At 39.9% G+C, this 131,970-nt stretch overlaps 4 protein-coding genes across 4 annotated transcripts; 2 read left to right on the forward strand and 2 right to left on the reverse strand.

Moving 5' to 3' along the window:
- Positions 1–2,287: 2,287 nt before the first annotated feature.
- LOC129721120 (uncharacterized) lies at positions 2,288–117,526 on the reverse strand. Its single transcript, XM_055673299.1, has 5 exons — positions 117,225–117,526; positions 90,593–90,805; positions 44,475–44,662; positions 43,876–44,386; positions 2,288–2,727 (listed from the first exon to the last, which is right to left on the reverse strand). Exons 2-5 carry the CDS (start codon positions 90,617–90,619, stop codon positions 2,656–2,658), a joined length of 798 nt encoding a protein of 265 aa, XP_055529274.1. The 5' UTR covers positions 90,620–90,805; positions 117,225–117,526; the 3' UTR covers positions 2,288–2,655.
- On the reverse strand, positions 21,855–22,496 carry LOC129721125 (cuticle protein 19-like). Its single transcript, XM_055673303.1, has 2 exons — positions 22,394–22,496; positions 21,855–22,330 (listed from the first exon to the last, which is right to left on the reverse strand). The coding sequence occupies exons 1-2, from the start codon at positions 22,400–22,402 to the stop codon at positions 21,998–22,000; spliced, it is 342 nt and encodes a 113-aa protein (XP_055529278.1). The 5' UTR covers positions 22,403–22,496; the 3' UTR covers positions 21,855–21,997.
- Positions 42,288–43,229, forward strand: LOC129721126 (cuticle protein 19-like). The gene is made up of 2 exons (XM_055673304.1): positions 42,288–42,308; positions 42,381–43,229. Exons 1-2 carry the CDS (start codon positions 42,300–42,302, stop codon positions 42,702–42,704), a joined length of 333 nt encoding a protein of 110 aa, XP_055529279.1. The 5' UTR covers positions 42,288–42,299; the 3' UTR covers positions 42,705–43,229.
- On the forward strand, positions 53,346–54,236 carry LOC129721122 (adult-specific cuticular protein ACP-20-like). The gene is made up of 2 exons (XM_055673301.1): positions 53,346–53,426; positions 53,624–54,236. Exons 1-2 carry the CDS (start codon positions 53,418–53,420, stop codon positions 54,086–54,088), a joined length of 474 nt encoding a protein of 157 aa, XP_055529276.1. The 5' UTR covers positions 53,346–53,417; the 3' UTR covers positions 54,089–54,236.
- Positions 117,527–131,970: the final 14,444 nt, after the last annotated feature.

Genomic DNA, 131,970 nt, shown 5'->3' on the forward strand with positions numbered 1-131,970 from the left:
CTTTGAAAAAAAAAAAAATACTACGAGGAGTTGCTGGTCAAACGCAATGGATGTACTTTGATGGATGATTAAGGTTATGTGAGAATGGATTATGGGAAAATGTTACCTTGTCAAATGTAACGAATTTAGTATCAAGTGCAAAAAATTTATGTTGCTCTACTAAAGGATAAATAAGTAAATATATAAAAAATTGGTCAAAACACGACTCACATGATAAACAAATGGTCCACATGCCAGCAGCAATTGAAGATTCAAAACTTACCTTCTTCAATAAACATACTCATTTTACTAAGCAGGCATTACCTTTTGAAATGACATTTATTTAATTTACGTCGAAATTGAAATTTTCTAAATTTCAGTTTTTATCAATGATTTAATCACCGCACAATTTTTTTTAGAGATATGATGCTTCATACTTCGAGAGGAATTGAATAGTTAACTAATCAGTCAAAAACACTCCCCTGTAAGAAAATATCTAGATTCGATGTTCGAATTTTAGCACTAGATCTACATCGTTGAAATTATGAAAAAGGATAGAACACCATTCCCACAGTTATGATAAATAAATTATTTTTTAAGCGATGTTAAAACATACGGTTCCATAGAGGGAAAATGCAATCAGTCTTACGCGGGTTTCTTCATAATTAGCTAATTACCGCTGTTGCCTTTCTATGAAATCCAATTGCAAGAACCTCGCATACCACCAGCAAGGGTTCGGCCCCCAATGTGGTAACTGATCGCTATCCGCAGCTCTGCAGTGAAGCTTCAAAATGTCAACTTATCATAATTGAGCCCGGCTTTTATGAGTGGTTTTTGCCATGTGCCAAACGAAGCCGACTGAGTGGCATTTACTCGCTTGCTCATCTGATGAAATTGCGAAAAAAAAGGAAAACCTTGAAGACTGGTGGAATTCTAGACATTAAACACTGTCAGATCATGAGGAGATGAACTTTAAGTTGCATCCGCGCTCGGCCTCTGTGCGTAGCTAAATGGATCACACGAAACATCGGGATGCAGGTATGTCTTTTAGTTTCTTTCACTGATTCTGTGAATTAACCGGAGACGCTGCCACATGGCGATATCGAAATGGGGCATGCCCGCAGGCTGCATCTTGGCTAGGTGAGATAACGTAATGATAGTATACGGTCAGTAGTCGACCCATTTCGAGCATTTTAAATGTCATCTTCAAGGTGCACAACCTCCCAACCGACATTTATAGTAAACGTGTTTCGATGAAAAGATAACTGATAGTGGCTATTATGTATTTGCGCTCATCCCAAGGAATAATGAAATGATGATACCCCAAAACCTTGGAGGCGCCGCACGAATAACGGCCATGCCCATTCAAAATAATGCTATGGGGAAGCAAAAGATATGCAGTTTATACGAATGTGAAGAGCACATAGTTACAATAAAAGATTATATTATAAATAAAATTCGAAACGAAACCAGTTTTAACTTACGCTCGTGACAGTTTCTGCTGATAAACTGGTGCAGCGTTGATCTTGGCCTTTACCGAAGGCAGGTATTTCCGCTCTACCCACTAAACCAAAGACAATCCAATTATAAATGTGAAGTTGGGCAGTTCAGGCGAGTTTCGAATTGTAGTTCTCCTTATTGTTTGACAGTTGAGAGATAGTATGTATCGTTTTACATGCTTTCGAAGATGTGTACAACAATCTGTATCACCTTGAGGCTAGTTATTCCTTAGTAATAGAATACAGAAAATTTCATGTACGGCATCATATGTAAAGAGTGAAACATGAAACCTGTTACCCTAACTAGGAATGGAATGTTAATTATGCTCGTATTAATTTCCATGCCTTCTCAAACCATGATTATGAGCGATGATCAGCTGTTTCCAGTTATCAACGCAAGAAACTTCTGTTGCCAAGGCCATCAGTTTCGTGTGATGGTTTTAGAAGGGATCCTAATTAGTATTTGTATTATGCTGACATTCTATTGGTTTTGCGAAGAAGGTAAAGTTATTTGTTCCACCGTCAGTTTGACTGATTTGCATCCTTATCCTTCCTCTGCACATGACCCTTGGAGCGAATCGTGACTGTTGGTCTCGTACACTTTTGTTGGTGGGAATAACTACCAATTTGGTGTTGCAAATGAGTAACTGGTAATGGGTTGCGGGCTATTTGACTTTTTTTTAATGGTTCATCTTTTGTTAGTGGCTGACTGTCACTTGAGGTATGGAATAATCATTTTCGGAAGGGTGATATTTCCTCTTTTTCAAAACTTACTTCTACCTAGGAACTAACCAAAATTAAAAGTCCAGTTCATACCTATGATTAGTTTTATTTACATTTTTTCTGTATTTTTTTCACAATTTAAATTGTTCAGTAACTTTATGTTTCGCCATGCGATAAATTTTTAGAACTGAAAATAATTGAAAAAATCTAGTTCCCTTTTCTCACATCGAGAATAGAGAGCTAGCGTCAATAAATTCTTTTTTTCCAAAAAGGTGCATTTTAAGAATACTATGAAAATTAATGGCTCAGTAGTGTTGTCTGGATACTGGATTCACCCAGTTGAAATGCTGCTTTAAAGTTTTCTTCAGTCAGTTTTTTATGTAACAAACGGGCCTCAAACAATCTTTCCGGTGTTTGCTGAATGCTCCTTTGCTGTGCACGATTTGCTGCTCCTTTACAGCTGATTGTTACCTGTCTTCTGGCCGACGCTCGTCAATACGTACTGTTGTTTTTGTGCATCAAATAGCTGTGGACGAAAAAAAAACATAATTAAACAAATTAAATGTGTGAATTTGAAATGGTTCATATTGATGTTGGACTCGTTGCTCTAAATCATCATTCGGCTTTTTTTTGTTGGCCAACTAAACCAGAATAAATATGTCTGATTATGTCATGAGCAGTTCCCACGACAGCAGATAATTGCCATAAGTCGCGAAACAACTGTAAGTTAAGCGCCTTCAGTTTGTCAACGCTGTGCTGGCGCGCCACAACAAAGCAATTGTTGGGTCAAAGAATCATGTGATAACTTGCTAATTGAAATTACCTGCACGTGAAAGTTAACCATGAAACCGTATTTAGGTATTGCTGATGTTAATTTCATGCTTTTTTAGAAAGGTAATAAAGGTAGACAAAGTATTTGATGAGCCATTGCCTATTCATCGAGTGTTACGACAAACTGCATATTCAAAAACCTGCGATTTCAAAATTACAGCCAGTTCTAACGTTGCAGGTTTATATTTGTTTTTCCTCAGCTCGAATTAGTAATTAAATTTAGAAATAGTAAACTCTCGTCATGAAAATCGGCTGTTATAAGAGCGCTTGTTTATTTTTTTGTCAACTACGCTAATTTTAGATAGCAAAATCTTTAGTGACATTTATAGTTCTACAAAAAAAGCAACCATATTTTCTGGTTTAATGACGTTATAGAACAAAACCACACCAAATGACCTATCGTCAAATATCAACCACTTTTGATTTGAATGAAACTTTTTACACATGACTAAACAAACTAAGTATTTTTCGTGGGTGGAAAAATGTTTTGGTCTCAAGAATAATTTTCGAAAAGGGCGTAAGTATTCATGCATTGGCCTTAATAAAAGCATTGTAGCACAGTAATCTTTGGTTTTAGGTACAGACCTGGGAGGGAGAAACGGATACGAAGCTGTGTGAGTGTCAAAATGAACCAGAATGAGCTGTCACTGACTGTCAATTTGAACCAAGAGTAAAAAATCGTTGTTTTTGTAAAGAGTATTGTTATAACTGAACAGTATCGCGTTGCTTGAAAAAATATTCATCGCAAACAGTTTTTGTATTCATTGTCGTTTTACAAAATGTTTTGGTTTATTTTTACGTGAGGAAATAAATTTCATAAGCTTTATGTAATAATCATGTTAGCGAACCTCGAATCTTAAACTTGCGTTTTTTTTCTGGATTTAAGGCTTTGGTTAATATTTCGAACACAATTCATCACGGCCGAATGTTAATTCTCGTTTCACAAAATAGTGAGATGTAGGATTGTAAAATTTTTGAAACTGCATGAAACCCTGAAAACCCTGCCTCACAGGTTACGCACTCGTACACATTTTCAGAAAGTCTGCGCAAATATATATAAAAAACAAAACCCAGAACTCCAAAGAAACCTTCATACAACGGCAAATTGAAAAAAAAAAAAACGCAGACTCGAAAAATTTGTGTTTTACAGACAAATTTGCACATTCAGTATTTCTGATCTTACTAAAAACTTCGTTTGAGTCACCCAAGCAACAATTGAAACATAATAAAACAATAAATTGTGATCATTTGTTGCACTAATGAAATTCCAAGGTTTTAAGAAACATTTTTTGTTACTACGATGAAATTGTAAAGAAACAAGCAACAACTAAAGTTACATCGCTGCTTCAAAAATCTTCACACCAACAACGTAATTCGCGAGGTTGGATTTGTTGTTGAAACGTGTAAACGGCATTTGAAAACCTAACCTTCACTGAATAGATTTAGTGGGTGGAGCATATAGGTTGCCAACGTGATGCTTGCAAGATACAAAAAACAAACACACAAAAATACTTCTAAAAGTTGCTGTCATGTTCTGAAGCCATGTAACAGCAACTTTTGATCGATCGTTCGCCTTATATTTGTTTTTGAGATGAGGTTATTTACTGCGTTGTAACTTTTGGGTACTTGGACTAGAAGTCGTCCAAAAAGTGTGGGTATCTAAAACGAAATGTGATAAATTGCTTTGAATTTCACTATCACACTGAGGTACAGATGAATGGAAGAAGCAAAATTAAAACTGGCAATGACCATTAGCATGATAAGGGAAGCAATATTTAAAACTGAGCCATGAACTTGCAAGTGTTTCTACAGCAAATGACGTAAATAGTACAAACGAGAAAAGTGAATAGAAATTGATAACTGGAGTTGAATCCTCAAATTTCTGGAAATAATCAAAGATAAATCGCTATACAGTCAATCTCTTTCTATTCTGACCATTTGCCGTTTTACAATCTTACCACAACGCCACGAAGTTTCTATTGCGCCCTAGTTGCTGCTACGATGCATCTTCGTAGCTGTAATTTTACCATGCAGCATTTACCATGTTGTTATCAAATTCCCTGCATTAGTTCATACACATTGAGGTTTCATTCTTGAAACTTGTATTGAAACAACGAAAATGTTACAATTGGCTCCACCTCCTGCGCTTATTTTGTCATTGTATAAGAAACTGAGATGCAACTGCAACTTAATTTCGCATAAAAATTTGTTGCTGTGATGCACAAAGTTCATAATCGAAACAAATTTTGCTGCTTGGGCATGCATGCGTTATAGCAAGAAGATTGCTACACGCTATCAAAAAACGACGCATGTCTGTGTTCTCTGTTTTGAGTGTAGTATTCGTTTTTCCCTCCCAGGTACAGACCAACTCTTTGAGAATGAATTACAAAATAATGCCTTGTTAAAAAAAATAAAATGTGAATTTATTTTATGCAGTAGTGTTGATTCATATTTCCGAAGAAACTTGAAATTATAACAAAACCTTCAGGTAAAAAGTGTAATGAAGAAGTTATGGTTATGTTCATATCCACAAAAACTTATTTCAGTGAGTTGAATAATTGAATAATTCAAAACACTTCTAAATTAAACAACTAATCTCTGTGCTGTCAATGAATGTATTGTGTTGCATTAATTGTACATTGTACAAATCTGCTTTAGTTACAGGAAAATCACAAAAAACTCACAAAAAAGTGTGCTTTAAAAGAAACTGAAATTTTTCAAACTTTATTTTGAAATATTTCAAACACGAATGCATTTTGATAGTAAGTCACTAAGAGCTTCATGATTGGAAATTACTGTTGGAATCTTATTGCATCACTAGAATTTGATTCATCTGATTTATGTTAAAATCGAAAAAAAATCTAATCTTAACTTTTAAGTCAAAATTGTATCACATTTCTCCATCCTCGAATTTCAGGAAAGTTCTAGAACAATGTGATATTCGAACGAAAATAAATTTGAAGAATAAATTCAACCTGTTTTTGATTTGATGTATAGGTAGTTTAGTATTGGTTGCAATTGCAATTATACTTATGACAAAATAATAGTCAAATTATTTACCAAAAAAAAAAATACAATTATTTTTAAAAATATTTGTGAAGAAAAAATTATTTTTAAAAATACTAGAATTAACAAAATGCTTTGAAACTTAACCTTCAATATAAAATTTATGTTTTCATTTCATCATCCTGGAATTTTAACAATCGTTTTTTTATAATTTCAAGTTTCTGCTGAACTGTTGCACTCCACTGCATGTGGAGTCATTTTTTCAGCTACTTTCCAGAAACCGGAAGTCGCCATATTGGATTTAAAGATGACATGTGGAGTCAATTTATTGCCTCTGGCCATTATTCTGGTTCCGTGAGTGACCGATATTGAGTAGTATTCGGCCATTTTTGGCTGTTTTCCAGAAACCCTAATTCTACATCAAGGGTTTAAAAATGAATGTCAGAGTAGGGATGGATGTTGAACCATAATGAAAATATTTCTTGCTCCCTAAAACCTTCACATGCCAAATGATTATTCTGATAATGATGTTTTATTTCCTTGTGTATAAATATGTGGTTCATCCTTTTCCTTTCAAATCGCGGGGGTCCAAACTATCTGCATTCGCTTGATCAGTTCTGAGGTTGCACAGAAATTCGTGTTTCATTTGTACTTACTTACGTACTTCAGCAGCCTAGAGCCGTAGTGACTCGTGCTGTATCAAGAATTTTCCTCCATTCTACTCGATCGCCAATTTTGTCGCCAATTTTCAAGACGCCTCGATATTTGCAGATCCGCTTCAACCTGGTCAAGCCATCCAGCACGTTGGCCCCTCTATTCCTGGCGCTGGTGGGGTCCTTGAAGAGAACCGATTTTAACGCACTGTCGTTCGGCATCCTTGCGACATGCCCAGCCCATCGCAGCCTCCCGGCCTTCGTCAGGTGCACTGCAGCTCGTGGTTCATACGCCTACGCCACTCTCCGCTTTCGGTTTGTACTTTTGCATATCTGGACTCGGTGTGTAGCCTTTACGGGATTGGTTCAACTCCTCAAAACCTTTGCGCGTATCGTTAGCCCGAAACAGTTGCTCCAGCTCTTCACGATCGCTTGCTGGCATTTCCCGTCAAACAGTCATATTGTCGGCTCGACTTTACTGCACCTAGTGCCACGATTGCGGCCTCTCCAATGACCGTCCCCCAACCATCGTCGAGAGTTGAAGCACATAATTCTTCCGTGGAAGGTAGTGCCTCATCGAGTAGACGCGCGTAGTTTTCGGCAGTCTGTGGGCTGGTCAACTTTCGGATGTTTGGCCTAAAAGGACGTTTCTGACGTGTGTTAAATACCGTGGAAAGTTTTGGGCGCACATTTACTGCTTCTAGGTGGTGGTCTGAGTCGATATCCGCACCCCTAAGGGAGCGCATGTTTGTAATGTTTGAGAAAAATCGGCCATCAATGAGAACGTGGTCAATTTAAATTGTTGTTCGGTGGTCAGGTGATCTCCAGGTGGCTTTGTGGATATCTTTGCGTGGAAAGAAGGTGCTTCTAATCACTAAGCCTCGAGAAGCTGCGAAGTTGATGCACTGTTGGCCGTTGTCGTTCGTGTCGGTGTGTAGGCTGTAAGGGCCTATCACCGGTATATACATCGCTTCTCTACCAACCTGGGTGTCATATGACGATTTTGATGTCCCGTGAGGAGCAGCCGTCGTATGTTGCCTCCAACTGCGCCTTCTTCTTGTCGCCAGGTCTACCTTCGTGCGGACAGTGCACGTTGATGATGCTGTAGTTGAAGAAACTACCTTTAATCCTCAACAGACACATCCCCTTGTTGAATTCTTTCCAATTGATCACGCAATTCTGCATTCTGCCCATAACACAAAAACCCGTTCCCAGCTCGTTGGTTGCTCCACCGCTCTGGTAGAACTAGGCCTTGCCTACACGGACTTTCTACACTTTCTCACCTTTGCGACAGATCTCGGGGTTCTATCTGCTATAGCAGCACCCTGTCTCCGCTAACGAAATTTAGCGAATATTGAGAATAGGTTATGTACAACCATCATCAGTGCTTATGTGGACTGTCCACATAAGCACTGATGATGGATGTATGTAGCAACCGAAATGCGTATCTGCGGACGGTGTTCGATTAAAGGGTATACGATTTTTCGTAGTAGAATTAAATGGAAACATAACCTATTCTCAATATTCAATTCCATTCTACTAAGACGCTCAAAAAGAAATTTATTTAAAATATAGCGACTTGCAGTTCCATGTACCAAGCTTCCACTCGTAATCCGTTTTTCGATGTCTAGGTCCATACCGAATGTTCCGAGTTAAATTTTCTTGATTGTTCTTAGTGTAATTGTTTAGGTAGGTTACCTTACTAGGGCCACGCTACCGAGTTTTGTGATGGGGCTGCTATCTTGGGTATAGCGTTCGAGACAACACGTTTATTTATTCAGCCGCCCGCTTCGGATCAGACGCTGTTATGACCCGCCCCTAACCTGGTAAACAGACGTTCAGGAAGGCCGGGTTTTCCTCCGAGGAGGTCAACCCACCTCCCCCTTCCCTGTCAGCGTACGACCCAGGTCCCACTACGGGTTGGTTACCATGATCTTCGCTTGGTTACTCGTATCCCGGCTGGTCCCACGGGGAGGTAGGGATAGAAATTGCTGGGCAGGATGCTATGGACTACAATGTGGTCTATTTTATGCTAACTAGTACGGGTTGTACTGCAGGTACGCTCTGCCCAGCCATTTACTAACTAATTTCATTGTTTACTATCAACTATCAAGTACTATCAACGTGCACTGCCCACATGAAGGAAGACCCGACGACGAGAAGGAAGGTAGAAAGCAGTTGGATCAGGTCTACGATAGGTGCCCGCGACGGGACGAGAACGTCGTCATTGATGACATGAATGCTAAGGCAGGGCAGAAGGCAACGTACAGACCGGTAATCGAGCCAGATAGACTGCACGCCGTGTCTCATGATAACGGTCATCGGTGCGTGAACTTTACAAACTTCCCAATTCAACCACGTTCTAATCGACGGCAGGTTCTTCTCCGACATCATAAACGTTCGCACCTACCGCATTTGTTAAGATTTGGGAGGAAGAACGAGTACCGGAGGAGTGGAGTGGATGGAGGGTATTGTGTGTCCCATCTACAAAAAGAGCGACAAGCTTGAGTGCTGCAATACAGGACAATCGCTGCCGTCGACTATCACTGTTTGAAAAGCAGTTCGTGGGGCACTACGAGGCGGGATTCATGGGTGCCCGCACCACTACGGATCAGATATTCACGATTCGGCAGGTTATGCAGAAATGCCGCGAATACAACGTGCCCACACATTATCTATTCATCGATTTCAAATCGGCATTCGACACAACCGATCGAGACCGGCTGTGGCAAATTGTGCACGAATACGGATTTCCGGACAAACTAACGTGGCTGGTTAAAGCGGCGATGGATTGAGTAACGTGTATGCTTCGAGTACTGAGGGATTCTCCAGTCCCTTCGAAAATCGAAAAGGTTTGGGGCAAAGTAATGGCCCCTCTTGCCTACAGTTTAGTGTTGCCCTGGGAGGTGTCGTAAGTGAAGCGAGGATAAAAACGAGTGGCACGATATTCCAGAAGTCGGTCCAACTCGATATCGACATTGTGGTTCGGAGCTTTGTGAAGATGGCGGATACGTGCATCGGACTAAAGGCCGAAGCCGAAAGAATTGGGCTGGTCATTAATGCATCGAAGACGAAGCACATGAAAAAAGGGGTTCACGAGAAGATAGTGCTAACCACTCAACCGAGTTCAAGTTCCCAAGTAACACGGTTAGTCTTTAATAAGTTTAGGTAATTGATATATAACAAATCTCGTCACTATAACAATAACGTATAAACTTATATACAACTTGTTAACAACTCAAAAAGCGCAAGGGGCGGAGCCAATATAAAACATATATTCAACTTCAAATGAATCGTTCACACGACTTATATAAAACAACTTTGTAACGACTATAACCACCACTCTCACATTTCCAGTACCAACAAATGGTGGCCTGTTATTAATAGGTCATTAACAAATTGCACAAATGAGTTGAAACTTCACTCGCTGATGATTGTTTCTAATACATACAAAACAGATGACTCACGAAAATAATCATGGCTATTCATTTTAGAAATTATCAAGACAATTCATTGATAGAATAGGGTGTTGGTATAGTGATTAAATACAATAAATCTACGTGCGATTTCAGATTTGTCGTGAATATTTGCCTTGTACTTCGTTAAAATTTACGCGCTTCGAAAATACCACAATATGATAGAAATCAATATCATATTTTTTTTTAAATTTAAATTAAAAGAAAAAAGTAACAGATGAACTCTAGAGTAATGAGCCTCAGGTATATATTTTCGATAGGATTATATTATGAAACGTGCCTTTAGCACAGAAAAATAGTGTTGAATATTATTTCAGCACGCCGCTTGCGCTAACGAGGCAGCCATGTTGATTATTAGCATTCGTTTAATGGGTACACCGATTGCCCAAAGATTTTGTCCGTTATATGACCACTATCTATAAAGTTTATTTCGGTAAAAATATCGCAAAATAATTGGAAAAAATGTACATTGAAACATCAAGGTGAACTAAGATTTCATGCACTTTGTTCTAATTATTTGAACTTTCTTACTCTGTTAGCAAATCAAGCGAGGAGTAATTTCTGCCACAATTTGGAGATGGAATCGTGAAACCAATTAAGCAAGGCTATATAAAGCTACTACAATCTATAAAAAAATCGCCGTCACCATCTTGATTATTGTAGTAGGGAAAATAATAGAAAAATTCTCCTAACTAAACCACGCATTAAGTAATATATTTTAAAATTTAAGTAAAACAGAAATATTCAAACATTGATCTGAGGTTATTAACGATGATCAAAATAATAATAATGAAACCGAAGATCGTTGAGCACGACAAAAAAAAGAATTGAAACCAACCATGACCGATCAAATCAAACGATTTTCTTGTTTTAAGTAAATTTATTGATTGTAATTTACTGACAAATTTATCATTTTTGTTTAATCAAACATAAATTCCCTGGGTGTTTAAATATTTTATATAGTTTTGAATATTATAACAGTATTTTTGATCTGCACTGTATTTGATGAAAAAGAAATAGTTCACACCATAAAATCACATTTACAACTGATTTAAAACTGAACTACAACTTTTGCGGCCATTTTTCAATTTTGTCTCCACTATACGTTTTGCTGTCAAACATATATTCACCACTGTTGTCTCTCTTGCATTCTCAAGAAAAAAACTAGTTATAAACATGTTATAAATCAGTTTTTACAGCAATTCGTAACGTATTTACAACTTCAACTTGTTATTTCGATTTAAAACATCATTCCGATTTAAAACATCAATGCGAGTGAATTAAAACCCAATGTTTTCCCTGTAACTTATTTATGACTTATTAATAACTTTTTCCTTTCATTTTTTTCGTAAAAGATGTTGCATGTGTTACTTGGGTTGTTGGTGATGATATCGAGATGGTCAACGAGTTCGTGTTTCTGGGCTCACTGCTAACTGCCGACAACGATACCAGCAGAAAAATTGATCGGCGCATTACGGCAGGAAATCGCGTATACTTTGGTCTCTGGAAGACGCTCCGATCGAGTAGAATTCAACGCCGTACCAAGTTGACCACCTTCAGGACACTGATCAGACCGGTAGTCCTCTTCGGCCATGAGGCATGTGGCATGGACACCTCCGCGGTCTTCGAGCGAATGATGTGGCGTACCATTATCGGTGGAATGCAGATGAAGAACGGAGCGTGGAGAAGTCGAATGAACCACGAACTGCAGAAGCTGCTTGGAGAGCCATCCATCGTCCACACCGCTAAGATTGATAGATTGCTGAGCATGTCGGACGACAGGCTGGTAAAGATGGTCCTTGGATCGATCAGGTGGAAGACGACCAGAATACCCTAATTTATTGGTGAAACAAGCAACTTAGCAACCGAATCGTGATGTCGAAGGTCAATGGTCCAATGACAGTAATGAAAAAAAAAAAAATTCTACAAAAGTTGAAAACTATCGTTGAGGGACATTTCCTGACACATAATCCGACACACATTGGCTGACTACTCCGTATGGCGACTAAGTAGGAAATGTTGCCAATGGTTCGCTAGTCTTCAATGAACAGCTCCTGAGTGTAGTGAACAAGCTGAAGACAAAAACGAAGACTGACATATGGAATTCGGATTTAGTTTAGTTTGGGCTATCCGTACAGTGCTTGAGATAGCCGAGGAGGCGACCAAACAGAAGCGAAGAGGTAATCGTTGTTTGTGCCATAGGTACAACCAACGTCAAGAACGCCTTTAACATTGCCAGCTAGGAGACCATCGCCGAGTCGCTACACAGAATACGATTACCAGGCTATCTGTGTGAGATTCTCGGTAGCTACTTTACTGGTTTACGATACTGCCGACGGACAGAAGATCCGTACATCACAGCTGGAGTCGCAAGGTTCAATTTTCAGTCTAACATTTAGAAATGGAATGTATAATGGAGTGCTGTCACTGAAGTTGCTCGAAACATCCATTTTCTGCAATTCATAACTTTCAAGTCTAAAAAATTAGCAGTTAACAGTAAATGCGTCAAAAAGCCACAGAGTAATTGCAAGCTGGGTTCGTTCTTCTACGTTTGCTTACGGGAAAACATCACTAAGGCTTCGAAAACTTGACACGCTTCCGACTTACACCATACTGAAGACATCGGAGTTTGCGTGTTCGAGTCCCGTTTGGATGAGGAAAATTTTTTAAGTCTAAGACACACCTTTTGTTTTCATACAAGCCAAGCCTTCGACCTTCTGTTTTACTATACACAGACTTCGCAGCCGACTGTTAAGTGTACAGGACAATCGCCGGGCTAGCGCTACGATCCTACTGACACTAACAGTCTCTCCCGAGCCGGGACTCGAACATACGATGACTGACTTGTTAGGCCAGCATCGTACCTCGAGACCAGCTGGGAGATTTTGTTCTCATACATTGTTCGCTTTACAAATCCTAAAATGTAGTCATAAGGCGATATCCATGCATTACGTAACGCTAAAAATCGTAGTGTTTACCCACACCCCTCATATGTAACAGAACGTAGCGCCACCATCTACCCCCTCATAAGGATGACGTCAGCATTAATTTTTCCCACTGACAAAGAAAAGTAAGTATTAACGAGAACGCAAATAGAGTGTTTTTTTTCATTAACTACGAGTTTGAAAACTAACTCGTTCGTCTGACATTATTTTGGTTCAAATTGGTCACGAAATCTTTTAATATGAGCGCCAAGTTTTGTGTATTCGTATGTTCTATCATTACTCTTTAGTATCAGATATCCACTTAACTTGGAACTTAACTTGTCTTTGTGGATAGTGGGAGTCATCAGACTCCCACCAAAGTTAAGTACCCTTCATTTTATTCTTCTGACGATTGCCAATGCTCCGCTATATGTTCTAGATCTCAAGACGCACATTCTCTCTCACCAACCTGCCGGATGCCAGCAGTTCCGATATCGACCTCTGCCAGTGGAAAAGAATTATTCTTGCACCTCTACTACCAAAACGTTTGCGGTATGAACTCCACTATTAACGACTATCTGCTCGCTTTCTCTGGTGGATGCTACGACATCATCGAGCTAACTGAAACCTGGTTGGATGATCGTACTCAGTCTTCTTATTTGCTTGTAAATGAGTACAATGGCTTTCGTTGCGATCGCGGCCCTGATAATAGCCGAAAACTAACCGGTGGAGGTGTGCTCATCGCAGTTCGCCGGAATCTCAAAGCTCATCGAATTGACGATACCACTTGGAATACCCTTGAACAAGTGTGGGTGTCGATAGATTTGACTGTTAGGAAAGTTTTCCTCTGCGTCATTCATCTTCACCAGACAGAACCCGTGACAAAGCAATAATTGAAAATGACCGCTGTCTCGACCTCTGTTTCGCTAGTTACCGCGACGTTGCACCTTCATTAAGCTTGGCCTCAACACCTCTGGTTAAAGCTGTACCACACCACCCGGCCCTCACTCTCGCCCTCAAAAACAACAACTGCAACGAATACCAACAAGTTTCTTGTCTGAGCGAACTACAGCGAGATGATTCAAGCTTTTAAGAATTTTGACTGGAGCATTCATTGAAACTGATGTCGACATTGCTGTATCGACGTTTTCCTTTATAATTTCGAGGTTTATGGATACTTTCATACCGAAGGCAATCCGCAACAAGACGAATAAATCACCTTGGCGAACCCCGGAGTTGCGTCGACTAAAAAGGACTAAAAACGCTGCATTCAAGAAATTGTCAAAGTTTGGTTCGTTACCCCTACGTAACCACTTTCGCCGGCTCAACATTTCTTATAAAAGGCTCAGCTGACATTGTTATTCTGCACACTCACGGCGCATGGAAGCCAAATTGAAATCCGATCTAAAAAAATTCTGGAACTTCGTCAGCGAACAACGAAGGGAATCCAGTTTGCCGTCAACTATGGTGCTAGATAATATGATTGCCGACAACGCGGCCGCTATTTGTAATTTGTTTGCGAGCAAATTCTCTACTGTTTTATCCATCCGGAAACAATGTACCTATTTTAAACGGTTGCATCTCATCTATCAACCTCGACGACAACGCAATTCTCGCCGCCGCTCGTAAGCTTAAGCACTCGAACTCTCCTGGGCCCGACGGAATTCCTGCTACATTATTAAAAAAATTGTTCTACCTCTTCTTGTGCCTTTGTCGCACTTGTTTCGCCTATCGCTGGCGACGAGCAAATTTCCTGTTGACTGGAAGAAGGCATATATGTTTCCTGTTCACACAAAAGGTGACAGGTCGAACGTTAACTACAGGGGAATTTCAGCTCTTTGCGCAGTGTCAAAGTTGTTTGAACTGGTTATCATACTACCTATTTTCTCGCATTGTCAGCATGCCATATCAGACGACCAGCACGGTTTTTTACCTAAACGCTCCCCCGCTACAAATTTGCTCTGTTTCACCAGCTATGTGTTCGAACGCTTCGCCCAACGGTCACAGACAGACGCAATCTATACTGATCTCTCAGCTGCTTTCGACAAAGTTAACCACCGCATTACTGTTGCAAAGCTGGAACGCTATGGCTTTAGCGGCGCTCTTTTACACTGGATGGAATCTTATCTAACAGGGCGAACAATCAGCGTCAAGATTGGAGACGAGCTTTCAATTTTTTTCCTGCAACATCTGGTGTCGCGCAAGGCAGTCACCTGGGACCGTTGGTGTTTTTACTATATTTTAACGACGCAAATTATTTGTTACGAGGCCCACACCTGTCATTCGCAGATGACCTGAAACTATTTTCAAAAATTTTAAATACCTCAGATGCATCCGTTCTCCAGCAACAATTAAACTCATTCAGTAATTGGTGTACGATTAACCGTATGACGCTAAATCTCTTCAAATGCTCGGTAATAACATATACTAGAAAAATGCATCCGATACTCTTCAACTACAGCCTCAACAATCAAACCATTCAGCGTGTCGATGTCGTTAAAGATCTTCGTGTACTTCTCGACGTCAAACTCACCTTCAAGCAGCATATTTCTTTGTTAATCACCAAAGCATCTAGGCAGCTTGGACTAATCTTCAGAATGACGCGTGACTTTAGGGACATAAGTTGTCTGACTGCATTATATTGCTCACTTGTTTGGTCGCAGCTTGAATACTGCTCCACGGTTTGGACTCCGCATTACCACAACGCCATTCAACGTATCGAGAGCATCCAGCGCCGATTTCTCCGCTATGCCCTCCGCCTCTTGCCATGGAGACAGCCTATGTCGGACACTCGTTATGAGGATCGTTGTCAACTTCTCCACCTTAGCACCCTTCATGTCCTACGTGAGACTGCTCGTGCTATGACTGTGTCCAATATGCTGGCAGCACGGGTTGATTGTCCGGACATTCTTCGCCAGATCAATTTAAACGCCCCATCAAGAACTCTACGGAGAGTACCCTCAATGCATCTACCTTTTCGCCGTACTAACTACAGCTCCAATAGTGCAATCATTGGTCTTCAACGAGCGTTCAACCGAGTGTCGTCCGTGTTTGATTTTCATTTATCTGTTGAAGTGCTTCGTTCTAAATTTATTGCCATGTTTAGACAACTGTTGTACTAATGTTTAGTGTAGTAGTCTAGCCACCATTTGGACAATACATGTCTGTTGGTATGAAGTGAATAAATAAATAAGTAAAATAAAGGCGGTAGTCAAAAAAAAAAAATTTGGAAAGTGAGAGTTTGATGCCATTTTAAAATCCAAGATAGTGACATTCGGTTACAGGGAGCTGTATGAAATTGTGCAAAACGATCACAAAACCACAAAATAATTTGAAATCAGAGAGTCCAATGTAGCGTGCTGGAAAAAAAAAAAATTGGGTAAACTTTGCTGAAGCTGAACTAGAAAATTTGTTCAAGAATATCGGTCGAACAAGATAAGAGCTTCTAAAATATATGCACATAAAAGTGGAAGTGTATTTGAATGTAAACCGAAAAAGAACAGCAAAAAGGTGGAAAGAAAAGAAACGAAAACGAAGAAAGAAGAAATCAGAAAGCAAGACATCTTGAGGAGATGAAAGAGGAATAAAGAGAGAGAGAGAGAGAGAGAAAGTGAGAGAGAGAGAAAGAAAAAGAGAGAGGAAAAGAGAGAGAGAGAGAGAAAAAGAGGGAGAGAGAGAGTAAGAGAGAGTAAAAGCAAGAGAGAGAGAAAGAGAGATAGAGAAGGAGAGCAAGAGAAAAGAGAGGAAGAGAAAGAGAGAGAGACAAAGATAGAGAAAAGGAAAGAGAGATAAAGAGAAAGAGAGAGAACGCGAGAAAAAGAGAAAGAGAGAGAAAGCGAGAAAAAGAGAAAGCGTTTTGTATATTGGAACATAATGGTTGAACTAAAAGTCCGATTTTAATAAAATTCGATTGCAACCTATGAGGCAATCAGGCCTTTTATTTGCAACTAGTGCTGAAAAATTCGACCCTGCCGTCATATAGTACAGTAAGTTATGGGCTGTTATTATAGTATTTTGTTTTTCGATACCTTTTTTCATTAGTTTTTCTCGCTATTGACGTTGACTAACGTCTATATCGAAGTTAGGCCCCTGAATTTTAAAATCTAGTAATTCAACCAGGGAAAACCAGAGAAAAGTGGTCAGGTTTGAGCGCTTATTTTGCAGTCATCTATAATCAGGTTTTCGTGGTTTTGGCATCAATCGATCAGAAATTCTTTTACGGTTAAATTTATGTAACAAAAACAAACTTTTGTTTGAGATACACTATTGAAAAATTGGTAATTAATATCGATTGTCTAAATCATACCGCGCAGCCAATCACTACCTCTCTTCCCAAGCACAGTTGACACTAACGGATACAATCGATCTGACTTTGTTGTTATTGTTGTTGTCACTTTCTGTTTCCGATGTTTATGCTGCTGCTAGCGGAAAAAACCTTGCAAATATGCATTTTTTTGTTGGTGTTATTATTACGACAGCGGCCGGCGTCCCATAATTCTGATTCCAAAACCGCACCAGTGACATGCGGACGCTAGGTGATAGCAGCTGAAAGGAGGAAATACAAAATAGTACCGGTCATCTCGTGCCGGTTTCACCCGTTATGCTGGTGGCTTTAGTAGTAAATGGCTACTGCAAAACACTTAAATGGCTGGAATTCTGGACGGACTAACCAGGAAACTATAATCGGCAACTGGCACCTTTTATTGCCTCGAAATTTTGGTACAGAAGCGGCTAATTGAATTTTCTGTTTTACCAAATGCTGCTGCTAGCGGAAAAAACCTTGCAAAAATGCATGTTTGTGTTGGTGTTAATATTACGACAGCGGCCGGCGCAGCTTTCAAGAAACATTTGTCTCTACCATTCCATCATCTATGTAGCCCCGCCTTCTTTCTAATTATCTGACGAAGACTTGGTATAAAACGTATCGTTCGAACATTTCACCCCATCAGTTTCACTACTAAACCGTACCGGATACATACGGACGCTCGGTGTTAGCAGCTAAAAGGAGGAAAAACAAAATAGTAACGGTCATCTCGTGCCGGTTTGGCCCGTGATGTTGGTGGCTACTGCAAAATACTAAAATGGCTGGAATTCTGGACGGAAACCAGTAAACAAGAAATCGGCAACTGGCACCTTTTGGTGCCTCGCAGTTTTATAATAGAAGCGGTTAGTTGAATTTTATGTTTTACAATTGCTGCTGTTAGCGGAAAAAAACCTTCCAAAAATGCATGTTTATGTTGATGTTAATTTCACGACAGCGCTAGGTGTTAGCAGCTGAAAGGAGGAAAGACAAAATAGTACCGGTCATCTCGTGCCGGTTTCACCCGTTATGCTGGTGGCTTTAGTAGTAAATGGCTACTGCAAAACACTTAAATGGCTGGAATTCTGGACGGACTAACCAGGAAAATATAATCGGCAACTTGCACCTTTTGGTGCCTTGAAATTTTGTTACAGAAGCGGCTAATTGAATTTTCTGTTTTACCAAATGCTGCTGCAAGCGGAAAAAACCTTGCAAAGATGCATGTTTGTGTTGGTGTTAATATTACGACAGCGGCCGGCGCAGCTTTCAAGAAAACTTTTTCCTTACCATTCCATCACCTATGTAGCCCCACCTTCTTTTTATTTATCTGACGAAGCCTTGGTATAAAACGTACCGTTCTAACATTTCACCCCATCAGTTTCATAACTAAACCGTACCGGCTACATACGGACGCTATCTTGAAAGAATTCTGGACGGACTGACCAAAAACATGGATATATTCGGCACCTGGCCCCTTTTGGTGCCTCGAAATTTTGTTACAGAAGCGGCTAATTCAATTTTCTGTTTTAGTACAAAATGCTGCTACTAGCGGATAAAACCTTGCAAATATGCATCTTTTTGTTGGTGTTAATTTTACGACAGCGGCCGGCGCCCCATCATTTTGATTCCAAAACTGCACCAGCGACATGCGGACGCTAGGTGATAGCAGCTGAAAGGAGGAAAGACAAGAGTACCGGTCATCTCGTGCCGATTTTACTCGTTATGCTGATGGCTGTTAGTAATAAATGGCACTGCAAAATACTAAAATGGCTGGAATTCTGGACGGACTAACCAAAAACAAAAATATATTCGGCACCTGGCCCCTTTTGGTGCCTCGAAATTTTGTTACAGAAGTTTTGTAAAAGAAGCGTTGCAATTCCCTCTACTATTTGCTTCAATGGAATATTTTTTTTTTTTTTATAAGAATACGGTAGTCAACGTCATGCGGTCGTGTCTTGAATACCACCCTCCTACTTTTTTGCTTTTTTTCTCACTTGGTCGGCGTGCAACCAGACCGAGCCAAGCGCCAAACACATTGTTTTGAGTGATTGGCATTTAAAGTTTGACCACCCATAAATTATTCGTGTTTGAACTAATCATTAATTCAATGCTAACACATAATTAATAGGGCTTAATGAACGTCCTGTTATCATAAATACACGAAAAATAGCAATAATTGTTAAAATATGTGGTTTTTATTTTTGACAACTATGCACTCAGTTCACTCTGGTCGAACACAAATTTTAAAAAATGGTCTTCAGTTCGGTCTGGTCAAACGTATTTACTACAACATATCAACTTGACTATTAAACAAGCTAATTTTTCTCACTAGTCAAACGTAATACATAGATAACAACGCTGCTTTATCTCTCAATCCAATATGTATCAAAAATTATACAGCTGATAGACAAGCAAAGCTTTATTTCTGTTGCTCTATTTCCTGGTGCCAAAGCGCACCAAGTGCTTAGTGTTAAGATAATATCAATACGAAATGCTCCGGTATTTTGAAGCGGGTATTGCCTAATTTTATTGATTTAACGTATATTAACCCAGTACAGACGTTTGTTACAAGAAAAAAATTAATTTTATTTGAAAAATATCCAATGTAAATCAAATGCACTTGGTTCGGTCTTGCTAAGCAAGATCTTGAAAAAAAAAAATGATGTGCCCATTAAAACGAAATTCGGCTCTACGAAAACTACCTGGCTGTTTATTTATCTAATTCTGATGACAGTCGTGTTAACGAGCTGTCCAAAGCGGAGAAATCAGTTACTGGTTAAAATAAATCGCAAAGTTTGCTTTTAAATCACAAACAATCACTTTCTTTGGATGCCATGTCTGTGTTTACGGTTCACTCTGGTCGAACGCAATTTCGTTCTTTTCACAAAGTGCTACAGAGATTTTTTATTATAGCACGCCTATGAACTATTCAAATGATTTCATTCTTTAATAGAACATAGATTATCAGTTTGCACATCTACTGGTGCTCATAACTCAATTTTAAAGAAAATGGCGCTTGGCTCGGTCTGGTCGCACGCCGACCACTTTTCGTTGAACAAAATTACATGCGCCAAGCATCACAAAGCAATAATTGAGTATACTAATTTAGGAGGTTTGAAATCTTCGAATTCCTTACGATAATTTGTAAATATTTAGCGAATTTGCGATATGCGTTTAAAAGGTTCAAGTGATGCTTAAATTTTCGTTAACTGATTTAAAATTAGGTGGAATCGCTAATTTGCCAAATAAATTAAGCTCTCTTAAATAACGAATCGGCGATTTCGTGAAAAGGCGCCCGCCACTGCTGGGACATAAGAGGAAACTGAACCAAAATATCACAAACTCAGGGTCAGCACCATGTTTGGTTACGGCTCTAAAATCTGGTCTGCACTTCTTCGACATTTATGAGATCAATTCAGTTCTATCGTAACGGATGCGTGGGATTGAATCGTTTATGAGAAATGAAAAACATGTTTTGGTCTTTTTATGCAAAGGCGTTGATGATTTGAAACTTGAACAGATAATTGCTAAGGTAGGTGGTAAGCGTAAAATATGTTAAGGGGAGTGTGCCACAATACTCATTTTTAAACAGATCAATGTTATTCAAAAATTAGACCTTTTTGTTTTGTTTTTTTTTTTTGTTTCGTTTTTCGAACTTGAGTCAGGTGCAGGTTATTTAATTAGTTATGTTTTTAGATGGTTAAGCCTCATAAATTAAAGAGTAATAAATAAATCAACCTGTTTTGGGCAAGACCATAAACCGTTGTTTGATTTTCGATTGAATAAGAATATATTTTCGATGCACCGTTCCACGCTATTTCAAAAATTATCGTGGAAAAGTCATGTTTGACTTAGATGAAACTTGGCGTAGATGTTCGGTATTGATTTTTGATATGATTTAATGAGATCAGCTCATCATTCAACATCACAATTGCGACTAAAATGACTAAAAATACAAGGTTCTTCCATAAAAAATTGAAATGAATCGAAACAATTGTTAAGGCCCGAATACACACACGGCGTAATGATGCCTTCTCCATACAAATTAGAAGGCATAATCGCGCCTTACGTTGAAACGCCTTTCAACCAAAACCTTCTAGCTGTGCCTTCTAGTGAAGAAGGTAGTCGATCACCGCCTTCGGCTGCGTACTTGACTGCCTTTCGTGTAGACACATCGTGCCTTCCACACGGTCTTTTGTCGCCTTCTTTTGGCGAAGGCGCTGGCAACGCCGCATGACGACAAGAAGGTTAGCACTCCGCGGGGTTTGAGACGGCGTGATTGCGCCTTTCGTGTAGACGAGCAGAAGGTGGCAGATGCTAGAAGGAACATTAGAAGGTTTTAAGAAGGTAGTGACAATTTTCGTCAGGAAGGCGTTGTCACGCCGTGTGTGTATTTGGGCCTTTAGATTATCCTTTTCTGTTACATAAATCTTACTAGTTTCAAGAAAATAAAACGCAATGTGTGATAAAGATCTCAGATAGTTTTATTGATTGCAGTTACGTCTAATAAGAAAACGAGAATGGCTTCGAGTGCAACAATTTTCGGCATAGCAGTAGGAACAACAGAAGCATCTTTGGTACAACCGAACTTGTCCGAATTATTTGCTCAGTAGTGTTGTTCGATGTTGGCATAGCTTTCTCCGTGTGGATGGTGGGCGTGACCTTTACGCTGAACATGTGGCTGAAACCCGGTTTTGTGGTCGGAGGTGTAGTCCACAATGCGGTGCGTTCCATCGGCCTCATCTAGAGTGTATTGTCCCTTGACGTGGTCACCGTCCCGACTTTCCCACTGGCTCTTGTGGTCCTTGCTGTGGTAATCTTTGACACCGTATTCATACTTGTACTTCGGATAAGTATGGTAGTCTTCATGGTGGCCTTGATCTCCTCCGAAAAATTGGGCAGAAGCAACGACGGCCAAACAGGCAACCAAAACGATGATCTAGCGGATATGGAAGATGAACTTAATTAAATGATTTTTCGACTTTCTACTAGAACCACTAACCTTGAACATCTTGGATCTCCTGTTAACGATTAACTTCACTGTTGGAACACTGTGCAGAAACTGATGCTTAATTAAAAGAGCTGCATAACTTTTATACGAAATGTCTTATGGTTTGGGTGTACCGGTGTTCGTTCAGGCGTTCACCGTCCATTTAGTTTGATAGAAGGTTATTTTTCTTTTCCGTTTTACATCAAACTAACTTTCTTTGGCTGATTCGCTAGTTTTGAATAATTAATTCAATTAATAATTGCAGCACAATCACTGGCTGCAAGGTGAACGGTTTCAATAGAACTTATATACTAGTGCAATTGGGACACTCGCGTGCCATAAAGTTTTCCGTGCAACTTCGCAAGGTGGGTTTAAAGACAAAGATTAAGCTGTTTACTCGGTTTTGTTAATCATGCGGCAAGCATTCGTAGATTTCATGCATTTCTATGAAAAATATTTCGGGAAACAAATGAGTTGCAAAAAGTTTAATGTAGAGTGGAAACTGAATATTGCATCCATGGTACTTGTTTTACCGATTGTCACCATAAATGGATTCAAGTAATAAATAGATGAACCTCCCAATCGAAATATGTTAAAGAAATCGTAACACGTGTTTATTCTATGTATAAAAGCATAAACCCTCTATTTTTAATGGGGCTTATTGGTAGTCTAAGTATTAATTATAATCAATAGTAAATAATAAGTGAGTGTGACCAATCACAAATGATGACTTTTCAACACTGTTAGAAACTTAGCTATTTAATTATTAGGATTTGTTTGCTTTAGGAACTTATCATTTGAGGGGATATAAACCCACTGAAAAGAAATACTTTATAATAAAACTCAACGAATATTCATTACTTATATTGCAAATATTCTTATTTCAGAATATTGATGATCTTGTTCCTCTTTTTGGTCGTATTTATTTACAAATTGTAGGATTTTTTTTAAGTTGTTGATAGCGGATAGTCTTTAGATAAGGGGGTTAGGTGTGAACATTATAAACAAAATTTCTCGGACAAGCAGCTTATAAGCAGGAAGGCCAGTAAACTGGGTAGTGGGCTCTACAAAGTTTCCTTATTGCACCTTGTAAAGCGAGTCAATGTCACTGTGAGCATTCAGCCCGCCAACCCTCGGGCATCTATACTCCAGGATGAGCGGTCCAAACAGCGTCTACACTCCAGAGCCTAAAATGTGAAATGCGGTGTCTTGTCAGCTACAGCCAGGATGGCAGCCTCGTTGCGAGAATAGGCATCCACAGCCCCACTCAGGCTGAATACCGGAAAAAATAAATACTACGAACAATCAAGAAGTAAACATGAACTGGAACAATCGGAAACTCCCTTGGCGACAAAATAGGGACCACGATTGGAAATTGAAGTAATCACTAAAGCATAGAGTTAAATCATTTAATTCTAATCATACAATCGTTGAATGCAGACGCATTTATAAAAAGTTCTTCAGTCCAGTCCGATCATTCCACTTTGTCAGCCGATAGCGACCGCTACTAGATCAACTGGAACCTCGCCACTTTCACATTGTTATGTTCCAGGAACATTGGCAGAAAGGAGAGGAGCGTTGATGCATAGAGATAAAGATTGGGAACGCGCTAAAATAAGAAGGAACAAGATGTACAAACGGATGACGGCCAGTGATGAGTTAGCCGGTAGTACGGATACTTTATTGCCCCTCAAGGACATCCACCAATTCACTTGAAGACCTGCAGGTGCATAAGAAGAGTAATTTTAGGTGCAGGTGAAAATAGATTTTGGCGCCCCCTACATTTTTGCGTTTATACCAATAGTAGTTTTCGACATCGGACATGGTAGATTCTGAGAAATTCGGTTCGAACTAGAACGGAGCTACTCCGGTAAAAAATCAAACTCAATGTTAAATCAATCACATGCAGCAGCTTTGCAGGTTTCTTCATTTGCATTTCTACAAAGTGTTTAATATGTTCGAATACAACTTTTTATCGTTGTGTAGATGTACACCATGTGCATTCTGTATATTGGTATTGATATTAGCTTTAGCCTCATATATCTTTCATCAGCCGCACAATGTCGAAAATGATCAGTGACGTAGACCAGCATCCCCCCTTCCCAGATAAACATCCCGCGGTTCCAGAGCGCCACGTCAGTTATGGTTTGGGGAGGCGTATCAGGGCGTGGGTAAGTAAGGTAAGTAATCCAGGCGTGGGAAGCTCCCCTTATCGAGAAAAACGTGAAAATCAACGCCACTTGCTATTAGGTTGATGTTCTGCAGAAGGTTATGACCCCAGCACTTCGGGACCTCTACGGGAATGATTACTACGTATTTCGACGCAACTGCCCACACGGCAAATATTGTTCAAGCGTGGTGTCGAGAGAATTTGACTGATTTTCACGATGAGACCTTGTGGACTCCCAGCTTTCCGGACGTTATTCCTCTGGAATTTTATGTATAGTCCATGTATGTACATGCGGGCCAAGCAGATCGCACATAAAGTGAGCAATATGGACTAATTTAAAAAACTTATTTTCAAGATCTGGGGCGAGATACCGATGAACCAGGTGTGTGCCGCGTTCGATTTTTTTGAAAAAACGTCTCAAGCTCGTCCCACTCCGCACAAATGGCATGTTGGTGACCTTTGAAAGAAAATTCATATTCGTACGAAGAATATTTTCTATAAATGGTCAGGAATGCTAAAAAAGCGTCGAAGAGGCGGGGCTTAGAGCCTTATACAAACTTTTGGTAATTGTCACAAAGTGGTTTGTTAGAAATTTTTCGTATTGACTACTTGGTGATGTTTATAGGAGCAACCAGAAACGTTTTCTTTGTTTGAAATTGTCACCGCGAGTCGCATTTTCATCAACACATTCATGAATATTTTTCGTGACAAAGTTCTAGAATAAAAAATTTCTTTCATGACCCACTACCATAACTATTTTAGATTCTTTTCATTTCGAGGATGGAAATTAGAAATGACTGCATGTGTACATATAAAGTCAAGTTGGAACAAGAAGTTGGAATCGCGATAGATGCCAAATGTTTTTTCAAATACAGTTCCTCTTTTATGGTGAAAGTATATCGCCTACCTCTAAAAATTTTTATGCGCTTTAAGAACAATTAGGTTTTAAATAATATTCCGAAAATTTTAAATAATTCAGAAACAAAAAATATTACATTTATTCCTCTTTTCAATCATATGTGTGTTCTAATGCAACCCCTGTTATAATATTGTTACAAAATATATGAGAAATTATTATATATTTTTTACCGTGATTAGTATTTGTCACCTCCATCTTGATGAACCCAAAAACTATAGGAGTTCGTCACCAATTATTTTTGGTGACTTCTGTAAAAAAAGATTCATTCTTTTCGATAATGATTATAGATCATTTAATAACGATCAATTGATACGGAGACTCTTGTGAGACAATACTAATCGAATGTTGGATGACTGAAATATGTGATATTGAAGTAATGATTTCCTTGTTATTTGATCGAAAAGAGATAATTGGAAAAGGATCACATATTCTAGAACAACTTTTGACATATTTTTCCTGATTAAAGTCACGGTGATATTTGTCCGTCAAAGCTTGATGTTTACTTTTTTTTCAACTTAAACCAAAAGAGATGATTACCAAAATCACTGTGACAATGCTAATAACTTGTAAGTTTTTTGAAAGGGCACATATTCTTTTACACAAAACTGTTGGTGGATATTTCTTCTCAAAAGTCACAGTAACTAACCAGGAAAACTATTTCTATGGACCCACTACCGTTTGCTCTTCAAATTATCACCGCGACTACTTAATGTAAAAACACCTGTGCTTTCACAGTATTGTAATTTGGTCTGTGATTATTCAGAGAAAAACTAATAAATTTTAATTCAATTGCCACAGAGACAAAAATTAGAAACATTTGTTTTTCAAACTGAAACTTCAGTGACTTTTGTGAGAAAATGCACACAAGTTTTTCTATAAAAAGTAATAGCTACTCAATTACAATTACTCTAGTGTGGATTGGGGTCATACAGCACAAAGAGGCTCATATACCGTAAAGGTTCTCAATAAACACTTCTTTAATAAAAATATATTTGGGAAAGAATATCTTGTATTTTCATTTTTTGACAAATTTGTAAAGTGTATTCGAACTTATTGAATACCCTGTACAACTTCCTCGATGTGTACTGCCCTCACGAAGAAAGAACCGATGTAGAAAAAGAAACATTTCACGCGCAGCTAGAGGAACTCTACGCTGCAACTGCAACGTGAAAGCTTTATGGTAAGGTTAACCAGTTTCGCAGAGGGTATGTGCCGTAAACCGACATGTGCAACGAGGCGGATGGGAACCGTCTCACGGATGCCTGCTAGGTGGTCGAAAGGTTAAAGGAGTACTTTTATGGACGCTTAAATGGCGATACTGCAAGTAGAAGCGGAACAGGACCTGACCTAGGAGCACCAGCAGCAGATAGCCGCGAGCTAAGCATGGTGGAGAGGCGCTTACCAGTCCGCTGCACTGGGTATTTTCAGAATTTGGGAGGAGGAAAAGCTGCCAGCTGAGGGAATGGTGAGAATCGTCTGCCCCATTTACAAGAAGGGTGATATGCTGGATTACTCCAACCAGAAGGTTTGTGAGCCAGTACCAAGCGGTTTTTATGGTAGTCCACGCACCACGGACCAGATCTTTTCTACTCGACAGATCTTACATAAATTTCGCGAATACAACGTGACTCTACAATACAGTCGATTAAGAACAGCTATGGCAGATCATGCAAGACAGCTTTCCGGATAAACTAACACGATTGAATAAGGCCAATATGGCGCAACTGGCTGTTTCAAGTATATTTCCGAGTCCCTTTAAACGACACAAACGGATGAGACAGGGTGTTAGACTTTATTTTTTACTGTTCAACATCGCCCTTGAGGGTGTGATCCTGAGGGCGGGCATCGATCCGAGTTAGGGTTTGCAATCCCGAGAACGATTTCCCAGGAAATGTCTTTTCCCGGATTTTCTGAATCCCGGGAACAGAAATAATAGAAACATAGATTCTCGGGATCTCGGGATTCCCGAGTTCCTCGAAAAAATTTACAAGATTTACTATAAAATAGTGCAATAAAACTAAATACACTATCAAAACGACGTTTCGATTGATGTCGTGAAAATGTATAGCAACCTTAAAGTAAGCATTAAACGAAGCGAATATATGCTTGAAATTTTTTTTTTTTTTTTTTTTTCTTCACATAACATTTATTTGACACGGCACAAATACAATTTAATGTTTAACGGCGCCAATTATATCTGATGACTTAAAAACTAAAGCAAAGTTTTTATCCTCGCTGCCGACTACGAGCTGAAATTAAGTCTAACTTAAAACTAGCATGGGGTTTCCAATCAGTGTTTTGTTGTTCAATGGTCGTCTGATAATCGTCGAATGGCATGTATGGATTCGTTCTGCTGAGCCACGATGTCGTGAGTTGGGACAGAGGCTCGTAGTCCTTGGGTCCTGGTTCTGTTGTGCGGGGTCTGGTTGCTGGTTTTGTGCTTAAGGTTCAAACGTGTTCTTGTCGTTTTGTTGGGTGTAGACGGAGGGGAACGGGACTAGACTGGGGCGTGGATGGATTTCAGGAAAACGTATATAAGGGACATGTAGGATAGGTCACGGCTCGCCAAGACATCACGAACAGGAACAGCCGGCTGTCTACCCTCGGCCTGCAGGGAAGCTATTAATTTAGACCTGGCGTCACGGTGTACAGGGCATGACCAAACCACATGCTCTATGTCGTGATAACCTTCACCACAGGCACAGATACCACTTTCCCCGAGCCCAACACGACGGAGGAGCGCGTCAAATCTATAGTGATTGGACATAAGCCGGGACATCACGCAAATGAAATCCCGACCTACATCCAACCCCTTGAACCACGGGTTCGTCGATACTTTGGGGATTATGGAATGTAACCACCTTCCCAATTCCCCTCTGGTCCAAGCATTTTGCCAACTGATGATCGTATTCTGACGTACAAGTGCGAAAAATTCATTAAAGGCAATTGGTCTTTCATAAATATCACCGTTTGTTGCGCCCACCTTAGCCAAAGAGTCCGCTTTCTCATTACCCGGTATCGAGCAGTGAGAAGGGACCCACGCTAAGGTAATCTGAGTAGATTTTTCGGATAAAGCACTCAGATGTTCCCGTATTTTCCCCAGGAAATACGGAGAGTGCTTAACATCTTTCATCGATCGGAGAGCCTCAATGGAACTGAGACTGTCCGTAAAGATGAAATAATGGTCCGTGGGCATTTTTTCGATAATCCCTAGGGTGTACTGAATTGCAGCTAATTCTGCGACGTAAACAGAAGCAGGATTATCGAGCTTATGGGAGACGGTTAAATTGTTATTGAAGATACCGAAGCCAGTGGACCCATCAAGAAGTGATCCGTCAGTGTAGTACATATTGTCGCAGTTGATGTTTCGATATTTATTGGAAAAAATTTTAGGGATCTGCTGCACGCGTAAATGATCCGGGATTCCACGAGTTTCTTCTATCATGGATGTATCGAAAAACACAGTAAAATCAGAAGTATTTGATAAGTCGACACGATTTGGAATATTCGAAGAAGGGTTAATATTTTGGGACATGTGATTGAAATACAATGTCGTAAAACGGGTTTGAGAATTAAGTTCGATTAACCTTTCAAAATTTTCAATCACGGGACGGTTCAAGACCTCACATTTGATTAGAATACGAGAAGACAGGCTCCAGAAGCGGTTTTTCAATGGTAGTACTCCAGCTAAAACCTCCAAACTCATCGTATGGGTCGACTGCATGCAACCTAAGGCGATACGCAAACAACGATATTGTATTCGCTCCAGTTTGATCAAATGTGTGTTTGCTGCGGAGCGGAAGCAGAAACACCCGTATTCAATAACAGACAATATCGTTGTTTGGTAAAGCCTTATAAGGTCTCCTGGATGGGCTCCCCACCATTGTCCGGTTATTGTACGAAGAAAATTCACTCTTTGTTGACATTTTTTCATCAGATACCTCACGTGACAACCCCAGGTGCCTTTAGAGTCGAACCAGACACCAAGATATTTGTGTACCAAAACCTGAGAAATCGTTTTACCCATTAATTGTGTTTGGAGCTGAGCAGGTTCATGCTTCCTAGAAAAAACTACTATCTCAGTCTTCTCCGGAGAGAATTCGATACCTAGCTGTAAAGCCCAAGCAGACAAATTGTCCAAGGTATCTTGCAATGGTCCTTGCAAATCGGCAGCTTTGGCTCCTGTAACAGAGATTACACTGTCGTCTGCAAGTTGTCTTATCGTGCATGAATTTGCCAGACATTCGTCGATGTCATTTACATAAAAGTTGTAAAGAAGGGGGCTTAAACATGAGCCCTGGGGAAGACCCATGTAGCTAATGCGAAAAGTTGCCAAATCGCCATGCGTAAAATGCATGTGCTTTTCGGACAACAAATTGTGCAAAAAATTGTTCAAAATTGGAGAAAATCCTTGTCGGTGAAGTTTACCCGAAAGAATGTCAATAGAAACGGAATCAAAAGCCCCCTTAATGTCCAAGAACGCAGACGCCATTTGTTCTTTACGAGCATACGCCAGCTGAATATCTGTTGAAAGCAACGCAAGACAATCATTCGTCCCTTTGGCACGGCGGAAGCCAAATTGAGTTTCTGATAGTAGACCATTTGATTCGACCCAGTGGTCTAAACGACGGAGTATCATTTTTTCCATCAATTTCCGGATACAGGATAGCATTGCAATCGGCCTATAAGAGTTGTGATTAGAAGCTGGTTTCCCTGGTTTTTGGATGGCGATCACCTTCACTTGCCTCCAATCCTGCGGTACAATGTTTTGCTCCAGGAACTTATTGAACAAGTTCAACAAGCGCCTCTTGGCATTGCCGGGTAGATTCTTCAACAAGTTGAATTTGATTCTATCTAATCCAGGCGCGTTATTGTTACAGGACAGGAGGGCAACTGAAAGTTCTGCCATCGTAAAAGGTGATTCTATCGCGTCGTGGCCCGGAGACGCATCGCGAACAATATTTTGCTCAGGAACAGAGTCCGGACATACTTTCCTGGCAAAATTAAATATCCACCTACTTGAAGACTCCTCGCTTTCGTTGACCGTTACGCGATTCCGCATTCTTCGGGCTGTGTTCCAAAGAGTGCTCATCGATGTCTCCCTCGACGTCTCGTTCACGAACCGACGCCAATATCCACGTTTCTTTGCTTTAGCCAAGCTTTTAAGCTTGGTATCAAGCTCCGAATACCGTAAATAGTCGCCAGGTATACCTCCCGTCTGGTAGGCCTTAAACGCGTCGGATCTTTGCGTGTAGACATCGGAGCACTCTTGGTCCCACCACGGAGTGGGAGGCCGTTCTTTGATCGTTACGCCGGGATATTTCTTCGTTTGGGCTTGCAACGCGGCGTCGAGAATCAAGCCCGCGAGGAGGTTGTATTCTTCAAGTGGTGAATGATGTTGAATCGACTCGACCGCTTTTGAAATCATTTCCTCGTATAACTTCCAATCGACATTTCGTGTGAGGTCATACGGAATGTCAATTGGTCGCATGCGAGTTGACCCGTTAGTAATTGAAATAAGAATAGGCAGATGGTCGCTACCGTGAGGATCGAGGATTACCTTCCATGTGCAATCCAACCGTAGCGACTTCGAACATAAGGATAGATCCAAAGCGCTTGGGCGCGCTGGAGGTTTCGGGATACGTGTCATTTCACCGTTGTTTAAAATAGTCATGTCGAAGTCATCGCAAAGGTTATAGATTAAAGAGGAGCGGTTATCATTGTATGGGGAACCCCAAGCCACGCCATGAGAGTTGAAGTCTCCCAAAATCAAACGTGGCGAGGGAAGAAGTTCTATTAAATCAAAGAGCAGCCGTTGCCCAACCTGTGCTCTGGGAGGAATATATATTGAGGCAATACAAAGCTCTTTACCTTGTATTGTCATTTGACATGCGACAACTTCGATGCCTGGAATCGAGGGGAGGTTAATACGATAGAAAGAATAGCACTTTTTAATCCCTAAAAGTACTCCTCCATATGGGGTGTCTCGATCAAGGCGAATAATATTAAAATCATGGAAGTTGAGATCAATATTTGAAGTAAGCCAAGTTTCACAAAGGGAAAATGCATCGCATTTGTTTTTATTTATCAAAACTTTAAACGAATCAATTTTTGGTAAAATACTTCTACAATTCCACTGTAAGACAGAGATAGAATCCTTCATATACGCAGTTGAATTAGGCATCGAAGGATACAATCGCTGCAAGGAGAGGCCATTGGGCAGTCAACTGCTTCAAAAATGATCTAACTGTTGGGAGGAATGCTGTAAGAAAAATTTTAATTGGATCGGGTACATTGAAAGTTTCAAAAATCCAGTCCACAATGTCAGAAAATTTCACTAATCCAGAGTTTGTTTCATCAACTGGGAGTGTAAAAGGAGCAACTGGGGTTTTAGATGTTCCTGGCAGTGCTGGGAACTCCTTCTGGGACTTTAAATTTGCCAGCCCAGGAGGAGTTTGCTTCGGTTTTTCCGCAGCACTGTTTGGTTTGTTTGTATCTTTCATTTCACTTTGAGAAATCCTAGGACCTTTTCTGGGAAGTTTAGGAGAGGAAATATTTTTCCTCTTTCTAGACTCCCCAGGATTGGCGTAAGATGCTCCCGCTGGTGAATCGTCAGAATCGGTTTCTTCAGAGGGCAACAGATCGAAGGGGTTCGAAGTAACGGGAGAAGTGGTAACGGTCTTCTTCAGCATGTCAGCGTAGGAACGCTTTGAACGCTCTTTGAGAGACCGTTTTATTTTATCCCTGCGCTGCATGTACACCGCACATGTCGAGAGCTCATGCAGATTTTCTCCGCAGTGAATACACTTTTCAGCGTTAACACTGCAAGAATCTTCCGCATGAGACTCCCCACACTTGCCACAACGTGCCTTATTGCAGCAGTAGGCGGCTGTATGGCCTAACTGCTTGCAATTCAGGCAGTTCATGACGCGGGGCACGTAGAGCCTCACAGGGAGACGAACCCGGTGGATCGAGACGTGGCTTGGTAGTGCAGACCCGGCGAACGTAACTCGAAACGAGTCTGACGGAGTGTATACTGTTTTGCCACCGATGATCGATGCTGACCGCAATTGCTTGCAGTCGAGCACCTTTACTTCGGGACACGTTTTGTTCTTAAAGCACCCTTTGGCACTTTGCAGTATACACTCGACGGACAGACTCGAATCGGTTATGACACCGTCGATCTCCACGTCTCGTGCGGGTATGTAAACGCGATACTCGCGTGTGAAGAGCTCAGAGCAAGCTATATCGTTGGCCTCTTTCAGGTTACCGACCACGACACGGAGCTTGTTAGGCCGGACCTTGGAAATTTCGGTCACGCCCTTGTACTCCTTCGTCAGGTCTTTAGAAATCTGCAAGAGGTTCAACTGTTTCGATTTCGGTCCCGCCTTTGGCCGAAAATAGACAGTATAGCTGCCCTGGGCTCCGTCTGGGTAAAGCCTGGGGCGAGGGGGGACTGAAGAATGAACAGGGGAGGGGGTAACAGAAGGGTCAGGGTCAGAGGGGTTCGGGGATGGTGGCGCGGGAGGCGAGGGATCTACATCCATCGCGCTATGTTTAGCGCACTAGCGCTGACAAGAACACGTACCTTTTTATTTCTCCCTTCCAGTAAGGTTGGTTGTCCGATCGTTCGAAGTAGCAGCCGTTACAGCCAGCAGCACCAATACAGCAGCACCAAACAGCCACCAGCAGCGAGCCAGGTGTGAGATCACTCCACACAGCGATACGACTCGCTGACACTGATGGCTTCTTCTTTTTCCTCGTTTGTGTCTCGTCCACTGCTGTAGCACAATCCAGCCAGCAGCCAAATCGGCTTACGCACCAGCTGGCAGTCACGATGCGAAACAGTTGCACAAAGGAACGACCTTGAACCCGGATTTATTTCACTCGACCAGGCAAACAATGCCAACACTTGTTCACACGTCTTTTGTTTTATACTCTATCGGACCGATCACCAAACACGTCCAGTACTGATGCGTGTTCGGCACAGAATGCATATATGCTTGAAATGACGATTTATATTTGCTTGCCATGTAATATCAAATTATTTGCTTCAATTACTTGTTTGCTGTCTTATTCAGTAAACGAAAAATTAGGCAAATATTTGCTTCGATCAATGTTATTTTTACTAGTTGGTTCACAACTGAGCGAGTTGCTTCCCAAGCAGCAACATTTGTTTCGATTATAAATTTTGTACATCACAGCAACAAATTCTTATGCGAAATTAAGTTGCAGTTACATCTCAGTTTCTTATACAATGATAAAAAAGCGCAGGTGGAGCCAATTGCAACATTTCCGTTGTTTCAACACAAGTTTCAAGAATGAAACCGCAATGTGTATGGACTAATGCATGGAATTTGATAACAACATGGTAAATGCTGCATGGTAAAATTACAGCTACGAAGATGCATCGTAGCAGCAACTAGGGCGCAATAGAAACTTCATGGCGTTGTGGTAAGATTGTAAAATGGCAAATGATCAAAATGGAAAGAGATTGTCTGTATAGCGATTTATCTTTGATTATTTACAGAAATTTGAGGATTTAACTCCAGTTATCAATTTCTATTCACTTTTCTCGTTTGTACTATTTACGTCATTTGCTGTATAAACAGTTGCAAGTTATTGTACTTGAGAGTGGTGGCCGTAGATCGGATTTACTACTAAATGGAAATACGTCTTAACTTGACGATGGACAAACTTAGAATGAACGTTTATTAAAATTTATTCTATGACATTAAAATGATTATTCGTCGCTTGCTAGGTTTACACCTCCAACACTCCTCCTCGACGGGAGAATCCGGGCTCCATCACGAAACAGTGTTTGCTTGTTACTTTGTAGCGGCTTCGTCATCATGTCAGCTAGCATTTCATTCGTGGGAAGGTACTGTGGACGATTGACTCCTTGCTGCTTCAGTTGATGTGCATAGTGATATTTGGTATCAACATGCTTCGAGCGGCGTTCACTAGAGTTGCACTCAAGTTGCTTTATGGCACTCTGGTTATCTTCATTTACAATAACTGGTAATTGAGTGTGGATTCCCAAATCGTCGAATAGGCGTAATATCCAGCATAACTCTTTGCAGCTTTCCGTAATAGCGACATATTTAGCTTCGGAACTGCTCAGTGTTACGCAATCTTGCTTCCTGGAGCACCATCCAATCATTCCTCCTGCGTACCGGATCAAATAGCCCGTGGTTGATTTCCGGTCCTTGGTATCGCCGGCCCAGTCAGCATCAACGAAAACTTCCAAGTGCGTGGAATCTATTCCCAGGACTAACTCGTGGTTGATGGTACCTTTAAGATACCGCAAAATACGTTTCGCCTCCACCCAGTCAGCTTGCGATGGGCAGCTGGTTTTCCTGCCCAGGATAGATACAGCTGCGGCGATATCTGGCCGGGTACACATGGCCACGTACAGCAATCCACCAATCAAGCTTGAATATTGTTGATTATTCGGCAGCGGAATCTCCTCCTTGGGATGGAAGTGGCCAGGATGTAATGGGATTGTAGACGGCTTTGCTTCTTCGAGATCGAATCTTGTCAGAAGCTTCTGGATGTACGTTCTCTGATTGAGTGCAACATACTCATTATAACGGGTAACTTGGATTCCGAGGAATAATTTGATGTCCCCGAGAGACGTTATCTTGAAGTTTTGGTTCAGCTGTTCGATGATGCCCTCGTATTCCTGTTCTGACTCACATATTATGACAAAATCATCAACGTATACAGCAATATAAACGGTTTTTCCATCACTCCTCCTGACGTAGAGACAACAGTCGTTCTTCGACGGCTTGAAACCCATTTGCACGAGCGTCTTGTTCAGTTTGTGGTTCCAGATGCGAGCAGCTTGCTTCAACCTGTACAATCCTTTACGTAGACGACAAACCTTATTATCTCCATCCACCGTGATCCCAGGAGGTAACCGCATGAACACTGGATCTTCTAAGTCCCCATTCAAATATGCTGTTCTTACATCTGCATGCTTGATGAGAAGTTTCCTTTGGTTGGCAACGGAGATTAGTGTGCGGAACGTTATTTGCTTCACAACAGGGGCAAAACTTCATCATAATCTACTCCATATTTTTGTGTGAAACCTTGTGCAACTAACCGCGCTTTGTGTCGGATGACTTTTCCATTCTCGTCCGTTTTCTTCTTGAAAATCCAGCGGCATCCGATGGTTTTCTTGCCCGCCGGTAATGTGGTTAGCTCCCACACGTTGTTATCTTTCATCGACTGCAATTCTTCCAGCATGGCTTTCCTCCACGATGCCTTCTCTGCACTCTCTACTGCTTCTTTATAGGTACGAGGCTCATTATTCTCGTGACGTGCTAGTCTACCATCTGGACAGTAGTATTGAGGAGGGATTTCTTTCGTAATCCTGGTCGATTGCCGACGTACATCTACAGTTTGTTCTAGCTCCTTTTCAGCTTCTATATTTGATTCTTCTCCATTGACATCCTCGTACAGACTATCGTCCAAAATATCACGGATTTCTGCATCTTGGTTTACTTTACCATCGGAATTCACGACATCTGGTTCCACTTTCTCAACTGCTGGTTCATTCTGCCCCAGTTCTTCCACTACCTCCGCATCACAATCGGTTTGTTTGAACAGCGCAAAATAATAAAATGATAAAATGACATACTGTCATCTTCGCCAGAAGCTTCCACTTTGTCTCTCATGATAGGTATGAAACGAGCATCCCGACTTATCGTCACCTTGTTGGTCTTCGTTTCGATGAACCGCCATGCCTTATGCTGTATCGAATAACCGACAAAAGTCAATTTTTCGGCTTTGGATTCTAGCTTCGATCGTTTGATCTCAGGAACAAACACGTATGCTGATGATCCGAAAACTTGCAGGTTCGAGACATCTGGCTTGACTCCATTCCATATTTCGTACAGTGTTTGATCAATCGGTTTCGTTGGTAGCATATTTTGAAGATAATTCGCCGTGTTGACTGCTTCACCCCAGTAACGGTTATGCATACCTGCTTCTAAAAGTAGACATCTGCCCATCTCCACCAAGGAACGGTTCTTTCTTTCGGCCACACCGTTCTGCTGCGGTGTATATGCTGCTGTGAACTGTTGCTGAATGCCTTCACGTTTTAGGAACGCCATGAGTTTGAAACTACGATATTCTCCTCCTTGATCGGATCGTAGAACTTTCGGCGGCCTGCTGAACTGCGTTTTCATTAACAGCACAAATTCTTGGATTCGCTCGAATGTTTCTGACTTTCCTCGCAAAAGGTACAACATTGTATACCGGCTGTGGTCATCTATCAGCGTCAGAAAATACCGACGACCACCCGGAGTTACTGTCCTCATTGGTCCACACAGGTCGCTGTGTACCAGATCCATAACAGCCGTTGTTTTCTTTTGGGATTGCTTTGGAAATGGCAACCTTGCCATCTTTCCCTTTATACAAGTCTCGCAAGGTAACATCATACCACACTGCTTGATCTTGATGCCAGTTGCTAATTGTCGCTTTTCCAGTTCCTGAAGCGCCTTGATTTCACGATGACCTAGCTTCCGGTGCCAGTCATGTAAACAATTCTTCTCGTTGCAATGCTCGTTCACGGCGCCCACGCGTTCCACCATGTGTAAGTGATAGAGTCCGTTGCTACGCCTCGCCACAGCTGCAATTCGTGCCCCTTTGGCAATTGTACAGCCGTTCTCGTTGAACTCAACCTTTGCGCCTCTCTGAACTAATTTTCCCACAGATACCAGATTCATGTCCAGATCGGGAACGTACAGCACACCAGTTAGTCGAATCTGCTTCGCTTCACCATTCTGCCCATAACAGTGAACTTGGCAATCACCAACTCCTTTCACAATGGCCGTCTTCCCATCAGCAACCGTAACGAATCTTGGAATACATCTCGTGGGTCCTTGACAGACACGAAAAACTCCAGATTAGCGCACATGTGTGAACTGGCACCAGAATCCACAATCCACATGGTCACTGGTGCTTCACTCACAGTGAAAACGAAATCTTCATCATCAGATTCTGCTTTTCTCGCTTTCGCCGGTTGTTTAGCAACTTTATTAGTCTCCTTGAGAACGGATTTTTCGTTTCGAGAAAACTCACCCTGGTTTTGTTTTTGCCACAATTTGCAGTCTCGCTTCTTGTGACCGGCCTTCTGACAGTGGTGGCAAACGATGGCTCTCATCTTTCCATCCACTTTTAATACCGCCGAATCAGCCGAAACCATTCCGCTTCGTTTCTGAACCTCATTAATGATTTTATCCTTCACAAGGGCCAGCGTAAGTTCGTCTTCCGACCGGTTTTCCAGGGTAGTCGTCAGAGCATCAAAAGAACTCGGTAGACTTCGGAATACTAGAATTACCTGCAAATCGTCATCCAGTTTAGTACCGGCGTTAGCCAGTTTGTCGAACAGGCTTTCGAATACTTGCAGATGATTTTCGATGTCATCTCCGTCATGGAAATGCAGGTCACAAATTCGCTTCAGAAGATGAACTTTTGCCGTCAGCGACTTTTTCTCATGCTGCTTTTCGAGATTTTTCCATATTTCCTTTGCAGTTTGCGTCCCCCGGATATGACCGTGTTGATTCCTGCTCAGCAAAAGTCCGATAGTCGCACGCGCTTTTTGATCCCCATCGTCCCAGGCAACTAGCTCCGGGACATTCGCTCGATTTTCAGCTTCTTCCGGCTTGTTTCCAGGAACGATGTATTTCCAAAGACCTTCGCGTACCAACAGAAATTCTACTTCAAGTTTCCATGCTTCATAGTTTCCATTCGTCAGTTTCGAAATTCCGGATCTTTCCATCTTTAACTTTGAATGGCCCACAACCTATTGTAGGATTTACTACTAAATGGAAATACGTCTTAACTTGACGATGGACAAACTTAGAAAGAACGTTTATTAAAATTTATTCTATGACATTAAAATGATTATTCGTCGCTTGCTAGGTTTACATCTCCAACACAAGTTCATGACTCAGTTTTAAATATTGCTTCCCTCATCATGCTAATGGTCATTACCAGTTTTAATTTTGCTTCTTCAATTCATCAGTACCTCAGCGTGATAATGAAATTCAAAGCAATTTATCACATTTCGTTCTAGAGACCCACATTTTTTGGACGACTTCTAGTCCAAGTACTTAAAAGTTACAATGCAGTATCTCATCTCAAAAACAAATATAAGGCGAACGATCGAGCAAAAGTTACTGTTACATGGCAGAACATGACAGCAACTTTTAGAAGTATTTTCGTGTGTTTGTTTTGCGTATCTCGCAAGCATCACGTTGGCAACCTGTATGATCCACCCACTAGATCTATTCAGTGAAGGTTAGGTTTTCAAATGCCGTTTACACGTTTCAACAACAAATCCAACCTCGCGAATTACGTTGTTGGTGAGAAAATTTTTGAAGCAGCGATGCAACTTTAGTTGTTGCTTGTTTCTTTACAATTTCATCGTAGTAACAAAAAATGTTTCTTAAAACCTCGGAATTTCATTAGTGCAACAAATGATCACAATTTATTGTTTTTTTATGTTTCAATTGTTGCTTGGGTGATTATTTCCTTTTCTAATGAATAGTGTTTCCAACTCCAATAGAGTTTAATTTATTGTTCTGACATTGAAAACTAGATTTGCTATGCATTTTTATGATTCAGCGGACTTAAGTAAAGTTTTACAGAAGGAAATTACATTATTTTGTCTTAACGTTATATTGTCATTGGATCTGAAACGATTATTTGGCGAAATGAAAACTTCCTCTTCTGTAAATATTTTACAACAAAAATCAATCGCGAATTTATGATGTAAACCTGAATTTTCTTTTATTTTTTTCTTTTTTAATTAGTTTCTCATGCGAATTGATAATGACATTTTAAATAATTTTTGTTACGTTTTCGGCCCTCTTTTGCATAACATTGCTGCAGAAAAACTGCCGAAGAAAACCACCGACGAAGACGTTCGATACCCTACTTTATTTGAAATCTCAATTTTGCTAAGAAATTTGTTCCATTCTTGGATCCCGGGAATTCCCGGGAAATGTGATGTTCATTCCCGTTTCCCGGGTAATCGATTCCCGGGAATATTGCAAACCCGGGTTTTGCGGATGACCTCGACATCATAGGACTTTGCGACGGTGGAAGAAACCTACGCCTGACTGCCGAAGCCAGACCATTCGGGGTGTGGATGAATTCATACGAAACTAAATACGTGCAAGCGAAAGGCTCTAAAAAGAACTGCATCAACTTCCTAACTCAAGTCTCTGTAGACGGCGATTAGCTGGAAGTGGTCAACGAAGTCGAGTATTTGCGGTTACTGATGACCGCCGACAACAACTGAGATCCAGAGACGCATCACTATGGTAGACGATTCTTTCGAAACCCCTGATTAGACTAGTAGTCCTCTTTGGTATCGAGAAAACAACCCGGAGAACTGGATATGCCCTTGTAGCTTTCGAATGGAAGGTGCAGCGGTCTATCTACGGTTGAGTACAGACGGATAGTAGAGAGTAGCGAAGGCGCATGAGTCATGAGTAACATGCGCTACTTGGAACGCACAAGTCGTGAGGATGATGGACGATAACCCTGCGAAATCACCCCCCTTCAACTACCTCACCGGCACCAGGAATTGAAGGGGCGCAGTGCACACGGTGGCTCGATCATATCGAAGGAGACTTGCGGGTGAGGGAGCTGGCGCAATACAGGCACTTTTTGATAGAGCTATAAGTCACCTAACTGGTAGCAGCAAACAACTTGTATGTTGACCAAAATAAAATAGGTACATCAATTTTAGTTGACCCGTTGGAACGATGAAGTCCTGTCGATATTTTTATTGATAAAAAATATCCAGTGAGCGGTTTTTGTCAATTCTTGGTGCCCGTGAATGAAGTGCTCGTGAAATGGATCTTGAAACTTTTCATTAACTTTAAGTGAAGTAAAGTATTTCAGACTATTTTTATGGTACATTGATTTTCATGTCACATTTAAACCATTAATACAGCATGAACAAATTCTATCAATCATCTGTCTAGTTTACCAAAACTAAAAATTTATAGGTAGTCCGACGTGAGTTCATACTAATATATCATTTTAACTTATCATCGAATTTGTATCATAATCGGAACTGTTTGGTACGTGCGTGAAATCCATCATTTTATATCAAGCACAGGCAAAATGAAGCGGTAAAGTCTCAGAAGTAAGCTATTCCGATCATGATACCAAACAAGCCTTCGCATTCCACCAATAATTCCAACTTTGGAGCAAATATTTTGCACCAAAAGTGTTTCTTCATAAAATTTAAATATTTTAAAAGCATTTTACGGAGAAAAATATACTTACAACCTTTGAACATTTGGTTACATGAGCACTGCTTGAAAACAAGGTATGAGCGCAGTAGTAAGGAAAATAAGGTTCGAAAATAAATAATTATTTCAACCTTTTCTACTAATAGTAATACTTAACGGTCTTCAATAGAATCTCTAAAAAGCTTCAATCAATACTAAAAAATGTTTATAAAAATTCATAGTGATTTTTTCAAAGTCCGTCTGAAAATTACCTTGGGCACTAGATAGTTAAACAATCTTGATGAAACTTTCTGAACAGCATTAGGAGAAGTTGTTTGATGTTTTTGCTGAATGTTTGATATATTTTTCCATTGAATAGTGGAGAAAATTTCGCATATAACAATTGTCTCGATCATGGTACCTTTTGCGGACTGTTCCGATCATGATACATTACCTTAATACAGATAATTCTTCTACATTTTGCATATCCAATGATATAATTTTCAGTGTTGAAACCTGTAAGAAAACATTGCGTTCTCTTTGTTTATATGTTGATGGAAATTCTCTCTTTGAAACCTTCTAGATCCTGGTAGTAGAAAACCAAAAACAAGTGAAATGCGTATGCGAAGATACAGTAATTGAAAGAAAATGGAGTCTCGGGAAATCTCGAAAACGACTCCATTTAATAATGGATTCGCTTACGGAATTACTGGTTTAAATTACGTCATAAATCGTTATTTATAGTCAAGACGTGTAATCACAATAAAAATATGAATTTATAAAAGGTACAAAAAGTTGTTGTTACAGAAATAAAAAAAATGCTCCGACAAGTCCTCTAATCAAATACATATACAAAGTTTTATGTTGGTGTCGAATGTCTGCATTTTCAAGACAATTTGTTTGTAATTGGTGATACATTTGTTGAAAAATTTGACATCAACACTTTCAAAGATGCATAGCTTATAAACTTTGTAATAGATTTTGATATAAAATGCGTAATATGTACTTCAAATCGTGCATCCTGAAATCAATGATGGGAAATATATTGGGAATATATGATACTTTCTTCGAAATATTCTTTATCGTAATGATTTTCCTAAAATGGATTTTTTCAACTAGTAAATAATTCAGACTCACCACGACTTCTGCGGATAAGATAAATTTCAAAATGACACAAGAAAGAGTAATGCAAATTGTCTATTCTAATTGGTTGTGATCGCTAACCAGAACCATTGCAGTTGGTAAATAACGGTATTGTATGGTAAATTTATGCACACGGATTGCGTGGAAACTAATTGAGAGAAAATTGCTAATTTTTAAGGTCTCTTTCCAATAAAGATATAAGCAATTGATGCATATAGTTACTACCGCGGAAACTGGTAACACAGGCTTAGGCATACTGTCTGGCAGTTTCTACGGCACGCCATTGAAAGCGCACGATGGAAAATGAAAATAAACATGTGGCTTAATTTGCAGTATAAAAATTCTGTGTCCAACCGAATTCATCATCAGTTCGCCATAAGCATTCCATTCGAAACATAACAAGTTACTTTGTACAGGAGATCCAAGATGTTGAAGGTAGCTTACTCGAGAGCATAGCGCCGTTTCCGATGTTTGAAGTTACACATTATTTTTTCCTCGTCCTGTTAGGTCCTCATTCTGGTTGCCTGTCTGGCTGCGGTTGCCTCTGCTCAGTTCGGAGGAGAACAAGACGATCACTATCACACGCATCCGAAGTACAAGTACGAGTATGGCGTCAAGGATCACCATTCTAAGGATCACAAGAGTCAGTGGGAAAGTCGGGATGGCGACCACGTCAAGGGACAATACACGCTAGATGAAGCCGATGGAACGCACCGCATTGTGGATTATACTTCCGACCACAAGACTGGATTCCAGCCACATGTTCAGCGTAAGGGCCATGCCCACCACCCACACGGAGAGAGCTATGCCAACATCGAACAACACTACTAATGAATGACTTGGTTTTGTCATTAATTTCGAACGATGAACCGAAACAAACAGCAAATGTAATGATTGGTGTTTTAATTTTTTTGGAAGAAAAAATATCCCAAACCTTTCGAAGGTTGGAAACTGCATTTGAAAATACACTGAAATCTCTTGTATGACTTTGTAGTGTAGGTTACTTTGCAACGCATATTTTAATAGTGTAATTGAATAGCATGGATAGGATACACGACACAAGTTGAAATTATCCTTTCATCATGTATAATTATAAATCAATAACCCTCTAGTGCCCAAGTCAATATTTAGACGGACATCGAAAAAATCACTATGAGTTTTCATAAACATTTTTTAAGTATTGATTGAAGCTTTTTAGAGGTTTACCTGAAGATCGTCTAATGGCGGCACTGGGCACTAGAGGGTTGAGCTTGTTTAAAAAACCACAGCAGAGTTCGATTTACCTCTCACAAAGCCATGGTGCCAATGATCCTCCACCAATGAAAGGTGACCCCAATCAAAATATAAACAACATAATAAAACTTTTTTTCTAGCTTCATTATTTCAATAAACATTAAATTACTTTAATGGCTAATTAAACGATAACTCGTGACAATTTAAAACAATATCATTGGTTGCCAATGGAAGAGAAGGGTTCAGTAAAGGTCTCTTTTGCTGTTTATGTTCCAAGATTTCTAGAGTGCTTGAAGGTGTTCAGTGGTCAGATTTCCGAACCCTTGCCAGCAAATTTCCCCTATAAAAATTAGTCTTTAGAAACAAAGTGTTCTCTATTTCCACGTTGGGTTATCTCACTATGACGACCACTGGAGGAAGGAGAAAGTAAACGAAATGAATACGATCCCGATGATGTAACCCCCGCTCGCTTGCCTTGCTAGCATGTATTTTGCATAATATGTGATAGACCTTCTGCTCGATTTTTAGCTTTGTGCGCATAGCCAGACTCCCGCCCAGCCTACCGGAATGTAAGCGAGAATCGATGTTAATAGAAATTACGATAATCGGTGCGGTAAACACTGGGTTCGCCAGTATTGTGCATTTGCTCGAAAGGAGAAAGGAGAACTTGGCTGAGACTTAGGCGACGAACCCGCTTATCAGAGTACACCTAAATTTGCATATTCGACTAACGAATTGTCGGTTTGATTAGCAGACAGCAGACACTTACCACATAGTACGGTGCATATTTCACCTTCTCGAAAGCCTTGTGTTTCTTCAGCTTTGCATTGTACCTTCCGTTCGGTTTGTCAAACCGATCGTACTTGCCCAGCAGAGCATCGTTCGATTTAAGGTATGCACTCTTGCCGCTCGGTTCCTCGTTGTGACCTGGCACAACGGCGTAGTACTTAAAGCCCTGGTTGGGCACATACTGAACAGCTAAACTAGGAACTCGCAGCGGAAGCGTTGGTGCCGAGGTGGTGCCGGCAGGTCGAGCAGTTGTTGTTGATGTAGCCAAATAACTCCGGTTCTGCGGCTGGCTGCCGTTCGATACCGGTGCTTGCTGTACGGGTGGAGCATTTTGCTCTGGTTTGTCGATGATCTGGCCAATCGGTGAGAGAGTAGAGCTGGAGGCGGGTATGATTTTAACCGCTGAGGCACTGATGACATCTCGGTTTTGTTTTAGTTGCTCCTGAGTAATGTCATTGTACTTGGGCCGCGATGGTGGTGGAAGGATGTATCTGAGAATTGAGAAAAATAATAATTAATGTTTATTTTTCCTTCTAAATGTTTGCAGAGATTATGACTCAATATAAAAGAGGGTCTTACATGTAAGGATTCGGATTTGGTACATCAGCTGATTGGTCCTCCCACACTGGCGCAGGTGCTCTGAATGGTGGTTTAGGCACTGGTTCGGGTGTAGTGGTAGGCGGTTGTATGGGGCCTGTATTTGTGTTCCAGTACACTCGTATCCCTTCGATTCGTGTCACAGCTAGTGTCAGTATCCCTATAAGACCCTGGAATCATAAAAATGTGTACATAAAAATAAATGTTGACTCGCTCAAATGACTGCATATTGAATAAAATATATTAGGTTTAGAAAATTTAAAATTGAATTCCTTCATTCCACTGGGTCAGTGCAAATCTACTCAGGAATAAAGAAACGACATCGCGATTTACGACGCAAGTGAAAAAGAGATGCCAGATATTTGTTTACGAATTAAGCACGTGCGGTGGTGAGCCGAAACTGACAAATTTTAAGCTGCGCTATGGGCAGCACGCCAGGTCAATAATGGGTCACAATTAGGCGAATAAAAAGGGTTTTGACGGCCGTTAGGTTAGCTCCAGGTCAAAACCCAGTGAGCTGGTGGAATAAATAAATTCGCTAATACATAGTTTGCATCTTTATCGATTAAAAATGGGCAAGCGATACGTTGATATGTAATCAAAGTTAAGTTGGAACTATTATCTGATGAGTCAACAATTCGTTCGAACAGATCGTTTGTTATTAATGACTCAGCGTTTCTCGTTCATCATTTATCGTTTATCGTTCATCATTTGGCGTTAATTATTGATTGCCTAGTTTATTTATCTTTTTGTTGGGAATATAATCCGAAAATGTGTTTGTGTTTTTGAATCTTAGGGATGTTTTTATAACATGATTTACTTTCAAGAACAAATTGTCTTTCCGATTACTATCATGTCTAGTTTCCAATCAGTGAAATTCTGTCAAATGATTCTATAACATTCAAAATCTATGTAGAAACACTTCATGTGCGAAATAATTGCTTTTGCTGCTGGAATTATTGGTGGAATGCTATTTTGTGTCATGTTCGGACCAGCTTACTTCTGAGACTTTATCGCTTCACTTTCTCTGTGCGTAATATAAGGATGAATTTTACGTAGGTACAATTCATGAAAAAGTTTTCGTTAGAAAAACCCTTTTTTCTTAAGAGGCAGCTATTTCAGTCTATTTGAAAATAAATGATTAAAAAACGAAGGTCCGATTATAATACATATTTTGGTCCGATCATTATAGCAATTCTATGATCAGAAAAATCGATGAACATATTTGAATGAATTCACTGTCCGATTTGCACAGCGCTTTCTTAGTAACGCTTGTAATGGCGAAGTGATAACCGGTGCAGGGGTCTCCGTTACATAAAACCGTACAGGCCTTTCAGTACGTAACAAGGTCAATGAAAGGTGGGAACAAGACGGGAGTTGGATTAGATGCCCTTTTTTCGATGTTGCGATGGAGCCGGCCACAAAGCGCGCGACTGCGAGTGCCTCCCAAGTAATTGATGTGTACTGGAAAACGGGACGCTAAGCACGCCACGAAGGTAAGGGTGAACTAAACAAGCCTGAACCACTGCTACGCGGGACTGCAGCTGCTATGGAAAGCAACCTCTGATTCGTCGTCGGAAATTGCCTACGTATCGGCCCCTTACCGCATCCCTCTCGGAAACTGTAGCTGGGTAGCAGGTAAGTCCGAGATGGTCGCCATATGCACGACTGGAAGGTTTCTGGTTCTGTAAACTGTTTCGAGCTCGAATGAGGAATACGTGGTTGCCAAGGATGCTGGAGTATTGCACTGCAGTTGTTAAGCTCTACCGTATTGATCTACAGTAAGGTTCTCTTAGATGGTCAATTGAGTAACTGTGGATCTAACGGGTTTAGCGCCATTGGTGGTGGCGGGCTACTTCAATGATTGGGCTGTCGAGGGGACAAGCCACCGCACGAACCATAAGGGGTCAGATTATGTTTGCAACTATGGCAATTCTCAACTCAGACTTGGCTAACGCCAGCGGTAACAGCACATACAGCAGAAACGGCGAGGAGCCGACCATCGATGTAACGTTCGGCAGCCAGGGATTGAGTACGAACTAAAGGGTAGGCGATTGTCATCTTGGTAAGAGGAAAGTTCGACAACATAATTTCGGAAAGAATGCAGAAGGCTCCGAAGTATACCCAGTCTTGGTGTATAAAGGAGGGTCTCAGCATTAATCCGAAAAAAGCTTTAATCGTACCTTTCACTAGAAAGAGGAAATTCAATCTAAAAACTCTCAAGCTTGGAGGAGTAGAAATTCCATTTAGTGAACAGGTTAAATACTTAGGAGTTATCCTCGATGCCAAGCTAAACTGGAATGAACATCTTGACTATGCAATCAACAAGGCGGTCAGTGCATTATGGTTGTGCTCCAAAACAGTTGGAAGAAAGTGGGGCTTGCGACCGAAAATGGTGATGTGGATATTCACATCAATCATACGTCCAAAACTGACCTACGCTGTGTTAGTGTGGTGGCCAAAAACCAAAGAGTCTACCGCTAGAACAAAGCTTAATAAAGTTCAACTACTTGCGTGCATTGCTATAACAGGAGCAATGAAAGGGGTTCGCCATAGAAGGCAGAATCACGAAAGGCAGAATCATGAAAGGCAGAACTCTATGACCGTACACACAAGGCGGAATATTTCAAGAGGCAGAATTTCGAAGGGCACGAAAGGCAGAATCACTCGTTGCAAAATCTGACTCACGATAGCCAAGAGCGTGATGGCAAATTGGTGCGAATCCGGGTCACGGTCAAAGCTGCTACTCTATATTTATTATTTAATATTATTAATTGGTAACCAGACATAATAACTGGTCACAAGTAATGAGCAGTTTTGATGGGAGGTGCAAATCAAGCCTAATTTATTAGATTCAAAACGCGCAAACTGGTTTGGCTCAGGTCCTAAAGACTCTCACGGCATCGCGGAGAGTAATTTTTCGATGTTAGGTATAACTTACCCTAGTCTCAACGGCTTGTTGGTTATAATTAACATAAAACAATTCATGCGGCGAAGACGCGTAATCGAGGGCAAGGAACCGAGGCGGCACAAAGCCGCCGTGGTTCCGCGGTCCGAGGCGGCCGCCGACCCGCCGTCGGAAGCGGCGGCCTCTCGCATACAAACAACTGATCTACTGGTTCTCTAGGATTATTCAAACAGGTTTTCTTTCCCTTAGTTAAGTCCGAACGAGCGGTAGCGAGTAAGGACAGCATACACTTGGACAATAGAGTCGGCCAAAGGCCGCGAGTGTGTGTTGTTGAAAAAAGTAGACCATTTTTTTATTCTGCCATTCGTTATTCTGCCTTATGAAATATTCTGATTTTCGTGATTCTGCCTTTTGATTTTCTGCCTTTCGTAGGAGACCCAATGAAAAGCACCGTATCAAAAGCTCTTGATGCAATTCTTCACCTGCTGCCGTTGTACGAATACGTGCAACTAGAAGTAGAAAAGAGTGCCTTGAGGCTCAAAAGAACAAGACTATCTTGTCAGGTGATCTTGTGGGTCACCTGACTATACTGAACTTTTTTAAAAGAGGGCCAGTGATGAGTATGAATGGAGACTGATTGGCACCTCAGGACAATCATGATATTCCTCCAAGGTATGCGAAACGTCACGTACGACTGGGAAGTCGGAGTTCCTTATGTCCGTCCCGGTTCAACGATATTTTTCACAGATGGCTCAAAAATAGGTACAAGACTGGTGCAGGAATCTTCGGCCCTAGAATTGATGTTTCAGTGGCCATGGGACACTGGCCAATAATGTTTCAAGCAGAGATTTTTGCAATCCTTGAATGTGTGAATGTGTGTCTGACTAGAAAATACAAACATTTGTATTTTCTCTGACAGTCTAGCAGCACTGAAAGCACTTGATGCTTATAAATGTACATCCAAGATTGTCTGGGAATGTATTCTCACAATGCGACAGCTATGTCAAACATACTCAGTAAATTTGTGTTGGGTTCCAGGACATTGTGGCATTGGTGGGAATGAAAAGGCAGACGAACTTGCAACACAAGGATCTAGCTCACAGTTTATCGGACCAGAACCTTTCTGCGGAATATCAAACTGTGCAGTGAAAATGGAGCTTAGACGCTGGGAGAAACAAAAGGTGATAACCAATTGGTTGGATGTCAAAAATTGTTTCCAATCTAAAAGATTTTTAACTTCAAACGAGAATCTTCTAGAGCTCAACAAAAGAGCTCTTTGTACATACGTCGGCCTAGTAACGGGGCACTGTCCGAGTAGATATCATTTAAGGAACATTGGCCAGGTTCAGGATGATATCTGTCGCTTTTGTAATATGGAAAGCGAGACATTGAAACATCTACTGTGCAGTTGTGGTGCATTATTTAAACGCAGATCAAGGTTTCTTGGCAGTGGCTGTTTACAGCCCAAAGAGATTTGGTCTTTGAATCCTGGGAAGGTGATTGGCTTCATTAACCATATTTGATTACTCAACAATAGTGGTCATTGTAATTTGCAAGGGGACACGTATAGCATACAAAAGTTCACATCAATGGACAACGTAATTCTAATTCTCTAACAAAAAAAGTGTAGGCGATGGCCACTCTGATAACGACCACAAGTTGGTTAGCAATAACTTAGACACGAGGCGGCTAGCGACGAGTAGGGCCAATACTCCAACAATTCGCGACTGGTTGGAAGACATCGAAATTGGATGCCGATGTATTTTCGGACGCAATAAATTGGCATGACGAGGGGGCAAGGGTCTAAACATGCCTTAGTCTTGTTAGCCTACGATTGGAAGGTCACGGGCATACTGGGGGTCTGACGCGTTAGTCGGAGGATGCAACGCTCGTACCGATGTACAAAGATGTGAGAGCCGGGCAGCTTTTCAAACCGTTTAAAGGAACGCTTAAGAGCGCAATAAAGGCCAGTGAACAAGCCTGTACCGATAGAGATTTTGCCAGTGCCAGTGCCCATAGGGTGATGCCTACAAGATTGTAACGTCCAAGATCAGAGGTGCGTCCGCTCCGGCAGGGCAGTCACCAGCGATATTGGACCGGACGACGTTTACGACGAGTCAATCAATGGGGTCGGCCTTAAAGCACTATCCACTTGCGTAGTTGAAGATTGGATGCCCTCCTGGAAGAGCGCACCATAGTCTCGGAGGTCATGGTACTGAACAACTGTAAATCGGAACAGGAATCGTTGATAAGTGCTAGTGGATGCACTATTAACGTATGCGTCGAAAATAGACACAAATAGACATTATTAAGACAGATAATTGAGTTTGATAAATTTCCCATGGAAGGTAACCAAGTTAGCTTCCTCGCAAAAAAATACGTCATTGCGTGCTGCCTTCCGACAGTTAACCGGAACATTCGCCATGGCGGACGAAAACATGCGTGTAGGCATGTTTTTTAATTCTTTCATCGTCAGGTTTCGCGACAAAATTGTTGGAGTAGATCTTACGCTTCAGGCTTGGCCAGAAATCCTCGATGGGACGCAACTGGGGGACGTTGGGCGGGTCCGCCAACTTGGGTACCACATCGATATTCAGCGGCTCCATCTCCTTCAGCGATCGCTTCGAGTAGTTGTCCGACGCCAGATATGACCAAAACACCGCGCCTTTAGCCTTATGGTATTTCTTGATTAACGACGCAACTTCCGGCAGGCCCGTTGTTTTCTAAATTTCTTCTTCACGGTAAGTCCGCAGCGAAAGAAGAGTAACTTTGACATCCCTTTCTCGCTGATTGCCAGCCACAGCAGCACCTTTTTGGAGAACTTGGTATGTAAAATAAACTTCACCTCGGTGTTCACTATCTTACTGGGGGAGTTAAAATACGAAGTGCCCTGCCAGTCGTTGCCATCCAGGGTGAGACAAGTCTCGTCATCCATCACCACCGCCACGTCATGATTTGCTGGGAAAATCGACTTGACTATCTTGTTCAGGAGCTGTCGCTGCATTATTGCCTGCAGCTACGAAACTAGTGGACGAGACTGCTGCTTCCTGACATGTATGTCCATGTTCGTCAGGTACTTTTTCACTGTTTAGCAGGTTGCACCGACCTCCTGGCCGAGTGCACGCAGCGATGTAGCCACGTTTCCCTCAGTCATCCTCTTCAGCATTCTTTGAAGCTTCTTGTCGCTTTCGGTCGTCGGCCGTCCGGAACCGGGCTTTGATTCGCGCACACTTCTGAACGGAGTAGCTTCACTGTTTTCGCCATCACGGTTAGAGTTCGACTGCTAAAGGTGTCAGTTTTTTTCTGCTGCGTCATGGGTTAATATGATTGATACTGCATGCGTAGTTTCGTCAGTGTGTGTGAAGGTAAACCCGGTGGGGTCGAAGGCGTTGTCGCATGCGCGTACCGAACCGTGCCATATGAGGTAATATGAGTCCTGGTTGGCATTATTTCTATCAGCATTATCGTCAAAGCGGACGTAGAGTGATTAGTTCTGAGCCAGGTGACGAGTGATTTCTACGCGTGGACGATAAAGTGGGGGAAAAAAGCCGAAAGAGCCAAAGGTACAGGATCCTGCAGAAGGATTGAACAAGGTTTAAACATACACTTGGCTAACATCGACATTGTAGAGCATGCAAACGAGCAAATCAGGAAACAAGAAATAGAAGCGTCATATGGCATGCGGGTCAACAAAAGCGGCAATTAAGAGTGAAATAAAGGCTAGTGAACTCGTTTGCCTTGGAAGACTGTGTGCTAGTGTCAATATGATCTCGTTGAATGACAGGATAGGATAGTAATGACCAAGACCAATAACGTTATGGTACCCGCCGAGCAATCAACAGCGATTCTAGATCGAATCATAGAGAGATCCTTTCCAGTGTTGACCTCAGATTTTTAGTTCACGTTACAGGCTATGAGGAAGAAGAGGAGCCTTCAGATCATGCAGAAATTCTTGAATGACTGTAAATTTCCAGAGAAATGGAAGTGACATGCTGATTTTTTTCACCGAAGGCAGGGATACCACCTGGAAAACCGTCAGTATACAGAACGATCTGTCTGCTCGATACCGCGGCAAGAAGATGAAGACTCAACAGACTGGTAAAGTACACGAAGGATGTAAACGGTCTTAAGAGCAACCACTTCGGCTTCCGGGAAAGTAGACCCACAATGGATTTTATCCTATCTATCACTTAAACAGGAGAGGTAGTACTTCAGCTCAAGTGAAAGCGGTATCTGCTATTGCGCGGTCGTCAGGCTAGATGTTGAGAATGCGTTTAGTAGCATCAGTTGGGACTCCATAGCTCACGTGGTTTGGAGTCTCCTTGTACCGGCATCACAGGAAAACTTCTTCCAAAACCGATTGCTAGTTTTCAACACAGAGGAGGTGCGGCAGAAGTGCATCCCAGTAACCGCAGAAGTTCCGCAAGGATCCATTCTAGGCCCAATGTTTTCGTATGTCATGTATGCCGAAGTGTTGAAGGTAATGTTCCCCATAGGGGTTGTGATTGTAGATTTCGGGAATGATATAACCCTAGGTGTCTACGGCGAGTCAATCAAACAGGTTGAGTCAACCCGTAAAGACCCGGGACGAAACTTTTTTTTGAAAATGCTCGTTCTCAGCATTGGAACGGCCGATTTGGGAAAACTTTAAATTTTATTCAAGGGAAATAGTTCCTCTATGCTTTGGTAAAGGTCCCACACCTCTGAACCCCTTCCCGTTTTCGTGAGACGCAAATTTATATTTTTTTAATTTCCTCGTAAATCATAAGTACTATAACAAGTGGTACGGTACAATCATCGTTCTAAATGATATGTTTCGAGCTTTTATCAAACTTTACTCCAAATTTGCCGTAATTTACCCCAAACCGAAAGTAAATTCAATAAACTTTCAAATAAATTTTAAAACTCGTTCGATCTAATTTGATTGAATTTTGATGCAGTTAGAGAAATTTTATGAAAATATATAAAATTGCCCCGGGCATTCCAGAGTGAACTTTGACAGTTTCGTGAATCCGCGAAAGAGGGAACGTAAATTTTATCTAGCGTTGTAAGATCAGTATATTTTGATTCGTACTTTTTATTCAGAATTTTTAAGTGATCAATTCAAGTCCTTTTAACGGTACCGATTAGCTCATATACTTGAGGGTCGCAATATCGTAATGGATGATCATATGATATTTTTATGTAAATTTCAAATATATACTGAACAAATTCTTAGTTTCGATGTTGATGTCCAAAAAACAGCCAATTATAATTGTTGTGTAGAAATGTGATAATTTGTTAATAATTCTATGTTTGTATGCAGTTTTCTCATACAACTTATATCGCCAGCAAATGACAAACGAGACAACCTTATGTACTTCTTGTGTATATCTTGACTTATTAATGAAGCCATTAAATCATTGAATGCATTGAAACTTATAACCGTCGATCGATGAATAATTACCTAAGATCCAATAAATTTTGCTGCCTCGTTTAGCGGTACCCCTACAGTAGTCATTCATTAAAATTGACCAATGTAAAAGTGCTAATTGAATGATTCCAGTGCACTACTGACAATGGTTTAGAGCAAGAAAAAAAAACAATAAATCCATGTACCAATGATGGCTTCTCATGCCTTTCACAGCAAGGTTGGCCAACATTCCGTTCAAGTACTGGTGCAGGCACGCATGATCGGTGCAGCCACCTTTTTGAAGACGTCGGCCGTCGTTGGTGGTATCGTTTCTATGCGCAAGAATTCGCAACCGGCTTCTGCAAATTTTGTTCCATAATGTTTAATGTTACACACGCACAAGGCGTACCGTGGGGGAGTTTTGATTATTATGCTTATATTTTTTTATAAACTTCTTAGTGGGTATGCTTTTATGGTTTGGTAAATAGTGCAGCAGGTGGTTACTTTTCTTCGGCATGGAATTTAACTGTGCTCGTAAGCCGGTATAAAAACTGGGACCACCTGGTTTGGCCCTATCAGTTTGTGATTTCTATGTTTCTGGTGCAGTTGGTTTAGTTTCTACGATATGTTTAAAGTGAGTGCTTAAGAAAAATAATACTTTAATTTGAAGATTGAAATATGATACCAATTATAAATTTCAAATGAGACAAATGAAAATAATTTTCAAATAATCAGAATGGCTGTGTAGTGATGAATTCCTGTTTGATACTACTAATAAGATTGCAAACTGTGGTCAATTTATCATCAATTCTAAAGTGAACTTATTTACAGATATTTCTTATTGTCAGTGTGGCTCTGGCAGCCGTATCGGCGCAGTTCTTTGGGGGTGGTGAATCCGGCGGTTTGGGTGAGAGTGGCGGATTTGGCGGTTTCGGTGGTGGCGGTGATGGTGATGAACACAAAGATTACTATGCCTATCCCAAGTATAAATTCGAGTACGGTGTGAAGGATCACAAAACTGGTGATCACAAAAATCATTGGGAGATTCGCGACGGAGATGTAGTGAAGGGCGAATACTCGCTTCACGAACCCGACGGTACGCAACGTGTGGTCGAATATAAATCCGATAAGCATACGGGTTTCGAAGCTCACGTCAAGCGGATCGGCCATGGTGGACACCCACAACTGTACGGTGGCCATCAGGAGGAGAGCATCGGTGGAATCGGCGGCATCGAAGGAGGCTACGAACACGGTGATGCCTTCAGTTACAGCAATGTGCAGCATCATCATCTATGAGATCAACAGATGGATGATGGCTGGTTGAACTGAGAGCCATTACATACTGTAACTATCCGAGACTGAATTTCGCGCTTTTTGCGGACAATTAACTATCGGCTATCAACTGTTCTAGTTTCTAAAACCCCCTCAATAAATGTGATACGAAAAACCCAATTAGACGTAATCAATTTTATCTACATATAAGAAACGTAAGAAAGAATATTCGTATGGTTCGCAGTTTTTACTAAGCGAAAAATATAATAGACGATAATTTTGTATGCTTCGATTTGATACTAGCAGACTATATTTTACTCAAGATGTATTTCGTCACTGCCAATCAGCAGTTCAGACGAGAATCCACAAATTACAACCAAGTACGCTTTCCCTAATTAACTTTGTAGTCAGTGTACTCGTTGAAATGAATCACATTGCGCACTAAATTCTGCTTGTCATAGATTATTCCGCGCGCTAAGGTTAGCAGAGGTGTGTCAAATTACTTTATTCGAAGCCTACCTCACTACCTACCTGTTCTGGCGACCCTTGCCGCATAAGCCTAGTTCGAGTGCTAAATGGTTGCAACTTTTATGGCGTTCTGGTGCCGACTGGACATCCGCGGATGGGCTAACACGGTTGCCGATCAGAGCCGTTGAGCAGTGAAGGGAACTATCAATCAATCGACAGATGGATGATTAATTAAGGAGTGCAATAATTGAACAATTGGCACCACGTGCGAGAGAGGGTAAGGGAGAAAGAGAATGAGAGGAGTACTCAAGCTGGTTTACCTTTGTGGCAAAGCGATTTTTCGCGTGCAGATTGGTCCAATAGAATATTATTATTTGCCATCGCGGTCTGGCATGATATTCGAAAAATTTGACGGGTTGGGTAATCTAATTCATTAAGTTGTTATTATAAGTAATTTGTGTTCTTAAATTTGTTCCAAATTTCAAAAATTTCGGTTAAAAAGCTACAGCTAAGTTTGTGAAATCGTTGTTGAAAAATTACAATCAAGTTTCCAATTATAGTTAACTACAGCATCGTTTGTAGTTATTTATGAAAATTGGAGAATATATATATGGAATATATATGCAGAATGCAGAATGCACTTTGCCAACAACTCAACAATTTTTCTTCAATATTTAAAACAAAATTATATGTTACCCTGTAATAGTACTGTCCACTAATCAAGAGCTACTCAGTTGAAATTTAACTATTTTGTTGAAAATTTGACAAGTATTAGATTCCTGGCGACGAAACTTTGAGTTATAAACAACAAATGAACTGCAAATGTTCCCTCGTTGAGTGAACTGTTTATTCATTCAAAAGAGCTGATTGTACAGCTTTAAAATAAATCTATATATTGCATCTATATATTGCACGATATATGAGTTTCAAGTGATGCAAAAATATAATTTATGGGCAAACACCTGATATTTGGCTTTCGTTGCCGCTGGGTTACAAAACTTTTATTGATGTCAGAATCCATTTTGATTCACTTTTGTTGATAAGGGTTGAAATCAGTCCACTATTCGGGGTTAAACCCCCATACTATAGAGCATAATTCCACCTTAAATTCCAATTCGCTAATATTTTAATTGATTTATTGCCTGTAGATTGGTGTTTCCACCCCCAAAGGAAAAAAAACTTGATTAACCTAAAACTGTATTTAAGCCACAAATGGCCGACCTCGAGCCGCCACTTCGAATTTTCAAAAGCACAAGACTCGGAAATAGTTAATGCGTTCCCTGTGAAAACGTTATTTTATGTTCGCTTCACCACATCAACCATTTTCACTTTACGAAAGCGATACAGAGACTCATATTTATAACAATATTCATTCCGAAACACAAACAGGTTCTAACAAAAGAAACGAAAAGAGGGCAAAACCGTTGGTCATCTAAGTTTAATACTGGAGCTATCGGCAAAGTTGCCTTTGCCAATACAATGATAAATATTCTTTTTTTTATTACTTTATTAGAGTGGCTTTCAGCCACAGGCTGGTTCGCCACCAAGAGATAAATATTCAATTCAAGAAGTGTTTTTACTATTGCCAGAGATGACATTTAGAAAACCTCATGTAGTTTTCGATGAGTTTTCTACGTAGAATACCTCTGGTAGAATACCTAACCAAATACGAGTATTATACGAAAACCTGCAAAAAGATTTTTGTGGTGAATTACATGAAGAATAAACGAAATTTGAGTTTAAAAATATTATTTATTTTTAATTGTGATGATTATTTTGTGTAAATTGGGAACGAAATTGACATTTAAAATCGTTGCTTTTAATCTCCATCGATTGAGTTTGTTTTTGATGTCATAAGTTTTCGGAATAGAAATACCCCGTTTGCAAAATATTCTAGGGCTTTCTAGCCAGTACAAACAACAAACCCAGGTAAGTTTAATTTTATCTTCAAAACTTTATATAAATTTGTAAATTAAATTAAGTAGCAATTCAGAACCTAAAAATGAGTAATTACTTAACTCAAAACTGAGAAATACTGTATCCAAAAAGTAAGTAACAATCACTCTGTTTTTAAAACGCCTTGTTTCTTAATTATACGTGTTTACGGAGTTACTCAGTTTATGAGTTGTTCCACTTTTTACGAAAATGCGTCAAATCTTACTCATTTTAGAGTTATTTTTCCCGTGGGTGTAAATAATTCTTCCTGCAACCGTTTAAAGTTGCATGGAATTTTTGGTGAGCTTTCTTATATATGCCAACCATGAACCATTGAGATGTTGGGTACGCTTTAAATATATGGGATTTGACAGCGATAGCATAGTTCTGTATAAATCAGGCCTTAGATGCACCTTTGCTGTTGCACTGATTTTGTATGTGACGCATATTATGCGATTTTGCTTTCATTAGCATTTTCGGATGACAGCAAATATGTTGTTCATTCTGTGCCGAACACGCATCAGTATCGGATGTGTTTGGTGATCGCTCCGATAGAATATAAAACAAAAGACGCGCGAGCAAGTGTTGGCATTGTTTGCCTGGTCGAGTGAAGGTTCAAGGTCGCCCGCCTTTGTGCAACTGTTTCGCATCGTGGCTGTTTGCTGGTGCGTAAGCCGATTTGGCTGCTAAGTGATTTGTGCTACAGCAGTGGACGAGAATCTCAACACAAAGGAGGAAAAAGAAGAAGCCAACAGTTGACAGCGAGTTGTGTCGCTGTGCTGAGTGATCACACACCCGGCTCGCTGCTGGTGGCTGTTTGGAGCTGCTGTATTGGTGCTGCTGGCTGTAACGGCTGCAGCTTCGACCGTTCGGACAACCAACGCGATCTTACGCTGAGATGCTGAAGAAGACCGTGACCACTTCTACCATAACATCGAACCCCTTTGATCTGTTGTCCTCTGATGAAACCGATTCTGACGATTCACCAGCGGGAACAACTTATGCCAATCCTGGGGCGTCTAGAAAGAGGAAAAATATTTCCTCTCCTAAACTTCCCCGAAAAGGTCCTAAGATTTCCCAAAGTGAAATGAAAGTTACAAACAAACCAAACAGTGCTGCGGAAAAACCGAAGCAAACTCCTCCTGGGCTTGCAAATTTAAAGTCCCAGAAGGAGTTCCCAGCACTGCCAGGAACATCTAAAACCCCAGTTGTTCCTTTTGCACTCCCAGTTGATGAAACAAACTCTGGATTAGTGAAATTTTCTGACATTGTGGACTGGATTTTTGAAACTTTCAATGTACCCGATCCAATTAAAATATTTCTTACAGCATTCCTCCCAACAGTTAGATCATTTATGAAGCAGTTGACTGCCCAATGGCCCTTCCTTGCAGCGATTGTATCCTTCGATGCCTAATTCATCTGCGTATACGAAGGATTCTATCTCTGTCTTACAGTGGAATTGTAGAAGTATTTTACCAAAAATGGATTCATTTAAAGTTATAATAAATAGAAACAAATGCGATGCATTTTCCCTTTGTGAAACTTGGCTTACTTCAAATATTGATCTCAACTTCCATGATTTTAATATTATTCGCCTTGATCGAGACACCCCATATGGAGGAGTACTTTTAGGGATTAAAAAGTATTCTATTTATTCTATTTTCTATTCTTTATATCGTATTAACCTCCCCTCGATTCCAGGCATCAAAGTTGTCGCATGTCAAATGACAATACAAGGTAAAGAGCTTTGTATTGCCTAAATATATTCCTCCCAGAGCACAGGTTGGGCAACGGTTGCTCTTTGATTTAATAGAACTACTTCCCTCGCCACGTTTGATTTTGGGAGACTTCAACTCTCATGGTGTGGCTTGGGGTTCCCCCTACAATGATAACCGCTTCTCTTTAATCTATAACCTTTGCGATGACTTCGACATGACTATTTTGAACAACGGTGAAATGACACGTACCCCGAAACCTCCAGCGCGCCCAAGCGCTTTGGATCTATCCTTATGTTCGACGTCGCTACGGTTGGATTGCACATGGAAGGTAATCCTCGATCCTCACGGTAGCGACCATCTGCCTATTCTTATTTCAATTACTAACGGTTCAACTCGCATGCGACCAATTGACATTCCGTATGACCTCACACGGAATGTCGATTGGAAGTTATACGAGGAAAAGATTTCAAAAGCGGTCGAGTCGATTCAACATCACCCACCACTTGAAGAATACAACCTCCTCGCGGGCTTAATCCTCGACGCCGCGTTGCAAGCCCAAACGAAGAAATATCCCGGCGTAACGATCAAAGAGTGGCCTCCAACTCCGTGGTGGGACAAAGAGTGCTCCGATGTCTACACGCAAAGATCCGACGCGTTTTTGGCCTTCCAGAAGGGAGGTATACCCGACGACTATATACGGTATTCGGAGCTTAATACCAAGCTTAAAAGCCTGGCTAAAGCAAAGAAACCAGATATTGGCGTCGGTTCGTGAACGAGACGTCGAGGGAGACATCGATGAGCACTCTTTGGAACACAGCCCGAAGAATGCGGAATCGCGTAACGGTCAACGAAAGCGAGGAGTGTTCAAATCGGTGGATATTTAATTTTGCCAGGAAAGTATGTCCGGACTCTGTTCCTGCGCAAAACTTTGTTCACGATACGTCTCCGAGTCACGACGCGATAGAATCACCTTTTACGATGGCAGAATTTTCAGTTGCCCTCCGTTCCTGTAACAATAACGCACCTGGGTTAGATAGAATCAAATTCAACTTGTTGAAGAATCTACCCGGCAATGCCAAGAGGCGCTTGTTGAACTTGTTCAATAAGTTCCTGGAGCAAAACATTGTACCGCAGGATTGGAGGCAAGTGAAGGTGATCGCCATCCAAAAACCAGGGAAACCAGCTTGGATAATTACACTGTGCTACGATTTAGAACTTCTGAAGTGACTAAGTGTAGGTTGTAGGTCTTGTTGAGTGTAACATTCGCTCATACTAGAAAATGCGCAAGTAACATTTGACTAAAGCTACAACCCACACTAAGTCACATCAAAAGTACGTTTTTTCATCATTTGTAGCACCGTGAAATAAATGTGCGATAGAAGCCAAAAATTTTGGTTTTCTTTATAAAATATATAATTTAGCCAAATATCAACCGATTTCCACAAAACTGCTTTTATTTGATTCGAAATTGAATATCCTTTCGAAATTATAGTGTATTTGCGGTATTTTTCTCACAAAAATAGACGGCAAATTTGAAATTAAATTGAAAAATTGCGTGAAAAAGTTTATAAAATTAGATATAAACTCAAATAACATGTTTTATTGATATTAGAACAAACGTCTATATATTTTGAAAACTCTGTTTGCCCTCTTTCTAAAACTGCTTTAATATTTAAAATTGGTTGACAAATGACTGAGTTAAAAAATATTATATGCGCTGAGGTCCAAAAAGCCGTATTTTGACCATAAGTTCAGATTTTGGGGGTGTTTGGAAAATTTCTAGTATGACCGAATGTTACACTCAGTAAGACCTACAACCTACACTAGGTCACTTCAGAAGTTCTTGCATTTTTTTTCATTTGTAGCACATTATTATCGGAAGCTAGAGACGCTTGCGATCAACAATGTATCATCCATTCTTTTTAAATAGCTTATACTTATTGACAATGAAATAGATTTCTCGTTGTTTTACATAATGTAAAAAATAATGTTTATTCGTTGGTTTTATTCCCATAGAAAATTTTTTTACAGTTGTTTTTTGGCCGATGTAATGGCATCTATTTGGTTGACAAGCGATAGCGTTTTTTATCAGAGAATCACTAGCATGTAGAAGAATATCTCTTACTGCGAAAAATGCTCTCACTCATTTGCATCTCGAAACCGAAAAAAAAATCCAGTCATCCGTCGCGCATGTTCGCTTTCTGAATGCTGTGTGATGTCAAATTCATTCAAATATTTTGTATTTTGATGTACACTTTACATATTTTGGTTTGAGAAAAATAAGCATTTACAGTATATCACGGCAAATATTTCAAGTGAATCTAGTATATGTATTTTTTCAGACTTCTTTGATACTTTGTGGGTTTGTAGGCCTTACTACCCGAAGAAACACTGTATTTTTTACAAAATTTTTCTGTACTAACATTTGGAAATGGTTTAAGTTATTTTTGTAAATCGATATACATTAAAGTCGCTTTTTACGCGGGGGATTCGAGCCGCGTAAAAAAACGCGCAAATTCCGGAATCCGCGTGAAAAAAAAACGCCTAAATTCCGGAATTCGCGTAAAGAAACCCGCGTTAATTCTGCAATCCGAGTGAAGAGAAACCGAAAACCGCGCAAAAAAATATACCACGTAAATTCCGGAATCCGCGTGAAAAAAAAACGCGTAAATTCCGGAGTCCGCGTGGAAAAAACCGCGTAAAAAAAACCCGCGTAAAAACGCGTAAATAGCGACCTTAGTGTATTTAAATAATGACTAGGAATAGAGAAAGGTTTTTTGAATCACTTTTTGTTTTTGATGATTTTTTAATGTAAGATCTCAAATTCAATTTTGTCAAGATTTTTCTATAAAAGTACAGACACTCTTCTTAAAGTTCTACAATGATAAATTTTCTCTATCTGTTGTCATTACCATACTTTCTAAGGGACCCAAATCTAAAGTTCACTTCTCTTGAAGTCATCCCCTGACAACTTTTCTCTCTCTCTTGTCTCTCTATGTCGATTTATAAAAATAACTTGTGCGCACCGTGCTGTGCTTCTATGCATTCTGACTAGCGTGATTTACCACTCTTGTTTCGTTAAGCTGTGATGTTAACAGCTTTGTGTGTAAATTTTTCTGCGAGCGACAGAAGCACAGCACAAAGCAAAAGGTGGTGAATTTTAATTCCGCTGTTTCCTCAGATTGAGGAGAATAACAAGCACGGTGACATTTATATTTTATATTTTTTTTTTCTAAAACGCTCTAAGAATTATTTGGATTATTGTCTCGTCTAGTAATGTCCAATTTTTGGTAAAAAAATCTTCACTTTGGAGATTTGTGTTTTCTCAGACAAATCTGTGCTTCTGGTGTTCCTGATTTTTACCATCTCTCAGTTTTTATACCGCTGGCGGCGTTTTACTTCCAGGGTCTCCGATTTGTGATGCATTTTTATGGTTATCGCGACATTCTCACTCACGAAGTGATTCAATTCAAAGATGCACCACTCAATACGATTGGAAAACGACAATGAATCACCGATTGGAGCCGAAGAATAAATCAGAACAGTAGAGAGTAGAGTTTGCATACAAATATCCAGCCGTACTTGTAGTCCAGAAGATAATCTGTGTCAAGTAAAGTCAAATAAAAAATGACAAGAGAAAAATACTGATTCGATTTAAGCCATCGTTGGTTATTGGTTTTTATTCTGTTTGAATGCAGAAGCTACGCTCTCAATTGTCAATGAATAATTATCGTTAGAATAATATATTACGGTGAGCAAATTGTTTTTTTAAGTAAAATTATGTGCTTTCCCTATAAAAATATTTTCCTCTTAGATGTACAATTAATTGCAGATAATTTTTTCTAGATATTCGAATTTATTACTAATTTTAATGGTTACATCGATGATTGTTTATTTTCTTTAAGTCTTAAAACCAAAAGCACTTAGGAGGGTAGAAAATGATAATTGCAAATTAACAATAACTAATTGAATTAATAAGCAATAATATCAACCTGACCATATCTTTATTCCACTCTCTACTAACGCATTTATTTTTTCTATTCAATTGCCGACAACTGAACCGTAAATCATATCCCAAAGCCTGTACACCGAGCGTGTATTTACAGTGAATTTTGCCCACTTCTTGCAAAGTCCTCGACTGCAGCAAAACCACAACAGTGCCACAATCACGTAAACTCAAACAAGCGAAACGGAAAGGGTCAAAGTCATCGGTCTTCCCGAGGCATGCAATTATTTGATCATTGCAACAATATTTCTTTTTTTTTTCGATGTTGCAATACGTCCCTCCGATAACTATTGCATATCCTAGAAAAGTAGTCTAGAATTTGTCGACGCTGCGCATTAGTTAAATGAGATGTTTGTTGCTCGTGGAGAGAGACTAATGGTAGCTTGGGGGTGTAAACTAATGGATAGTGGAACGTATCGAATGGAATAGTTACAGCGGCATTACAAAGGGCGCCAAAGGACAGAGCTGAGGTAAAGCCATTGAAAATAGTACACGCAAAACTTTTCCTTATTACATTAAAAGCAATAGCGCAAAATTACCTTTTAGGTAACAAATCCATTACTTAAAAAGCAATAAAATTCTTCCCCAGTCAAGTAACAACACATACTGTCATATATTTAGCACGTGTTATGAGAGTACGGCTATCTAATAATGGTCGTTTCAACCACATGCAACGTTTTTTCTGTCGAAAAATGCTCCCTCTCCACCTCAAGTCAAAAAAAAAAAATCACACACCGTCGCATAAGTTGCACATGTTACAAATTTTTTCAATCTCAAATTCATCCGGTGGGCGTGTATTAGTTCGCTCGTTGTATGCATACGGAGCAGTGAAAAAATATGACAAGAGCTGCCAAGCAACATTTTCCCCGTCATAGAGTATGCAAACGTTGATGATTTCAAAGACTTGAAATGCGCTTTAAAATGACATCACGATCTGTAAACTGCGTTAGAGAAAAATAAAAACATTCGCTTTCTTGCAAGCTATTTACAGCACATAATCATTGGTTCATGAAAACTCATTTGGACCTGTTTGAATATACAAAACTCGTGCCCATCCAGAACAATATTCGCAACTTCGGCAACTCTGGTCTGACAGTATTACATATTTCCATTTCGAGTAAACACTGGGGGACGAAACGAAAGTCTTTCTAATTGGACATTTGAGGTTGACGGTTGAGATTCTGATTGTGTGTGTGGATGAAGGGAGACAAAAATGAACCGGATCGTTGCATCAATACAAATTCAGCGAGTGAAGTCTTGCCAACACATGCATTTCGGTGCTTGGCTGTATGTTCTCCTGCAGAAACACATACAAGCGTGTGGCCGTCATAATTTTTATCACTTTTTGTTTGTTACTTTTTGTGTATAATGCGCAGTCATAAGACACAAAAAGTAATAAAAAATTGCCCAAAAGTAATAAAATACTCCCCGTTTGCGTTGGGTGTACGCAGGTCAAGCTTCTGGTCAATCAATTTCATTACCGCAGACACAAAGAGGAACTAAGCGTGGAATTGAGTGCTGATGTCGTCAGGGCTACAATACTACTACTGCCAGGGATAATCATTTCAAAATAATACATAATTACGAGTGCAATAATGCGTTTGTGTCGCAGACTCATGATTTGCATGGTTCGTTTATTTTTTGTGTTGGTATCTTAATTATTCAGTTGCATTCGATCTTCAATCGGGTTGCGATTATCTCTCCGGGCTGAAAAATTGCTTGACCAACTGCATAACTGCGCAATGATTGAAACAGTTCAATCCCATTCGTATTGATGTTATTTTCAACTTATGAACTTCAGTTTAAACGATTTAATTAACCTTTGACGGAGCAGGCGTGTTTTGAAGTTGCATAACTTCTGTCGATGATCACGAAACTCTTACTTTCGCGGATGTGCTGGTCTACAAATGTTGGCGATTGACCATATACGAAACACGCTCCAGTCGCTGTTGCTGTTGATGCTGCCGGGCTATTAGCTGGCACATAATAGATAACGGATAATTTGACTATATTCTTCACGCCGCATAATTGGCTCACCACCGTTTAGTCAGAGGTGTAATCAGGATTCACCTTTGCAGGTTCTTTGCTGTATGAAAGTTTGACTAATTGGCGACATATGGTTTATCATATATTTCGTCTATTTTCTGAAATTTGAAAACAGTTTCACATTTAAAAAAATGTCCTAGATTCATCTCTGAACGTGCAACCACCCACTCAGAGATGTTGAATGAGGTGCAGAATTGGTTGGACCCACCCAACAACAAAACCACTGAGCTCTCATCGATGGCCTAATGTCTTTTCTAATCGTGCTCGCAATGGCTGTCGGCAACAAGAGCCTCAATCGGCGAGTAAAACCGCTTTACGAAATGGTGATGCTAGATTTTAGCTCGGCAGTTTTTAGTTGCTTTACATAATGTCTCCCGCAAGGTCTCTCGGGTCGACCGCTTGCCATCGAAGTCTCTGTCAAACCATGAATGCGCTTCTTTTGAGCTCGGGAGAAGCGACGAATCGCATTGTGTTTTATCAACTGCGTTTAGCATTTATCTTTGTACGCACAATACGTGGTCACCCGCCCCGAGGGGCAACGACAGGGTCATAACGAAGGAAGTTACCTACTCTGTTGTCATCAGTATGGTGCCACACAGATGCATGACAGCCGCGAGACGGTTCTTTTGTTGCGTTGGTTGCTTTATGAAACGCGCCGCCATTTGTTGTAATCAACTTTTTGTCGATTTATCGCAACAAAAGGTGCCTGTTTACAATAAATTGAGTTGTTAAAATGATCTGTCATTAATCATTTGATGGATGCCTGAGGCTAACTGCATTAGGGTTACAAATACTTACAAGACCCTAATATTGTTAGCTTCAGCTTGTAGTTTAAATTAACGATTAAACCATCCAAACCTTTTGTATACTCAAAAATAATTCTCAAATTATTGATGAAATTATTTTTGATGGGTAGTAACTATGTAATCCCCTCTCCTTACCTCATAGTTTTTTATCAGAAATTGTTTCACACTCCATACTTTTGTATACGAGTTTGATAACTGTTATCTGGGACTTTTTTTGAGTTCGCAAATTCATCTCTCACTTTTGTTCACGCTCATAATACTCAAATGCTTTTGGCACCTAAAGCGAAGACTTGATGCTACATTTTGGGCAAATAACATGTTATGAAAGGTCGCGGAAAATAGTTATCAAGAGAAAACCGGTGATTAATTCTGTATGCAGAATTTCGCAAAATGTCGAATCACTTGAACAAAAACCTTTTCGTGAGAAAGGATTTGTCGAAAATGGTGTTTTAAACTTGTAAAGCATCATATTTTGGACTTTTGACAGCAACTTCCGGGCTCTAAATATCACCAACGGCTGAAAATACCAACTGCATCGATTTTAATGAGAAAATTCCCATAATGCATGAAAGAGGTCAGAGCTTGCTACGGTAAAATGGGTAAAGCTTCTATAAAACATGCTGTACCTAATTTTTACAATCATTTAGAATATTTGTTTACCTACTACTTAAAATGAAGGAAGATGAATAAAACCATGGAGTGACACAGGAAGCGGTTTACAAATGGCGCTGGCATCACTGATGCTAATGATTGCTTGAGTTTCTCTTAGTTTGTCAAAGATCAGCCTTATACCTTAGCTACTTATGCACCAGAGATTCTACAATTGATTTCACTCGAAAAAGCATTATCTAAGCACAATTTTACACATTCATTCTGACACATCGATGCTTTTTCTTCTTTGACTCTTGGCAATGTTTTACGGAAAAACCTATGTTTTTATCACAGTACTCCTCACTTCAATCACCATGGATTACTCTAATATTTTGATCGATTGCTCTGTACCTTATAATTTATCAGATTTTTAATTCTACATTATGATAGATAGTATACTATTTAAAAGAATCACACTAAAAACTTGTTTCGCTTCTGGCTAACTGATGGACTGAAAAAAAACTAGTACCTATAGTGCTTGGAACTTTTCTTCTTCATAATCTTTAATGATTTGCATCGGTGTTACTAGAATCATTTTCTTATAGATGTAAGAGCGCTTTAGATACAAGGTAAGTAACGGCTCGAGCAGTGGCGCCCATTTTAATCAGTCGAAGAAACCGGACCTCAAACTTCCGAATTTCGATCAATAACGACAGTTTCGATGACGAGAACGAAAACTCTGAATAACTAGCTGTCTTACGAATACCTAAAATACTGCTCAACACAAAAAATCAGTTGGAAAAATCAACCAAAATTGCAGCTGTTCGGATGCTTAAAGAAAATAATCTCTGCAAAACATATAAAAACTGGCTGTGACAGGTTCGGGTGATTTAAATAGTGTCCTCGATTAAAAACTTCAACTGATTGCTGTTAAAGTATGCTAAATCAGTTTTACAATCTGAAAACGCCGACAGCGAGAAAGGTAGTATACAAATCGATATGCTTATGTTTGCATTTCACCTCATACATTTCGACTATTTCGTCAGGAGGCTCTATAAGCTGCTTAAGATAGATTCCCTACCCTACGTTATGACGTCATTATTTTCATAAGTTTATTTACATGGAATGGTACTAGAAAATATTTACAAGATATATTAAAATATTCTTTCAATGATTTCGTAAACAGCGGCATAACATAGGTTTGTGAAAATATGCACGAATGATCCAAGTTGAAAAGGTTAAAAAAAAGTAATGGCTATACTGATTTTTTTTACGTTTACTTTCCCTGTCATTGCATTAAAAAAAAAAATACTGAAAAGTAAAGTTGAATCGCTTTATAGCGACATCGCAAGGGACCGTCGTTATAGAGAAATGTCGCAATAAAACGAATATTTTTTATGAATATAGAGTAGAAGGGATCATTGAGAATGTCGCTATAGAGAGATTTGTCGATATATAAATTGTCGTCATAGAGGGATTCGACTGTATTGTAGTGCGTTTAGATACATTATAGTGCATTGGAAGTGAATGAAAATAGACCTAGCAAAGCCAGGCGAGCTGCACCCGATAGGGATAAATGACAACAGAAATGTGATAAGAAACATTCTCCGTAAACATTTGTTGTTGAAAACCTTTTATTCTTGTATGGGGAATAATCATTTACTGAAAGAAAAATAAAACAATCTTGTTGTTCACGGATCAGGGTACTAAAATACGTACCTATACTTACGACCAGTAGTAAGTAGATCCAACACATTTGAAAAAAGAAGAAAGTAAAGAACAACAATGCTTGTCCTAACTTGACGGAGTTTTACCTTAAGGGAGGAGGTTTTGTTTCATGGGTAAGAAATTTGTTTTATTGTTAACTTTGCTTTTGCTTACCGCCAGGAAAAGCGATGGAAGATCCCCGCTTCAAGGGAGGTATACTGAATCGGTACTTTGGTTTACCGACAAATCTACACATATTTTTTACCCAGTTAACATCGTTTTTGTTCTACCCGTTGTTGCTATATAATAGCTAGAATATGAATACATAGTAACAGTTTCAGCTAGATTATCAAAGGCAGCATTAACTATCTTGTAATCAGAAACAATACCCCGAGTGAAGACGGTTCAGGCAACTATGGAGGACATCAAACATGGACCAGGGTGGCGAGTTTCGGTTGCTAGCCATTCTTAGAAAGGCGCAACTCAACGTCCCAGCTTTGAAGAGAATGGCAAGTTCATGCTATTTACTATATTTAAGGCAGTGTTGTGGTAGTTTTAAGTGTACATAAACAGCCAATAAAAATATTTTTATTCCTGACATGTGTGACAACGTGTGTATGAATTAAGCCTGAAAGAAAGTAAGTCGGAGGCAAATTCTTCATCTTTTTACAGATAAAGTCTTTTCTGGTTAGATGACAATTTCTGCAGTTGAGTTACATGAGAAAAGTCTATTCTCACAACACGAATAGTAACACTGATCCACAAACGTGACAAAATGTTATCCTAATGCTCGAAACAATTGCTCTAAAAAGATAATAGCTTTTTAACCATTCCTGTGAATTGTGAGCTCCTACTGTATGCAAAAGTAAACAAGTCAAAATGCGGCAGAGGAAGTTCGCCGGGTTGTCTCTGAAAAAGTTATCTTCACACCAATATTCACAGGAATTGGTAAAAAGTTCTTTTCCAGTTCAAGCCGTAAAACGAAACCAGTGTTTACTAGTTGATGCTAATCACATTTCAGTTAGTAATAAACCCTTTTTACACTGGTTAAAAGTTCTGCGGTTTGCATTTAGAGTGTTTTCGCAACGAATATTTTGCTGAAACTTGTCTGTTTTCCGAGAGCATAAATGTTTAATTTAGCAACAAACAAAACAGGTGACAGCGAGAGTGTCGTCGAAAGGCAAGCGAAATAAATACTAATAATAATGAAGTTTTATTTTTCAACATTTATTTGAGTGCAAGTTACAAACGTCATAACTTGCACTCAAACTTTGATCAAAGATGTTTCTTTTTTTCGTCTCGGTGCTATTTATTTTTTGCCACCCCTTTTGCTAACTTTGACAACCTTGGACAAAAAAAGAATTTGAAATTTGTATCAGCCTTATAGAGCATTAACATTTAAACACAAATTCATCATGCATTCAATTTTTGGTTTTGTTACCTACTCTGTAGGCATAGTTATATGAATATAAGTTACGACATTGGTTTCACATTCCTTATGCGTTGGCTCATGAAATTAAATAACATGTCCTGGTATAGATTAAGAAAATGCTGCTTTTATAGACTCTATTAAAAGCGAAATTTCCTGAAGCGTTATTATAATTGTTTGTGACAGGTGTTCTTTTGTATGCATTTACAATAAGTGACTTTTGATCACTGAATGGTTGTCATAAGACTGTATTACTTTCCGCGATAGGTTCGTTTCAGCGGGCAGACGTTGAACAGTAAATTCAGCTGTTGCTCCAAAATTAGAGCCATTCGTTACTATTTATAAGATTAAAAAATCCCACCGAAAAGAAAAAAGACATGTTTCGAAATATTTGCGATAAGATCACTACACGGTGTTCTTGGTTCAACCAAAAAGTCATCAGAAGCGAACAATGATAATTCATTTTATTCATCTTATTACGAATTTAAGTGTCATTCCAAATAACGGGTGACAACTGAAATTTGAATTTTTTTAGCCTCTCTTACTCCACAATAAACACGCTCAAAGAGAAATGAAAATATGTATATGACCGCTCTTTCTCTCCTCTTAATGCCAGTGTTTTTTGTTTTGTTTATGCATGCCCAGTTGTGTTCAAAATGGCGTCGGAATAAGGAAGTTTCCGCAAGCGCATTGTACAGTTCGCTGTGGACTGCACAACAACTTTAACAAAAAGATCATGGTAAACCATTTTGAAAGCGATAATCTTCTGGTTTCTGTTGGTTTCCTGCAAAGCTCAATTATAGTCCGCCAGAAGGGTAGTAAAAGACCGACCGGAGTAGTGGACAGAAAAGGACTTTTTCCTTTTTGTCAAAACGTGGTCTAAGCCTACATGGACTTATCGGAGCGTAGTCCAATAAAAACAAACGCATCGGGCAGAACGGAGGAGATGGAGTATGAGGATGACTACAACCTCGACAGCGAATCGCTGGACGGAGGACCCTCTGCTTCATCCCTAATCCGAATGACGAATGTCAAATGGACTTAGTTCCCGGTCCAGAGACAAGGCCCGATGATGAAGAGAAACCCGAATCATCAGCACCCCTTGTCAAGCGACTTTCAAATATGCTCGAAACAATTGCTCTAAAAAGATAATAGCTTTTTAACCATTCCTGTGAATTGTGAGCTCCTACTGTATGCAAAAGTAAACAAGTCAAAATGCGGCAGAGGAAGTTCGCCGGGTTGTCTCTGAAAAAGTTATCTTCACACCAATATTCACAGGAATTGGTAAAAAGTTCTTTTCCAGTTCAAGCCGTAAAACGAAACCAGTGTTTACTAGTTGATGCTAATCACATTTCAGTTAGTAATAAACCCTTTTTACACTGGTTAAAAGTTCTGCGGTTTGCATTTAGAGTGTTTTCGCAACGAATATTTTGCTGAAACTTGTCTGTTTTCCGAGAGCATAAATGTTTAATTTAGCAACAAACAAAACAGGTGACAGCGAGAGTGTCGTCGAAAGGCAAGCGAAATAAATACTAATAATAATGAAGTTTTATTTTTCAACATTTATTTGAGTGCAAGTTACAAACGTCATAACTTGCACTCAAACTTTGATCAAAGATGTTTCTTTTTTTCGTCTCGGTGCTATTTATTTTTTGCCACCCCTTTTGCTAACTTTGACAACCTTGGACAAAAAAAGAATTTGAAATTTGTATCAGCCTTATAGAGCATTAACATTTAAACACAAATTCATCATGCATTCAATTTTTGGTTTTGTTACCTACTCTGTAGGCATAGTTATATGAATATAAGTTACGACATTGGTTTCACATTCCTTATGCGTTGGTTCATGAAATTAAATAACATGTCCTGGTATAGATTAAGAAAATGCTGCTTTTATAGACTCTATTAAAAGCGAAATTTCCTGAAGCGTTATTATAATTGTTTGTGACAGGTGTTCTTTTGTATGCATTTACAATAAGTGACTTTTGATCACTGAATGGTTGTCATAAGACTGTATTACTTTCCGCGATAGGTTCGTTTCAGCGGGCAGACGTTGAACAGTAAATTCAGCTGTTGCTCCAAAATTAGAGCCATTCGTTACTATTTATAAGATTAAAAAATCCCACCGAAAAGAAAAAAGACATGTTTCGAAATATTTGCGATAAGATCACTACACGGTGTTCTTGGTTCAACCAAAAAGTCATCGGAAGCGAACAATGATAATTCATTTTATTCATCTTATTACGAATTTAAGTGTCATTCCAAATAACGGGTGACAACTGAAATTTGAATTTTTTTAGCCTCTCTTACTCCACAATAAACACGCTCAAAGAGAAATGAAAATATGTATATGACCGCTCTATCTCTCCTCTTAATGCCAGTGTTTTTTGTTTTGTTTATGCATGCCTAGTTGTGTTCAAAATGGCGTCGGAATAAGGAAGTTTCCGCAAGCGCATTGTACAGTTAGCTGTGGACTGCACAACAATTTTAACAAAAAGATCATGGTAAACCATTTTGAAAGCGATAATCTTCTGGTTTCTGTTGGTTTCCTGCAAAGCTCAATTATAGTCCGCCAGAAGGGTAGTAAAAGACCGACCGGAGTAGTGGACAGAAAAGGACTTTTTCCTTTTTGTCAAAACGTGGTTTAAGCCTACATGGACTTATCGGAGCGTAGTCCAATAAAAACAAACGCATCGGGCAGAACGGAGGAGATGGAGTATGAGGATGACTACAACCTCGACGGCGAATCACTGGACGGAGGGCCCTCTGCTTCATCCCTAATCCGAATCGTCATTCAATGTCAAGTGGACTTAGTTCCCGGTCCAGAGACAAGGCCCGAAGATGAAGAGAAACCCGAATCATCAGCACCCCTTGTCAAGCGACTTTCAAATATGCAAAGGCGGCGACTGAGCAAAAACCTTCGCTTCGTACGAAGAAGCCTGGAAGCTGGCCCTCCTTCCGACAGAGCAGCTTGCTCAAACAAACCAAGTCGCCGTCAAGCGTCAGCGGTCGGACGACTTGGTGTCCCCAAACACTAGTACAAAGTGTCCACAGCCTAAAAAAACTGCGGAACGGCACTGGTTTGGGGTCATTGGGTCCGAAGCCGCTCCCGACGGCCACTTTTAGGGACATGGCAGGAGCTGTAAGCCTGGCGGTTACTTCTGCTACCCACCTCAGGTCCCTTCTCACAACGGACCAGCTTCAGACTGTCCGAATCTCCATCCCCGATCACATTGCTGACCAGGAAAATCCAACCACCAAGCCCAAGTTTAACGGTTGCCATCTAAAAAATGGCTTCCTGCAACTTGCCGGTGCCGACACCGACACAGTGCAGTGGTTGGGAAGGGAGGTACCTTCCCTCGTACCGTGGGAGGGAGCACAGCTTCGTGTATACCACATGAAGGATTGGCCGAAGGCCAGACGCTATGTCGGTTACTTCGCGGACAGTGCGAACTCTCCGGACGAGAAGATCCTTTGTTCACTCTAGAATCAGAACGACCATCTCTCTACCAAAATGTGGCGAGTCTGTAACCGCAAATTGGTAAAGACCTTGGTCGAGCTAGTTCTGGATATTGACGAAGAATTGGCCAAACTCATCGAAAATGGAAACCATGAACTGCACTACGGCTTCGGCAAAGCACGCATCCGAAAGGTGAGCGGAAGGCCAAACGAAACAGGCAGGAAAGACTCCGTCGCAATGTCAGGGAAGGTACGTGCGGGTAGCTCCTCCGGGAGTACCCTGCCACCACCCAGGCAAAGCGATCCTGCGAATGGGCCAAAGGTTCGCGTGGGAAACTCCTCCGCGAGTGCCCCACAACCACCCAAATGCAACCCTGCGTCTGGGAAGGGTCCGCCGCCGTGACCGTTGCCGTCACGGTTGAAGTACCGACTACCAGAGGAAAGCAGGAGATGGTTGTCGCGTCGGCCTACTTCCCGGCCGACCAAAGTGATATACCGCCACCCGAAGTTGCTGCGCTCGTGCGATACTGCAAGGCCATCAACAAGCCGTTTCTGATCGGCAGTTCGGATACCAACACCAAGGGTGAGTACCTACTTGAATACCTTACTTCTAACGATGTCAATGTATGTAATATAGGGAATAAACCCACCTTTATCAACGCTGTCAGACAGGAGGTCCTTTATCTCACTCTGTGTAGCACCTCCATTTCTGAAAGGATTAAAAATTGGCATGTCTCCGATGAACCTAGTTTGTCGGACCACAGACACATTGTTTTTAATTTAGAGGCTAACCCTCCGAAAAGAGAGCTGTTCAGAAATCCTAAGAGTACAGATTGGGAATCCTTTGAGGAACACCTGATCGATTCACGAACTTTCAATTACAGCAACATTCGAAATTCAGTTGATCTGAATTCGGCAGCAAATGATCTACAAAACAGAATCATGGATGCTTTTAATGCAAGCTGTCCACTAACACAGCGGTCAGTATGCCGTGACGTACCCTGGTGGAATGATCAACTCATTGACCTTCGTCGGGAAACTAGGCGGTTGTTCAACAGGGCAAAAGTCACATCTGACTGAGACGACTACCGAGCGTCCCTCACTAAGTACAACGCCGAGCTATGCAAGGCTGAACGGAAATCCAGAGTTAGTTTCTGTGAAAGAATCCAAACTCTGCCGGAAGCTACGCGGCTCCAAAAGGCGATGTCCATAGACCATACTAACGGTTTAGGACAAGTAAGGAAAGAGGATGGATACCTCACTGTCACTACCAAGGAAACGTTGGATGCTCTAATAAGCACACACTTTCCCGGATCGACAGAGACTGAAAAACTGGGTCGCGGCGGGACAACTCGAGGCGTCTCGGGAGTCCTTCCTGCTGGCCCGCCGACTGTTCACGGAAGCTTCAATAGGTTGGGCTCTAAACTCACTCGACCCTATGAAATCTCCAGGTCCAGACGGCATACTACCCATCTTTCTACAAAAAACGGCCGCAGCTATCATGTCCGAACTCATAAACCTCTTCAGAGCCAGCTTTATCCTGGACCATATTCCGGATAACTGTCTGAAGGAGAAGGTAGTGTTTATCCCCAAAGTTGAAAGAAAAGATAAAACCCTACCTAAGACTTTCAGACCCATAAGTCTGACTTCATCACTCCTCAAGTTGATGGAGAAAATAATTGATAAATATATCCGTGATGAGTTTCTTAAAGACTCCCCGCTGAAAAGGAACCAACATGCCTATCAATGCGGCAAGTCAACAGAAACTGCTCTTCACAGTTTAGTGACGTTGATTGAAAAGTCCCTGAGTTATCAGGAGACGGCGCTTTGTGCCTTTCTTGATATTGAAGGGGCCTTCGATAACACGTCCTTTGCATCAATTAATATGGCTCTCTCAAATAAGGGAATCGACCACACTTCAAGGAGCTGGATACACTAGTTGTCGACGCACTTCTCAATAAGCTTTCACAGCTTGGATACGAGGTCATTGGATACGCTGATGACATCGTCCTCATCGTCAGAGGTAAAGATGACGCAACTCTGTCGAGCTAATTGCAAGCGGCTCTGGATGCCACCACGATATGGTGTCTACAGGAGGGTCTAACCATAAACCCCTTAAAAACAGTCCTAATTCCATTCAGTAGACGAAGGAAGATCTCCATCACTCCTCCAACACTGAATGGAGTCAGACTGGGCTTTGGCAATGAAGTCAAATACCTCGGAATTATTTTGGATAAGAAACTGAATTGGTCTGCACAACTGGATCGTGCCGTTAAGAAAGCGATCTCGGCGATCTGGGCCTGCAGAACTCTATTCGGTAAGACCTGGGGACTGAAACCAGACTTGGCACTCTGGTCTTACAAGACCATTGCCCGACCCAGTGTGGTGGCCTAAGGTGAACGAAGTGACTGTGCAAGCCAAACTCAAAAAAGTTCAAAGACTTGCATGCCTTTCGGTTACCAGCGCTATGCGAACAACTCCAACTGCAGCCATGGAAGCAATGCTCTGCCTACTGCCTCTAAATCTTCATGTGAAAAAGGAAGCAGAGCTTGGCGCTCTAAGGTTGCAAAGGAGGAAAACTATACTCGAAGGGGACCAAATCGGCCACCTTCGCATACTTAGGGAGTTCAAACCAACTCCGCTGTTAACTACAGTCTCCGACTGGATGGACGTTAGGACCAACACGGAAATTCCGTATAGAGTGATGGAAACAAATCGCTCTATGTGGAACAATGGAGGGCCTAATCTTCCACCTGGCATCGTCAGTTTTTATACGGATGGCTCGAAAATGGGATCCCCAACGGGATCCGGTATATACGGACCCGGTATCAGAGAAACATTTTCCCTGGCCAAATGGCCCACCGTTTTTCAAGCAGAGGTATATGCCAAATATGTCTGAAACGCAACTACAGACATGCGGAAATCGGTATATTCTCGGACAGTCAAGCAGCACTACTAGCATTGTTTGGGCATGCATTGAAACTCTACGGAAACTCTTCCGGCAGAACTCAGTTTTTCTGTTTTGGGTGCTCGGAGATTGCGGAGTCGAGGGTAATGAACAAGCTGACTACCTAGCAAGACAGGGATCAGCTCAGCGGTTTATTGTCCCCGAGCCGTTTCTGGGTACATCCAATTCCGCTATCAAAAGCAAACTACTAACTTGGGAGAGGCTAGAAATAACATTCCAATGACAACAGGTACAGGGTCGTAGACAAGCTAAAAAGTTAATCTATCCGAACCCCGGAACCACCAGAAAGTTACTTAGTCTAAAACGTAATGAACTACGGGTAATCACGGGACTCTTTAGCGGACACTGTCCCGCTTTTTATCATTTAAAGAAAACCGGTGTAGTGTTGAACGACACCCGCCGATTCCGCAAATCTGAAACAGAGATCAGAGCATTTGCTTTGCTCTTGCGAAGCTCTTGCTTCCTCCAGGTACAACTTCTTAGGAAGTTACCTTTAAACTCCATACCAAGTAAAGGAGCTCTAATCCCAAGCAGGTCATTAGTTTCATCAACGATGTTGTACCTAATTGGGGTACAGGTTTACAACAAAACAGCTCTACTCCATCAATGAGTACGATCAATCCGTGACTTGTGCACAGTAATCGGGGCCAGCCACAAAAGACAATCAGTAAGACTGTCGCAGTGGCATTTCAGTACCCAGTGCCCTTCAGGCATACATTTGTAAAAAAAGCCTACTGGTTTGGCTATCAATCAAAATATATACCAGAACGAATGTTTGAACAATATTATGATAGAAATTCTCTCAAAACACCATGCAGATGAAAGGTAGGGTAAAGAGGTATAAAACGCCCCCCCTAAGCAAGAACGTCGATTTTACAGTTATGCTTGTCACAAACAACGCATCTTTTATACAGTTAAATACACCATTTAGTTGGTAATGCACTGCAAATATTTTACTTTGTAAAAAATATTATACGAAATCGCCACATTAAAAACAAAAATTACATTCAAATCGCAGACTTTTAAATCTGCCGGGGCAAAACGCCCCTGATTCAGTATAATATGCCCCGATGCAGAAGGACAATATGCCCCCCATATAATAAACAGAACATTTTTATGCCGCTGCCTTAAAAATAGCTGTAGCTACAAGTGTTTGAATCAACTAAAATATATATAATTGATTCTTACCAATTGTGGCTGTAAGCGTCAACCAATTGAACAATTAACAACTAACCTAATTAATGACAAATCTTGTTGTTAAGTCAACGTTTCTTATTTTCTTATCAATTCATTTAAAACACAACCATTTTGTTTCTGTTGCAGCATGATTCTGCTTGTTAGTCTTTTTTTTATTGTAAAAAAAAAAAACAATTTTACAGGGAAAAAAACAAAGAAATTCAATTCTTGTAATAACAAGTTAATCAAGCTTCGTGAAAAGAGAAATATAACAAACGCAGTTTAACTGCAGAGAAAACACTTCAACGGCTCATTGTCAGAGCGCTGGCATTCAATGTGAAACCATTCACTACATGTGATGCATTTCTGCCAGCCATCTCCGTGTTTTGAAACGCTGAACAGATATCCACATGTATGACAAATAATATCTTCCTTCCTGTCTAGTTTAGCCTTTGGCTTTCGCGTAGGTCTTTTTCGAATATTTTTTATATCCTTTGATACCTGCTCCTGCTTCAGCTTCTTCCGGTATGGCGACGACGTGAGTTCCTCGCAATGATTTTCTTTTTCTGTTAACCTTCCGCTTACTTATTTTTTGCACTGCAGCTTCCAGCTCAGAATCTCTATCGAGCACCAACGGAAGATCGTGTTTAGCGGACCGAACTGCGGCGTTCGGCCAATCCCACCTACGTCGTTTTGCCAATGTTCTCTGTTCAGAAACTGATGGTGTCTGATTTGACTCTATTTTGACGGTACAGAGAGACGGCGAATTTCTATTCTCATAGTACGTTTGGGAATGCCGTATTGGATTGCTGCTTGAGTTTTAGACAAACCGAGGTGTACGGCTTTCATGGCTCGGGACAGATTCTCAATGTTCCACGACCGTCTTTTTGTCGGTTTACGAATAGGTGTACGTGCCATCTACGAAACAAGAATGCACGGTTAGGTTGCACCAGCAATAGGGCATATTACCCCGACTGGAAGCAGGGCATATTACCCGTAGTAGTAGCGTTGCCGAAATTATTAAATATTTTAGCAATTTAGGCAAATCTTACCGTTTCTCCACTTGATACAGCTGCTTATTGGTTCACTTAACAGGATTAAGCGCAAATAACGCTAGCTAAACTATATTAATTAACAAAAGAACCTTACGTGAATGATGCTGAAAATTAGAGCCGAGGCACTTCAAACCAAAGTTGTTTTTTCTTTCTGTTTGGTTGCTAGTGACAACAGGTAAACTTACATAGTATACTAGTTACATGAAACACTAGGGATTCTCAATATTTTCGTATTTTAATATTTGCATATTCCCGAAAAAAAGGACTGGGGCGTTTCGCCCAGGGGGGGCGTTTTATACCTCTTTACCCTATGTGTTTTGGCCAGAGAAAATATCATCACAGTACGTTAAAAAAAAAACAAACGTTTCTGAACAGCCACTCGACTCCATTTGTACTCCAAATACGAAACCCAACCAAGCTACCCCGGTGTCGTTCAATCGAAGATTTCTTTTTTGACAGCAGTTGAAAAAAATCCGATATTCTTAGTTGTCACCCGCTATATTGAAACCTTTTGAGCAACACTGAAAACATGATTGTTTGATGTTAATAAAATTAAATATCGTGATCTTGAACTTGATGGTAATAAAATTGTTACAAAGTTTCAACCAAGTTTTTTTCTTTTTGGGACATAAAATTGGTCTAACCTTTTTTACCACGATAAAAATGTGGTGATCAGATGGATTATAAACTTCAAACATTGCTTAGAACTCGATCGTTTCGTTTTCTTAATGAACGAGTATAGTGACAGAATTGTGAGAGGAAAGGACCGCAATTGACTCTTCACTGACCTACAATCCCAGAACTTCTGTGTGATTGAGTTCAAAACTGAGTTTCTCTGTATCATCACTAAAAGTTATTTATTTAGTTCATAGAAATTTAAATTTTTAGAATATCGGGTTTACAATATTTTGTAACCAAAACTATGACACCATACATTGTATGAAAAATTTGTTGAGAGAACACTTTAAAATATATTTTTAGTTCTAGACTAATGTTGTTATACTGCCGCTATTCGCATAATAGTCCTATGTAAAAGTTGCGAGTCCTGTGTAAATTTTGCGAAAATTGGTCCATTTTGGTATGTTTTTCAAGAATAGCCATTAAAAAAGTGAGGTTCGATTCCCACAACCTCGATTTTAATGGCTACTCTTGTAGAGCATGCCAAAATGGACCCATTTCCGCAAAAAACAAGAAAACATAGGACTTTTACATAGGACTGTTATGCAAATAGCGGCAGTATAGTAGTTGAAAGTTTCAAAGTTTCATGGTAGATAGAGGATAAATTTTTGATTTTTGGATATCAGATCGATTGTAGACGCGCCAAGATAAGGAAAAGGAGGAGGAAACAAGAAACTAAATGTAAGTTTGTAAGAATGTTATCTATGTTATCACAATAGATCAAAATGTCTCTGATCGCAGTGATGAGTCCACACAGAGAAAAAAAAAGTTTGTAAGAATATTTCCTAAACAAAATATTAAAATAATAAATTTGTACCTTTGGTAAACTTATAAGTAAAGAGTGGATTCACGGTTGGTTTCTTGTACCAAACACTACTCAATATGGAAATTTGCAGAATAGAGATGATGTACAGAAGCCAAAAGGCGAGGATGTTTTCATTACGATAAAACCAATCATTTAAAACGTCTTTTGAGTTTGGTCGTATCAAATATCCGATTCATCATGCATTTGCATACCATGCACAAATGGCAAGGTCAATCTTCGTGTGCTTGTAGAGTCAAAATGCTTAAAATTATTTAAATAAAGAAAAGAATATGGGCGGGACAAAGTTTGTCGGTCAGCTAATGACAAATAAAATCGAAAGATGATTAGTCTGACACTGTATCGAAAATCGGACGTTTAGCTTGAAATGCTCATACCCATGTTTTAAAGACTTGTGATTACATTCACACTATAAAAAATATACTAGTACTGGATTGAGAGAGTTACAATCTTCCTTGAATTTGGGAACTATGGAGAGAATTGCAAAATGTCGAGGAACTAAAGTATCCCCCGTCACTACGTCTATGCGTATTTTTAATGTGCACGACTGTACTTGGTATTATTGCAACCTGCACCTTTATGCTAACTTGCGTTCAATCACTCTTCAGCCAATGTTTATTTTTACTTACAAAAAAGTCATCTTACTTGCGGAAGGTCTAAATATAGAAACAGTAATATCATACGATTAGGTCATACAATCTGTATTTGTAATTCACACCTTTACTTCTTTACTTACATCATCGGTTACACACGAAGCAAACAACATCTAAATATGAAGGATGTACGTATTAATTCAAGTGTAATTATTGCTGGATCACGACCATTTTGACATGTTATGCATTAATGAATAATGTAGGTAGATTTTATAATTAATAACAATAAAAGCAAAAGGTTGACTTCGTCATAGTACCTAAAACCGAGGGAAAATCTATAACGTTCATCATCACGAGACGAAACATTCACCTTCAATTCCAATGTCATCTTAATCGTGGCCCGAACCGTTAAATCAACGTGTATATGATTATGAATAAATCTTGCAGTAAAATCATTTCCTAGTGCTTATTTCTAATGAACATGTATATTCACTGGAAGTGGATCTCCTGCCGCATTGCATTATTTGCTCATCGTCATCGTCATCATTATCATCACCTCAGCCAAGTTACACTGACAGCCACCCCACCACACCGCAGGCGTAGGGAGCAGGCTGAGAAGAGAGACAAATAAATAAACGTTTCGGAAGTCAGTTCGACTGATCGTGAGCGGCTTGTGGCGACCTTGATCTTGCAGTCCGACGAACTTCTCTAGTGGATGAAGAAGTGATTAGGGTAAGTTAATGGAAGACGGCTTTCCGTTAGCCGGTTTTGAATAGGTTGTAGCGAACGCGGGGTAAAAAAAATATATCGTGAGCCACACGGTGCCAATGGATGCGTGCAAAATGCGCAATTTGTTAACTACATCGCGTGCTCCGTTGGCAGTCGAATGAAATGAGTATTTTTTGAGGTATGAAGAAAAATACTATGAATGACTGGTGATAAAATTTTTATGCCTTCGGAGATTGGATACACAAGTTTCGCGATACCGGAAAAGCTTCTATCTCGAATAGATGCTCGATGTGATCGTCCAAATATTATTGTTGTGCTAATTGGCCATGAGGCTAATGATATTCTTCAAAACATGCAACAAACTTCGATATAAGGAACATTTCAAGTTATACGCTGTATCGAATTGCATGTTACCTTTGGAATTAACACTCATAATATTTAATTTATTAATATTTTGACAACGTATATTCTATATAGACAAGTTTTATTAAATAAATATTTTTTTAATAAATTCATATAAAAAAAGCTTACTTGAAGTGTGAAACACATTTTTCTACAAACAGTTCGAAATTATTGAACATGTATTCGTTAATCCGATTTTAAAGGACATATTTTTAAGACTGTGTAATACTAATTGAAACTTTTCCTCAGGCGATTGGAATTTCAACCATTAATAGAATATCTAATGTTGTTTATAGTTTTGAGTTTTATCGAATTTTATCGTTTACCCGAAATGTTCAAACAAAAAAAGCGTTGCAGAATCGTTGAAGAGTATCGCAGCAAGGCTTCAAAAATTCGAAAGTAAGAAGTTAGCTAATTTTTATAGTTTCGATAATCGCTTGACTTTTGCAAAACCAATGGCTTGTTGGAAACATAGACAAGTTTGTTTATCGGTTTTCCTTGTAAAGCATCCAGCTTTGATATCAATATCGACAAAGAAGCTTTTGCTTGCTTTTGTTTTGCTTTTGGAAAAAATATCACACTGCAGGACTCAACCGGCAGGCTTTTGTAAGCCAGAATGATTGGTTACTGATAAAAATGTTCTATGTTCTCCGATCGTTAACAATCCGATAATCACCAAATCACAAATTAAAAAAAGATTTTGTGCTGACTATTATAGAATTTGTATAGCGTGTTATTGTGGAGGCAGCCATAGAGATTTTTAACACTCGTGGAAAATCGGACATCTACATAGTTTTGGCATATTTTCTTAGAGTCGTAGACATAAAAGTGCCTTCACCAGAAGTTTCAGCATTCGTGCCATTGTGTAAAAATCAGAATAAAGCATACATCATAGGGTGCGAGGCAAGCGATGCGTAGAAAAATCCACGCGTATTACAACAGTTGTTCGATCAGGATTCGATCAATAGACAGGGATGTTTCATAGTGGAATAACAGATTAGAAAATCTGAGGAAACAAATGCGAAGAGAATTTTATCGAGCAAAACGTATTTTGCAGTGCGATGCATGTAGGAGAGCATACATACACGCAAAAGTTCAAGCCCTAATCAACCAATGTGCCCTCTTAAACACACAATGATTGCACTGGCTTTGCACAAACAATGTGTGAAAAATCGTGATGTTTCGGTAAATTTCGGTTTCGGGCGAACGATCAGTTTTGAGGTGCTTAAAAACTATGGTTAATTTTCGTAAGCCGGTACATATGAACGAAGCCATCGCTAAAACACGGTCTAGGGACAAAACAGCCATTAGCGATGTTTTTTTTTGCCACAGAAATAACTGACGTTGGTACCAGTAACGCTGTTCTACGTTACGCGTATGCTTATAAATAGAACCAGAGTCATAGTTCAATACAAAATTTCCATTCAGTCGGATCTCATCTTATCAGTATTGATTATTTGCTACAATGCTACAACGATATCAGACTGCTGATCATCATTTGATACCATATAAGTGTATTGGTTTGCGGCAGCCTAATACATTTCAAATACACTAGTGTCATGCCCAACACACATTCCTTGTACCGGTTTCAATCTTGATCATCAGTTGTGCTAATTCCGCATTGATGTGGTTTCGCACCATTCAACTTTTGCGTGTACGCAAGATGTAGCAAGTCGTATTTTTTCTAACATTTTTACTTTGACGAAATTTGTTCTGTCATGATTCAAAAAGGCATAGGAAGTTTAATTTTAGTTCAACTGAAACGTTTCAGGCAAGCTCAAGGCTACGAGTTGTTGAAACTGATGGGAAAAAACCAAATTAGCAGTAAAAGCATTTCATGCACTAATAAAAAAATTGAAAAAAAAAAACATTTAAAGTTGAAAAAAATGGAAACTGCGTTTCTAGACATCGACGGATCATTTGGTAATGCATCCCATAGTTTAATAAAAGGTGTTATGATAAAACATACCTTCTTCATAACTATCAATAGTTGGATCTTTCAAATGTTACAAAAAAGGGAAATAACAGCAGTCATGGAAGCTCAACAGTCAATAAGGACCGCAAACGGATGCGCACAGTAGGGTGGCAATGACCGTATAGCAAAAATTTCATCATCGAATTTCAAAAACCGACTATGTACATTTTGTTCATTGGGTTAAGAATAATACCTATGCAAAATTTCAGCTCAATCGCCCATGATTTGGGAGTGCCTCACAGCGCTTAAAGTTATGATTTTTCACCCTCGAAAATCTACCAGCAGGGGAGTACATAGAATTGGGAAAATCGAGACTTTTTTCCGACACCAAATGAATTGGAACGACATAAAACGTCGAGATTTAGTGTTATATCGAAAAACAAATTTGGCCGAAAATCCTTCTAACCTTCTGGGACTTGGTCTTTTTCTGGGCAATCGAAGGTTAAATACGGAATATTCTAAAACAGGCTCCTAAAATGCCTCACAACGCGTTCCAAAGCAGATGTATATTATTTTAATGTTCATTAGGTACCATGGAACGGGGTGAAATTGATCAATTTTCATAACAATTTCCAATGAAATAGCTTCATGTACATCTTTCCCGAAATTGTATAATTTTAAAACAAGTACTGGTATGTGCTCCAGCAAACCTCTATGGCTATTGGTGAAATTTCGATCGTCTACTTCATGAAATAAATTCGATAATTCTATAAGGTACTATGAGGTAAATTGGGGTGAAATTGATCACCATTGAAATCCATACATTCTTTTGGCAATGTGCTATTTTTTCGATATGCTAAAGATAAATGATGATTTCTGTACTGAAAAATATCATTTAGGGGTACTGGGGGTAAGCCCGGCACTGAGGGTAAGACCGTCACCCCTAGGATTTAAATTAAAAACGCTAATTAACTGTGTTTTGGAATATGTGAAGTGTTGGTATTTAATATTTTAGACATTTTAAGACACATCGAAGCCACCGTGAAACGTCAAACGTCAAAATAAAAGACAAAACATACGCTACTGCAGCTGATGCGCAAACGGATGTAATTTTTCGTGAGTGGAACTTAAGCTTTTATTCATTTAAAAAAACTTAAATAATTTTTCGTTGCTCTACAATTTATTGTCTGTATTGTTAGTAATCACAGGAATTCGATCTGAGGTAAATTGAAGCGATAAATTTGTAGAAATACTATTTTTTTAAAAATGGGTGCTGTCGGGGTAACACCGTCACACAGTGAGTGGGGTAAGTCCGAAATGGTCTGAGGCTAGTTGGATGTTACTGACACATGTCTCTCATCTATTACCGACGTCTTGCTGCTAAATAAATTAATTATTCGATCTAGAACCATACACTCAAGCTCTTTTGTGATTGATGAATGATTCCAAGGGTTATTAGAGGTGTCAAATGTATTGAATCAAGTCACAAAATTGACCGCTTTCCCGGTGGAATTTGGAATATGCTCCGATGTGGTCAATGTGATCCTGGCATGGTTAAACTAGTTAATAATATGATTTAAAGTATCACATGATATGCTTGCGAAGTATCAAATTCTTTCATTGTTTAAACATAATGTTCACCGGAACTTGTTCCGGCAATCTCCCCAGAACCAGCTAACCGACAACAACTAAATTCAACAGTAACATACAGGAATGTAAGATCCAAGAATAAGAATAAGAAATTAAAATCTTTGTGGTTTCCTGCGAATTCATCAGTATTTCTTTAATGATATGGAATGATCTTTGTTGAAAATTTCATTTTATTGGCTTTTATCAAACATCACTCACTTCTCCAAATTTAACATAATTAACCCTCAACTAAGATTACTTTAAGTGAATTCAATACTTTTTTTTATTATTTGAAAACTTGTTTGATCAAAAATGATTGAGTTTTGACTGAGCTAGAAGAATGTTTCGAATATATGAAAAATTGCACCGGGCATGCAAAAAAAGAAAGCACAAAATTTTATAAAGGACTGTTATGCAAAAAGCGGCAGTAGTTAGTTAATCAAATTGGAGCCCACATACGAAAAAAGGCAATAAGTAAGGCTACAAGTGCCTTATGAATTAGTAAAAAATGGTGCAAATAGTGCATTGGAGCCTAAACTGATCTACTGGATCTACGTATAGATACCGCTATCGTTAAACCCCGACTAACATATGCGATTTTCGTGTGGGGGCCAAAGACAAATGATGAGTATTTTCAGAAAAGAGAAAACTTACAGTGGGTGTCCAGGTCATGACATCAAGATCATCATCGGAGATGAAAATGCGCTGGTCTGGCAGAAAAACTTCTTCCGCACCGTGATTACTAGAGAAAGCTTCCACTCTACTACGAACTATAATGGTCTGAGGCTTATTCATTTCGCTACAGCCAGAGGCAGGGCTATCTGTATCTGCCGGAATATGCGTAAGAACACCTGAATGCACCCAAATGAGGTGGCCTACTCTCCGATCGATCACGTTCTGTTCGACCCGGATCAATATCTCGTGGTATCCATGATCTGCACCTGGTCGTCCAACGTATTGAAATCAAGGACAACGAGGAAGATACGGTTGATTATCCAACGGTTACCAACTGAAGGAGTGACTACGAGTACTCCCAGTAAATTGTTAAGCAGATCGATGAGCAAATTGGAGGGGACCTGAACGAATAGTGGTGACATATTCACAGTACGATCAGCGCCACAGCACGAGAAGTTTTAGGTAAAACTCAGCGAGTCGAGTGGTTTGACGCTGAGGGCCAACGAGCGACGGAAGGATGCGGGAAGCGGTGAAAAGAACCCCGCCAGAGGTCACATGTTGGCTACAGCTGTGAAACGTTAGAGCGTAGGGAGATATCGAGTAGCTAGAGCCGCTGTAAAGAGACTTCATCGCTGGAAGAAATGTCAGCATTAGGAGCTGTTCTTGCGGAGGCGGAGGGCTGCTTCTACAGGCACGATGCGAGGAGCTTCTATAACGTGTCTGCTTCTGTCATGTGCAACGATAGGGAGGGAATCTGATTACCAATAAATCAGGGGTAGACAGGCGTTGGAAACAACAACTCAACTTGCAAACTCACAATCTTTTCATAGACTTTAGGGCAGCGCACGACTTAGTTGAGACAAATGAGCTATGGCAGAAAATGCGCGAGCATGGTTTCCCTTTCCCAACAAAACTAATTAGACTGATTCGTGCCACCTTTGATGTTTTCACATCAATTTTCAAAGTAGCCGGTTAGATGTCGGACGCTTTCGTGACGTTAGATGGTTTGAAGGAGGGTGACGGGCTGTCAAACTTATTGTTCAACATCACATTATAGGGTGCTATCCGGACGACTGGCGTGCAGAGAAACGGCACCATCACGACTATGTCTCATACGCTTCTAGGTTTTACGGACGATATCGAAATCATTGATATTTACCGTAGAGCGGTGGAAGAAGTCTTTGGACTCCTCAAAAGGCGAGCTACGAGAATTGCGCTTGTCATACTCTACCAAAACGAAGTACATGGTGGCTGGTAGAGAATTTCGAGCCCGCCGGATGTTGGTGCTGCGGTGGTGATAGATGGGGCAATCATTCGAAGTAGTCGACGAATTTATTTTTCTGGGTACATTGGCGACTTGCGACAATGTGGTTAACCGTGAGATAAAGAGCCAGATAATGGCCGCAAACAGAGCCTTCAAACCCGCAAGCAAACTATCACTCTATAAAACACTAATTCTTCCGGTCAGTGCTGATAGAAGTCATTTTCCCCAGTTCGTGTATCTGGGCTCGCTGGTAACGATACCAGCAAAGAAATTCAACGGCGCATTATGGCATGAAATCGTGCAATACATTGGTCTCCGGAGGACGCTCCGCTCGAGTAGAATTCGTTGTCGTACCAAGCTAGCCATCAACAAGACGCTGATCAGACCGGTATTCCTCTACGGGCATGAGATATGGACTATGCTTGGGTAGGACCAACGTGCCCTTGCGGTCTTTGAGCGGAAAGTGTTGCGTACCATCTCCGGTGGACTGCAGATGGAGAACGGAGTGTAGAGAAGGCGAATGAACCACGAACTGCAGGAGCTGCTTGGGGAGCCATCTATCGTCCATACCGCTAAGTTTGGCAGGTTGCAGTGAGCTGGTGTTGTAAGGATGTCCGACGACACCCCGGTAAAGATGGTCATTGAAACCAATCCGACAGGGACGAGACGGAGAGGTGCACAGCGGGAAAGGTGGATCGATCAGGTGGAAGACTACCTGCGGACCCTACGCGGACTGCAGAGCTGGCGAACTGCAGCCATGGACCGAGTGGAATACCCCGCACTCGTTGGATGTGTGCTGTCGACGCGGAAGCGTGCTAAATAGGTGTTAGAAGCTATTGGACGATTGCAGCCCAAGGCCGAGTGATATGGTGACGTATTCTGGATTCGGCACTGGATCGATAATCGATCGGTCGTCGCAAAAATAAAGTAAGTAAGTAAGCAACGATAGAATTCTTAAGTTTTCCCGTAAGCCATCGTAGAAGCAGTGAACCCGGCTAGCACTTACCGTGCGCCCTTTTAATGCACTCGACTAGTGTATTCTAACAAAACAGGCACAAAAAGAATTTGATTGCACGAAACGTACTTTACAGTGGGATGTATATGTATATAAAAAAGCTCGCACTATTTATAATTAAAAAAATAAGAAAATCTAATCTAACCTGCTAGGGTACCAGCATTGCGATTGCAGCATTCCATGTAGAAACGTTTTTGTGCGTAGGTAAATTGCAAAATCTTGCAAATTTGAAAAAGTTACATTTCGTTTTTTGCTGATAAGTAGGTACTATGTAAAATCAACATCGAAAGGGGGACATTTTGAGGAAATTGTAGATTAAATTTCAAATCTCAAAAAACACAACGTTGACAATACTGCAGAAAAAAATTGACCTACGTTTGATTGTACATTCAAGTCCTTTCTTAATGATATATCAAGATCATTTGTTGGTTTTCTAAATTCTCAAAAAGTGGGGACAGTCCCATTGACCGAGCGATTCATCAATCGGTACAAAACTTTAGATTTATTAGTTCCGGCCTCGCATTCCAGCAAGATCCAGAAAGTCGTATTTTTACTCACGCGAATGGGTGATGAATCGGTTTGAATCATATAAATGGCCATGTTCTGACGCAATCCGGTCTGCCATGATTCAAGAAAAAGTTTATGCTACCCTGAAATATATAAAGCAAGTTTAAGGTTAAAATATGTTCTAAAAAGTTAATATTCTTAGGCTCCTAATCATATACCTTTCCTTCAAACTGAATTCTACAGTAGTCTTGTTGATTTTTCTCCTAACAAAAATAAGTCTCTCTTATAATAAAACTGGTCTGAGTAACGTTTACTTTAGGGGATTGTAATTAACACGCGAAATTGGCTGGAGGTACGAGGCTTTGATAAAACTCCTTTCCCTTGATAAAATGTAAGTCCAACCTATAATGAACCTGACCAGAGGTTCAGCATCAAGAGTTTCTTCAGGAAATTGTGACTTGGCGATATTGGCTCGAGGAACGAGGTTTCCATGAGACTCCTTCCTCCTATCATAATACGTCCCTCTTAGAATAAAACTGGCCATACAGGAACGTTAGGTGAAGTCTTTCTCTCCAGGGAATAGTAATTAGTCGATAATATTGGTAAAAATATAAAATAAAAGAGGTTCGGTATAGTAGTATAGTAAGTTTGAAACGGAAGGGTAAAATTCTCACACAAGCACGTATATAATTGATAAGCGTATCACTGCCAATAACACGAAGTGCGGAGTACAGAAAACACCTGGGTGATATCACAATAGATCAAATCTATTGTCATACAGAGAAAAAAATCCTGGTAAGATTACTTTTTCTGATTAAAAATAATGTAGTTGCAAATTTCGTTTTCCAGATGCTTCATAAAAACTGTAAGAATTCTATCAGGTTCGAAACCTTAAGAGGCGTTTGAATATTTTGGAAACAATGCTAGATAAACACCCTCTTATATCTGTGTGCTTGTCTTGAAAACTTTATTTCATTAAGAAATTAGAGTACTCAATCAATTTGATCAAGGTTTCTTGACAGTGGCTGTTTACAGCCCAAAGAGATTTTGTCTTTGAATCCTGGGAAGGTGATTGGTTCATGAACCATATTTTAACTGACTGGGAGCGTGTAGGTGTAGGCGCCTGATCACTCAACAATAGCGGTCATTGTATCTTGCAAGGGGACACGTATAGCAATTGACTGGGATATATTACAAAAGTTCACATCAATGGACAATATAATTCTAATTCCCTAACATAAAAGATGTCTTTTCTAAGTTGAAAGTAATGGATATTCCGTAGTGTCTAGCCTGATTCAATTCTGTTGTTCGAAAGAGTGAGTCAATATACTAAGACACTGTTCTTGCAGACGCCAGAGAAGTGAAAAATTAGGACAAATTAATATGAAATAAATAACGCTATTAATTTTTAGGCGATACTGAAGCTCATATTTATGTTTGGTAGATCATGAGTACACTGCATCAACTGAACCGTGTCGTAAAGCAATGCATTTAATTCAAACAGTATGTACTAGTTGTGCAACTTTGAACTGATCCACTTTAATTGTATATAAAACGAAAAATAATAACTTAGTTCTACGTTATGCATGCAAGTTCTTGTTCGAAAAAGATAACAGATGTTCCTACGTTCTTCAGTAATTCTACACAAAGTGGTAAATAAATTTATATTTAGTGAGCTTATACTACTTAATGTATAGAAATAGATTTTTTTTATTTGGCATCACAGGTCGATAGAGATTACTGTCAAATCTCAGAAATCAGTGATTACCGTCGGTAGTTTTATACCGATAATTAAAATATCATGGATAGCAAAGCGCTTGCGACCCGAGTTAATTCAGTATCAATACCAGTCTTGTACTTATGTTAAATATAGTATTTATGTTGCCACGTGAATGGGTTTTAACCGTTGACTAAGTACATCGATTCAGATCACTTGTATTGTAGCAAAGCGGGCGCCGATTATCTGGTCGGTTGCTCGCAGGTCGAGAGAAAACTCGACATGTACCTTGACTGTGAACTTACCGCAACGGCAGTTTAAATCAACTTTCAACAACAATTACCGGGTATTGATAAGCCTGATTAAGTTGCAACCGGCCAAGATTGTGCGATTAATCACAGCAAACGTTGCTAAAAGTTGTCTCCTAAATTGGAAAAGTGGCCTGACTAACCAATAACCATATAATAAGGAGGTGTGACCAAACAGCTATGTTTACAGTAATTGGTTCAACTTGGCAGTTGTGAACGCCCAAAAATGGGTGCTAATTGTTGGCTGGGTTTGAGTAACGGCTGTGATAATGAAATAATTTGTAGTCGGTTTGTGCGTCGTTTTTTTTCTTCTCATATTTATACAGCCTCATGTCTCATGGTTTTTTATAGCCTGACGAAAAAAAAACCTGACGACAAAAAAACGAGTTGTCTAAGCTTAGATCAACTTTACTCTGGTTCGAGCGTGAACTTAATATTTGCATTTCTTGTAAGAAGTCTAAACACCACTTTTGTATCCGTCAAAGGTTAACGGTGTAGCATATAACTTTTCGGGTGGGAAAAGTTAAAAAATTTTCTATGAACGATTGTTAATTGGTCGGCGTGCGACCAGACCGAACCAAGCGCCACTTTTTTGAAAATTGAGTTTTTAACACTAGAGGATGTTAAAATTGATAATCTATATTTCACGAAGAAACAAAATCATTTGAACAGTTTATAATGGTATTATAACAAAATTTCTCTGCAGCAGCTTGCAGGAGGCTTATGGGGTGAGTAAACTTTGATCGCCGATTACTCGAAATAATGTTTTTGGCGCTTGGTTCGGTCTGGTCGCACGCCGACCAATTGTAATTGAAATGTTCTAGATAATAAAAAGTAATAACTAAAAATAATGTTTGTGGTTTACAAATAATCAACAGGTACATACTAAAATAAAGGATTTTTACTTACCATCATGTGATGAATCGTTTTCGCCATGATTGATCACTGACGATGAGAAAGGATGGAAGGTGTAAAAATTTCGCTTTCTATCGCTCAAACCATCAAAGGCACTGGTTTTAAAGTTTGGGTTGAAAATACAACGAAACCGACACTGTTGTATTTCCGTTTGTTCATTCAAGTTACGTTGATCTTTTATTCACATTAACGGCGTCACTGTATGACCTGCAAAAATGCGAAAGTAAGAATTAGTAAGATACATTCGTATTCATTTTTCTTTTAAGGGAGCACGGCACTGTGCAAATATTATGATCGGTTGTATCGGTTACGTAGATAACTTGAATGAGCTATGCGTAAACTTCGATGCAGGATACTCCACCCAAGTTCTAAACGTAATCACATAATTTTGATCCATTTACTCGAGTCTACATGTGTACCGGCTAATAACTTTTCTATCTTTTTTTCTCTCGGTTTTCATAATAAAAATAAGAATGGAAGCAGCGGCTATAGTATAAATAATAATTGCATAATTTTCTCGCAGCGGTTCAGCCGCTAAGCATTCTGTCTAAGCTGATAACGGACGGAGAAAAAAAATTGAACCACCCAGTCGGAGCGCAGCGACTCACTTTCAGCCGTAATAAAATTCAATTACCGCGTCAGTCTGGCTGTTCGCACAAATCGACGAAGAAAAGATACGAAAGAAAAAACCCGCTGAAACAACCCGGCGAAATGTGTGCAGAAAACCGGCCGAAGAGGCGCGCTCATGTACAGGTTGTCGATACTTGCCCGGCCGTCACCTGAAGCCGGGAGGAAAAGCATGAAATCGAGCCCAAACACACGTCACCCATTGTGTCCAGTGGTGCCTGCACGATTGGTTTGGTTGAACTGCATTCATGCATAATTTATAGAGACCACGACCTGCCTCACGGTTAGTCTGAGATGAAGTCGCGAAACTCTCGTTCGCAGTTCAGCCGTCGGACGGGAGAGGTTACCAAGGAAAGAAATGTGATTTTTGGCTGCAGTTATGATATTGTATCATCGCAATCAATTCAGTGCACTGAGTTGCTTTATTGGGGGTATTGAGGTATGTCCAAACTTCGCTCTTTAGTGCTCGTAAAAACAGTTCGATTTTGATTAAAATGAGAAAAATATGATTAGGAGAAAGCAATTATTACCTATACATTACGAAGACAGTTAATTTTTTTCGAATTATCTATGATTTTTCTCGAGAAGGGTTGATTCGACTATGTGAGAAGAAAAAGTGTAGTGGTCTCTGTAACATTACTAGTTAAAAAATTGTTACTGCAATTGATATTTCACAATTCACTTTCGTACTACTCTACAAAAGTTTCGTTCTACTTCGAATCTCGTACAGACAAAACATAGGAACTTCGATGCTTAAACCATGTTTAGATGGGAACTTATTTTAGCAAAAAAAACCTTTTGACGGTTGCTAGATACGAGATTCACTTCTCAACATATTCTCATTTTACCCGGATACACTTTTTCAGCGATGGCTTCGATACCAAGTTTCTAAAGAGAAGCTCCTCTGAATAGACATTTACTCCCCCTCTTAATTGTTGATAAAATTTTCACCTTTACCATCGAGTTTATTTTAGCTTGGGAACGAAAAATAAATCTTGCTTCCTAACCAGATGAGAGTCTTGGTGGCTTGTGGTGTGTCGAGGAGTTGTCTGAGTTTCACCAGTTTCCTAGGTGTTTCATCACCCGCAAGCCTCCCATCGTACACATTGCGCTCTTCTATACCTAATACCAGTAGGGTTCCTGTAGGGAAACGATTTCACAGGGTTGTCGTCCGGCATTCTCATGGCGTGTCCAGTTTACGCAGCCTATTGACTTTCACCAGATGTACAGAGGAGTTCTCTCCGTGCTGCGCATGAAGCGCTTCACCATTCTCCGTTGTCCGTCTGTACTTCACCGTAGATAGTTCACAGAAACTTCCGTTCGAAAACTCCAACGGCGTCCTCCGCAAAAAGCGTTGTTGTCGTGATTTCTTAGAAGACATCTGTCATCAAGGTTTTGTGCAGCGTTAACTTCGTGCGTCGTCTTACACGTTTCACATTCCGATTCGTCTAGCTTTGGTGTTCAGTCAAGTGTAGGTTTCCTTTAGGACCTTGTGAAAATCGTGTTCATTTTGTCGATGCTCGTGCTCCAGCCGGATCACATCCTCAAGAGTGATGTTTACCAGCAAACAAGAAAATCTGTCAAGAACATTCTTACGGACCCTCTACGCAATTTGAAGGAACTCGAGAGTATCCCCGAAATACGCATGTAGCACAACACTTGCACCATGGCGACCCTGATCAATCGTATTAGTTTATCCTTAAATCCGTTATCGTGCATGATCTGCCATAGTTGTTCTCGATCGACTGTATCATAGGCCGCCGGGAAGTCTTCGAAGATGATATGTGTGGGCACGTTATACTCGCGACATTTCTGTAAGATCTGGTCTGTGGTGGCGCAGACTCCCATAAAACCCGCTTAGTACTGGCTCACGAACCTCATGGATAAAAGTGATCCAGCTTACTTACCAAACAGTCCCAAGTCGTGGTGTCGCCTTTGCTGTACGTAAGAGTCGTCTCCATTCCACTCGGTCCATGGCTGCAGTTCACCAGCTCTGCAGTCTGCGGAAGGTTTGCAGGTCGTCTTCCACCTGATCGATCCACCTTGCCCGCAAGGGCGCGTTGGTCCTCCACAAGCATAGTCCATGTCCCATGCCGGTAGAGGAGTACCGGTCTGATCAAAGTCTTGTAGATGGTTAACTTGGTGCGACGACGAATTCTACTCGATCGGAGCGTCCTCCGGAGACCAAAGTATGCACGATTTTCTGCCATAATGCGCCGTAGAATTTCTCTGCTGGTATCGTTGTCGGCAGTTAGCAGTGAGCCCAGATACACGAACTCGTCGACCACCGCGATTTCATCACCACCAACTTGAACTCGCGGTGAGAGGGTAGCACTGTCTTCTCGTGAACCCCTTTCTTTCATGTACTCCGTCTTCGATGCATTGATGACCAGTCCAATCCGTTTGGCTTCAGCCTTCAGTCCGATGTACGTATCAGCCATCTTCACGAAGGTCCGAGCCACAATGTCGATATCGTCGGCGAAACCAAATAGTTGAAACGACTTTTGGAATATCGTGCCACTCGTGTTAATCCCCGCTCTTCAAACGACACCTTCCAGGGCAATGTTAAACAGTAGGCACGAGAGACCATCTCCTTGCCTTAGGCCCTACCGGGTTTCGAAGGGGCTCGAGACCACAGTTTGTCCGGAAATCTGTAGTCGTGCATAATTTGCCCTAGCTAGTCCAGTGATCCAGCTTGTCGCAGACGATTCCCTCCATCCACTCGTTGGGCAGTTTTTCTCCTCTGGAATCCTGGAAATGACTCAATTCGCTTAAACAGTTTACTCGGCAGTCCGTTCTTGCCAGCGACTTTGTTATTCTTCAGTTTTCCTATCTCATAACGAACTACGTGAACATCATGTAAGCATTTCATCCCTTCACCCTGATCCTTCAAATTAGCATACTTCTCACCACGCATAGATCTTTCCTAGAAACACAGACCAAAAAGCATTGCTCAATTGGCATTCCTCACAAGGTCATAAATTGCAAGGCATCAGTGACACCCTTTTTACTTTTATTGCTTTCCGTATTCCGCATTGGAAATTGCTTTGTACACGCTGCATCGCCCATGGCACACTTCTGGTCAACATGTTGTTGACTATTTGGTAAACAGCGCGTTGATTGTTTGAGATTGGGTCTAGATCGTAGGGTTAGGTAGCAAGTTATTTGTTAAGGAGATGTAATTCATCATGTTACCGACCAGGCAGTTCACTCCAAAAACGATCCGAATAACCTCCTCCTGAGTACGAACGAAACGAATGCAACGACTAAAACCAGCTGCAAGTGTTTTTAGATCAGTTCCTGATATACCTCTGCTTGCTGTATCGTCATTAAGGTGTCCACCGGAGTAAACCTTCTACTTATGGGCCACCTCGCTGTTATCAATGAGAAAATTCCTTTCCGCGTCGATATACCAGTCGTTCCCGACAATCGGTGCTTCCACTCCTAGTGTCGCCATTGCAGTCTTCCTGATAGCTGTGCGAATACTGCACCAGCAGTCCTCGAGAAGCGATGCGCCAGCCAAGCTCCTTCGCTGTTAGTAGTACCGCTTCAAGCTGTGGCGCGTATTCCTCCGAAGCCTGGGATTCCCGGAGCTACTTGGTGTTGAGGCGTAGGGTTCGGCTGTGTCGTGCGTGATACACGGTCGACAGTTTCGAGCGCAAGCATACAACAACTGTGTAGTGGTCTGATCTAATAGTAATGTCTGAGAAGAACCGGCCGTCGATGAGAACACGGTCAACTTGGTTTACTTTAGGTTAGTCAGATGATCTCCAAATAGTTTTGTAGATGTCTTTGCAGGAAAGAAAGGTACTTCGCATGCGGAGCCTACCAGTGTAGACTGCGCCAGGACTTGTGATATTTCTGAAAATACATCAAAGTTCTTTACGCACGGTCATTTGACCAGACGGAACGCTTGATTAAACAAGATTAAATGTATTAAAATAATTAAACTACATTCTACCCTATCAAAAGAATCGGGGAGATAGAATTCTTTTGTCTGATTCTTCTTCCTGTCCTTGCCTAGCCCTAACGCTGCTATGTACTTAATTATGTACTTTAACATTCTCTTACTCGCTTAACAAATCGCGGCCAAACGCCGGTTATTTACTCACTCGATTTGGGTTATGTCACGTCCCTATTTCTTTCCCATGAGAAACAGAGCGTCAAATGTTCTAATAGCGTCAAAAATCGTCAACGTTCTCATGAAAAAAAAAACCAAAGTAACTAGGTGCGTTAAAATTACTGATAAATCAAACACGCGCGCGGCTATTTAATAAACTTATAATAACCTGTCTGTGAGAATGGAGTGTCTCGATATATTCCTAATTCGGAGAGAGCAGCTCGTGCATCAAGTGCATAGAAAAGAATATCCATGTTCATGGGAATGGAATGTAACAAGTTTATGGGAATAAAATGTTTCCTGATTCCGGGAAGGCCCGATTATCTCCCCTCACTCACGAGCCGTGAGTCATCTAGAAGAAATGACTCACGCCGGTCAGCTGCTGGCTTATAAAAATAAGAGCAATTCTCGCTGAAACCAGGCCACTAGGTGCACAAGGTCTTTCGAATTTGATATAAATGCACATATTAGTTAGGAAAAGAGAAAGAATGATTATGCCATTTTTGTTTGATTAAATTTGTTGACCCCTCGGTCACCAAGGGGTGAAATAGTTTCTAGAAAAGTGGAAATTCTAACAATTCTTGATGTTTTATTTGAGCTATATATCTGAAAATCGTAATGGAACCTACTACAAGTAGCACTTTTCTATAAAGAGGAATGATAGGGCTTTCATTTGTGAGATTAAATTTATTTCGTCAATCAATGTAGACTACAATTCTAATGTATACGTTAATCTTAAGCTATCGAGTTCTAGCACGTAATGCGCTTTTTAATGCGTTCCGGGACATGGTAACGTCTATAATCTCGCAGTGTTTGTTGTATGCGTTCATGATGCTGTTAATTGGTCCATGTTTGGCGTACAGTGACCGGTAATTATTGTTAGTAAAAATATTGCGTGTTCTTAAAGGACGAGAAGGAGCATAAAAGTTAAGAGTTTCCAGCAGATTTGGTGAATTAACACGTTGTGAGATCATATCGTTTACAAAGGTAATCATGGTTGTTTCTCGTCGTTTCTTCAGAGTTTCGATATTAATAAGCATGCAGCGAGATTCGTAAGAAGGGAGAGGATATGATGCCCAATTGAGTTTTCTTAATGCAAAAACCAGAAATTGTTTTTGAACTGATTCAATACGATTGATATGAACTTCTTGATATGGGGACCAAACTATACTGCAGTACTCTAATATTGATCGAACATAGCTCACAAAAAGAGTTTTTATTGTGTATGGGTCCTTGAAATGATAATTGAAACGTTTAATAAAACCAAGCATACTGTTGGCTTTGTTGATTATTGTGTTATAATGATTCACGAAAGTGAGTTTCGAATCGAGGATCACTCCTAAGTCTCTCATTTTGGTACATCTCTCTACAAGTTGTTGGCCTATGTAATAGTTCATAGTTTGCATTGAAAGTTTTCTTGTATATGATATGACATTACATTTCTTAATATTTATATCAAGTAAGCTTTTCAGACACCAAGTATAGAAGGTAGTGATCTGCAACTGAAACAATTCGAGGTCAGACTGGTTTTTAATCTCCATATACAATTTCATATCGTCGGCATAGATTAAAATTTTGATCTGGTTAAGTAAAAGGGTTACATCATTAACGAACAAAATGAATAGTAAGGGTCCTAAATGTGATCCTTGCGGAACTCCAGATGTTACCTTCACTGGATCAGAGAGATGGCCTTTGAAACGGACAAATTGTGTTCTGTTCGTCAAATAAGATTCAATTCATTTCACGAGTTGGTTATCTAGTCCAATGCGTTTTAGTTTAAAAAACAGTAATGTTATATCGACTCTATCGAAAGCTTTACTATAATCGGTATATAATGTTTCAACGTAGTTACCTCTATCCATTGCAAATTAACGAATTCTAGTAGATTAGTAGCTGTGGACCTTCCTTTGAAAAAACCATGTTGGTTGATTGTAATACTATTTTTCACCTGTTCGAAAATTCGTTTATTTACGATCGATTCAAATAGTTTCGGAATACAAGAGATGATTGCTATGCCGCGATAATTTTTTATATCAGAGCGTTTACCTGACTTAAAGATCGGGATGAGAAATGATTTTTTCCACATGGAAGGAAATTCACCTGTTTTGATTGAAAGATTGAAAAGCCAAAACAGTGGTTTTGCAAAAGAAGAAGCAAATGTTTTAAGCATAGATGGTGGAATTCCATCTGGCCCAGCACCCTTAGTTGCATCTAGGGATTCTAATGATGTTAATATTTCTTGAACAGTTATATTTTGAACTGATACACTATTGGTACATTCAGGTAAATGCGTGAAGTAGTTAAAATCTCTATTTTCATCCGGGTTTTAGTAAACGGTCTGGAAAAATTTCGCAAATTGGTTGCAAATAAGCTGAGACTCGGTACTTTCGTTACCTTCAAAATGCATGCGTGATGGAAAATTATTAGTTTTCATTTTTTCCTTTGCAAAACGGTAAAACTGCTTTGGATCAGATTTGATATTACTTTCTACCCTAGAGTTATAATTCTCATAAGCTAATGAGATTTCTGCATCTAGTTCGCTGCATATGTTCTTGTATCGTTCCAGATTGGTCTCACATTTATGGTGTTTGTACATTTTATGGGCTTTCTGTTTTTTGTTTTTCAAGTTTTTGATCTGTTGCATGTACCATACGGGATCTTTGAAACAAAAGTTAGTGCGTTTTTTCGTCCTAGGAACTGTATCATTTATAATTTCGTATAATAGAGAGAGAAACGTATTCGCGGCTTTTTCAATATTCTCTTTGCCTCGCAAAAGTGATTGCCAGTCGACTGCACTGAGTTTACGGTCGATTTCTGTTATATTAGCTTTTTTAAAGTCATACACATACTCAAGTTCACTATCATTGGGACGTGATCTAGTGCTATCTATGTTCAATGAAGCTGTATGAAATTTCTCATTTTTCCATAGAGGATCAACGGCTTTATCTACGCTAAAATCTTCAGTGCAGTTTGTGAACAAGAGATCTAAAAAACAGTTTAGTTCATTTCGTATTGCGTTTACTTGATATAACCCTAACTGACTGGTCGTGTCGACAATTTGCTGTAGTGCCTCGTTATCTCCTACTATAGGAAGCAACAGTGATTCGTTATCGCAGTCCTTGATGAAGTCTGCATCTTTTTGATTGAAATCGCCGTATAGGGGAAAGTAGGTAAAGACGGACACTGGGGGTAAGATGGACACTTTTAATATTTCACAAACTAAAATGTATTATGATAGTTGAGTGATGCGAATACCTTCTTTATAGTGTGTTAATGCTTTTGAGTTGCATTATCGGTTTTCAGCAAGCAAACTGTCAAATTTGTAAGTAAAACAAAGAATATTTTCGTGAACGCGCAATTTGATGTAATTTTTATTCCACGGAAAATAGTGAAAAACCCGTGAAACTTACGTGTTTTCATTTGTTCACAATAGTAAAGTGATTAAATAGTCTTTCCCCGGTTTTCTAGTGAAAATCCAGCAGATTTTCGATGTTCCGATGAAGAGCTACGATCGTTTGAAAAATTCACAACTAGGTCGGGCAAGACGGACACACTAAGGTAGGGAAAGATGGACACACGGATTTTCCAAGAATTTTCACATGTAGCATCTGTTGTGTACTGCACTGCCCATAATCGCATATTTGTAACATTTGCAAAATTGGTGATTCGAGCAAATCGCACTTTTATATTTTGACCTTAAAGGCATTGTTCATAATATATTCTTGCAAATAGACATATTAACTAAACTTAGTATCACGAAAAAAGCACTACTTTACACTATGTATCCATTGAATATTACTTTTGAAGTCAAATTGGTTGAAATTTTTGCAATGATACATTTATGCCGTCACTTTCAAGCTACTTCTGGAATATATCACAGGGAAAATGAAGTTTTTCATGTATTCAACAAGCACGAGCTGAACATCAGAAACGAATCACCGGTGGTTGGTTACCGGACCAGAATAACTTCCGAGTTCCAAAGGATGCAGATATGGATTTGGATGGAAACTTTTTTGGCAAAAAAGTTGAAAAAGTTAAGTAGTGTGACAATTATGCGGTTATTTACGCTATGTGACAAAACAACTTGGTATTTTTTACGACTTTTTTCAAACAAACATAAGCATATTTTTCCAGATGTAAAAAGTACATACTATTCCAAGCATTTCCCAATAAAAAGCACGAAATCTATAAAATGTCGAATGTTACAATTATGCGATTACAGGCAGTGCAGATGTTCACAAAGTACACCCGCGAGAGAAACCAGCAGATATAAATCACTTAGCAGTTAGAACAGGCCATATAGGCGGAGAATTTTCGCCTTCATCGAAACCCATCCTCTCGGACTGTTCACGTGATGTATAGATGGACTCTAATAACGTAGAGTAATGTATGGCCATCACTTAACACATAAATCAGAAGAATGCTTAACGTACTTAACGTACTACACACTTAAAAAATTTCGCCGAATCTCGGCATTGTTTGTGCCGAGCATTTTTTCGCTGAAATACCGGTTGAATCCAAAGTTGCCGAGTGAACTCGGATGCTCGAGCTCGAGATCCAGTTTTAAGTGTGTACATCTTTTTTGTGAGTGTCCACCTTTACCTTCGTAGTGTCCATCTTACCCACCCCAAGTGTCCGTCTTTCCCAACCATGTCAAAAAACAGCAATTTGTAGTCTTATTTTTGAAGACCCAAAACACATAAAACTTGGAGGAAGTTCACTGATACCAAAAATGATTATGAAAACAAATGACCATAAGTTTCAATTTGTATGACTACTGCGATCTAAATAGCAATACCTAAGTAATTATTTAGATTAAACCTTAGGGTGTCCGTCTTTACCTACTTTCCCCTATATGAATTTTAATTTCCGGGTCAGAGTTACAAATTACTGAGTTGGCGGTTTCTAAAAATAATTCATAATATTGTTTTTTCGCAAATTGTGGAGGAAAGTATACTGATGCAAAAATGTGGCATTGACCGTTTAATACAGTTTTGACCCAAACATCACCCAAACCCAACAACTCTGCATCGAACTTTGTCTTGACGGCTACTAGTACACCGCCACCAGATTTTTTATCAGTTAACAAAAGATCACGATCGCTTCTGAATACTTGATAACTGTTTCCAAAAACCTCCTCACTCTTTATACTTTCAGACCAACTTGTTTCCGTTCCTATAATGATTGAATACATACAACCACTAATCTTTTTACTAAGAATATCAATTTTTTTTGAACTACTCATTCTGTTAAAATTCTGGCAATAAATTACAAACTCTTCAGCGCCACGTCTTGAATTACTCTCTTTCTCATCGAAAGGAGTCATTATTTCCGAAAAATCGGTCTATAAAATTTGTCGGCACTTTCCCTTGCGCGTTGCAGGGATTGAATCCTCTGGTTGTTCAAGTGTCTACTATAAGAATTAAGGTCTTCGGAAGCCGCTTGTTTCGGTACGCCGAATTCTTCATGTACCTCGAAGAAAAATTTCCTGAGCTCCTCCGCAGCTACTGGTAGTCCCTCTGATGCCAAAGTAAATTGTATGCTGGTTTCCGTCATACCGTCGTAGCAAACCGTTGGGTCTTTGTCATGCATGTACGCAAGGTAAAGACGTACAAGGCGCATAATTTTTGGATCTCGTAAACGCGTCTTCAGAAAACGCCCGTCCCCAACAGCTGATTGTTGTGTTAGGTTGACAACAGGAGGCCGCATGGGATCGAGCGACCACGATGTTGGGTGCGATTCTAATGTTGCTTTCGAAGTAGTGTTCTCATTTGGTGGCGATTCAATATTATGTTGGTTCTGGTTGTCTGAACGGTAAGGGTTTATGGTTTCACCCTTCCGGAAGTTGATGAAATTCGGAACTGCGAGGCCTGCTATAGGGTGGTCAATAGTTGATGGTGGTCTGGCAAATTTAACTTTGGCGGTTGCCAGTAATTGTTTATCCGATCCATTGACACGGATCTGGTCGTTTTGGTAAGTGTGTGTGAACTTGTGGTTGTTGTTGATATAGTTACTATTCGTTGTCTTGTTACTGTTGCTGTTGCTGTTGGTGGTATGGTTTCGATTGTTGTTGAAGTTTTTCGATTCAATATATTGTCGCCCCCTGCGTTTCCTGTTTCGTCTAGATTTTTCGGCAGCCTTTTCTTGGAGCCTACGAGTCCGTTGTCTAGCATCATAATCCGACCAGTCTGGCATCCAGCGCCATTTATTGCCCAAAAATCGCCATCCTGGCGAAGAATGGTCCGTTATGGGCTTCGTAGCTTTATTGTTAGCTGCCAAAGTTTGATTTAATTCTTCATGCAGTGACTTGTGTTGTTGTGATGCGCTAGTTTGATTAATTTGGAGACTGGTAGTAGCTCCAGAGACAAATTTTACCTCGTCGAGAATTTCACGAAGAGCAGAATCAGCATTAGACTGCGCTGAACCGGTTTCAATTGTAGCGAGTAGTTTGTTTATTGACCCTGTCGTTGAGTTTGTAGCTGCTGCTGCTGCTGCTGTCGCTGCTGACTTAGCCATCGCTTCAACAGCTGCTGAGGTGTCCGAATGTGTATCAAGAAGTGTTGACATTTTGTTTTTTATTTCTGCGGCACTGGCTTTGTTGCTGCTCGCGGCGTTGGTGATGGTAAGTTTAATTTCATTCAGGCTTTTTTCAATATGCTCCAGCAAGTTATCATGAGTCGCGCTGAGATTTTTATAATTTGAAAGCAGCTTATGGTTTACTTCAAGCGTCTTTCCGATATTTTCTGAGATGTTTCTGAGATGAGATGTCAGAGCCTTAAGATTTAGGTCGGTCACGAACTTTTCCTGGCAGTCCTGACAAAGCGGCAGCATAAAAGTCCGCAGGATTTCCTCGTGATTTCTTTGTGCACCTATGCACGCAGCATGAAATGTTCGGTTACAGATTCCGTGACAACGCCAGAGGTAGCGATTGTCACCTTGCGCACAGTTTACGATACCGCACTTCATTGCACTCGCGACGTTAACAAATGACCGTATCTAGTAAAAACAAATAAACTACTTTTGAATGCTTGCGCGCGTTCCACACGTCGTCGGTTGGATGAAAAAAAAGAAAAATGTTGAGGTACAAAAAAAAGTTAAGTAGTAAAAAAAAATGTATATATATACTATAGTGCAGCACGCGCGTCCGAACTCGACGACGGTCCGTAAGAGACTCGAATTTGGAGTGATCAGAATTTTGGCCGCCATTTTTAATTTGGCCGCCATATTGGATTATATTAGAAAAATTCGATTTTGACCCTGTTCGCAACTACCGATTTTCGATCAGCATTGGAAAGCTGAGAAAAAATGCTATAAGATGCAAGAAAAAAATTAGGTGAGCATCAGTGTTAACCTACCAATTGAACGTATTTTCCGAAAGAAGTTTCAAAAGCTGGTCTCGAGGTACGATGCTGGCTTAACAAGTCAGTCGTCGTATGTTCGAGTCTCGGCTCGGGAGAGACTGTTAGTATCAGTAGGATCGTCCCGCAATTGTCCTGTACACTCAACAGTTGGCTGCGAAGTCTGTGTATAATAAACAGAAGGTCGAGTTCCGATACGGAATGTAGCACCAAGGCTTTGCTTTGCTTTAACGATTTTCAGAGATATAGCTCAAATAAAACATCAAGAATTGTTAAAATCTCCATTTTCTAGAAACTATTTCACCCCTTGGTGACCGAGGTGTCAACAAATTCAATCAACCAAAAATGGCATAGTCATTTTTTCTCTATTCCTAACTAATATATGCATTTATATCAAATTCGAAAAACCTTGTGCACGTAGTGGCCTGGTTTCAGCGAGGATTGCTCATAAAAGAAAAAAAGATTTCGCCATCTCTCCTGGTTTTCCATTTATATCGAGCCTCGCAGTCTTCGTGGAGTTCCTTGCAGGGTCTCGTCGCCCATATGCATCGAGACGGGTGAAATTAAATGGGAGGGCCCGTCTGGCCTACGAGGTTTTCCTCAGGTGGTGATGAATCTTCTTGTTGCTCTTGCCTGTCTTTAAACCAGCGGGTCAGCGCATCTTTTTGTCCGATGATCCTTATGTTTCTACTTCATTTCTTTGTCCGGTGTGAGCTGCGTTGACTAGACTTCGCTCTAAAGTATATTGGCTCTTCGTTTCTTCAGGCAACCAAAAGGCAAAAATAATTTTGTGAATGCCACTGGTTCCGGTATATAGTAATAGTCAGCTCGCTTGACTTGGCCGACGACGCTGATTGTGTAGCCCCTGACATGGGGAATAGACGCACAGACTAGCTGTCTGCTGCACTGCCCAGCCGTTCACCAACGGGAAATGAACTAATAGACTTAAATTTGGTAAAAAGCAGGGCCGGAACTCAACGCGAGGGGGCCCGGGGCAAATATATTTGTGGGGTCCTTTTTTCTTATAAAATATTTAGAGGTAAGAAAATTTCAAATTATGAAAAGAAGAAAAGAACGCTTCGCTAGAAGCATCCTTATTGCAGTTTTCTTATGTCCAAACTCCCGTAAATTCCCGTAAATTTTCAAATCGGTTGATGGTCTTCGTTATATATCGGTCGACGTTTTCGGTATATACAAACTTTGTCAATTAGCATATTCCTGCCTGTTCAGAGTGGTTTTGCTCATAGAGGTGAACTATATTTTCGTAACCGCTCACTTTCTCTCTCTTTTTTCGTTCCACTTATTTTTTTTTAATATTGACATATGGTTAGAAGAATTGATTTGTCAGATCACGTTCAATTTATCCGGAAGATCGTAAAAAGTTAGTTTTGTAAATATTTTAAGTGAGGTTTACATTTGAACACGATAACTGCAGCTTCGACAGTCTTCGAAAAGATCCATTTCGAACTGCTCTCAAATAGATCGTTTAGCAACAAAAGGCTGGGGTTCGGCTTTTCGTTTCTCTTCCCTTTCAGTGTTGCATCTCTTGCAAAAGAGCCTTTTATATTTCGTTGAATATCAGCTGGTCAGCAAAACCTTGTATTTCACATCTTAGATCCAGGAAGTTAGGTTCAGCGATAGAATCGTTCGATATCGCCAAGTGGTTTTATTGAACTACAATGTAGTTCATCAAACAGTTTTTTGATGATTGTTAAAAGAAAATCGGATGATGGTTGTTTCTGTTCAATTTGGTCAATCATCAAGTATATGAGTAGTGCGCTTCTGGACAAGGTGACAAATTGTTCAGCAGATATTTCAACAGTGACTTCTTTGAAGCACGAAGGATGTTTATACTTGAATCGGTTATTTCCCAGTCTTCATTATTCAATGTGCGTATACGTAGTAGCTATTTAAAGTTGGAAAAACGGACAACTTTCACAGAGAATTCTGGGCTGATTTGGGTTAACGAATAGACAGTTTGCACGAAGAAACAATCGTTAATCCTCAATGTGCGTAGGTTTCCGACCAATTGATTTCTCTTAATCTTAGTATATTATTCGTAATTCAAGAGTTACTAAGTATCTGGGTGTTATAGTTCCACCTACCGAATTTATAATCACGTTTTTTGATTGCGTATCTACTTGTTTGTGGAAGCTGATTTGGGTAGGACGTCTCAACGTAACGATAGAAACGCCTTACATGTGGTTAGTCGTTACTGATGCAGAATTACATCTGATAAAGTACCATTTATGTAACTCAAATAATATGTTTTGATTTACTTACATCATTGGCTGATACAGATATCATATTATTCAAATTGAAATTACAATTATTAGATCGAACCCATACGTCTAACCTCATGCATAGCTTCATTAGGACACTGTTGAGTCTGTTATCAACCGCAGTCTACCGAAAGCAGCCCTCATCCAAGCGAAAAGGGAGCCCAAGTTATGCACCATTGGTAAACCAGCAGCGCCCAGGGTTTGTCATTTTGCAAAAAATCGAGTACAAGAGCACTACATGTATCTTGTCAATGCGCAAGCCGGTGGCGCACTTGTGATGCGATAAACGATGGCAGCCTGCGCAAGGTGATGCAATTCTACGCACGCGTGCCTTTTTCGCTCTCTAACGCCACAGGATAAGCAAAGGGGAAGCAGCAGGCGGCGGGGCACCGGTACGCAATTTGCATGCGACTGCCGCCAATCTGCATTGGTAGAGCCGGCTTGGCCGTACAAGTATTCGACTCCGCGTCACGTCAAGGTAGATTTTGGCGCTTCTGTGAGTGCCGCAGCGCAAAAAAGTAGTTTTATTAATCAAATTTCGCTTATAATTCCACGATGCTGTCGAAATTGGGTGTTCTGCGAAATGACATAAATTTATTCGAGTTTTTTGGCTGTTTGTTTCATTCATTTTACTGTTGCATGCCGGTACAGCAAGTATACAGTGTGAATTTAAATAAGGTAATATTTTGTGTTTGAGGACGCTGTATTGATTGCCCAATGATAAACTTGTTATATATTGCCTGAAAGGGTACCAAAATTACCAAATAGAGGATACATTTCGATTAAGATTCAATCGTGTTTTTGGTTGAACAACCGATTAACAATAATCAGATGGAATCAAATAACATGAAAATGTATCAAAGTATTACCAAAAATCGAAATTTAACTATGCATCAGAATATGTCAGAAATGTTTTTTTCAACGGTAGGGTCGGAATGGAATTTCACGTTGGAATGTTGGAGGGTCTCAGTTGATCCAATCCGAGCGATTTCAAATGATGTCAATTTTTCTTTCATTTAAACTGTTGGGCGGTGGTATGCCATGGTTTTATGTTTATAATCTATTGGATCATTTTTTCGCACAGCATGCTGTCGTCGTGGAAGGTCTCACCGTGGCTACTTCGAAATACTAGATTCATGTTTATGTTACATCTGTGTACGCAGTTCAATCTACCTATTTGTAGGCCAATAGTTAAAATCTCTGAGAGCAATGAATTACATATTAACCAATGTTCCTGAGAGTAAATAACAATTTAGTGTGTTAATTTCGATATTTAAGAGAAACTTAGAATACATAGTTATGCACATGAATTGTACATTGATGAAAACACGGAGCATCAATAATGTCAATGTTATTGAGCCAGGTTTTTCTGTTTGTATTTTTCAAAGGAGGTTTGTTAAGAGCTTATTGTAATAATTATTGGTAAATAACCACAAATGGTGACTTCTCAACACTGTTATTGAGCAAGGTTAAAATACACACAACATGACCAACTAAATATAATGAGCGTGGAGCTCCGCAGCATCAAGGTTACAGAGTTTGCTTTGACAAGCGGGTGATCGTGGGTTCGCATCGTTCTAGAATTTGATTATTTGGATATTAAAATCCACAGCTACCCTGTGACTTTCTTTTTATAATAAAATTGGTCTGAGCAACGTATATCAGTTCTCTCCAGAAAGTTGTATTTATGGCGCGATATTGGTTTGACGGACAAGCAGTCAATAAGAGTTTATTATACTGACTACATGTTTAGCAGTAGGGCCTCTTCAGGTGATGCGACGCAGTGTGATCGTAGCAATAAGTCTATCTGATAGTACACCAGAAGAACGTTTAGTGATCTCTCTCTAGGAAATTATCACATAACAATTCAAAAGGATCAAAGCAGCATTCAGAGACTCCATTTGATTACTCTCTGTTTGATAATTTTGTCAGATTGGTTCTCAAAGTCAAGGATATTGGTACCCTGACATTCGTGTTCTACAATGTAGGCTTCTCTCCTGACCTGAACATCAAGCGATTATGCCTTCCACTTGACCTTTTTTCGTAAGTTTATTTTAAAAAACGCCGGTCGTGGTAACACGGACGATGGAAACTGCATTTCTGATGACTTGCTGATTTCATCTACATTTGCTACTGTTAATTCCTCGGATCCGGGAAACCCCTTAACATGCACTATGGAAGCCCCTGACCCCTGCAACACAGTCGTGCTACTTGCTGACGTCCGTCTTCCTCATCGTCTCGGTCTTGTGTTCTGAGATGGGGACGGTGTCTACCAGCCTGCATCGTCAGGCAAGTAATTGTATATCCGACCTTTCGGCATCCCATGCTTTCTAACGTGCCCATATTTTGGCGCATGGATTAGCTTCGTATTCACAGCAGTTGCGGATTAACTACCAAAATGTGCGTGGGTTGCGCACAAAAAAATGTTCATTCTTACGATATCATTGTATTTACTGAAACATGGATCGACGATCGCATTCTTTCAACACAATTATTTAGGAATCGTTTCTCATTAATGCATTGGTTTTCGATGAACAAACAGAAACCGGTTTCTGATTTTTCGTCGGGCTGAATACTCTGCATTTCGCGCAGTACTTTCGGAAGTCGACCTGAATGCGTTATTGGATCGGTTTTCCTGTGCCGTGCAATTGATGCCATCCGTGATCCTCCACAGAAACCAGTGTGGTCGAATCTACGCCTCCGATCTCTCAAGCGCTTGCGGTCTGCTGTGCTTCGGAAATACTGCTCACATCTTTCGTCATACAACAAAATTCAGTAGAACATTGCTAGCCGCAAGTATCGTAACTATAGCCGATGTTTGTATAACCGGTACGTGAAACGTATTCAAAGTAATCTTCGAGCACATCCAAAACAATTCTGGTCGTTCGTGAGTACTAAACGGAAGGAAGCAGGATTACCCTCTTCCATGTTTCTGGGTGATTCAGTTGCTTACAACGAACGTGAAAAATGCGATCTATTTGCCAAGCAGTTCCAGCAAGTTTTCAATGGTTTGTTGCTTCTTCCGAGCTAGTCAGTATAGCCAGCAACGCAGCGACCGAGACGTGTTTCCATTTCCGATACCGTTCATTAATACACAGGATGTTGTCCTTGCACTGAGTAAGCTGAAAGCTTCGTAGACAGCTAAATTTGACGGTGTACCTTCGGCGGTTCTCAAGCGATGTGGAGAAGTTCTCTGTTCGCCAATCGCCTAGCTTTCCAATTTTTCTGTGCAGCAATGTAAATTTCCTGACCGTTGAAAATTCTCATATCTATTGCCAAATCACAGAAAAGGTGATAAACGCAACACCGCTAACTATCGTGTTAAGTTGTTCGAGATAATTATTTACGACGCTTTATTCGCTAGCTGTAAACATCATATTGATATCGAGCAGCACGATTTTTTTTTCATCAAGATCAATAACTACAAATTTAATGCAGTTCGTTCTTCAAATCACTGTAGGTATTGTTTCTTCATGAGATCAATCCTAGAGACTAGTTACATGCGTCCATGGAGTCCTTTCCATGCAAATTGGTCACGCAGAATGGAAATGGTCCAGGAAAAATTCATCCGCTATGTTTTTCGCATTCTCCCGTGGCATAATCCACAGAACTTACCACCGTACGAAAACCACTGCCGACTTCTTGATATTCAACCATTTAACTGGCCACATCGACTGCCCAAGTAATTTGACCCAGCTCAGTTTACATGCTCCAGAGAGATCATTGCGTCACAGAAACTTTCTTTATTTGAAACCGCGCAGTCGACTTTCTGGTTCCCACGATCCGATTCAGTGCCACCGCTTCAATAAGTTTTATGAGATATTTGACTTCAATATAACGACCAACGCATTTCATCAACGAATTATTGATGTTCTACGAACAACTTGACTATATTTTCAATTTAATTATTATTCATTAAGACTCATCTTTGTCAGATGAATATTGACTGTGAAATAAATAAATAGATAAATAGATAAATAAATAAATGAATAAGTTATGTTAATATTCATGATAAAAATACTAAGCAAAAATACTTTAAAAGTGATACTGTCAATAATATGAGGTGCGGACAACACTTTGAGAAAAATATAAGTTTGGGCTTCAAATGGTGAGTTGACAACCTTGATGGAGCGCTAAACTTAGCTCTTGCCTTCGCCAGGCCCTATCTCACGCCTCCGCGAGTCATAAGATCACAATAGACTCACAATGGACATTACGCACAATAGTTACAGCAGAGCTATCTGCGGTGCTTTCACAGTTTGTTTCTTGAGCATGGTAGAGGAGGAAAAGAGATTAGGAGAAAAAAATAGACAGCGTTGCTCGTGCCAGTCGAGTTTACTTATGTCGAATTCGTTTTCGCGGTGTAGCTAAACGAGGACTACACTCTTACCCGGTGATTTTTTTTCTACTTTCCGGACTATGTCAGTGCACACTGTTATGTACTTCTGCGTATTCTCTTTAGAGTGATTCACCCCTCTTGTTTCTCTCAGATGAGGGGGGGGGGGGGCGAGCTGGAAGCAGCGTTGCAAATCGAGCGAGAAGCAAAACCTTTATTCTCCTTTCTGCTTGAGAACGAGACATATGCTACGCTTCTCAAGTCTTTTGCACACACGCTTTGGAGATACTCTTTCTTCTTCATGCATTCCCCTGAGTGGCAGCAAGCACGTACCGACACGAACAAACTCTTTCGTATTGCTTCTCAGCTACCGTGAAGGAGTACGCGAGTTCCTGCTGGTGAGTAGGAGTACTCGACTAAAATTGCTTGACTAGGAGAAGTGCTTGAAAAACTGTGCTCGAAAACGAAAATGCTTTCTTCCCGACAAGCACCAATAGCCGACAGTGGGGCAACGTGTAGGGTATCGGACTGCTTCGGTAAGTTTTTTACAGCAGTCTAATGCAAAACCAGCCGAAGCGAGCCCCTGCCGAAGTAGTCCGATACCCTATCATTTTTTCCCTCTGCAACCATCGCAAAGCATCTTGAATCAATTCTCGCGTAATTTTTCAAAAGGACCTAAGTAACAATGAGAGGTTCTCTCCTCTCTCACTTTGTTTCGTTAATTACGTCGTCATTATTAACATTTTCCAAGCTTTCTTCCACTTAATCGAGAGATTGTAATACTGTCTTGCTTACTTTGCATTGAGTGTTATGAAATTGGAAAATATAACATAGTCATTGATCAAAGAGAAAGTAAACAAAGAGAGTCTCACAATGTTAGATAGATCCTTTTGAAAAATTACGCGAGAATTGTCTTCGGTTGTTCGTTCTCGCGAGTTGGGGAGTAGTAGTCAGCCTATACACCAGAGAGACGCCGAGACACTCACCGTTAAGGCAACTGTCAACATCAAAACGGGCGAGCTGCATAATTTTGCATTGCCGTTATCCGTTTTGATGTTGACAGTTGCCTTTACGGTGAGTGTCTTGTCATTTCTCTAATATACAGGTTCCCTAGGGAGTAGGTATACACGAGTACACACGAGAAGAGTAGACGGGAGTGTGCGCATATAATCTCGGGAGTAAGAAAGGAAGAACGAGAAATAGCTTGAATGGAGAATTCTCTACTGTGTGAAAGCGGCGACACCGAGAACCTCACATGAGGTGTTGTATGCTGCTTACGAGCGAGACTAACAACACTGGCTGGAAGTGTGTTTGTCTCTTTGTAAGTGGTTGAGACACTTTGAAGTGCAAAAAGAAGCAGTGTGATGAAAGTATTGCTACACGCAGGTACATACTGAAAGGGAAGTGCGTGGTGAATTTTTTCTCCGCTCTTTACACATACTGAGGAGAATGCCAAGCATGATCATTGGTACGTAAACCATTCTGCGGCAGTGGAGGTAATACCTCGCCAACCCGAGCATCTGTTCACTAAGATGGAGCGGCTCAAAACAGTGCCTTATGTCCATTTGAGGTCCTGATATCAGAATGGGACTTTGAATAGAGCTGAATTGATGGTCTTTTGACGAGACAGGAGGTTGAAGAATGCCTAACAAATTGCCCCGCAATACACCATAAGTTGCAAATATCCAAGAAGTATCCTAACAATCGGCACAGACCTAGGCGACGAAATAAGGACTACGTTTGGAAATTCGTTACACAGAACTGCACATCGTTATGCTTTCACGGCTGCGGCAGGATCATATATGTTGCATTTAATGCACGCAACTTTGTAATCGTAGCGCAGCAGAAACTTTACTAGTTGGGTCAGAAGGTATGGAAACACGGACATTGACAAACCTGTTACCAAAGCTGTGGCACTATCAATTAGCTGGTTGTCGACTTTATGGTATTGGGTAGGATGCGCTGACGCGTGATCAGATGGGAGCCGATCAGAGCGAAGATGTGTAAGCTGAGGATTAAGGGCAAGTACTTATCTACAGTATCATCAACGTGCACTGCCCACACGAGGAACCGACAACGGGTCGTTAAGATCGTCATCGATGATATCAACACTCAGGTAGGACGGAAGGGAATATGCAGACCGGTAATCGACCGAACAGCCTAAGTAGTCAGAAATACCTTCTCCGACCGCAAAGACATTCACAAAGCTACCCGCGGATCACTTGACGGTGAATTATTCTGTGACGTTATTAACGTTCACAACTGCCGTAGAGCGAATATAGGTTAAGAACATTACCTCGATGGAGCGCAACACGCGTCGAAGTCACAAGTCGCAACTAAACATTGAGTAACTGCAGAACGCCGAAGTTGCACAGCAGCTGGAAACAACACTACAAATGGAGAGCAGCTTAGCGCAGCTATTCTTGGAAATCGCTAGAAGGGCATTCTGTGAGCCATAGGTAGTACTGTTGTAGTGATTCTGTGTACAATGTTTCCAAACAAGAGAAACTATTTGTTCGTTGACGAGAGTAAACAGTTAGTGAAGGAGAAGAATACAGCACGAACGAAAACGAACGTGGAGTGCTACCGACCCGCGTGAAATAGGCAAAACTCGGTCTTTCGGAAGAAGGAGCACCAGTAGGAAGATCGAGATCGTGAGACGATGGATGAACTGTACCATGTGAATGACACACGAAAGTTCTACGAGAAGCTGAGCAATTCCCGTAACGTCCTGCAGAAATGCCACAAATCGACATATTCGATCGAGATCAGCTATGGCAGATTCTGCACGATTACGGTTTCTCGGATAAACTGACGCCGATCACAGTGGTTCAATAAGGCAAAAAGTAGAACTTAATTCCATGGCGCCTTTTACCTTCATCCTAGCCTAATAGTGTCTTCGGAACAATTGTTTGTATGAATGACCCGCAGAATCGCAAATTGTCAAAAATTGTAATAATTTACTATACCAAAAACAAAAAAGTGGAAGAGGTTGTTTAAAAGAAACGATCGCAAGGTTAACTTAGAATTACGACAGCCTGTCTTATGTCAATAATTTTTTGCAATAGCTTTGGAAATACACTCGATTAGGGTTAATCATTTTAGTGGTGTGAAGCGATATATTGTTCCGTAAATGTTTCGTATATTATTTTTGATTTAATGGAATGGAATGGGATAACTGGAAAAATAGGTGTGGCTAAATTATTTCCTGTAATACCATTCTACAACGTTCGAAAAAAAAATACATCTCATTCATTCTGGCTCAGAGCGATCATTTGATAAGCTCCACCTTTATTTTTAGTTTTCAAGTTTTCCTCAGTTTCGTAGCACGGATGTACAAAAATGATTTCTTGTGGACATTCTGCCGAACCGGACCGATAGCACTCTCATGAAGGCAACAAAATAACATGTATTGTGTCGTGTTGCGCGGCTTGGAAGGAAAAAATGTTTCCTTCCCCGTGTCGCATGGAAGCAGATTGCTGCTGAGAAGGTGGAAATTCTGCTGTGAAGTCAAGCAATAACCGTCTTCTTCGAGATGTTACATCCTTGTTAATAGAGTGTTATGAATTTTCTAAAACGGACTCAGCGCCGTGAACAGAACTTGCTGAGCTTTTCTGTTTGAAATCGGATTTGTTTCGCATATACCGCTTGTGATGCACAGTATCAATGAATCGTAATATATATCACACTGCTGCGCAATTGCAGCAGCATCAAACTGCAATCAAAGCTGCAGTTTAGTAATAACCATTCATTATGCTCTTCCAAATACATTTAGTAGCCTTGAGAAAGGCTGGTTGCTGCAATTGCAAATTTCATTCAATTATCGCATAAATGCTTCATGGTTCAGATAGCGCGCGATATCCGCTCTGACATAGATATTTTGCGATCAGCCAGAAATTGAAACCCGGCTTTTCTTTCTTCTTCACGATTGCTCACGGTGCTTGATTGATTTTCCAATCGATTACTGCAAAAATGACGAAAATCGGTTAGAAACTGACTGAGCTTAAAACGGTTGAAAATGGACAATTTTTGTGACGCTCTCGATGATTTTGAAATTGGACATATTGTATATGTTGCCGTTAGACGTAATTCTACGTCAAAATAACTTTTTTGTGCTAAGAGAAAGAGGAATTGTTTATTCAGGTAAGTTGTAGAAAATCAAAAATATGAAACTTTGTTGAACAAACAAATATCCTATCTTCATCAGGTACAAAGTTACGAAGGTTAAAAGTATATTACATGGAACTTACTTTAAATTTAGTTTTCTGTTCTTAACTTTTGTTAGTTGCATTTTACACGAAAGTGTAGTTATAAGGAATTATTGGGGCACACAAAACACACATTTTTGTCAAAGATTATACATCTTCAGGACTTTTCCTCACAAAGTTATTTCATATTTTAGCTTATTTTTTCGATAACTTTAAGAGCGTATAGGTAACTAACTTTTTGGTGTTAAGAGATAGAGGGATGGTTTATTTGACAAAATTCCAGAACGTGCAAAAATATGAAATTCCAGAACGTGCAAAAATATTTGCTGAACAAACACAATTCCTATCTTCATTGGGAACAAAGTCAAAGAGTATTTTAAATAAGAGTTCCTTCAAAATTACACAGTAAAAACAATTCGCGCGAATTAACGTTTGTTTACATGTTCAAATATGAAACATTGGAAACCATGTAATATTTCGTGATGCAATATTTTTATATGCAATGTAAATGAATTATTGTAAATTTTATTATAATATATATATATATATATATATATATATATATATATATATATATATATATATATATATATATATATATATAAATATATATATTAATATATATATATATATATATATATATATATATATATATATATATATATATATATATATATATATATATATATATATATATATATATATATATATATATATATATATATATATATATATATATATATATATATATATATATATATATATATATATATATATATAGATATGGATAAAACCGGCCGGATTGGAACGCGTCGAAGACTAAGCACAGGAACAGGAGAGGAAGAGATTCCAGAGAAGACAGGGTCAAGCTCCTACTACGAATTCAGATTATCGGTTATTAAATCGAAGTGGTAGACGAGTTTGTGTACCTGGGCTCAACCATACTATAACCAAAACCAGAAAAAAAATTAGTCGACGCTGGGCATGTCGTAAGGATGTTGACGATAGCCCGGTGGAAATGATCTTCGATTACAACCCGACTGGAATGAGGTGTCGAGGCGCGCTGCGTCCCCTTGGCCACCTTGACTTGATCAAGGGGAAGACGACCTGCGAGGCCTCCGCAGACGACATGATAAGCGAGCTGCCGCCGTGGATCGTATTGAAAGTAGACGACTTTTATTGAACAACAGGGGATACCACAGTTTGGAGCTGACTGGTAAGGTAAGGGTTTGAGGCTACAACGAAGGTTCATTAGATTATATTCAAATAATTTGTCACTACTATTGTCAAAATTGGTCCAGGCATTTAAGAGAACAACAGGTAATATTAGAGAACGTTACGCAAATACACACACATACGTTCAATTAGTAAATCACTGCTGAAATCTGTAAATACATGATTCTTCATCATAGAAATATTATAATATTGGTATACAAAATATAACCTAGCTAGAAAAGTATCTGGTACTGGCGCTTCTCAATTGATATTTAAGCTAAATGTTGAAAACTGTTTCATTGAAAAATTACAGAGAAACAGTACCGGCACATCTCACTAATGACATACCGCATCATTTATCGTGGGATTAGGTAATAGAAGTATTGCATTGAGCCGACCACCTAAAACATTCACAGGTACGTGATCACCGAAAACAAAAAAAGTGCAGTGGAGTGTGCACAAAATGTGCACTTCATCCTAATTATTTCGCGAGCTTCCATGATTCACATAAAAACCACATTCTCTAATTTGTACAGCTGCTGTTTTAATGCGTGCTTATGAAATCAACATCTTTACCCACCATTATTCACTATTTTACGACGGTAACTTTAAAATCTAACGAAGCGTAATTTTTTTTTTGAGTCATCTTTTAGAAGATCAGAATATTTTCTATATATTTAGTATTCCTATAATTGAATAGTTTTGGGTGGAGTAGATTCGCTTGGATTCATTGGGGTGCACATCAAGTCTATTTTTTTTACAATCCTGACGAATATTGTCCGATTGATTTCGGCTTGGTGTAGATAAAACAAATGCCAATATTGCAAGATTTCAAGAGCAAATGATGATTGATTGTTGATTGTGGAATAAAAAGGCATTGTTTTTTTATTGATCTTCGTCAAAAAATCTTGATTAATATATTCACTTCCGGCTGAAGCTCTAACAAAACTGAAAACCCCGATAAACAATTTTTTATGTCAAAAAATTGAATTTAAATAAGCAGCATTCTGAACATTTGAAGCAATTTAGAGAAACTTTTGTTTAAACATAATTCTATACCGTATATTGATGAAGAGTATAATAATAAGAAAAACTAGCAGTAAACCTGGAATATTATCGGCAGCTTCTTTTTTCAGATGTAAGTTGATATAAAAAAAGAATAAAATACGGCCGCTAGTTTACGATGCAACATTATGCCGCATTAGCATTAGTATTATTCCAATCAACCGACCCGACGGGCAAGCAATTCTAAATCAATCAAATTCACTTTTTAAAGAGTAACAAGCCTTTTTTTCAATCGAAAAGTCCAATCATGTAAAATATCCAGCGAGCCTATTGCACTACACCCCGTAGAAGTAGGTACGAAACAGTCGCCACCATCAACCCGGACTAGACGAGGAATTAGCAAACAAACCCTCCATTAATGAAATAGCTCGAAGCAGCGGCTGATAGAACGGACGGTCGTTAGTATGAGGCTTTATCGCAATAGTCTGCGGCTTGCAAATTACTGTAATAATCGGCACACGATATTCAAGTGAGTTCACTTGGAAATCGCAGCGGAAAATGATCATTTCCCCACCCCACCGCACGGTTCACCGGGAGTAAATGGAATCTTCCGCGTTCGCGATCTAGATTGTAGAACATCAGATGACCTGCGGCGGCGACAACTCGATAAAGTGTGTTTGTGGTTAGTGAACAGTAGAACTCCGCTGTGATGTTCAAGGTGATTGAAGAGGAATCCTTTTATCTGGATCACTGTCGCACAGCGGGGATCGCCGTCACGTAGTGTGGTAAATGGATAATCTTTGCTCGAACCACGTCGTGGTTTAGAATGGAAATCAGAACTGGTTTTATGGGATCAGAAAACGGTAATGAATAATAATTTAACAATAATTTATGGTAGCTTGCTCGGGGGATGTCAACGAAGCTATAAATTAGAAGATTCATAGAGCTATTCGCAGCGCAGCAGCAGCGATTGCATATTAGCGGCTTTAAAATGTGACTGAGTGAATGTGGTGCAATCTTTGTTTCAGTAAAGTCAAATGTTCGATTGCTGCGACAGTGCATCGCATGTCCAATCAACCGGGCTATTAATCGACACCGAGGCATTCATCAGAGACGACGGTTGAGTTGACCAGCTGTTGATGATGTGTGATCCGAAGGCAACCCGGTGTCAATGCTAATTGTTTGAAAGAAACAAGCTCCTAAACAAAGCGCGAATTCTCATCAAATAGCGGCAAACAAGATTCTCAATGATAATGCACTTTTTTGTACAGTCGCCTGCAGGGCCTGTTGTTGTTATGTTGCAGTCGTCATCGCCGTGAAGTTTTATATTCAAGTACACTGCACATTGTGCAAAGCTCGTATACAAACGACATTTTGTGTATTCATACAATCAGTGGCGTTTGCCTAATCTTCACAGTGTGACCCTCGAGACACTTTAATGCTACAACGAAGCACATTATTTTCAAATAACTTACACAAACTGTAGACTGATTAAAACACTTTTTCTCTAAAACACTACTAAGCATATGAAATACCAATAACCCAGAGCAGCCCAATCTATACACTGTATCACAATGAGATTGATCCACTAGACGATATCGCGAGACAATTCACGAAAAAGCGAACGAACGCACGAACGAACGATCAACGACGGCGCGTGGAGCTCTCGGATTGCGCGTGATAAACCCGGTGACGACAAAAATCGTACTAAAAGTTTCAAAACAGAGGAAACGTATTAAGGTTTGTTGTGATTTTACAGCTTCGCTCTTTGCGCGCAGAATCACTCTGCCGCCGCTGCTGCTGCTGCTGCTGCTGGCAGCTTGATGAAACAACCTCGTGAGCGGTTGGGTATCTGTCGACCCCCCAGCCGGGAGGTCGGAGGTCTCAAGGGGCGCGCAGGCTCCTTCTCCCGGCGCTGGCATCGTCATTATCGTCATCGTCTGTCGCGCATGAGAGAAAGAGAGTATATGTTCGACCACGCCGCCGTTGGGTTTGTTTCTCCAAACTTGCGGTTCTCGTCTATGTCGGTCACGGCACAGCAGTCGTGTGGCGACCGCACGGCTGGACATCAGACGTCGGAGAGCCTTGGCTACTCATTCTCCAAAAACGCTATCCTCCGCTATTCATCGATACTCCGGCAACGTAAACGCAATAATGAATCTTCTGGCGGTAAGAGGATTCTTGGCCGGCGCGTTCGTTTTGCGTAAACGCGTGTGCGTCAGCGAGAGTGAGAGTGGTCGGAATTATGTCACTTCTTGTTTACGTTTGCTCCGATCGCTGATAGAACAACCGGTTAATCCGTTACTGCTCGCGGTAACTCGAGCGAACAAAAGAGAATGGTTGATAATGCTGTTATGCGTGCGAAGTTTGGCGCCTCTCTGAGCTATTTGGTTGCTTCGAAGGGGATCTTTGTAAAATACCACGGATGGACTTCAATCTGGGAAGATACTTGAACTTGCATGCAAGTTTTTGCGTTCATTAGATTGGGTCTCTTGTAGGTCGAACAAGGTGGGTAGCGATAACATAAAATATTATCAAATTTAGCAATTTCGGAACATAAAATATTCATATTTTCTAAAGATTATGAAATTTGCTTATATGTCCTTTTGAAATTGTTGGGAATCAAAATGAAATGTAACTATTTTCATTTGGTTATTCTTATTCGCTTTTACGTGGTTTTTGAATGTACCCAACCATCATGAAATAAATTAGTTACGAGTTAAAATAAAAGATATTTGAAATCTATTTATTGTCGAAATTTCGAGAGTAACAGAGTTTACTTATTTTCATATTGTTATAAATAACGTGCAAACGAAGCACTTAGATTAACCGCTCGTAAAAGTTGGATGGGGCGAAACAAGATCAATATTATGCAAATTAAAGCAATTTTTAATTAGGTCGAAAGCTTGGTAAACGATATCTTAAATTAAGACTCTTACCTTTGACGCAATGCTGGTCAAGTATTTTATTTTTATTTTTTCGATGCTTCAAGCTAGGTCATTGCATTCGCTGGATAACCTTTGTATTATGTACTATTTTCGCGAGAAATCAGACCAAAATTTCAGTAATAATAGAGTAACTGGTCCTTTCATTAGACACAAAAGGTTGTATACATTCGGTTTGGTAGTCATCGTTTGGAAGCCTCGATTTTAATGGTGATTGCTCTATTGAACAGCTTAAATTTAATATTGTCTACTGCTTAAAATGATTTCATGTATTCATACAAGCCGAATATCAACCGTATAACAAAAGCTAATGGCAAGAGTATATCCTTTGTTTTTTAGTAATATTATTTATTTTGTAATAATATTCCTGATGGATAACGAGAAATAAAACTTTTATTACAAATATTGTAAGGCAAAAATTAATTTCTCTCCGCAGAATAGTGATCAACATGCAAACCAAAAGATACGATTTCCTGTCCTGTCCGTTCCGTTTTGGTCGAATGTTGCGTGAGATACCACATGAATTCCTAGAAAACGCGCAAAAATTCTCTTTAAAAAAGCTAAAAACCGCGTAATAAGCGGATTTAGTGTAAATCAATGCTTCAACACCATTTGAAAATTTCACAGAAAATTGAAAAGACATATTTTCTCATTTGCCTATTATTAATAAAGGATATTTATTTAGGGAGGATGTAGGCAGTAATACTATACTCAGACAATTAGAAAAAGGATTTTAAATGGACTATGTTTCCATTATATACAAGTGAATACAAGAGGTAGTCCAAACATGGCGGCATTCCTTCTTTCCAATACTATACTTTTATCGAAGAAAAATACAAAATTAGGCAATTGCATTTGAAATCCATGCTGAGTTAGTACCCTTGATTAAATCTTCGACGGTGCGCAAAAAAAAAAAAAAACAATATACGTTCGATTTAACAGTTAAGCGGTAACCAAATATGAAACTGGCCAAATGGCCTAATGGCCTTTTTTCGTGCTGACTATCCGAAAGTATAATCTATAGCTACTTTGGTACTAACATTTGCAACTTCGTTTCTCGCAACTCTGCACCTCTGTTAGCGTTTTAGAAAGGCAGATGGGACGTATTCTTTGGCTGCTGTAGGTCATACCTTCGTCAGAATATACACGTATATTATTACCACCATAAACGCCACTCTAACGTAAGTCTTGGTGTGAAGTAAAAAACAGAACCGGTCTTGTGGCTGCATAATATGACTTCATCGTTAATGAATGATTCTTCGTTTGATTACTATTGCTGTAATGCTAATCATCATAAATACTTTGAATTAATTTTTTATACGAATGCAATTTATGATCGAGAAGCGATGTTATAGTCTATTATTAGGATATTGATATAAAAACAGACCCCAACCAACTCAAAATAATAACAGCTGTCATAATTCGATAGAAATTATTTAAGAACTTTGCCACCAAACTAAACTGACAGTGAGGCAATTTACACCAGCGGCTCTTCATCACAAGTGCAAGATTGCATACGAGCCGAGTGTTCCAAAACACGATCGGCGGTGAGTGACTTTCAAGAGCAGGCTTCTGGCGAATGCGGCAATTCAAAGCCTCAAGATGTTTTAAAATGTATCTCACTTGAACGATACGAAGGCCCATCCATTATTAACACAAGTATCAATTCTTTTCGATGCATGAGCAAGCTTCATGAATAGTGTTATTCTGATGTACTGTTACTTTTTATTGTGATTTTTTTTACAGGTTCTGTAACTTTATCAAACGTTTGTTTTATACGGCACAAGCTCAGTATGTATACTAAAACAAAAATTTTGATAATGTTTGAGGTGAGACTATGAGCGTCAGATTGCATTTGACCTAAGCAATTTTGGTTTTCTCCTATTCCTATTTTGTGCCGCATTTGTATGGTGTTGATAACTGCCGGGTCAATCGGCTGACACTCGGAGGTGACACTGGATGTAAGGTAGATTACTTGAGTTAAATATTGAACATTCTTAGTCTAATTTAACCGTCATCCAATACCAATGTGCTGTACAGTTGTCGAGTAACAATAACGCCGGAATATCCACTGCAGAACTAAACGTACTTAGCTTTCCTCCTAGCGGTAACCCCGTTAGCATCCCAGTCAGGAAGCTGCTTTCGATAACTGGCAAGTGCTCTTCGTCCAAACAGCGTACAAAATTGTAATGATAATGATCACTATTTTCTTGTTACGTGACGGAAATTAAAGAAAAGGTTCAAGATGAATATCCCCGCACTTTTTCGGCTGCATAGGGATGTGAAATGAAAATCTAAAACAGAAAAAAGTGACAAATATGTCCAATTTCAAATGCTAATAAATCGGTTAGTATTCGATGGATTTCCTTCGTTCTTGCAGCAATAGATTGGAAAATCTTCTAAGATTCTTCCCACATGAAAATAATTGTAATTTTATTATTCAAACTATTGTACTATAGAAAATAGACAAGCCTTGTCAAAACGAAAAATTCGACTTCTGATTGGTCGTTATATGATTGCTTCCCAAGCACGGTCGACAGAATCATATACCTTGCAATTTAAAATATGCTATTTGGCCTATATAAGAGCCTGTTTCAGCCGAAGCCGCTCATCATAGTTCTAGACAGCGACAACAGCAGTCATCCCTTAGTAGCAGCTGTAGCAATGCAGTGGATACCAGCGATAGCGGATAGCGGTCACAGCAGTGGATAGCGCACTACTTGCAGCGGATCTCGATAGCAGCTGATGCAGGGGCAGCGGATACCAATGGTAGCGTATAGCTGCCACAACTCTTTGATTTTTGATTTTAAATTGTGATAGAATAACTTCCTCTGCTTTTATGTTGGACGCTTTGCAATGGTTATCCGTGAAGCAACGAATTGTTTATTTGTCTATGGTGTTCATTTTTAAAATAATTAATGGTTTGCTACCTCAATATTTGTGTGATCGAATTGAAATAGGAAGAGAAAGAGATTTTCATAGATATAACACTAGAAACGCGGATGAAATAAGAACACCTTTCTTTCTAACAAGAGCTTCACAAAATTGATTGTTTTATACAGGTATAAATTTTTTCAATTCGATGCCAAGACATGTTAAACGTGCACCAACGCTTGCGGAGTTCAAGAGACAATGTATTTCACACGTGAAAGTTTCTGCTGTACAGAACGAAAATTAAAACTTTTATAAAATGACGAGAGTTTAACTGACGAAGTTTAAACAACGGATTTATTTTGGATGAACTATTTATTTTTGGACCTATCTATTTATTTATTGTTTTATTGAAGCATGTAACTGACGAAGTTTTTACGAACTGATCTGGTTGTGTTGTAAAATTTTATTCATATTTTATATAAGATCTCTTTTAATTTGTAATGAATTAACAAAAACTACTGTGTTCGTCACGGTGGTGATGATGGATTTTTTCCTTTATATTGTTGTAGCTTTAAAAAATAATAGAAAGTGACTGCATAAGTTTGAGCCTCGCGCGCGGAATTCAGATATAAATGGATTCTTTAGCCACGCTTAGAGAAAAATCATGAAGTAGTTGTGGTTAGTCTGGCTGAAGGTCAGAAAAACCCTGTGCTAGTTTTGTGTAGCTCTATAGCTCTTCACATTTTTACCGATGTGAATCAAGTAAACAGTTTTTGAAGAAGTTTATATCTGGAGGTAAAATCAGTTCGTTTTTTTTGTATAACTGATTTAAATGTGACTACATTTATTATCTATAGATAAATCGTCCAGCTCAAACCTTTGTAGGGGTATGTGGCGGGACCATCATCATCATCATCATCAACTGTGGCATGGCTACGGATAGCGTAGCAGTTGCAGCGGGTATATCTAATCATGAAGCATTTATGCAATAATTGAATTAAAATTCAATTACAGCAATCGGCCTTTTTCAAGGCTACTAAATGTTTTTGGAAGAGCATAATGAATGGTTATTAATAAACTGCAACTGAGGTTTGATGCTGCTGCAAATGCACAGCAATGTGATGTTTATTACGATTTGTCGATACTGTGCTTAACAAGCGGTATATACGAAACAAATCCGATTTCAAAATAACTGACACGCAAGCAGCCGGGTTATCTTTCTTGTAAAAGTATTCTACTTCAACCTTGCGGTCGTGGCTTTGCACACAACCCATTTGTGATTTTTCAGTCATAAGTCGATAGTCGGACTCGGATGTAAATGCGTATTTTTTGAAGCGCAGATCTAAGATTGTACAACAACTGTAAAAATAAAGAAAAAATAGTTAAGAGTGCCTTGAGCATGTTGATAAAACGTTCAAAAATAATAAGGGCATCTTCAGCGGTGGTCCAAATCGTTGTTTTGTTCTATTTTTTTGGAACAAACTCAAATTCACTGCTGCACCGGTGGTGTAAATTTTGTTTTATACCAGATCTTAATCGAAAAAATTTGAAACTGGTATACGTTTTGGTCTATTTTTGTCACTTTTTGGAACAAGAAATAGATCGTTCTGAAACCCTTTGTACGCTACCAACAGGTGGGTAAAATGTCTTATTTTAATTGAATACCTCATTTTTAGCTATTTCCATATAAACGTTTTGCGAGTGTTGGGAAATAAACAAAACAAAGATTTTTCATGACAATTCACAATATGTTTTTGTGGTTTTTCTGAAGAAGAAAAAGAACAGGTTTGTCGTTTTTGGCTTCAAGGAAACCGACCAGCAAAAGGGAGAATTCTGGTAGACCATGACCGCAGGTGCTACTAGTTGGTTTGCAACCATCAACTACCAGGATGACAAATATGTTGGCTATTTGTCAATCGCCTTAATTGTAGTGGGACTAGAGGAGACCTTGAGACTGAACTGAAAACGGTCAAAATGCTGGGGTGACATTGCGCATTTCATTTCGAGCAACTCGAACAAAACTAAATGATCGCTGAGGGCGTTTTGTTTCGTTTTCGTATTTTTTCGACTTTGCGGGTTAGATGAGCCGCAGGACAAATGACAATGACAGCTCCTTTTGAGCTTGGAGCATAACTGGCAGTATGTGACCTATTCGAAAACAGCGAAAATCGTTCGAATCGAGCTGCGCAATGCCAACCCAAGCTTGTTTCAATATCCTCAAAACCCAACCAACGTTTGAAGAACTGCAAGATTTTGAAAGATTGATGAGACGAGAACGGAAGATGAACATCTACGCGATCAAATATTTTTCGCTTTCCTCCGAAGCCCTACTTGTAGCAGAAATTTTTCGATCCTACCAATCCATCCTGAGAAATGTCTCAAACACTCGGGTCAAACCGTCAAATCCATAAAGTCTTGTTGTTGCCAAAGTAATCGTTTAATGTGCGTAAACATTATCGAATTTCCGTTTGTTAAATATTGAGTACTTTTCAATTCAAGTCTCATAAACTGATAACTTGGGGTATTGAATTGTTGACAGTGTGACAGATGTCAGCGGTTTCAAACAACAAGATATACAACACCGGTGCGGAGAACGTAAAGTTGGTCTATATGAGCTGGTTCTATTCAGGTTTCGCTGGTGTAAATCTAGTATAAATTTGTTTCAAAAATAGACCACCGCTGAAGATGCCCTAAGTAACCATACTCAAAACTAAAAAAGAAATAACGTGAAATGATTCAACAAAAAGCATTGTACTTTCCACATTGTTCCGACTTGTCGTTTACCTTTTCCTGCTGCGATCCTTCTCTTTTTCGATGGAATAGAATTTCAAAATAATTTTCGGAAACGATGTATGGAACTGCTGTTGTAATTAAAGTTTCGTCTGCATTTCAAGCATTCAACAGATGGTACTTTTTCTGGTTCATAACATTTTCAAGCAAATCGAAAAATTGATAACTGTGGGATTGTTAAAAGTATAAGCTCTGGCAATAGAAGTTGCTTTTGAATTACGAAAAGAAATTGCAGGATTGCGATCAAAGAATCCTAGCTTCTAGCAAAAGTTGTGCGATTCCCTCTTCACGTTTTGCAGAAAACACAGGATGGATTGAGCCAAGTTTACTCATTGCCGTTGATGAAGCCGTTGATTTGTAACAGATTCATCTTGTGAGAATCGGATGTTCAGTTGGTTTCGGAGTAAGCTTCTGGGAAAGAGGCCGTTCAATAATTACGTAAGCATATTTTTCCATTTTTTCAACCCCACCTCCCCCCCTTGTAAGACATCGTAAGATATTTTGATACCCCCCCCCCTCCCTCCCCCCGTAAGATCTTACTACCAGCATATACATGGGCGAGGATCGGATCAATATGACCAGAGTTCCGATAGAAGCCATCTGCAATTAGAAGCAGGCTTTTTCATCATTACTCGACCGACGCCGTCCATGTTATAAAGCTTTTATAAACATGTGTTTTTTTCAATCAATACACTATTTGAGATCAATAAAAGGCTTTTATTTAAGTAATGATTTAAAAGAAGCAAACATAACAACTTTTGAGAATTGGAGGCTATAACAAAACAGTAACATTTTTAAATCAATAATAATTAGTATGAACCTTACTTATCATTGACGGTAAACTCATTCTTTGCCCACACATGTGCTGGATGAATCTCGGCGTCGCCCAGACGTTCAGGAAACTCAATCACTTCATGTATGTCTCCTGCATCAATATCGTTTGCATGAATCCACTCCACGTCTTGAGCTCCAATTTCCTCATCCTGAAGCAAGCACAATACTTCGTCTCCTCTTCTTCCCTTAATTCGGGTTGTTCGTCCTTCCGAAGTTTTCCTTTTATGAATTTTATACATATCATAAGACATCATGTCCGTGAGGGATGGCATTGGGCGTGTAACATTCAGGGATAAATTTTGAAATAGTGGCAAGAAAAGATCCGTATTCTTAACTTCGGTTGAATCAGGGACTTTCAAACCACCAGATGTTTGACACGGTGGTGGTAGAAATCTTTTTGGAAGTATATTTAATATACTACTCCGTATCGGTTTACAACAAGATGGATCAATACACTTCACTATCTGAAGAGCATATTGAGATTCTCGAACATGCACACTGTACCATTGGGGATCAGGCTGTGACGGCAAAGCTTGTTCTTTATCACCTTCCTTGTATTCCGCGAAGACCTCAGAGCCATCAATAACTAAAGAGCTCCATACACTTGAAAGAACTTCTCCTGCTGCTTTGAAGTTTTTCAGCTCAAAAGAAGCGTCTTGAGTCACACCCCTTGCGTTGAGGTGAGTTCCGTATGTATCGCTAGGTAGTATTAACCCAGCTAACTGAGCGCTCAGAGGAGCCATACGTCTTTCAACGCGGTTAAACGCACTCCTACCAGGAGCATTCGTCACTATAAACATCGCATCAAGATCGTGATCCATGAAATGTTTAATAGCAAAACGGATAACCTTTGCATACCTACAATAGAAAATTTCCATTGATATTAAAATCAGAGCTAAACATTGATCAATACCAACCTGGGATTCTCGTCAGGACCTCCGTCTACTGAAACAATCACAACAGGTTTTACTAAACCAACACTATTCTTGACATGTTGCTTTAAAATTTCTTACTCAAGAATGGTATTGAAATCTTCCGCATGGGTGTTAGCATTTGACGCTGAATGTTTTTGACTTCTCACTGCAATATATGTGGGTCCCGAGTAGGAGACAGCATCTGGTGAACCAAGATCCTGCTCTTTAATTACCATGGTACTGTAAACCGATGGAGTGAGCTTATGCTTGGGCGCAATAACCCAGTCGTGGTCTGGCAGTTTAACACGATATTCTAAGTGCATCATAAGAGGTGCCTGTTTACTCGCTGCAGTGAGACCTATCGGAACTTTTGCCTTGTCGTCTTGACTCAAGAATATAACCTGGTCTGGACCCAAAACAGATGCTAACGTTTCTACACTGCGGATTGTTGACGTACAAAGAATACCATCAACGTGAATCTTGTGCTCATCTGTTTGAGTTTTACACAGTTTACCTGAAGAAAAAACAAAGATATATATCATGACACTGTCGTTTACAAACGGAAATATGCATATGATTGGGGGGATTGGGATCTCAGAAATTATTTTTGTCACCGGAACAGTTCTCACATGCCTTTCCTTCCGTTGTGGAAAAGTTTCTAGGTAAAAGCCTCAAGTATAAGCCACTTCGGGATATTTCGAATTCTTCATCTAAAATGGCACCATGCAGATCATTAAGTGTCCGATAAGTGCGTATCATTTTCTGTTTTTTTTTCTTCCGTCAGCTGCACTTTTTAGTAGCACTAAGTCCACAATAGTTTCCAGAAGCATATTCTCATTTTCTATTCGAGGACGTCCAGGACCACCCTAAACATTGATCGAAGATGCTTCCTGAGAAACTGCAACAAGTTTCTTCATCTTTTCCTGGCGCTTGGCTCTAAACTTCTTCTGGTACTCCGCGTTATCTCGCATTCGTTTAAAAAATTGCTGTTTCAGTTCGATGACCTTCTTCAGTTTTTTTTTATTTTTAAATTCGATCCATCATCGAGGCCAGCATCACGAGCAGTAATCAATGCAGTTTGTTGCGCCATAAGCACTGCCACCTCGGATGCAATCTTATCCTGTGATGGTGTGGGAAATTCCTGTGATGCGCTACACTGCCGGTACCCGGATAACTGTCCCATAATGAAAAACAACATGTTGAGAAAACGGCGATTTAATATTATCCGTGAATTTTCGGATTTCCAGCAATTACATCCAGAACCAACGACCATAACAGTTTCATGGCAGCACAAGTTTATCGTTGGGAACAAAAAACCATGGATTGAACTAGTTTTACGTTATATAACTTGAAAAAAGACGAAATGGACAAAATATGCGGGTACATTTCAAAAGTACTCGCATATTTTGTCCCTTCACATATAAATTCAACCAGCAACCGGCAGTATCATTGGCAACGTAGATTGTACTACAGAAAAACAACACTAGTCTAGGTAATTAAATGACATACTTCTTTATGCCTAAAATAATCCGATATACACTAATCTGGAGCAAAATTATATGTTTGCAGTTTGCACCACTATGCAGTGGGACTGTAATGCGGGTACTTTCAATATGGAACAAAAACAACTTGGTATTTTTTCCATGTTTTTCCATACAAAAGTATCAATTTTATTTTTTTTTCAGAAAATATGATAACAGTTAAGTCGATTCCCGATGATAACTCAAAAGCGACCAAAATCAGTATGGGACAGTTATGCGGGTACCGGCAGTACATGCATCTGACTGTTTGTAGTCATTTGTATTTTCAGTCATCGAATCTAGACCAAAAGGAGCTGATGCTGTTTGTTCCACGGAAGATTGAGTATCTGAAACGTTGAAGCAGCCTGATTAAAAGTAAACATTCAACATTCAGTTTCACCTGCCCTTATGTTGTAACCTATAAAAGTATACTTACTCTACTGAAAAGAAGTGCATACTTGCTGCGTTGTTTTCAACTTCATCAAATTTTTGAATTTGAATGTAAACTGCATTTTGCAAGTCGTCAAATGATTTGTTAGTTTCTCTGATTTTGAACCAAACATCATTTGCTTGTTTTGGCGCAACAGCTGCTGTAAGTTCCGAATGAGCTTCTTTAAAGGCCCGGTGCAGCTTGATATGTAGATAGCCTTGCTTAGACATATCGGATGCCAAAGGAAAAACGACAAACCTTTGTAAATAATCACACAAATTAAACAAATCCAGAGCTTTTCATTACTCGAAAACAGCTTGTAACTCTCGACGACAACAACAATACACTCACTATCAATCTGTCAATTGCGCGCAAGGTTTTAGCAGAGTCTATGTTTAATGTCGAATTCGTTTTTACGGCAGGACTATCCCGTCCCGGACTACGCTTTGCAGCTAAAAAAAACACTTCCCGAGCAGTAGCAATGGTGTGCGTAATACCAAAGGTAGCTGTCACTTTTGTTTTGGTCATTATCGCCATTGTCTTTTATCGCGTTTGTGCTACTGTACGAAAAATTTGCCAATTTACTGAAAAATCACAAAATAAAATAAATAAAATTCAACCTGAGGTTTGACACGCGAAGAACAATAATCAAAGCAAACCGATTTTGATACATTTTTTTTTTATTTTGACACATACGTGTGAATGTGTTGGTGTCTTCAAAACTGCACTCTGTTTCTTGCGCGGACTGTCCGGGACAGAAAAAGGGTAGTCCGGGATAGTCCGGAAAATGTAAAAAAAACAGTGATAGGACAAAGTGTAGTCCGCGGGGTAGCTACACCGCAAAAACGAAAACGACATAAGAGTCCCGCAAAGATGAAACCAAAGGAACCAAATCAGTGTCAAACGAGGGTACCAATCGAGCAATGTAAATAAACAAGGTGATAATGTTAGGAGTGGATGAAAAGTGTTGTAATTGAGCGTAATAAAGAATATGTGTTTTTCCGAAGTTTTACTTACACATTTTAATCCAACATTAAACCTGTACAATGGTTCACTTAAATTTAACAAAACATCACCGGTGTAATCTTTCAAAACTGTGTACCTTGTGAAGAATTTCCAAAAATGATATTCGCTTATGCATGGTGAAAAACAGAACTGTATAGTTCTTGGCAACAAACGGCACAAAAACTGTGTTGCCGAAACGATAGATTTTCTCTTCGCGCGACTCTATATACCATAGACTCTGGGTTTTAGAAAACAGAAACCAGGTGAGACAAAAGCCGCTCTATGGTGGTGTTTTTACACTGTGAAAAATCGACACGTTACTGCGAAGTGGATTTCACTTACATCTGCGAAATTCATTTTGTGCGACTTTTTTTATGCGATTATTTTTTTTTATGTGCGAAAAATAACCACTTCCGACAATATTTTCAGCCATTTATTTTTTCCGGTTCTTGGAATGAATTACATAAGTGTTGCGTCAAAAAATTACTATTTTAGCCAGTTTTACGTAGGGGAAGTCACGAATTGCTAGCCTACGAAGGAAAGCGGTTGAAAGGATTAGTATGTTTAGAAAAGTTACGTTTATCAATCCGAAGTTTTACAATTGTTCTCATAGGTATTCTAAATCAGAATCAACAACCTTCGAGTCATTTCTAACTGAGATTTTTTTTATGCGGTCCCTATCCACCGCATAAAAAAGTTTTTTGTTCAATAATGTTGTGGAAATATTGTTTTGTAGCTGCACGTGAAGTTTCCAATGATTTGCGACGTAAGTAAAAAAAGAGATGCTAGGTAATTGTTTACGAACTAAGCACGTGTGGGTTGAAACTGACAAATTTTGACGTGCGCTTCAAGCAGCGCGCCAGGTCAATACTAGGTCAAAATTGAACGAATAAAGAAGGGTTTTGACAGTAGTTAGGTAGGCTTCAGGTCAAAATGAGGTGAGATGGTGGAATAAAGAAATACACTATTAGTGACAGTGACATGGTTATTTGAACAGCTGAAATAACAATGTTTTTTTTTTACGTAAGATAATAAATTTACCCCCTACCCCCCTTGTAAGATAACGTAAGAAATATTGTACACCCCTTCCCCCTAATTGTTCACGTAATTATTGAACGGCCCCAAAAAACAGCGAGCTTTCGCACCGGTATGACATCGCTTGTGGCGTCTATCGTTAAAGTCAAATTATCATATTTCCTTTTTTTCTTCTCGCTTATTTTCCGCCGGTCTAGTTCCATCACTGTTGTTGTGCCAATCATCGAAGCCTGGGGAGGCGACTCCACCCAAAACCCTAACTTACGATCCGTTGATTAACGGACCGGCGCCAACGGGTTAACTACCTCCTGCGAAAAAAGGCGTGATCCCAGAGATTTTTCGGCTTAAAAAATCTCCCGGTGTCGGCTAAGGTTCAATCTAGACCAGTTGGGTTGGTTGTGAGTGGATCACGTCACCCCACAACCATCGACATCTATATCGCCGTCGGAATTCGAACCCAGGCCAGGCCACCAGCGTGGTTAGCGGAGATGTTATCAACTAGCCCCCGCCTATCATATTTCCTTTCGTAGTGTCGAGGCATGTAGGTTTAAAAGTAGAATAATATTCATTTCCCTAACTCAGACATCAGAAAGGTAGACTAAATGATTGCATGAATACTGGTAATTCCGTAAAACCGATAAAAATGTTACGCAATGCCGAGTTAAAATAAAAATTTTCATGCCATTCGTAGTCCTACCTGTATTTGTGCACTTGGGCACACACTTACGCACTGAGTACTCTGTTAAAAAAATGACAGCTGTCACATATTTTCATAAATCTCGGTCCAACTTAACTGGAATTTCAGCACAAAATATTCAAAATCTTGGTAATGTAGCTAAATCATCGATTTCAATTTTTGCTGAATTCACAAAAAATTGAGATTAAACCGTGATTACTTGGTAATATGCATCCATGAGTGTCTTCAAGTGTCTCAAACTCCTAAATTTTGATCAATATAGGGCATTTGCACAGTGCATATGTATTAGTCAGCTGTTGGGCAGGGAAAAGTGACAGCTCTATATGATTAACACGGAGCGGCAAGCGAAAATTAATTTCAATAATTATTTTAGAGTACTCAACACGAAAATCACGCAATAAAAACTAATTTCCTCAAGCTTACATGTTTGTTTATAACATACATAATTTGTCTTCAGTACTAAAATTCGGTATGCGGTAAAACTAGGTGTTTTGAAGTAGTGACCCAGGCTGATCGGAGCGGCGCGAATATTAAATAATGAATTTATCGAAAAATATTACATTTCCCGTTGTTGCAGAATATCTCGCCGGTAGAAGTGTACCTTGGAAATTATATAAAGGTTTTAAAAAGTTTAGATACATTGTAAAAATACCGGATTCCAAAAACGTTATGTTAGGATTTTGTTTCACTTTCGTTCAGATAAAATATTGATTAGTATTGATTTTTGTATGTCTAAGAAGTATTGAATCTTGTTAATTTATGTATCGCTATAAGTTAAAAATATTTAGAAATTAAAAAAGAGCTGTTTTTTGCTGGACTCGGCGGAGAGGCCAAAGAGTGCATACATTCTAGAATTTTTTTTTGACAAAATGAAATAATAAAATGATAGTTATCACTGTTCTTAGATATTCAAAAAAAAAAAATTGACACAAAAATGACAAGAATCCGTCAAGTAATTGATGATTAAATTTCGAATCGTCACCACAGAAACAAATGATAAATCTGCAATGTGTGCCCAACAGTTGCTATGTATGTATGTGTAGCAAAAGCCCTATTGACAATTTTAATGACTATAACTAAAACTCTGATCAATTAACTGTCTCACTAATACATACAATACCGTTCAACCTATTAGCGTTAGCGCCCAAATAGCTATTCAGGCGCTATTTGGGCGCTA

Source organism: Wyeomyia smithii, chromosome 2, assembly GCF_029784165.1.
Source record: "Wyeomyia smithii strain HCP4-BCI-WySm-NY-G18 chromosome 2, ASM2978416v1, whole genome shotgun sequence".
Taxonomy (NCBI): Eukaryota; Metazoa; Arthropoda; class Insecta; order Diptera; family Culicidae; genus Wyeomyia; species Wyeomyia smithii.

Excerpts from the sequence above, each read along its gene's own strand:
- LOC129721120 (XM_055673299.1), bottom strand. The coding sequence starts at position 90,619 with ATGGCGAAAACGATTCATCACATGATG. Across the intron at positions 44,663-90,592 it reads AAACGATTCATCACATGATG|GGTCTTATAGGGATACTGAC; the intron begins GTAAGTAAAAAT and ends TTATGATTCCAG. Across the intron at positions 2,728-43,875 it reads AATATGCACCGTACTATGTG|CTATTTGATGCACAAAAACA; the intron begins GTAAGTGTCTGC and ends TTTCGTCCACAG.